Source organism: Tachyglossus aculeatus, chromosome X1 (assembly GCF_015852505.1).
Source record: "Tachyglossus aculeatus isolate mTacAcu1 chromosome X1, mTacAcu1.pri, whole genome shotgun sequence".
NCBI classification, from domain to species: Eukaryota; Metazoa; Chordata; class Mammalia; order Monotremata; family Tachyglossidae; genus Tachyglossus; species Tachyglossus aculeatus.
Window position 1 is genome coordinate 41,051,703 of NC_052101.1, and position 144,179 is coordinate 41,195,881.

General features: G+C 43.9%; 1 protein-coding gene across 4 annotated transcripts; it reads right to left on the bottom strand.

The window, feature by feature from the left end:
- Positions 1-26,662: 26,662 nt before the first annotated feature.
- On the bottom strand, positions 26,663-106,759 carry RBM27 (RNA binding motif protein 27). Of its 4 annotated transcripts, none has more exons than XM_038772147.1 (22): positions 106,690-106,759; positions 78,814-78,932; positions 76,460-76,584; positions 71,032-71,123; positions 70,102-70,295; positions 69,102-69,362; positions 68,040-68,327; positions 64,057-64,191; positions 57,533-57,697; positions 52,407-52,556; positions 48,847-48,991; positions 47,964-48,117; positions 43,410-43,700; positions 42,385-42,525; positions 40,648-40,767; positions 40,056-40,130; positions 39,665-39,829; positions 35,444-35,548; positions 35,151-35,342; positions 33,502-33,588; positions 29,992-30,102; positions 26,663-27,514 (listed from the first exon to the last, which is right to left on the bottom strand). In XM_038772147.1, the coding sequence occupies exons 1-22, from the start codon at positions 106,746-106,748 to the stop codon at positions 27,431-27,433; spliced, it is 3,258 nt and encodes a 1,085-aa protein (XP_038628075.1). In that variant the 5' UTR covers positions 106,749-106,759; the 3' UTR covers positions 26,663-27,430. The 4 variants fall into 4 exon arrangements, with proteins under 4 accessions (XP_038628075.1, XP_038628073.1, XP_038628077.1 ...); XM_038772145.1 differs by having other exon boundaries at positions 69,102-69,365; XM_038772149.1 differs by lacking the exon at positions 57,533-57,697.
- Positions 106,760-144,179: the final 37,420 nt, after the last annotated feature.

Genomic DNA, 144,179 nt, shown 5'->3' on the forward strand with positions numbered 1-144,179 from the left:
AAAAAATATGCTGTGTTTGCAAACATCCCAGAAGAAAACATTAAACAGAAAGTGAAGAACGCTCTATGGCCTGGTCCTGCCAGGGAAAGAGAAATTGGACAGGGCTAACCAGACCTTGCTTTTACCCGAGGGAGTGGGAGAGACCGGAGAAGGCAGTGGGGGCCACTGCCACATTTGGGATAATAATAATAATATTATTCTGGTATTTGTTAAGCACTTATTATATGCCAGGCACTATACTAAGCCTTGGGGTGGATACATGCAAGTCGGGTTGGACACAGTCCCTGTCCCGCTTGAGGCTGATAGTCTTTAACCCCATTTTACAGGTGAGGTAATTGAAACACAGAGAAGTGAAGTGACTCACCCAAGGCCACACAGCAGACAAGTGGCATTAGAATCCATGACCTTCTGATTCCCAGGCCCGTGCTCCATCCCCTAGGCCTTCTGTTCCTGTAGTGGGAGGTGGGAGCGGAGATTCCCAGGAGCAGATGGAAGCAGGGCACACAGGGTAGGTGCTTCCAAGACCCCATCCTAAAGCTCCTGATTGCTGTGACCATGGCAACTCATTTCTTGCCCCTTTGAATGAAATGAATTCTATGTTCCAGGCCTGGGTGGAAAAAATAAAAAGAAAACGAACATCTCTGCAGGGACAGGTGGCTCAGAGAAGGGAACCCTCCTTGGAAGCCAAAATAAACTGAGGTCTGAGGAGCCATGCCTTAGTAAAAAGAGCCTTGGTGCCAAAGGACCTGGGTTCTAATCCTGAACCTGCTGCGTGAACTTGGGCAAGTCACTTAATTTCTCTATGCCTCAGTTTCCTCATCTTTAAAATGGGGATTCAATACCCGGTTGCCCTCCTACTTGGACTGTGAGCTCCATGTGGGACAAGGACTGTGTCCAACCAGATTAACATATATCCACACCAGCATTTAGAACAGTGCTTGGCACACATTGCTAACCTTCTCACTGTCCCTCCATCTCGTACCTCTCACCTCTGACCTCTTGCTCACGTCCTGTCTCTGGTCTGAAACAACCTCCCTCCTCATATCCGACAGACAATTACTCTCCTCTGCTTCAAAACCTCCGAGAGGCCTTCCCTAGCTAAGCTCTCTTTTCCTTTTCTTCAACTCCTTTCTGCATCTCCCTTACTTGCTCCCTTTATTCATCCCCCCTCCAAGCCCTACAACACTTCTGTACATCTCTGTAATTTATTCATATTAATGCCTGTCTCCCTCTCCAGACTGTAAGCTTGTTGTGGGCAGGAAATGTGTCTGTTATAGTGTACTCTCCCAAGTGCTTAGTAAAGCAAGTACTCAATAAATAAGTCAGAATGACTGTCAGACATAGTAAGCACTTAAATGCCATAATTGTTAATTATTATTATTGGGATCCAGACTTTAGAACATACGCTCTTAATTCAAGAAATATATGTAACTGTAGTCTAACAAGAGTCAGTTTCAGAAGAAAGGAACGAGAACACATACATAAATTATTCATGTTCTGAAACAGGAGGTCTGCTAATGTTTCTGCTAATCACCAAAGCCAAACAGATGTATCTTTATTAAGACAATCTTGAAAAATAGAATTGGCCTGAAAGAAGCCTGTGTAGAAAAAATCTGGCATTGCGATCATTGGACACTGTGGTATTATAAGCGTTCTAGTCCCCAAAGACAAAATTAAATAAAATAAACTGAAATATACAGAAAAAATTATCAGCTATTCTCCAGTTTCCATTCAATCATACAACAGTATTAATTGAGAGTCTAGTTCTCCTTTCCTATGCCATAGTATTTAAATCTTATATTAAACAAAAGTGATCAGGATTGATCCCATGGTGACAAATGTAATAAAGAATGCAAGGAACTGAACAGACCTTTGTTTTGGAAAGTAATAGTAATAGTAGAAATAATGTTTATTAAGGACTTACTGTGTGCAAAGCACCATACTAAGCTCTGGGAAAGACTACATGAATGAAAATTAAACATGGTCCCTGGTCCTCAGAAGGGGCTCTCAATCTAAGAATAAAGTGGAATTTGTTGAGGGCAGGGATCGGGTCTACCAACTCTACTGTATTGAACTCTCCCAAGCACTTAATATAGTGGTCCCGATAGCATCAATTGACTGGAACCAGTGGCAGACATATAAGGAAAATACGGAAACTAAACTGACCCATTTCCCATTACCTCATTCCTAGAAGCTGGTGACAGTCAGAGTTTATCTAAGAACCTTTTGGGATACTAGTCAACTAGCGGTATTTCCCAAGCACCTCATAAAGTGCACCAAATCAAGAGGGTGCTCACTAAAAACGACTGGTACAGTAGTAGGGCAAGCTTTCCTAATGGCCCTCTCCCCAGACAACTCAACTTTCCCTCTCCATTCTATTGGGTCAAGAAGAGCCTAGTGGACAGTGTGGAAGAAAAATTTCACATGTTCTGCAGTGTGTTTAAAAGGGTGTGTCAGGGACAAGTTTATTGCATGGCTTAGTGGCAACAGCCCAGGCTTGGGAGTCCGAGGACGTGGGTTCTAATCCTGGCTCTGCCACTTGTCTGCTGGGTGACCTTGGGAGAGTCACTTCACTTTTCTGGGCCTCAGTTCCTTCATCTGTAAAATGGGGATGAAGACTGGAAGCCTTCCGTGGGACAAGCTTGTATCTACCCCAGCGCTTAAAACAGTGCTGGGCACATAGTAAGCACTTAATAAATACCATAATTACTATTGTTATCATCTTGCATTCAACTTGGAGCCTAGTACTAGCACTTGGCACAGACGCAGAATGCGTGTGTTATATTGAACTCCCCCAAGTGCTTAGTACAATACTCTGCACACAATACGAGCTCAATAAATATGATTGACTGACTCTAAATTCATTGGGATTGGGATTATTTAGAAACAGTGTAACCTAGTGGGTAGAGCATGGTCCTGTGAGTCAGAAGGACTTGAGTTCTAATTCTGGCTCCATGACTTGTCTACTGTGTGACCTTGGGGAAGTCACTTCATTTCTCTACGTCTCAGTTCCCGCATCTGTGAAATGGGGAAGGAAACAAAGAACCCCATGTGGGGCATGGACTGTGTCCCACCTGATTAGCTTGTATCTACCTCAGTGCTTCGTACAATGCCTGGCGCATAGTAAGCCTTTAACAAATTCCATAAAATAAAAACAACTCTGGTGTACTCTCCTAAGCATTTAGTATAGTATTCTGGACACAGTCGATACATACTACCATTTGATCACTTAGGGAATCCAAGATTCAAGAAATTTCTTTTTCCAGGCCATCAGTACAGATGGTGAATTGAAGTCGTTTGAGGACCAGTCAGGGATATCGCTAAATATGACTCTCCAGAAGGACATGACTCTGTGGATGATCCTTGGGGTGCAAACTTGGAGCCAGCTGGATTCCCCACCCCATCTTCCCTTTCCCCTCGCTGCCAATACATAACCATGAAGAGATGCTATGTGAGACAGGATTTAAAATCCTCCCAAAGCCAGAATAAAGAGAAAATATGTCCCTATCCCTCTCACCTCCACTGTACTGCTTGATCTGCCTTATTAAAACACACAGCTTCCTATCAAAATGAGACCCATCATTAATAAAATGGTTTCAATATTCCAAAAGTAATATTTTCGACAGGAATCTGTCTACCAGATTTTTGACCTACAGATAATTCATAGTCACTTAAAAAGATGATACTGAAAAATGGATGAAATGGTTGTCTCACATATTTGGGCCCTTGAGAGGCTGTCCTCACCATAGATTCTATCGTGATGTCTCCCAATAATATCCGCCTGAATTACTAAAGTGCCAGAAATGTATAATTTATTCCCATTTAAATATATCACACGAAGAGGAATGCTCCAGGGATCCCTGGAAAGAATGCACAGGAGAAGGATTCATAATTACTTAAGAAGGGTAAGTATGGTGGAAGGAAATTCGTCACTATGTCTTCTATTTCACTGCAGAGACAACAAGCTGCTCGGCATGGAAGAGAGGCTGTAAATCCTTACTACTTTCAGAGAAGGAAAGATGGTCAATGTTTGGGTGAAGTCACACCGGGGAAACGCCATGGGGGAGGCACCCAGCTCATCATCAATGGTATTTAATGACCATTTACTGTGCACAGAGCACTGTACTAAGTGCTTGGAAGAATACAACAGAGTTGGAAGACACATTTCCCGCCCACACTGAGCTCACAGCCTAGAAGACTGCTTGCTCCTGATTGGCATCTTTTACTTCTTGTTGAACGCATCCTCCTTTTTCTTTACTCCCCTTACCACTTATTTTTCCCATCCCCACTCCCACGCTGTGACTTGCCCCTCTGACCCTGAGAAGCAGTATGGCCGAATGGTTAGAGCAAGGACTGGCTGGGTTCTAAACCTGGCTCTGCCACTTTTCTGCTGAGTGACCTTGGACAAGTCACTTCCCTTTTTCTGTCCCTCAGTTAGCTCATCTGTAAAATGGGGATTAAGACTGTGAGCTCCATGTGGGACATGAACTGTGTCCAACCTGATTACTTTGCAAGTACCCCAGTGCTTAAAGCACTTATGTACATATGTACATATCTGTAATTCTATTTATTTATATTAGTCCCCTGTCAACTTGTTCTGATCAATCAATCAATCAATCGTATTTATTGAGCGCTTACTATGTGCAGAGCACTGTACTAAGCGCTTGGGAAGTACAAATTGGCATCACATAGAGACAGTCCCTACCCGATAGTGGGCTCACAGTCTAAAAGGGGGAGACAGAGAACAGAACCAAACATACCAACAAAATAAAATAAGTAGGATAGAAATGTACAAGTAAAATAAATAAATAAATAAACAGAGTAATAAATATGTACAACCATATATACATATACACAGGTGCTGTGGGGAAGGGAAGGAGGTAAGACGGGGATGGAGAGGGGGACGAGGGGGAGAGGAAAGAAGGGGCTCAGTCTGGGAAGGCCTCCTGGAGGAGGTGAGCTCTCAGCAGGGCCTTGAAGGGAGGAAGAGAGCTAGCTTGGCGGATGGGCAGAGGGAGGGCATTCCAGGCCCGGGGGATGACGTGGGCCGGGGGTCGATGGCGGGACAGGCGAGAGCGAGGTACAGTGAGGAGATTAGTGGTGGAGGAGCGGAGGGTGCGGGCTGGGCAGTAGAAGGAGAGAAGGGAGGTGAGGTAGGAGGGGGCGAGGTGATGGAGAGCCTTGAAGCCCAGGGTGAGGAGTTTCTGCCTGATGCGCAGATTGATCGGTAGCCATTGGAGGTTTTTGAGGAGGGGAGTGATATGTCCAGAGCGTTTCTGGACATATGTGTATATATCTGTGTATATCTGATGTGTATATATCTGTCTGTACTCAGATCAAACTCATTAAAAAAAAGTTTCCCCTAAGCAAAAGGAAAGTTTGACAGATGAGAATGAACAATTTTCTTCAAGTTAAACTCCAAAGCAGAGAACGCTTGGAAACCCTAATTCTTTCATCTTCCGGGAGGGGCCAGTCCGGCCCTCGCAGGAAAAATTATGCTGGCAGAAGGGAGTCCCACATGCCCAGAACCGTTATGCCATCGCTAGCTCCATGACCCAAAAACTCCTCACCCTCAGCTTCAAGGCTGTCCATCACCTCGCCCCCTTCTACCTCACCTCCCTTCTCTCCTTCTCCAGCCCAGCCCGCACCTTCCACTCCTCTGCCGCTAATCTCCTCGCCGTGCCTCGTTCTCGCCCATGTCCTCCCCCTGGCCTGGAATGCCTTCCCTCTGCACATCCACCAAGCTAGCTCTCTTCCTCCCTTCAAAGCCCTACTGAGAGCTCACCTCCTCCAGGAGGCCTTCCCACACTGAGCCCCCTCTTCTCCCTCCCCATTCCCCCCGCCTTACCTCCTTCCTCTCCCCACACCACCTGTGTATATGTTTGTACATATTTATTACTCTATTTTATTTGTACATATTTATTCTATTTATTTTATTTTGTTAATATGTTTTGTCTTGTTGTCTGTCTCCCCCCTTCTAGACTGTGAGCCCGCTGTTGGGTAGGGACCGTCTCTAGATGTTGCCAACTTGGACTTCCCAAGCGCTTAGTACAGTGCTCTGCACACAGTAAGCTCTCAATAAATACGATTGAATGAATGAATGACTCTCCGGGGCTGCTCTGTGGCCAAACCAACCTAGCCCTCCCAACCGTGACTGCGGTAACCGGCCTCCGTCCCGCAGGAGAAGCAGAGACAGCAGACGTGAGCCCCTCAAGCATGGCGGTCTCCATCCAATCTCTGAGAGCTCACCTCCTCCAGGAAGCCTCCCCAGACTGAGCCCCCTTTTTCCTCTCCTCCTCCCCATCCCCCCCACCCTACCTCCATCCCCTCCCCACAGCACTTGTATATATTTGTACAGATGTATTACTCTATTTATTTTACTTGTACATATTTACTACTCTATTTTATTAATGATGTGCATATAGCTCTAATTCTGTTTATTCTGATGGTTTTGACACCTGTCTACTTGTTTTGTTGTCTGTCTCCCCCTTCTAGACTGTGAGCCCACTGTTGGGTAGGGACCATCTCTATATGTTGCTGACTTTTACTTCCCAAGCGCTTAGTACAGTGCTCTGCACACAGTAAGTGCTCAATAAATATGATTAAATGAATGAATGAGTTCTGACACCCTTCTGTCCTGCCCTAAGGCCACAGCAACCCTCCCTCTCGACCCCCAAGCACTCCCACTCCTTACTACTAGTGTGGGGAACCAGCCCAATTTCTGTGGGGGAGTAGAGTCAGCACCACATCCCTTCCAACTGGTAGAACTGGCAGGACTTGCGTGGAGAAAGCACAGGCCTGAGAGTCAGAAGGACCTAGGTTCTAATCCTGGATTTGCCACTTGTCTGCTCTGTGACTTTGGACAAGTCACTTCACTTTTCTGTACCTCAGTTCCCTCATCGGTAAAATGGGGGTGAAGACTGTGAGCCCACTGTAGGACAGGTGCCTGGCTCATAGTCAACACTTAAACACTTCTAGACTGATAGCCCACTGTTGGGTAGGGACTGTCTCTATATGTTGCCAACTTGTACTTCTCAAGCGCTTAGTACAGTGCTCTGCATACAGTGAGTGCTCAATAAACATGATTGATTGATTGATTGATTAAATACCGTGATAATTATTATTAGAAGCAGCGTGGCTTAGTGGAAAGAGCACGGGCTTGGGAATCAGAGGTCGTGAGGTCTAATCCCAGCTCTGCCACTTGTCAGCTGTGTGACTTTGGGCAAGTTGCTTAACTTCTCTGTGCCTCAGTTACCTCATCTGTAAAATGGGGATTAAGGCTGTGAGCCCCATATGGGACAACCTGATTGCCTTGTATCTACCCCAGCGTTTAGAACAGTGTTTGGCACATCATAGGTGTTTAACAAATACCATCATTATTATTAATAATAATAATAATAATAATGATGAATACCACAATTATTATTCATTTATTCAATAGCATTTATTTTATTTTTTTATTTTTTATAGCATTTATTAAGTGCTTACTATGTGCAAAGCACTGTTCTAAGCACTGGGAAGTTTACAATGTGATCAGGTGGTCCCAAAGGGAGCTCACAGTCAATCCCCATTTTACAGATGAGGTAACCGAGGCCCAGAGAAGTTAAGTGACTTTCCCAGAGTCACACAGCTGACAAGTGGCTGAGCCAGGATTTGAACCCATGACCTCTGACTCCCAAGCCCGGGCTCTTTCCACTGAGTCACGCTGCTTCCCCGCTTGCTGGGAGCACTTGCTGTGTGCAGAGCACTGTACTAAGCACTTGGGAAGTACAAGTCGTCAACATATAGAGACGGTCCCTACCTAATGACAGGCTCACAGTCTAGAAGGGGGAGACAGACAACAGAACAAAATAAGTAGATTTAAATTATTAGATTATGAAATATGAAATATTAAAATATTACTATTATTACAGGACTGAGCCAAAGACTGTGGTCTGGTGCAGCAAGTATTTCAATTGCAATTTTTCATAATTGAGAAATGGACCCTTTTTATTGACTCGAGTAGGGTTTCTGATTCTGTCCTGGGTGGCGTCCCTATTTATTTATTTATTACACAGATTGAGCACCTACTTGGCCTTTAACAAGTCAGTGCTCAATTTAACCAGAGGTAGCTGGGAACAAACAAAAGTCTATAAATAGAACCTTGTATCTGTCCGCAAGGGAGATTGCCAATAAATTAGCAATCGAATCCAATAATGACAATGTACCTAATGTTCCAAGAACTCCGCATCTTATGGATTAAGCGATCACCATTTCTCATTTCTTATTTAAAACCCTCCACCTCCCACTAATCATTTTAGAGGCTGCCACCGAAGTCGAGACTTTTTCTCCAATCCAGATGTAGTTCAGTTTCCAAGAGTTTTTCCTCTTGGAAAATGCCGGCCTTCGTGCTTTAGACACGCCATCCCCCAAATTGTCACACAAGTGCTGCCACAAAAATGGCACTAATTCCATCTCCACCACTTGTCTGCTGTGTGATCCTGGGCAAAGACATTTAACTTCTCTGTACCTTAGTTCTCTCATCTGTAAAATGGGGATTAAGACCGTGAGCCCACTGTTGGACAGGGACTTGCATCTACCCTAGGGCTTAGTACAGTGCCTGGCACATAGTAAACACTTAAATACCATGATAATTATTTGCTCACATTATCCATAAACGAGGTAAAACTCCCAAACTTTTCCTTTGGCATTCTACAGAGCATTTGTAAAAGACTAAATCACACCATTCCTCTAGAAAATCTTCAATGTTATGCGATTCTGGAGTCTCCTAATAAGAACAATGGACCAGTCCAGTTGTGAGACATTAGGACGGAGAACCTGCATGAAGGAATTGATTGTAGCGCTAGTTATATAATTATTATGATGATTATTATAATATTATTAGAATTATTATTAGAAGCAGCATGGCTTAATGGAAAGAGCATGGGCTTGGGAGTCAAAGGTCGTGAGATCTAATCCCAGCTCTGCCACTTGTCAGCTGTGTGACTTTGGGCAAGTTACTTAACTTCTCTGTGCCTCAGTTACCTCATCTGTAAAATAGGGATTAAGACTGTGAGCTCCATGTGGGACAGGGACTGTTTCCAACCTGATTAGCTTGCATCTACCCCAGTGCTTAGTGCACATAGTAAGTGCTTAACAAATAACATGGGAAAAAAAATCCAAATGGTGCAAACTAAAATTCCCTCAGACCTCTGTGTTGATTTTATTATTAAAATTTTAACGGTGAACATGGATCAAGGAACTCTCAAACCACACAAGTGAGATAAATACCAGTTTTCTTCCCCGATAAAAGAAACTAGGAAAAAAATCCATGTGATAAACATAACTATAAGCTAAAACTGCTTCTGTCAGCACTTTGTCTCTAGACAGTTCTATATACCACATGAAAATATCATTAAATTGAAGTATGTAAACCTATTTATGAACAGTATCTGATTTTTTCAATGCCAAGGTTAAAAGAAAGAAGGCATTGCAAATATTGAAAAACACGATGCAAGGTATAAACACAGCAAGATTAGCATAATCCAGTTTCCTACAGTGAAGATATTTAAGATAAAATTGAAAATAAAATAAACATAGGTTATGATATAGCCAAATTATTGTAAAATATATCAAATTTGCTGGCTGTACATTGTGCAGGTCACAGAAGATATTACCTCAAAACGTTTCTCGCAAATTAGCATAAATAGTTATTGTTCTCCGGCACTTCCAATATGCTGTTACATACCAGCCTAGGGGACTTCCCCAGAGACCCTAGTTCAAAATCCAACTCACAGGCAGGGATAGACGGAGCCAGAAGAATGATGCTTGACAGACATAAATAAAACGTTGTAGTGACATTCTACCTACACTCACAATAACCCAGATGGATTGGAAAACCAAAAAAAAAAGGAAAAAAGCAGTTGTTATACAATTTTTTTTTTAAAGGAACAGGGGCTTCCATGTTTTAATCTATACACCAACAGGAAAATGCTCATATTATCCATAAATGAGGTAAAAATCCCAAACTTTTCTTTGGCATTCTATAGAGCATTTGTAAAAGACTAAACCACACCATTCCTCTAGAAAATTTTCAATGTTATGTGATCCTGGAGTCTCCTAATAAGGACAATGGACCAGTCCAGTTGTGAGACATTAGGACGGAGAACCTGCATGAAGGAATTGATTGTAGTGCTAATGATTTGTGCACTCTCTCCTGTCAGTCATGTGCCCACTGAATGCAACAAGTATTCATCCATTCAATCAATCAATCGTATTTGAGCGCTTACTGTGTGTTCAGCACTCTGCCAAGTGCAGTACAACAATAGACACATTCCCTGCCCACAGTGAGCTTACAGTCTCGGGGTGGGGGCCAGTAGGGAGAAGAGGTGAAAAGGGAGGGAGCTCATCCGGGATCAGTAGATGGGTAGGGATGCATCATACTGCTAACGTTTCCTTTTCTCCCAAGTGCTTAGTACAGTGCTCTGCACACGGTAAGCACTCAAATACGACTGAGAATGATGATGATGTGCAGGACTCTTAGCAGCTGATGGTTTTTTTTCCATTTTTTATGGTATTTTTTAAGTGCTTACAATGTGTCTAACACTATTCCAAATGCTGGGTAGATACATGTTAATTAGGTCGAACACAGTCCCAGTCCACAGTCTAAGAAGAAGGAAGAATAGATATTGAATCCCCATTTTACAGATGAGGAAACTGATGCACAGAGAAGTGACTGACTTGCCCAAGGTCACCCTGCAGAGAAGTGGAGGAGCTGGGATTAGGATCCAGGTCCTCTGACTCCCAAACTCAAGTTAATAATAATAATAATTATTATTATGGTATTTGTTAAGCTCTTACTACGTGCCAAGCACTGTTCTAAGTGCATGTTCTTTTCACTAGGTCATGCTGCTTCAGTAGAGTGTTGATAAAGTGCCTTTGCACTATTACTGAGCAGGTGGCTGCTTTGATAACCCTCGTGGCCTTGGTTATCCACATCAGAGCACTATTTTTCAGGAATTTTGCTTGATCCAGCCATTTCGCGGGGCACTCTAGGTAGCTCTCCAGGCACAGATTTTCATCAGGGTTGGCACCGACTTAGCAAACATTCCCCTCTACAAAGAACCGGAACCAGATTTAGGTTTCCTGAGTCCCAAAACTGTGTTCTTTCCCTTGGAGCAGCAGCAAGGCCTTGGAGTCCTACAGAAGGCAGAGGTAGCCTCATCTCCCATTCATTCATTCAATCGTATTTATTGAGCGCTCACTCTGTGCAGAGCACTGTACTAAGTGCTTGGAAAGCTAGCTTCAGTGCACAGATAGGTACTGGCCAAAGGGGAAGCCCAAGGGCTTTGGAAAGCTCCACTGCTTCCCTTGGATGACCTGCCTGGCCTCTGGGAAGGAACGGGGAATCAATCTATTAATCAATGACACTTACTGAGTGGCTCCCCTCTCCTTGACCATGACCCTAAGATGTGGCCAGGCTGGGAAGGAAGCGGGGGCAAGAGGCAGCTATGATGATTCTGTTGAGCTTTGTTAGGATTAAACAAAAGCAGAGACTCTCGGTCCCCCAAAACTAATTTTTTAACCAAATTTACTCAACTCAGGACGTCTAACGGGTCGGTCTCTTTTTTTCTAATCCAATCACCAAGAAAGATTGTATTTCAAACTATCAAATGGCTAAAACAATGATAAAGGATGAACCCTTTTCCCAATATCTAGTGCAAAGTAAATTGAACACCCATTTTATCTTCGTCATTCATTTCAATCACTTTGTATTTATCCCAGCATCTAGCACAGCGCATGGCAACTAGTAAGTCCTTAATACCGTAATCAAACTAGGTGCAATTTCATACAACAATAATGTGGAGCGACTTATCAGATATGAGTTTTTAATAGTTCTTTCCATCCCCTTGCGCGCTCGCTCTCATGGAAAACACCAGGCAATAGTAATAACAGGGTATGACAAAGAACAAGGACAGAATCGTTTAAAATTTCATTGGGTTTTTAAAATTACATGCTCAGTGCAGTAATTTCCAGAACCGAATCAGGAGTTGTCATTTTTAGGCATTAAAGATAATCATTGCCATAAATAATGAACCCAGACCATTAGATCAAATGAAAGATATGACGAAAAATGTAAAGCTTGTTTATGTGGGTATATTTTTTTTTACTTAAACATTAGTAAAAACACCGTAGTTCAAGCGGAAATTTCAGGCTCCTCCCTGAAGCTTTCAAAAGCAGCTGGGGAAGAAAAGCATTGGGTTCCAGAGCCCTCTGTAGGCTACAAGTATTTACAACCGAATGCAAAAAACAGAAATTGAAAAAAAAAATATGCAGGCATGTTCAGTCAGGAGATTGAGGAAACCACTCTCAATGGAACGGTTCTATTGTCCTCCCTCTAATCGTTTCTCTCTTCTGAAATGCCATTTGTTCCCATTAGTATAGACCACGTTGATCAGAAGAACAACAGTTCGGAATATGCCCTCATTGTCAGGAGATGAGCAGCATAATATCTTGAAAACATTTTTTTATGGTATTTGTTAAACACTTACTATGTGTCAAGCGCTGTTCTAAACGCTTAATAGATATGGAACGGTTCTATTGTCCTCCCTCTAATAGTTTCACTCTGCTGAAATGCCATTTGTTCCCATTAGTATATACCACGTTGATCAGAAGAACAATAGTCCGGAATATGCCCTCATTTTCAGGAGATGAGCAGCAGAATATCTTGAAACATTTTTTATGGTATTTGTTAAACACTTACTATGTGTCAAGTGCTGTTCTAAACGCTTAATAGATATGGAACGGTTCTATTGTCGTCCCTCTAATAATAATAATAATAATGATGATCGCATTTATTAAGTGCTTACTATGTGCAAAGCACTGTTTTAACCGCTGGGGAGGTTACAAGGTGATCAGGTTGTCCCACGGGGGGCTCACAGTCTTAATCCACATTTTACAGATGAGGTAACTGAGGCACAGAAAAATTAAGTGACTTGCCCAAAGTCACACAGCTGACAATTGGCAGAGCCGGGATTTGAACCCCTGACCTCTGACTCCAAAGCCCGTGCTCTTTTCTACTGAGCCACACTGCTTCTCTAATAGTTTTTATGGTAAGTTTTTGAATCCCCATTTGATGGTTGATGAAACCGAGGCACGAAAATAAGTGACTTACCTAAAGTCAAGAGTAGGGCAAGTGGAGGAGCCTGGATTAGAAACCGGAACCGCTTGGATCCCAGGCCCGTGCTTTATTCACTACGATATGCTTCTTCTCAAGCTGAAACCAAGTACTCATTAGAGTGCTCTGCACACTAAGTGCTCCATAATTCATTGATTGATTGAAACTTTCAGAAGAGATCTCAACTACCATCTCTATGCAGATGATTCCCAAATCCTCATCTCCAACCCTGATATCTCTCCTCCTCTACCGTCTTGTATTTCTTCCTTCCTTCAGGACATCTCTCCTTGGATATTGCAATAACATCTCAAATTTAACATGCTCAAAACAGAACTCTTTATGTTACCACCCAAACCATGTCCTTCCCCCTAACTCTCCTGTCACTGTAGACAGCACCACCAATTTTCCTGTCTTACAGGCCCAATACCTTGGCATTATCCTTGACAGCTCTCTCTCATTTAACCCACATATTCAATCTGTCACCTGTCACTGTAGACAGCACCACCAATTTTCCTGTCTCACGGGCCCAATACCTTGGCATTATCCTTGACAGCTCTCTCTCATTCAACCCACATATTCAATCTGTCACCTGTGAGGTCAACTTTCACAGCATCACTAAGATCCACTGTTTCCTCTCCATCCAAACTGCTACTGTGTTAATCCAAGCACTTATCCTATTCCCATCTTGGTCACAGAATTAGCCTCCTTGCTGACCTCCCAGTTCTGTCTCTCCCCACTCCAGTCCACACTATACCCTGTTGCCCAGATCATTCATCTTCAAAAACATTCAGGCCATGTTTCCCCACTCCTCAAGAACCTCCAGTGGCTGGTCCATCCAACTCGGCATCAAACAGAAACTCCTCACCTTTGGCTTTAGAGCACTCAATCACCTTGCTGCCCTCTCCTCCCTTACCTCACTGCTCTCCTACTACAAACCAGCCTGCACACTTTGCTCCTTCAATGCCAATCTACTCGCCGTACCGCGATCTTGTCTATCCCACGTTCCGCCTCTGGCCTGGAACGCCCTCCCTCTTCATATCCAAAAGACAATCACTCTCCCCATCTTCAAAGCCTTATTGAAGGCACATCTCCTTCAAGAGGCCTTCCCTGATTAGGCACTTATTTGGTTTTCTCCCACTCCCTTCTGTCACTGGGATTTGCACCCTTTATTAAACTCTCCCTCAGCACTTGAGTACATATCCATAATTACTTATATTAATGTCTGTATCCCCCTCTAGGCTGTAAGCTCACTGTGGGCAGAAACTGTGTCTCCCAACTTCTACATTCTACCCTCCCAAGTGCACAGTACAGTGCTCTGCACACAGAAAGCCCTCAATAAATACAACTGATCGGTAGATTAATAAAATAAAATTGATGCAAATACCAAAAAAAGATGGTCTGGAGCCAAGTTAGAGCATGAATTTTGCAGGGATGAATAAGATGGTTGCCAACCTTTCATGAAAGACTCTGTAAGGACCCAAGGAAAAATGGTTTTAATCAGGATAAACAATAAATGGTTCAAGACTGTTTCCTTAATAATCTCATTTATGTGTAGCATCTAAGGATCTTAGAACAGTTAACAGTGCATTGATCTTTACACAATCACTGTCATTTGGGATTTGTTTTGCTTTTAAATCAGCACAATAGGGCCCAGGTTGAATGCCATCATCTCCCTCTAGACTGTAAGCTCATTGTGAGCAAAGAAAGTGTCTACCAACTCTATCGTACGGTCTGCACACAGTAATAATAATAATAATGATAATGGCATTTATTAAGTGCTTACTATGTGCAAGGCACTGTTCTAAGCTTGGGGGAGGTTACAAGGTTATCGGGTTGTCCCACGGGGAGCTCACAATCTTAATCCCCATTTTACAGATGAGGAAACTGAGGCCCAGAGAAGTTGTGACTTGCCCAAAGTCACACAGCTGACAATTGGTGGAGCCAGTATTTGGACCCATGACAGTAAGTGCTCGATAAATACGATTGGCTGATTGATACACACATCCATACCCCCAACCCCTCTCTCCACATCAAATTCAATTCCCTAGCCACCCTGCCCCTCCTTCATCTCATGCTACTAATGTCCAGGCTGGATCAACTCCCCTGTAGGTTTGTTCCACTTCTGTGCTCTTGTCACAGAGCAATGTTCTCCGAAATCCAGCCACTAGGCTAACTAGGGCATCTATCCTCATTTGGTAATATCTCTGTCTTCTCCTCCTATTCTCTCTTGACACACATGCTCATTGCCCCACCAACCTTTAGCTCTCTTATGAAACCCCAGAGTCTCTGCTTTCTCACCCCAGGTAACCCTTGCCAAGTGCTCTAGTGATAAAAACCCAACTGATGGTGAGTTCCCACCATCCTCCCCATCTCTAAAGCCAACAACCTTGGCACTGTCCTAGACTACTTCCTCCTTTTCAACCCTTACAGTCAGTAGCCAAATCCATCTCTTCGCCCAGCCCGTTTCCAGAACCAGATCTATCCTCTCCACATAAACAGTCACCATGCCAGTCCAGACACTTGCCATTTGCCAACTGCATCAGCGTCCTGGCCAATTGTCCTGCCTCCAGTTTTTCCCCCGTCCAGTTGCTACTTCACTCTGCTAGCCAGATCACTTTTCTAAAACATTATTTTGCATGTCTTCCCACTCCACAAAAACCTCTAATAGATGTCCATTCCACTCTACATCAGACAGAAACTCCTGATCATTGGCATTAAGACACTCAATCAGCTCTCCCTCTCCTACCTATCCACTCTCTTTTCCCACTATATTCCAGCTTGCACTTTGTTCTTCTCAAAGGACTTACTCCCCATGCCTTGTTCTTGTCTCTTCCACCCATGACTTTGCCTCCTGTCTTGCCTTCTACCTGGAACTCTTTGCCTCCTTCACATCCAGCAAACCATTGCTCTCCCAATTTTCAAAGGCTTTCTGAAATTGTATCCCCTCTAGGAGAACTCCCAGATTAATATCTTAGATCCCTAATGGATAGTTCTGTACTTCCTCACCACCCATGTACTTGGTTATTCAAACTCCTTTCCCAGGAAACACATAAATGCATATCTTTATTATACCCTATCTGTTATTTATCAATCTGTAATCTGTAATGTCCAACTTCCCTGCTAGGGTGTAATGTCTTTGAGGCCAATGACTATGTCTACTAATACTTTTGTACTCTTCCAAAAACTTAGTAGAGTGGCCTACAACACATTAAGCACCCAGCTCTATTGATTGAAATGACTTTTATCTCACTGTCATATCGCAGAGTTGTCTAGACTTCTGCCAAAAAGTACATGGAGAGAGCTAAAAACAGGGTTGGGGTACAGGTGGCTAAGGAATTGAGTTTCATGCTTGTTGTAGGCAGGAAATGTGTATTTTTATTGTTGTATTGTACTCTCCCAAGCACTTAGTACAGTAATGCACAGTAAGCATTCAATAAATACAATTTAATGAATGAATGAGAGAGCAGAGTTGAGGATGTGGATGTGTGCATCAATCTATTGATCGTATTTATTGACTGCTTACTAAGTGCTGTACTAAGCGCTTGGGAGAGTATAATAGAGTTGGTAGACACATTCACTGCCCATGATTTTGTCTAGAGGGGGAGACAGTCACTATCATAAATAATGGATAGGTATATAAGTGCCATACTGTGAGCAGAACACTGTACTAAGCGCTTGGGAGAGTATAATAGAGTTGGTAGACACATTCTCTGCCCATGAGTTTGTCTAGAGGGGGAGACAGTCACTATCACAAATAAATTATGGAGAGGTACATAAGTGCCATATGGCTGATGAAGGGGAGATGAAAGGATGCAAATCCAAGTGCAAGGGTGAGGCAGAAAGGATGAGAGAAGAGAAAAAGAGAGATTATTCAGGGAAGGTCTCTTGGAGGAGATGTTTTTAATAAGGTTTTGAAGGTGGGGAGAGTGATCGTCTCTCAGATATAAGGGGGAGGCATTTCCAGGCCAGAGACAGGATATGGGCGAGGGGTTAGTGGCAAGAGAGAGGAGATCGAGGGACAGTGAGTACGTTTAGCATTAGAGGAGTGGAGTATGTGGGCTGAATTGTGATAGGAAATCAGGGAGGTGAGGTAGGAGGAGCAAGGTGATTGAGTGCGTTGAAACTTACAGTAAGGAGTTGGTTTGGTGCAGAGGTGGATGGGCAACCACTGGAGCCTCTTGAGGAGTCGGGAAACACGGACAATGTTTTCTTAAAAAAATGATCCGGGCAGCAGAGTGAAGTATGGACTGAAGTGAGGAAGGACAGGAAAAAAATATCACGAAAAGTAGGGTGTCCAAATAGGGCATGATGGCCTTCAATCTGGGTTCCACTATGCTGATGTAGAAGCAGGATGAATCCCAGATGGTGGTAATTGTATAAAGGTTAGCACACAACTAATTGTTCTATGACCCTTAAGGGCTACACATAAATTAGGTTATTAAGGAGAGACTCTTGTCATTTTTTATCCTGCTTTATCCTTACAGGATCTTTTTGGAAAAATTGGTATCTATTTTATTCATCGCTATAATAATAATTATGGCATTTGTTAAGCACTTACCATAATAATAATAATAATGGCATTTATTAAGCACTTACTATGTGCAAAGCACTGTTCTAAGCGCTGAGGAGGATACAAGATTATCAGGTTGTCCCACGTGGGGCTCACAGTCTTCATCCCCATTCTCTTTCCACTGAGCCACACTGCTGCTCTTAAGCTTGGTACCATGCACCAGTCTCTGTAGACTTCATGCTCTAACTTGGCTCTACATCAATCAGTGGTATTTATTGAGCGCTTACTGTGTGCAGAGCACTGTACTAAGCGCTTGGGAAGTACAAGTTGGCAACATATAGAGACGGTCCCTACCCAACAGTGGGCTCACAGTCTAGAAGACTACATCAGGGCTCCAAGTTTCAGTTTCAAGACATTCTGCTGCTCATCTCTTGACAGTGAGGGCACATCCTTGACTCTCTGCCCATCTCTTAAATGTGAATCTCTTAAATGCCCATGTGAATGGGAATGAATGCCCTTTTCTCAGAAAGGAACTACTAGAGGATAATACTACTGTTCTGTTGCAGGCGGCTGCCCATCCAGCTCCACATCAAGCAAACTCCTTACCATAGGCTTGCCCCCCTGACTTCAGCTCCCTGATTACGTACTGCGACCCAGCCCACACACTCAGCTCCTGTAATGTCACCCTATCCACTGTACTTCCTTTCCTCTATCTCACCGCCGATCTCTCACCCACATCCTGTCTCTGGCCTGGAAACTCCTTGTCCCTCTTCATATCTGACACTCACTCTCCCCACCTTCAAAGACTTCTTAAAATCGCATCTTCAAGGGGCCTTCCCGGACTAAGCGCTCATTTCCTCTTCTCCCACTCTCTTCTGCAACGCCCTTGCACTTGGATTTTCACCCTTATTCACCCCTCTCTCAGTCCCGTAGCACTTAAGTACATCCCCAGAAATTATATAATAATAATAATGATGGCATTTATTAAGCGCTTACTATGTGCAAAACACTGTTCTAAGCGCTGGGGAGGTTACAAGGTGATCAGGTTGTCCCACAGGGGGTTCACAGTCTTAATCCCCATTTTACAGATGAGGTAACTGAGGCACAGAGAAGTTAAGTGACTTGCCCAAAGTCACACAGCTGACAATTGGTGGAGCCGGGATTTGAGCCCATGACCTCTGACTCCAAAGCCCGTGCTCTTTTCCACTGAGCCACGCTGCTTCTCATAATGATGTCAGTATCCTCTTCTAGGCTGTAAACTTGTTTTGAGCAGGGAATATGTCTACTTTCTCTTATATTGTACTCTCCCAAGGGCTTAGTGAGTGCTATGCACACAGTAAGCACTCAAATACAATTGATTCTTTCCTCAAAAATTTCCACTGAGCATTTTTTTATGTCTGATTGTAAATGCCACTCGGAAATATTCCTCCACATTTTCCTTGACCCCCATGTTTCCAAGATGGCAAGAGGAGGCTCCATCTCTTCCAGGGAAAAGGAACCAGCAATTCCTTTCCCAGGTCCTTTAAACAGCCCCAAATACTTCTCCTGCTAAAGGTAAAGAAAACATTTGGCCAAAACTGCAACTGGCCTCTTCCCGTGACCAAGAATGATCCTGCCCCGGGCTTCACCCATATCAGATAGCCGATTCTGAAGGCTGGAATGGATTAGTTAACTTCAGGTTGATTGCACTGCTAGGTAAGGAGCAGAATGAAAGATAATCTGGCCAGAGGTAATTTGCCACAGAATAATCCATTCACTTTGCTAGAAACAAAGTTAACTTCCACTACCTGCCCAAAGATCTTTTTTTTTTTTAAATGGTATTTATTAAGTGCTTACTATGTGCCAGGCACTGTATTAAGTGCTGGAGTAGATACAAGCTAATCAGGTTGGACACAGTCCATGTCCCACATGGGGCTCACAATCTAAATCCCCATTTTATAGATGAGGAAACTGAGGCCTGGAAAAGTGACTTGCTCAAGGCCACACAGCAGACAAGGAGCAGAGCCAGGATTTGGATTTGCACTCTTTATCCACCTCACCCTCAGCCCCACAGCACTTATGACCATATCCGTAATTTATTCATCTATAAAATGGGGATTTTCTAGAACCAAATTGGAACTAGCCAAGTTGATAGAATTAGGGCTGGTTATTACAATCACTCAGACAATAGAACTAGTTTTGTTTGATGTCTAACTCTGGGATATAATCACTCCAGGGATACAACCTGCATTATTTAAGCATACAGCTAATTGGTCCCAATGTTCCCACCCGAGCATTCTGGATAAATAAATCCATCCCCGCAGCCCGAGACTAAACTGTCAACAATGAATGGATCTCGGAGGAAGTTTTGTCCAATTCGTGTCTGATTTTCAAAACCTAGAAGAAACACCTGAGCAGGTAACTGAAGAAGTCATCGAACCGGGGATGCAACAATGTAGAAATGAAAGACGCAGGTGTTGCTAAACTAACTGCATCTCAATCTGAGTAATCATTATCCTGTGACGAGATCACTGAACTTCGACAATCCAATGGATCACTGCAAAATGGCAAATGGGATGAAATTATGATTTTTGACCAGTGAAAGTGTTGGGATGATGAAGTCTTGCATCCGTTTTTAAGAAAGAAGATGAATTTATACAAGATTGAAGGAGACCCTTTTGGAGAGAGGAGCTTAAAAAGGTGACCAGGAGTTGGTCAGCTACAAATTACATTGTGAAGAGGCTAGATTGAGTCAATTGTTCACTAAAGATTATCTGATTATCTTGCATTTTTTTTACTTTTGAGAAGCAGTGTAACTCAGTGGAAAGAGCACAGACTTTGGAGTCAGAGGTCATGGGTTTGATTTCCAGCCCCGCCACTTGTCAGCTGTGTGACTTTGGGCAAGTTACTTCACTGGGCCTCAGTTCCCTCATCTGTAAAACGGGGATGAAGACTGTGAGCCCCTGTGAGACAACCTGATCACCTTGTAACCTCCCCAGGGCTTAGAACAGTGCTTTGTACTTAGCGCTTAATAAATGCCATTATTATTATTATTGTACTTCCCAAGCGCTTAGTACAGTACTCTGCACACAGTAAGCGCTCAATAAATACGATTGATTGATTGATTACTCCAGTGCTTAGAACAGTAAGTGCTTAAGACCACAATTACCATTTTCATAATTATTACTATTATTATTAAAGTAGTAAAACCACTATCACCAAAACAAACTTTTAGTTCTGCAGTCTCCTACAAAGCCTCAATCACTTAATATTGTGTTTTAGGCTTTGAAGTCAACAAAGATTAAATAGTAATTTAGAGACTCTTGTAGTACACAGCACGGAAAAGAATCTCTTATTACGCTTCTAGAGGTTCAGGAATTGATTCTTAATTTGTACACTGCTACTGAGTTGTGCTTCAGTTGGAAGAAGATGCCGTTGACTTTGTGGGTGTATCCGTTAGAGTACATCTGAGAATTTCTTTTTTTATGGTATTTGTGATGTGCTTACTGTGTGCCGGGCACTGTTCTAAACGCTGGGGTAGACATAAGTTAATCAGGTTGGACAAAGTCCGTGTCCCACATGGGACTCACAATCTTAATCCCCATTTTGCAGATGAGGTAATTGAGGGCCAGAGAAGTGACGTTACTTGCCTAAGGTCACATCAGACAAGTGGCAGAGCTAGGATTAGAACCCAGGTTTTTCTGACTCCCGAGCCCGTGCTCTAGGCCACAATGCTTCTTTCACATTGGTTCCATGAGAGTTTGTAACTCTGGAAAGTTTGCCATTTAGGTTAACACTGCTCAGACAGCAACTGTTAAGAGCAGAAAGGTACATCCTATCGGCAAGCGTGACTTGTGTTTGAAATCTTCCTTTGGAGTAGTGGTGATGGTTCTCACTGAGCCATGCGCTCTTTGCCCGTGTTCACATCACAAGATGGCTTGTAAAGAATACGGGTGTCATCTGCATCCATAGAACAGACTGTCTGAAACCTCAACAGCATATCAGACACCATGCGCTGTTACCCATTTTCAAGTCATCAAGCATGACAGCGCTTTTGTAAGGTTGGGACAGGTCTGCAAAAATGAAGGGAAAAGCCAAAAGACGACCACCAACAAACTGTCACGGCTAAATACATCAATAGCTTAGGGGCATGGCAACTGCCAAGTCTTTGATGGCTTCAGGTGTTTCAGATGAGACTACAGATTGATAGACTCTAGACCATAAGCTTATTGTGGGCAGGGAATGTGTCTATCATATTGTACTCTCCCAAGCACTTAGTACAGTGCTCTGCACACAGTAAGTGCTCAATAAATATGCTTGAATGAGTGGATAGATATATAGATGGATCTTTCAGCTGAAGGTTTTTCCACCTCACTCCTTCACTACTTACAATGTCTCAGAAACACCGTACCCTACTAGGCACACTGCAACACAATGAGAATTCAGCATTCAGGGCATAAATTAGATATGGAAGTCTAGGGGCAATATATCCCCCAACATAGCCGTTCATAATTCTGCTACATTTTCAAAGACTAGGCCAGAATTGGCCAACTGTGGCTCTTCTTCACTGTGTGGCTTGCAGCAACAAGTCAGGTGGCGTAAGATCTATTATTATTTTGCTGCCCTATCTTTTGTTCACCGCTCCACACCACCTCCACCACTGAATGTCTCCTCACCATTTCGGATAAAGGAATTTTTTTTTTCTCTGCAGCTCTCAGCCAGATTACGATTCTGGTTTATGGCTCTTCAGTTAATGAAGCTCAGACTCCACCCCTAAAGCATAACCTTGCAGTGGCGTGGGATGGACCTGTCACTGCAGGCAAATTCAAGGACATAACAGAGCACCTGGAAGCTGAGGGTAGAGAGAAACTTTCAAATTTGTATGGCTGGGTGCATAATCAAAGTCCTCGAACTATTCAAACTGGAGTTCCCAAAGGCTGATGACGGCTCTGAAAACATAAGGCGATGATCAAGAACTGCTTTTCAGAATCTAATTCTACAGTTTGCAGAAAACAGGCTTGTATCATCCTGCTCCTGAAAAGCCTTAAGGAGCTAAGGATCTCCGTTTGTGAAAAAGAATGCTGTCGCTAAATGCAGGATTTAGGCAGCCCTGCCCCATGACGCAGGGATAAACGTGATAAAAATCTGAATCAAGAAGGCTAATGCATTTTGGGGAGACGGACAGTTTGTTCCACCAAAATGGCAACAAGATGGCTCGGGCATGAATCTTCTCAAACGCACACCAACTTTTAGAGCAGTTTCACGCATTCTCCCTGGTGTCAACAGAAATTGGCAAGGGGGGATGGCAAGTGATGAAGTGCCAGAATGCAACCTCAGACACTGAAGCACTGATCGCCCCAACACCCCTTCTATAGGAAGGACTTTTGAGGAAGAAGGATGGCAAGCAGGACGGTGGCTTGAAATGGGGTTAAAGCAGGATGGGGAGGGAAAAAGGAGGAAGTTAAGTCTCAAACAGAGGCATAACAATGCATGACAATAGATCGATCTTCTTGGGTTCAGCAATTGGATATGGGGTTACTCTTAGGAGAGAGGCTTTGAGAAGATCTTGACAGAAAGGATATGGAACCAGGATCTGTAAGTAATTATAGCACAGAAAGACAATCTTCTACAAACACTGAGAGGAATAGTTGGTTACTCATCCATCTTACTGAACATGCATGCACACACAATAAAAATTTCATCATTAGCATTTTTGATCCTGAAAGACAGCTATTTTTTTTTGTTCTCCCGACAAAGGCTCACATCACCACGTTCCTAAATTGATCTGACCTTTCAGAGGGGAATTAAGTTAAAATTCAGAAAGGCCCTCTAAACAGACTTTCCTGGCTTTGCCAGTGACAAATGAGTGGAATGCATTTGCAAAATCCCAAGCATTAGGAAAATTGATTTCATTGAATTATGAATTGATCAAAAAACTCTCTCAATCATTTGTATAATTATCACCTGCCAATTCATATTCCATTTTTATGAAAATAACTGATGTTCAGAGCAGTTCTTAAATGTTCTCCCATTATGAATCAATCACACAGCTCAAAGAATGATGTTTTTAAACTAAGTGCATTTCTCTGAAACTTCAGAACAACATTATAAAGTGGGAAAAATGCAATCCCATCTCCATTAACCTTTGTATTGCTTCCAACGTTTTGTTGCCCTCAGTGCCAATTTGAAGAGAATAAAACATTTGGAATCTTACCAAACTTGAAAAAGAAGTTCATAATATCCTCCAGGAAACATTAACTCAGAGGCAGAAAACATCCTGTCGATATGAATCCTGGAAATCTCTTAAAATTAATCCCTATTTACCTTTTCACAATTCGGCAAGATTCCTTGAACAATGTGTTTTCATTTTAAATATTTACTTCTACTTTATAAAATACATATTTGCATATACTCTAAAAAAGCTTCTACAACTGCACTTGAAAACTGGAAAAACTGTTAAAAGTTAATTCTACTAATTTACTACTTGTTTTATAATGCATGTTCCCTTTCCCTGTCTCCCCGCACCTCTCAAGCATGCTCTCTCTCTCTCTTTCTCTCTCTCATGCACTCTCACTCTTTCTCTCTTTACAGACCAAACAAGTATTGCAGCTCTTTTGGTGATTGTTATAATTTCTGGAATGGTTCATAAATTTTCAAATTATTTTTAATTTGCAACATTTTTACCTTTTTTCTTTTTTTTTAAATCTTGAACCATTCCATATTATATCTTTATTGCAAAAGTCAACATGCTTCTTAGAAATTCAGATTGTAATCAGTAAAACAAACATTACATATATGAATTTAAATGTATAAACAGTTAGAAATTCAACAATATCTCCTATAATACTATTACACAAGTTCACAATTTTGTAAAAACTATAATACAGGCATACTATACATTGAGGAACCACTATTCCTTTTCACATGATTTTTTTTTTCTTTTCTTTAGTAACAATCCATGAGTGTGGATCTCTCTCACCTTAACTGGACATTTCAAATTTAGGAAATATTTTCACGGCTAAGAAGATCAAATCATAACATGAAGAAGTTGAAGTGACCCCTGGGTTTTATCATCGGCAGATAGTGTAGGTAAACAGCTTGGGGTAGTAATATTTCATTTTTTTAATTGACTAGAATGCTAATTAGGAAGAACCAAATATACTTCCGGGGTGGTAGACAGTTTCTTAAAAGCGAGAAAAGAATAAAACCGAGTTGATGTTCTTTGCCTGCTTTAAAAAGAAATTCTAAGACGTGAACAACAGGGTACAGGAAAAAAAAACTTAGCTTTGGCTTCTAAAATAACAAAATAAACATGAGCTCTAACAATTCCAATCACCTGCATTCTCTAGTATTTAGAGCCTGCTGCTGAACTCAGCTGAGGTTTGAAGCTCTTAGTTTAGACATCTCGAGTCTTCATAAAGTGTTGCCAGGATCCGTGACATGTGTTTATGGGAGGATTTTGTACTTTACTAAAGAAAAATGCTTATCTGACCTTCAATCTAACGCTCTCCTCTTCCTTTCCTTTGTCTCTCAAAAGAAACAAAAACCCACATTTGGATAGGTCCCTCAGCCCCTCACTCTCTGAACTAGAGGTCTAAAAAAAATCATATGAAAAGGAATCCCACTTCGTTGAACTGTCAGTCTACCAAAACTTCTCTTACAGCTCCATTCATTTACTGTAATTCAGTTTCCAAATACAAAAATACAACGATTCTTATTGAAATCTATACGCTGGTAGTTTTAGTACACAAAAAACCAAATTATTTACAAAATTATACATTTTAAGAAAAAACTTTGTACAAAAAATATATAAATCCTTTGTTCCCTCTATCGTTTTTAAACAGTCAGGACTCAAAACAATGGATCTTTCAAAATATATACTGACTGAGCCTCAGACGTAAAGAAAATGTTATTAGAGGTGATGGGAAAGGAGCAAGATTTGATTTTTCTAGGTGCACCATTCTAGTGCTTTTTCTTCCTTCAAAAATTCATTTTAGCCTCAGTGTTAGTTAGAAGCCAGCACTAACCTAGAAAGAGGAATTCTTAGTTCGAAAGGAAATAAAACGCAAATCGGGTTTCGCCTTAGCAAAGCGGTAAAGGAGAAAGGACCAACTAAATTTAGGATTTAACTTCACAAAGCTAAGTAAATCCAGACCTTTCGTGGTTTTACGTTTCTTGCTCGACTGTTCTATTTGTGACCCCAGAATTTCAAAAAACACGCACTTTGATGCATGTCAACACAAAGCATTCTCTGAAAATAAGTTTTAAAAATTTTCACGGCACACTTACGAAGGTGTGAAAATATGAATAAACGCGTGAACATACTTGAAATAGACGCTCTAGATCTACGCTAGTCATATTTCATTTCCTCAGTGGTTGGTACAGTGTATTGGTTTTCCTCTATTCTTCCACTCGGCACTCGGAACACAGGAACAGTAAATTTACAAATACGGTTACTTAGCGGATAGAGTCTACTGTATAAATTTACCTAACAGAGAAAACTGCTTATTGAACGGGACATTTAAGCTCACAGACAGCGAAAGCCACAAAGTTATGAATGGTTCTATGATCAAAACCCAACTATTACTTCCCATTTCTACTACCACATGTACTCCGTTTCCTACTGGCACTTCCCATCTCTGGCCCTCATTTCCCAGCCACAGTCTAAATTTAGGATGGTGGGGGTGGGCGGGGGCCTTTGAATCTCTCATGGAAGTTGCTGGTTACCCCAAACGGAACTGCACTTTAAAAATAACCTGCCCCAAACTGGAGCTAAATCCACCCCTCAGGAATTACTTCTCTGTTCTCCAAGTGCTGCTTAGTATTGCGTCTTTCATTAAGGGACTTGGCTTTTGTGGATGAAATTACTATCTTTGAATACTGTACAAGTTCGGCCTACTGATAAAGAGACCGGAGCTCAGCAGAAAGGAAAAGGAGTTGGAAAGCAAGCAAAACCGGTAGTTCAGTGTTTTCTATTTTGAGAACGTTAAAACCGAGCGATTTAACCAAGTTTTAAAAAAAAAAAAATTATATGCGAAATGACTGAATTGAGTCTGAACCTACAGATGTTCGGGAAAGAATGAACAGTGAAAGACTGGAAACATACTAATGACGCCATCATCAGTGTCACAAAGTGTTTGAGAAAAACATAGGATTTGGTGGAATTTACATGGAAAGAGTACTGTGGAGCATTATACATGTATTGTGCAATTTATGTGCATAGAAAAACCCTGAAAAAAATTCAGATTGATTTGTGTCAGGCTCCTCCTTGTTAAAAAAAAAAAAAAAAAAAACAAACCAAATTATAATTTGCTTTCAAGATGAATCTCGAAACGAAAAAAGGGGTTTCAGTCAAAAATATTTCCCACAGTGCGATCACCCCTTCATACTAAAACTCTGAATCTGAGAATTAGGAGATTCCAGACAACTGCGATATTTAATGTCATTTTATCAATAGTTTATAATATAAAATAAAACTTCAAACACCCTGTCATCTATATCACAATCCACAGTCAATAGCAACAAGAATAGATGGTGGGTGAAGAAGGCTCTAGAAAACACCCAGAACACGCCCGTGGTTCTTCAGAGCTGCATGAAAGTCACTAGGCCTTTGGCTACTTTAATATCACAGGTGGTTATGAGATGTGTTTCAACAGCAGCATGCTGTTTTGAAATCTGTGTGTTCTGAATAGAAAAGAAATATTTGGCTCATTGACTCCTTAAATAATTTTAAAAAGATGTTCTTCTAAACAATATCCTTAAAACTATACAGCTCCCATCAGATCTCATCTTCGCCAAGAACGAGACTCATATTCATCTTCGTCTTCATCGTCGTCATCGTGCAAAAACAAATCCGAGGTTTCGGTCTCCTAGGGAAGAGAAAGTACGATTTGCTATTAAAAAGTATTCATTCATTCGTATTTACTGAGCGCTTACTGTGTGCAGAGCACTGTACTAAGCGCTATTAAAAAGTACGACGGGATGCTGGCAACATAAGGCATGGAAAAGGGTGAGGGGCCCAAATCCCAGGGGGCTGGAAACAATAACAATGATGGAATTTGTCAATGATGGAATCTGTGTCAGACACTGTTCTGAGCACTGGGGTAGACACAAGTGAATCAGGTTGGACACAGTCCGTCCCAAGTGGGGCTCACAGTATTAATCCCCATTTTACAGTTGAGGTAAGTGAGGCATGGAGAAGAGAAGTGACTTGCCCAAGGTCACACAGCAGACAAGTGGTGGAGCCGGGATTAGAACCCAGGTTTTTCAGACTCCCAATCCTGTACTCTATCCACTAGGCTAACGCTGCTTCTCCCACGATGGGCCCTGATCTTGGGGGGACTGGGAGATGGTGCAAATGTCCAGTCAAGGTCCTAATCCCGGGACAGAGGCCAGCGAGTTCAGCCCTATTCAATCAATCAATCGTATTTATTGAGCGCTTACTGTGTTCAGAGCACTGTACTAAGTGCTTGGGAAGTACAAGTTGGCAACATATAGACACAGTCCCTACCCAACAGTGGGCTCACAGTCTAAAAGGGGGAGACGGAGAACAAAACCAAACATACTAACAAAATAAAATAGAATAGATATGTACAAGTAAAATAAATAAATAAATAAATAAACAAATAAATAAATAAATAATAGAGTAATAAATGTGTACAAACATATACACATATATACAGGTGCAATTATACAGGTCCTATTCGTGTCCAGAAGCCCAGCCCATCCCCACCCAGCCTGCCCTGAGCTTATCAAAGCCCAGTCTCGACCATGGGGGTCTACTCTAACCTGAAACACAGTGTCCCCCGAACCCCTCACTGCAACCATTTTATCTGTGTAAATGGAAGAAATTCCCACCACACGGACACTGAAAAATTAAATCAATGAATAAGACCTTTTTGTTTATGGTACCTGTTAATAATAATAATAATAATAATGGCATTTATTAAGCACTTACTATGTGCAAAGCACTATTCTAAGTGCTGGGGAGGTTACAAGGTGATCAGGTTGTCCCACGGGGGGCTCACAGTCTTAATCCCCATTTTACAGATGAGGTAACTGAGGCACAGAGAAGTTCAGTGACTTGCCCAAAGTCACACAGCTGACAATTGGCGGAGCCAATATTTGAACCCATGACCTCTGACTCCAAAGCCGGTGCTCTTTCCACTGAACCACGCTGCTTCTCTAGTTAAGAGCTATGTGCTAGGCATTGTACTGAGCGCTGGAGTATATACAAACTAAACAGGTTGGACATAGTCCCTTTCCCACATGGGGCTCATAGTCTTAATCCTCAATTTAAAGATCAGATAAGTGAGGCACAGAGAAGCTAAGTGATTTGCCCAAGGTCACACAGTAGCCAAGCAGAGGAGGTGGGATTAGAATCCAGGTCCTTCTGACTCGGTGCTCTATCCACTAGGCCACACTGCTTCTCAAAACTACTGATATTAACCAGGAAAAAAAACATACTAAAAAATGGTAGCTTTGGGTTAATGAGTTCACTGTTGCTATTAAAAGAAGGAAAACAAAGGATCTGTCCTTAATTTTCAAATGCTTGCTGGATTTCAGGGAAAAAACATGAAATTCATAGTCCATATTCTTGGCTAGGGGTGTCATCATTCTGTAGGGGCAAAAGAGCTCTGAACCATTCTGTACTGAAGCAGCGTATAGCAGGGAAGCAGCGTGGCTCAGTGGAAAGAGCATGGGCTTTGGAGTCAGAGGCCGTGGGTTCAAATCCTGGCTCTGCCGCTTGTCAGCTGTGTGACTTTGGGCAAGTCACTTCACTTCTCTGGGCCTCAGTTCCCTCATCTGGAAAATGGGGATGAAGACTGTGAGCCCCTCGTGGGACAACCTGATTACCTTGTATCTACCCCAGAGCTTAGAACAGTGCTTTGCACGTAGTAAGCGCTTAACAAATACCAACATTATTATTAGTATTATTATCATTACTGTTAACAAATCTGCACATTTCCCCTCCAACAGCTTCCAATTAGACAATCTTAGCTCTAGAGCAGAGAACAGTTAAGCTGGTAAGAGTAGAGCTTTGGGGGGGAGGGGGTGTCTACTTTCACTTCCAGGTTCATTTCTAATTTCAAATTTTAGAAACATTTATGAATCTAGAACAGGTCTATATCACTTCTAGAACGCATGGCACATCCTTACTTAACTTTTATAGGTAATAAACGTAGACTTTATTTTATGATTTGTTTTTGAAATGAATCCAGTATTTGGAAAAAAATGACTGAAGTCAATTTTACATGATTATAAGACATTCTGTTTCATTCCTATTCAGAACAGATGATCTTTGTTTTAAAGGATGGAAAAAAAGGGTTGGGGGGGCTAATTTTACCTCTTCTTTGACTTCCTCCTCCTCAGTTTCTGTGGATACAGATGGTACCTTAGGTTTATGCCATGATATCTGCAATCTACGGTCCTTGAATTTTGATCCTTGGTTAGCAGCCTAGAAGGTATTTTAGAAAAAAACATGTACACAGATGAATCCCTTATCCTTCAAAAACGAAACATGCCTTTAAGGGACAATGATTCAGATACATGACATTAATTGGCATTATTACCAAAAAAAAAAGATTTACATACAACCAAAACCCTGCTAAATCCAGAAAGGTGGATTGAAGTTAATCAGTCAAACTCAAGATTGATTTACAATTTGAAGACTTACCATTTTCCTCTTGATTAAATGTACAGTGCTCTTTCCTAAGTCATTTAAGTTAAATTTAAAAATGAGTAACCTCCACCTTAAAGTATTTTAGAGGGTGGCACACTGCAAGGGAAGGTCATATAAAGGGATTTATGTTCTTCATATTTTTTGCTGTAGCCATCAAAAGACGAAAGGTGACATCAACTGGGCTTCACCGCTCTAAACCATTGCTGACATACTATTTGTTGCTTGTTAAACACTCCTTATTTGCCAGGCACTATACTAAGTGCCAAGATGGATATAAGCTACTCAGGTTGGACACAGCCCACCTCCCACATGAGGCTCACAGTTTTAATCCCCATTTTACAGATAAGGGAACTAGGCACAGAGAAGTCAAGTGACCTGCCCAAGGTCACACAGCAGACAAGTGATGATCCAAGAAGAGCGCGGGAATTCCTGCAATGATCTTTCTGGTGGGAGAGGGGTCAAGCTTCTGTGATTTTTAGTCATGGCCTAGTGAGAAGCAGCATGGCCTAGTGGTAAGAACTCGGGTTTGGGAGTCAGAGGACATGGGTTCTAATCCTGGCTCTGCCACTTGTCTGCTGGGTGACCTTGGGCAAGCCACTTAACTTCTCTGTGTCTCCGTTACCTTATCTGTAAAAGGGGATTAAGACTGTGAGCCCCACGTGGGACAACCTGACTATCCTGTATCTTCCCCAGCACTTAGAACTGTACTTGGCACAAATCCTCTAATTATTATTATTAGTCAGATCTAGCTTCTTTCATTAATCGTGAGAGCCTCCTGCCTGAGAACAACGGGCAAGCCACAGACCCATCATTTCCCGTGTGCTCTGAGATGTGTGTGGAGGTCAAGAAGGGAACTCCCTGCTGGTGTAGACTGCACATCTTTCCGTTAATGGTCTGCGATGGACCTCATTTAGTGCTGCAGCACAGCATTTAGTGAGAAGCAGTATGGCCTAGTGGTAAGAGAACAGAACTGGGAGTTGGGAGGCCTGGGTTCAAATTCCTACTCGGCCAGTTGCATGCTGTGTGACCCTGAGCAAGTCACTTACCGTCTCTGGGCCTCAGTTTCCTCAACTTTAAAATGAGGAACCTTTAGACTCTGAGCCCCATGTGAGATAGGGATTGTGTCTGGTTCAATTTCACTAGATCTGCTTCAGGGCTCAGAGTAATATCTGGCACATAGTAAGCGCTTCAGAAATACCACAATTACTGTCATATTTTTTATGGTATTCAGTGTTTATTTTGTGCCAGGCACTGTAGTAAGCACTGGGGTACACACACGCTAATCAGGTTGAACACAGTTCATGGCCCAGAAAGGACACACAACTTTAATCCCCATTTTACAGATTAGAAAACTGAAGCTCGGAGAAGTTAGGTGACTTCCCCATGGTCACAAAGCAGAACACTGGCAGAGCTGGGATTAGGACCCAGATCCTTCTGACTCCGAGGCCCATCCTTTATCCACTAGGCCACGCCACTTCCCATTTTATAAATTCTTTCTTACTGGGTGTGCCAGAAAAATGGTTAACTCAAGAGCTGACACTCCAGTTGGAAGCGTCTTCACAAACAGCACAAACCACAGCATGATTTCCAACAGAACAGGGAAATGGCTATCCCTAAGTAAGCATAAAGAACTTGCCAGAGAAACCTTAATGCCCTGAAAAAGTCGGTTCTCTTGTAGTTCTATATGCCCTTGCAGCTGAAACCTTAGCATTTTTTTTCCCATTTAAGAGCGGATCTCAACAGTTTCTAGTCTGAATCTATATCCCAGGTCAGTCAGTCTGTACGTTGCATAGTATGCATCTCTACTACCTGCAAAGTTCACACCTACATCTCCATCCTTTCAAATCTTTAAAGTTGTAGTTTCTATAAATTCTCAGTGAGCTTCTGGTAAACAATCACCAGAAGTTGACAGAGTTCCTAGAAGCTACTGTTTCCCTAAAAAGTAAAATTTAAAAAAAGTTGAAATTTTTGACAATCACTCTAACAAATACCTAGAGAAACCAGCTCGTTTTGCAACATAAACACCTTTATTAAAAGCAAAATTAATAGGCATCTCATAGCCGTAGATGTCAGCCCCGTGGAGTAATGGGGGTGTTGACAACTCCTCCCCACCCTCCCGCAGCAGTTGAAGCTTGTCTCCCGGATTTGGCCATCCCAAGTCTCTGCTAAGACCCGAGAATTAATCATCGGAGCAGAAAGGATCCAAAATGGGGGCTTTCGGACCTTTTAGCTCTTTGAAGCCTTCCTCCTGCTCCCACTGACACCCCACTTAAAATCCCTGCCCCCTTCTTAGCCCCTTAATTCTCAAAGTGAAAGACTGATGCTTATTACTTGGAGTCTTCACCTCCCCCTTCTAGATCGTGCCTCACAGACAAGTTGCAGACTAAATTGCTTCGTCCAAAGAAGCTCTTCCAATTTTAATGGCTGGTTTAGTAACCAATGGTAAAATCAATAAGCAAATCACAGCTCTTCCATTACTAGAATTCCTTAAACCACTATTCATGTGATTGTCAAACCACAGTAAACTAGAGTTTAGACCATACCTCATCACTAAATTCAGGAAATGCGCTCCCTCATTAGTTGTCTCATAAAAATGTAGGTCAGATATATAAAGAGGATAATTACGTTCATGCCATACATTCCATGACCTTTTGGGAAATAATGAGGAGCCATTCTGGAAGCTAAAGGACGTTTTTCATCGTATGGAAGATGAGAACAGGTCAAGTCAACATGGAGAAGCAGTAAGAAAAGGCTGATTGCTATCTGAGAAGTCTGCGGTAATTACATCGGTGGTATTCAACTGGCTTTTATAAGGTTCTAGAATATCCAAAATGGAGGGTGGAGAAGAATTAGTGAAATCACCCAGGCAAGGAGAATTTTTTTATATTACAGCATATGGGCTAAATAGCTGCTATTCATAAAACTAAGCTATGTCAGAAAGTGGAAAAAAAAATCATGTTAACGGGACCTGATTTGAAAAAGGTCAGGCACAAATATTAATGCTCTTTTATATTACTCTGGAGTATATAAAAACCTTTCTAAAATATTTATTTCTGTGACAATAAAATATTTCCTTAAAAAGCTCCTCTTTAATATAACAGTTTTCTTAAATTTTCCTAGCCAAAGAATAATCTAGGTCACCCTAGGAAAACAAAGCTCTATTTTTCTACTTACATTTTCAGCTTCTGACCGAGACTTGAATGTTAAAACTACACTTAGAGGGGAGTCCTCTTCTTGCAGGTCTTCTATATCACCAAATTTCTACAAAACAAAAAGGTACAAGATGAAGAGCTAGCAATTTTGAGGGTTTAGTGTAGCTATAAGCAGAGGTAAATTACATTTGCTGCATGGGGTACAAATGCCAACGGCACCTTCAAATTTGAATGAAAACTAAAAACCAAAACAAAAACTTTTGAAATGGCAAATACTCCATCAGATACAAATAATTCTTCCAACACCTTCACACAGTTTTGGAATTATGTGTTTTTTCCTCTCCAGTCTAGATGGCTAATTTAAGATAAGCCACGGATACTGCAGAATTAGTGTGGCAGCAGCTACAACCTCAGGATTATTTTTAAAATATCAAAGCCAAATTACTTTCCAGGTTCACGTTTATACTTTATAGAACTAAGTGCTATTACAACTTTCAAATAACCTTCAGGATCTGGGAGCAGGAACCTCAAGTACTGCTCTGATAATATTTTATCTACCCTAGAGCCTGGCACATAGTAAGTGCTTAAGAAATAGCATTAATTACTAGCACAAGAACCTGATTTTAGGCTTATGTCAAAACTACATCTGTAAAAGTTCTTGGTTTCCCTTTTCTGTCAACCTTGTTTTATTATTCCTAATTACTAATTCCCAAGTTGAATTCACGTGCACAAACTTGAACTATAATTATATTTACGCACATACTCTAAATGTCACTTGGTGTTTCAAAACCAAATGAGGGTGGGAAGAACGAGGATACTTTTATGATGTAAAAATAGAAAACACTCATATAGTCTTTAATTGTTCTCTGGATTCAGTGTAGACTGCAAACAAGTTTCCCTATCTGCTGCATGGAGCTTTGTGCCATGAATGCTGGGGAAATTGGTGAAAATTCTGCTATGCACAGCAAAGCATTACTTTTGCAGAACAAGTTGACACATCCTTTACCTGGACCCCAAACTTATTCAGCAAACTGTGGCTGAATACTTAAATATCATTTCGAATGTGAACTTTAAAGGTGAATATCCTTCATTTTACCAACAAAACATTATGATAGGGTCATAATTCTTCTCCTTTTCTCTCAAGGGGCTGTAGGAAGCAAGATGGCTGAATGTATAGCAGCAGAAAAAGAGCAGAGGAACAGCAAAAACGGAGTTTACGGTCCAGAGAGGAGCTTACAGCTTTCATCATGTTCTCTCCAGGCAGGTGTACACTGCTGAAAGAACGCTCCTTTATTTCTGAATTGTGTTCTATCCCCAACAAACAGCGAAACACCTACGGGAGACCCGGCTACAATTCCTTAGGTACAATTTGAGATTTTAACCCTGCAAGTCATTTTGTTCCCTTCGTACTTAATGGCTATATTTTACCTTGCTGCACAGATTAAATAAAGACTGTTTCGTCTAATATAACACGCAACTAAATGCTCACTGGAAGAGCTTATCATCACCAGTGAATTTACGGTATTTCAAGGAATCATCTCCTGTTCTACCTGTACGCCACAAAATGTCGAATGGAATGGGTATCTGCACTTTTCAAGTCATTTTGTTGCCACAGAAAGGTCTGATGGAATGCGGATTCCAGCTGCTACTCATCAAAAACAAGAAACTCACTGAGAAGTGCTGTAGCAATTCATCTTTCTCCTCCTCGATGAAGCCTGCGATAGTCAATGCTTTGGGGCGATGATCCACCACCATGTGGTTCAGTGAACCCCTCCCTCTTGCTCCGCGACCTCGGCCGCGTCCTCTGCCTTGAGAAGACGTGGTCTTTCCTCGTCCTATGGGTAAGATGCCTAAACGGGCAGCCTGTTTCCAAATGAAGAAGAAGTGCAGTGTTGTCATTATCTATTAGAAGAACAGAAAAACTCCACCTACAAGAGAAACGGGCCATTCTTCCCTAATCTCACCTCAACTTGCAATTGATTGAGTTTTTTCCTTAATTCTGTTGTATCTTCTCCAGAAGAGAGTCTCTTGTGGAAGTCCATTTCTGCATCTAAGAGCTCCTTCTGTGCCTTCAGAAAAATAAATACTTCGAGTCAAAACTAACCAAAAAACACCAACTTGGGTTGTTCTATGCATGGAGAAGTGACTTTTGAAAATTATCCACAAAGTTAGTGTAGCAGGGAAAATGATCATTACGTGCTATCCACTCTATGACTGATTTATTAAATATGGTCTTTTGGAAAAATCACCTACTGTAATGGATAAGAGAAGAAGCTGTTAGTTGTACAGGTAAATCTCTTAAAGAATCACTGTAATTGCAAGACTGAGGATAAACAAGCAATAGTACTTTGTAAATGATATCACAATAAACTGAAAAAAATACCAGTACAATGAATCCCCTTGCTGGTTCATTCCTGCTCCACGGGGTCATTTTTTTATTTCATTTTAAGCAAGTGCCAAACACTGTACTAAGAAATGGGGTAGATACAAGATAATCAGGTTGGACATAGTCCCTGTCCCCCCGTGGGGCTCACAACTTAAGTCGGAGGGAGGAGGATTTAATTCCAATTTTACAGTTGAGGTAACTGAGGCACAGGGAAGTTAAGTGATTTGCCCAAGGTCACACACCAGGGAAGTGGTGGAGGTGGGATTAGAAGCCAGGTCCTCTCACTCCCGGGCCTGGGCTCTTCCCACTAGTCACTCTGCTTCCCCAAAGAGCTGGGGTCAGGACAGTTTGCTCAGCATCCTCCAAAACTGGCTGCCGCAACAGGAGGGCGAGGAGGGCAAGAAGAACCGAATAAACAAAGTAGATGGTAGGATTCAGTACAACTAAGAGGCTTCCAAATTTCCAAAACAAGGCACTTCCAAATCATCAACAGATAATAGAGAAGCAGTGTGGCTCAGTGGAAAGAGCCCGGGCTTTGGAGTCAGAGGTCAGGGGTTAGAATCCCGGCTCCGCCAGCTGTCAGCTGGGTGGCTTTGGGCGAGTCACTTCACTTCTCTGGACCTCAGTTACCTCATCTGGAAAATGGGGATTAAAATTGTGTGAACCCCCCGTGCGACAACCTGATCACCTTGTGGCCTCCCCAGCACTTAGAACAGTGCTTTGCACATAGTAAGCGCTTTTCCCTCATCTGTAAAATGGGGATTAAGACTGTGAGCCCCCCGTGGGACAACCTGATCACCTTGTAACCTCCCCAGTGCTTAGAACAGTGCTTTGCACATAGTAAGCGCTTAATAAATGCCATTATTATTAATAATGATGGCATTTGTTAAGCGCTTACTATGTCTAGCTCTCCTGCTCCCTTCAAAGCCCTACTGAGAGCTCACCTCCTCCAGGAGGCCTTTCCAGACTGAGCCCCCTCCTTCCTCTCTTCCCCCTCCCCATCCCCCCTGCCTTACCTCCTTCCCCTCCCCACAGCACCTATATATACGTATATATGCTTGTACATACTTATTACTCTATTTATTTTACTTGTACATATTTATTCTATTTATTTTATTTTGCTAATATGTTTTGTTTTGTTGTCTGTCTCCCCCTTCTAGACTGTGAGCCCACTGTTGGGTAGGGACCGTCTCTAGATGTTGCCAACTTGTACTTCCCAAGCGCTTGGTACAGTGCTCTGCACACAGTAAGCGCTCAATAAATACGATTGAATGAATGAATGAAAGATCATACAGAGCAGAGGGGTCCCTGCTTTAGGAAGCACTATAAAGAGAGGTACCTGGCAATGAAGAGATGAGGCTGGGGAATCAGGAAAGAGAAGAGAGACATGCAGATGACACGTGAATGTGACACATCAAGTGTAAGCCCACTGTTGGGTAGGGACTGTGTCTATATGCTGCCAACTTGTACTTCCCAAGTGCTTAGTACAGTGCTCTGCACACAGTAAGCGCTCAATACGATTGATTGATTGATTGATTGAAAGATCCACACTGAGAGAGGAATGGGGTTGTAAAGGAAGGCAACTGGGCTGAAAGGATCAAGGGATCAGGATCAGGGAGCAACATGGCTTAGCTGAAATACCACAGGCCTAGGAGTCAGAGGGCCTGAATTCTAATGCTGGCTCTGCCACTTGCCTGCTGAGTGACCTTGGGCAAGTCACAACTTCTCTGGGCCTCAGTTTCCTCACCTGTAAAATGGGGAGTCAACACCTGTTCTCCCTTCCACTTAGACCGTGAGCCCATTGTGGGACAGGGTCTGTGTGCAACCTGATTATCTTGTACCTAACCCTATGCATAGAATAGTGCTTGGCAATTAGTAAGCGCCTAAATACGATCGTCATCAGTATTATTTGTAGACGTATTTTCAAGAAATATTATCGCGAAGCAGTGTGGTTTAGTGGCAAGAGCCTGGGTTTGGGAGTCAGAGGTAGCGGGTTCTAATCCCAGCTCCGCCACTTGTCAGCTGTGTGACTTTGGGCAAGTCACTTAACTTCTCTGGGCCTCAGTTACCTCATCTTGAAAATGGGGATTAAATGTGTAAGCCCCGCATGTGACAACCTGATGACCTTGTATCTACCCCAGTGCTTAGACCAGTGCTTGACACATAGTAAGCGCTTAACAAATACCATTATTATTATTATTATTATTATTATTATTATTATTATTATTATTATTATTATTATCAAGAAGACAGAAGATATCTAAATGGGGCTGAAGCTTAGAAAACACTGCACAAGAAAAGCCTGTGGTGAAGTTCTCTGTAATGGGATTTCGCTGGTGTCCATAGCTGCCCACCACTTAGGGACCATGGGAGTGATTGCTCCTACAGTTTGTTTGTTTTTTCATATATTCCCAGACTTGCGCATCCCAAGTCCCTGAAAAAATCCAAGAGTTTCCACTCGGAGCAGAAAAGACCCAAAATAGAGGCTTTCTGGACTGCTAGCTCCTTGAAGCCTGTCCCCTCCCAGCCCCATTCCCATAAAAATCCATTCACCCTTGCCATGCACAGTCATGAAAAGTTGGCAACGCTGCCTGTGTCTTAAGGGAAATTGCTCAGCAGTGCCAACTGTATGAGGTACCACCGCTCCATCATGGAATAGCATTATTTGAAGGTAATCTGATCTCACCATAATTATTAATTATTATTATTACTAAAATGCAATCTTGACAATTTTACTTTCCTAAGCAGCGTGGCTTAGTAGAAAGAGCATGGGCTTGGGAGTCGGAGGACGTGGGTTCTAATCCTGGCTCCACCACCTGCCTGCTGTGTGACCTTGGGCAAGCCATTTAACTTCTCTGTGCCTCAGTCACCTCATCTGTAAAATGAGGATTAAAAATGGGAGCCCCATGTGGGACAACCTGATTACCCTGTACCCACCCCAGTGATTAGAAGAGTGCTTGGCACATAGCAAGCACTTTACAAATGCCATCATTATTATGAAATCAGAATTGCCAATACCTTTCCCGGAAAAAAAAAATCTTTCTCCTCTTCCTCTCCTCTCGTTTTTCACTGAAGAACCCTAATGCACTCAGATAGTTAACTTCTAAACAGCTCTTAACATAGGAGGACATCGATTATTCATTCTAGTAGAGGGTAAGTGGGGCTCCTTCAATAACTGGAAGCTCCACATGATTTCCATCCGCCTGACATGCTGGCTGTGCTTACGGTGATATCTTTCTATTTGCTCTCCCCTTTCCTAAGGCAAACTTCCAGTTTGGGTCACGGTGAAGTGCTTCACTCTTCGAGAGAAGCTTGGGAGAGAAGACCAGATTTCAGTGTCCACCTCTTCTCTTCCTCCTCAGAAGGCAGCCACCGGCTGCTCTCTCCCCAGCCTTCTCTCTCCTGAGTCCATGACATTTCTACTGCACTTATTTTCTGATTGGTCTCTGCTCTTCTGTAGGGAAACTCCTGTCAATTCTGGTTCAATATTTTAACTAGGTTTTTCCCTTGCAAAGTAAAGAGGAGAATGAGGCAGTGTGTGTGTGCACTTATTCTTCGACTGGCTCACCATGCTACACTTTTGCTTACTGTTGTTACCTGTGATTATATTTTTGGAATATTTCACATGGTGCTTTCAGTTTGAGCAAAACACCAGAAAACTCTCAACAACAAAAAATATCGTTTCCTATTCAAAGAAATCCACCTTCAATTGATACAAAGGGTAAATATCCCTTTCTTATTTTGTTATACACAAGAGCAAATCACTGCAAATAACATATAAGCATGCAAAAGTGTGCACCTCTGTCTTAGACTTCACTTTTGATGGGGCAGAGGCTGTAGATGATGTTTTTAATTCATCCTTCAGCTGTGAAATCTTCTCCCCTAGTTCCTTCAAAGTCTTCATTATGTTTGCCCTTTCTTCCGGTTTCATGTTCTTGTTTTTCTCCAGCTTGGATATTAGCATCTACAAAAGTAAATTAAATATGTTTTAAAAACATATTATTCATATTCACAGTAATCTAACGGCATAAAGCCTAATTAACTTGTATCTACTCCAGCGCTTAGAACAGTGTTTAACAAATAGTAAGCACTTATGTACCATTAAAACAAGGATTAAGCTAGTCAGATGGCTTTAAAAAAAATCACAGAATATCAATCCAAAGCAGCTTTACATTGAACATTTATCTTACCTTTTGGCATTCAATTTGTTTTTCTAACATTTCCTGTCTCTTTTTCCTCATATCTTGTTGTAGCTTCATAGCCTCCTGTGCAAATAAATGGAAATAATCTTGACAATGCGGGAAAATATCTGCAGTCAAAACTAAAATGGAATCTGATTTCTGAATACGTTATTTAGAACATTCCGATCTAAAGAGGGCTTTCCTTCACATCACATTTCTGTCCAGTGGATCTTTGATCTAATCAAAATACAACTTTAAGCTTCCATTCTACTTCACCTGAAATCAAATCTCCAAAAAGTAGCCTTCACTGGGCACAAAGTCCTTTTCTGATTAACTCTTTAACATCTAACCTTTTAATGAAGTCATTTTTTCAAACTGAATTCCAAACTTTAACTATCTTCTATTCTCTTATTCTCAGTAATTCTGAAAGGCTTTGTAGCCTTCAACAAGAATGATTTCCATTTAACGGTGAATGAGCAAATCTTATTTCAAAATTTCAAAATGTCGTTGATGTCACAAAGTTGGAATCACTCATTTCCCTTAAAACTCAATAAAGTGAAATTCCTCACTTTTGAAGTGCTGATCAAAAAAAAAAGTTTACCTGTTTCTTTTTGAGAGCTTCATGTACATCATGGGATTTGGTTCCTGCACCAGATTTTGAAGTTGTCTTCAAGTTTGTGGAGCTATATACCATTTTTGTATGACCCAAAGTGGAAAATGTCTAAAACGCAGAAATATGGCAAAGTGAATTCTGGGGGTTAGCTTAGAAACAGTTCCTTAAAAGTATAGCGGACATTTCTAAATCATTTTGCTTTTACTTGGCAGTTGTGTGCCTTGTAAGAAGTTTCATATGTTGTAAAGGAGCCAATAGTATTCACAGAAGGAACTTACGAATTAATATACTTTGATTCAGAAAGAAATAACTATTAATAAGTACATGTACATATATACGCGCACTATATAAATTTATTGCCTCATTCTTTTAATAAGCCATTTACATGTTTTGACAATTATCATCTGTGCTCCAACTAGCTGTTAGCATATAATCAGCTATGGCATTTATTAAGCATCTATTAGGTGCCAAGCACTGGAATAGGTACAGGATAATTACATCGGACATGATCCCTGTCCCAGGTGAACCTCACACTCTAAACTGCAAAAAGAGCAGGTACCTTCCCCATTTTCTAGGCATGCAAACAGAGGTCCAGGTGGGTTAGGTGACTTCTATTCCCCTATTTTCCATCTACACCCACTCCCTTGGAGAATCTATTCACTCCCATGATTTCAACTACCACCTCTACGCGGATGATACTCAAATCTACATTTCCAGCCCTGACCTCAAATTGAGATTTTAACAACAGTTTAAAAAAAAACCCCTGCCAGATATCTATGTTGTTAAAAAGCATGTTCTTAAAAAACAGATACCTATGTTCCGAAAAAATCCAAACATGAGGAATTTTCTGGCTTCCAAGCTATTCAAAATGTTCAAATTGGGCATTTTCCTAAGCTGTGTCAAAACTGGTAATACTGTTACTTGACATGAGAGGACTGAGAAACACTGCCAAGTACCCCACCTATTTTATGGCCAGGCTCCCTAAAGCCCCAAACTGTAGATAATCATCTGAAAATTGCCCTTCGGATAGCAAATCGACCAATAAATCATATTTGTTGAGTGCGTACTCTGTGCAGAGCACTATACTAAGCTCTTGCAGAGTAATAATAACGATGGCATTTGTTAAGCGCTTACTATGTACAAAGCAGTATTTTAAGCACTGGGGAGGTTACAAGGTGATCAGGTTGTCCCATGGGAGGCTCATAGTCTTCATCCTCATTTTACAGATGAGGTAACAGGCACAGAGAAGTGAAGTGACTTGCCCGAAGTCACACAGCTGACAACTGGCGGAGCCAGGATTCGAACCCATGACCTCTGACTCCAAAGCCCGGGCTCTTTCCACTGAGCCATGCTGCTTCTCTCAGAGTACCATCTAAGAAAGTTAATAATAATAATTATGGTATTTGTTAAGCGATTACTATGTGCCAAGCACTGCACGTAGTACAGAACTGTGGGACACAGTTCCTGTCCCACATGAACCCCCATTTTACAGAAGAGGTAACTGAGGCACCGAGAAGTAAAGTGACTTGCCCAAGGTCACACAGCAGACATGTGGTGAAGCCGGATTTAGAACCCAAGACCTTCTGACTTTCAAGCCCGTGCTCTATCCATTATGCCACGCTGCTTCTCCGGTTCTCTACCCCAAGGACGGAGCCTGTTCATTAACCCCTCGTCCTGTTACCCTGGATCATCATTCGATGCGCCTGCGGATCAGGGAATCCCTACCTGGGAATCATCTCCGGCACTTCCAGACTGGTTCAGCAAATGTGTCCCGTCCCCCTGGTTTCCGCTTGCTGGCCCCAGGCGATGTTTAATGGGAACTTTATTGAGAACATAGGTCGCCGGTCCCTGGGGTTTGGCCATCACCTGCGTTTTCCGAAACAAACACGCCGTTTTCTAAGGGCCGGCATTCGCCGAGGTGGACAGCCCTTCCCGCCCCTACTCCGCGGGGTTCATTCATTCATTCAATCGTATTTATTGAGCGCTTACTGTGTGCAGAGCACTGTACTAAGCGCTTGCGAAGTACAAGTTGGCAACATATAGAGATGGTCCCTACCCAACAACTGGCTCACAGTCTAGAAGGGGGAGACACACAAAATAAAGCATGTGGACAGATGTCAAGTCATCAGAATAGAAATAAAGCTAGAAGCACATCATTAAGAAAATAAACAGAATAGTAAATATGTACAAGTAAAATAAATAGAGTGATAAATCTGTACAAACATATATACAGGTGCTGTCGGGAGGGGAAGGAGGTAAGGCGGGAGAGACGGGGAGAGGGAGAGGAAAAGGGGGGCTCAGTCTGGGAAGGCCTCCTGGAGGAGGTAAGCTCTCAGTAGGGCTTTGAAGAGAGGAAGAGAGCTAGCTTGGTGGATGTGCGGAGGGAGGGCATTCCGGGCCAGGGGGAGGACGTGAGCCGGGGGTCGACGGCAGGACAAGCGAGAACGAGGTACAGGAAGAAGGTTGGCGGCAGAGGAGCGGAGGGTGTGGACTGGGCTGAAGAAGGAGAGAAGGGAGGTGAGGTAGGAGGGGCGAGGGGATGGACAGCCTTGAAGCTGAGAGTGAGGAGTTTTTTCTTGATGCATAGGTTGACTGGCAGCCACTGGAGATTTTTGAGGAGGGGAGTACCATGCCCAGAGCATTTCTGTACAAGGATGATCCGGGCAGCAGCGTGAAGTATAGACTGAAGTGGGGAGAGACAGGAGGATGGGAGATCAGAGAGGATGGGAGATGGAAGAGAGCGCCGGTACCTTGGGGACGCCTCCATGCGCCGCTGACGGGGGCGACGGAGACGCGAGGGCTTGCTGCGGATGGAGGTGCTGCTGGGGCAGGTGAGGGAGAGACGGCGACTGCTGTTGCTGATGGAGAAGAAGCTGCTGGGACGCGAGCGGCAGCGACTGCTGCTCGCTGCTGTCTCGGTGCCACAGCACTCTGATAAACCGGTTATTTAAAACGGCCTCTGTGCTTGAAATGGCTTTCCGGGCTTCGTCGTTTGTGAGGTACTGAATGAGAGCCGCTTCAGGATCACCTTTGAAAGCAACCTGGAGGGCCGGGGGAGAAACGCAGATTATAGATGGAGGAAGAAACGAAAAGGGAACGAAAAGAAACGAAAAGGCTTGGTGGAGGGAAAGTCAGACGCTCCTCGGCCACCGGCTCGCTGGGGTGGCCGTTGTCAAATTCCCGCTCCTCCCCTGCCCTTTGAAGCCATGGAGTGGCATGACGTGCCCGGGGAGTCGAGCAGCGGGGGCCACAGCTGCCGGCCTCATCACCCCCGAGCCGGCTCCCCGGCCGGAGACAGGGACGGGCGGATGGGCGGCCAATACCACAATTATTATTAGCCACTCGGGACTTCAGATTTCTCAGCTGTATAATGAGAATAAAATATCGCCTATCCCTCCCTCTTAGATTGTCAGCCTTAAATTGGATAGGGACTGGGTCCAACATGACTACTCTAACGCTTAGCTCAAGGCGTCAACACCAATACTATTACTATATCCAGATTTCAGAATTGCACCAGGGTAACTGTGAAAAAAGAAAGACTTTGAAAAGGAGGGCTTTGTCAAATCCTTTCTCCCAAATCCACAGACGATCAATGGCATTTACTGAGTGCTTACTAAGTGCAGAGCACTGCACTAAGCACTTGGGAGAGTACAACAGAATTAGCAGCTAAGTTCCCTGCCATAATAGCTTACTAGGGAAGATTCTTCACCTCTAGTGAACTCTCTCGGCGATAAGAAAACAGTCACAAGCAACTCTCCCATCAAAGTCAACATCTACATATTCCAAGAACTCCATCATATTCTAGATTGTTAACACACCTACTGAATTACTTGAACTACAAAAGTAATAATATATTTGTACTTGTCCCATTAGGTTTTAAGGTCCTTTGGGCCAGGGACTGGAAACAGTTTCCTTTCCTTTGAAAAACAGCAAGGCCCAGTGGAGCACGGACCTGGGAGTTGGAGGTCGCGAGTTCTAATCCCAGCTCCACCACTTGTCTGCTGTGTGACCTGCGTCAAGTCACTTCACTTCTCTGGGCCTCAGTTACCTTATGTGTAAAATGGGGATTAAATCCTCCTCCCTCTGATTTAAACTGTGAGCCCCACATGGGACAAGGACAGTGTCCCACCTGATTACCTTGTATCTACTCCAGTGCTTAGAATACTACGAGACACCTAGTAAGTGCTTAATAAATACCACTAAAAACAATATTTGCCTCTAGACTGTAAATTTGTTGTGGACAGGGAGCAAATCTGCTAATTCTGTTGCATGGTGTTCTCCCAAGTGCTCAATACACTGGCTCTGCATATAGGAATCACTCAATAATTAATACTACTGATTGCTGATTGTACTCTCCCAAGTGCTTAGTACAGTGCTCTACACAAAATAAGCACTCAATAAATATGACTGATTGAGTCTGAAGGAATAACGTGACCTCAAGAAAGAGAGTCATTAACACCTTCATGGTCAAACAAGTTGGACTTTTCACCTTGAGCCTATCGGTTAGGAAGAACCCTGAGATATGGGCCCGTCTCGTCTGAACCAAGTCCCGGGAGCTGACACACAATCTTGTGGTGAAATCCTGGCTAGGGCAGGCCTTGTTTGCCGGTGGAGGTGGGGTCAGGGATGCCAGCTGTCCCTAAAGGCGGCGGGGTCTTGTAATTCCAGAGAAGGCCGGGGGACAACTGGGCATGGGCACACAAAACGCTACAATAAATGCCCCAAGTCTGGATCCAGGTGTCTCTCTCTTGCTTTCTTTTCTCTGTTGGCATGGAGGACGCTCCAAACAACAGCACGGAACTCCACTACTTTGTGGTCTACCCCAACTGTTTTTTTTTTTTTTTTAATGGTATTTGTTAAGTGCTTCCTATATGTCAAACACTGTTCTAAGTGCTGGGGTAGATACAAGTGAAGTAGGTTGGACGTGATCTCTGCACATAGTAAGCGCTCAATAAATACAATTGATGATGGTCCCTGTCCTGCAGGGGACTCAGAGTCTAAATAGGAGGGAGGGGGATTTAGTCCCCAACTTGGTCCTTGGTCCACCCTGGGGCTCAAATATGTAAGAAGGAGGCTAGTAAACCATTGCTCTGTCTCAGGAGGGCTGAGATCTGCAGGGAAAGGAAAGGAGCTTCGAAGGTTTAGCTACGGTTTAACTATAGTTCCCAACTCAGCACCTATCTTTCCGGGTTTTCAGGCTTTAAGATGGAGTACAATTGTGGAGCAGCCCATGATTTTATGGCCTACATGGTCTGCCTTTGAAAATGGTAAAAGCCAAATGACCTACATTCCATTTGTAAATGGAAACAGTTTTCCATATGCTGAGCGTGGCCTAGTGAAAGAGCACAGGACTGGGAGTCATAAGACCTGGGTTCTACTCCTGGCTCCACCACTCGTCTGCTGGGTGGCCCTGGGCAAAGTCCCTGACATCTTTCTGCCTCGGTTCCCTCGTCTGCAAAATGAGGATTGAAACAGTGAGCCCCTCGTGACACATGTCCAACCTGATTACCTTTTATCTACCCTAGCGATGAGTACAGTGCCCAGCACATAGTAAGTGCTTAACAAATACCACTTTAAAAAAAAACTGGTTTGATGGTAAATTGTCAAAAATCAATTAATAGTAAAGTATCTAAAAATATACTTTGGCAACAATGCCAGATATCCAAATTCAATCATTCACTAAACCAATTCCCAAAAGATACACTGAAGGCAGGGAAAAGGTTAGGGAAGGGGCTAGATTCCAGGATTTAATGTTGGGGATAGGGCTGGATCTAGTCTTGGTGGGTGTGATGGTTTGGACCATTACTTGCTTGTGAGGGATTTATAATACGGGCTCAACGGAAACAAGGCACGGTCAGTTGACACTGCTGCGTACAGGAGAAAGCTTATTTTGAAAGCTAGATTACCACCTCACCGTAAAGACACCAAGAGAAATGATTTCTAAGGGTGATTCTCGGCCAGACTCTTGAAAATTGGCTCTGTCCTGGCTGTGGCCAACCTCTGAGAACAGTCTATCTTCCTCCACTCACTGTGCTCTATGTAGCTTTCCCTGTCCCAACACAGAGGAAGTGGAGGGCTGGGATGTGTCCAGGGGTGTGCACAAGAGTGTATTAAGCGAATCTATTTTTACAGTAGAGAACTGCAGAGGCAAATAGGGTCAAGAGTACTATTAATAATGATGGCATTTATTAAGCGCTTACTATGTGCACAGCACTGGAGAGGTTACAAGGTGATCACGTTGTCCCACAAGGGGCTCACAGTCTTAATCCCCATTTTACAGATGAGGTAACTGAGGCCCAGAGAAGTTAAGTGACTTGTCCAAAGTCACACAGCTGACAATTGGCGGAACCGGGATTTGAACCCATGACCTCTGACTCCAAAGCCTGTGCTCTTTCCACTGAGCCACGCTGCTTTTCACAGAACTCACAGTTTCAAGGCTGCAACGCATTGTTTAAAGACAAACTATGGTACTATCTTTCGACAGAACGTGTGCTAGTTATATTTAGTATTTTCCTAATTTTAGTGACTCTCATTAAGGTTTCAGTTAGGGACTTGTCACAGAATCCATCTAGTGTATTTGGCAGTCTAGATAAGAAAACGTTATGCTTCCGAGAGGCAACAATGTTTCTGATCCTCAAGACACCCTCAAGAGCAGCAAAACCCCATACCCTAAACTCAGGTTTCTAAATGGCAAGAAGCCTACATGATAAACAATCCACTATTTAATCTCGGATAACACCCAAGGTTTTATTTGCAAGGAGCCTTAGCTGGGTCACAACGCCTGCTCTCAGTGCTGACAGAGCTTTCCGTCATCTGCTGGTCCACACTGCCTGAAGCGGCTCAGCGGATTGTGGAAGTTGCTAAACTCTTTGCGCAAAGGTGAGTAACCATTTGTGCTAAATGAGTTTTATTCCCTGGCTGACTCCTAGGTGGAAGGGAAAGGAGATGGGAAGATTGGGAAATATAAAAGATGGGGGTTTGCTAAACTTTCTAAATGCTTTTGCAAAGCAAGATTAAAGACATTCATCTAAAAAAAAAAAAAAAAGAATCCTACAGCAGGATTCTTGCAACTACCCTTCCCTTTGAGTCTTCCTACCAGGGTTAATCAAACCCTTCCAGGCAAAAAGCCAGAGTCCCAACACTCACAATGAGACATCAATACTCAGGTAGATGATACCACCCTCTCATAGGCCAAGGAAATCAGATAAGGAAAGCAACCTAACCCACTAACTAGGGGGTATGTTCCCTACAACCAAGTCAGCCCCAGGGAGTGGAAACTGCCCAATTCCCAACTGCCACCTTACCTGGATGTTAACAATGGTTCCAAATTTGCAGAAGTGTTCATTGAGCTTGGTGATGTTGTTCAATTCCTGGGGGATTTTCCTGACTTCCAATTTGGTGTTCGTGTACTGATTCTTTCTCAGGAATGCAGGCTTACTCTGGTTATTATTCCCTTGCCTAGAAAGAGTAAAGATTAGTACATTCAAGGCAGCACTCATCTTCCCTAACCAAGTAGGGGGTGTGTGCAGCCTACTCAAATGCCCTTTCGCAGAGAATCATCTCGTATTTGTAGAGTGCATCTTCCTGAGGAGCTAGACTTTTTGGGAAATGCTCCCAACTTCCTTGTGAAACAGGGATGGGGCTGGTATCCATTTCCTCATTGAGCAGGGGGCTGGGGGCTAAGCTAGGGATCAAAAGGAAATGAATGGCTCCAGATCCCATCCCAACTTTTCGCTCTGAATATTGGGGAGGAAAGGGGACAAGAATTTTAGGGTGGGGGGGATGGGAACAATGAGGAGGGTAGGTTTCAAAGAGCTAACAATTCAGAAAGCCATTATTTTGGGCATTTTTCAGTCCTGATAGAAAAAAACTTCTTAGGCCTCGTCAGAGATCTGGAATGTGTGAGGCAAGGAGTCCATCTTAAAAAGTTCTGAGGGGGTGGCAGGGGCAGGTGGGGACAGCTGTACTTAAGCCCCCTGGAGAGTTGGCAACTCGGCTTCAGATTATGCGGCAAGAAATGCAAGAACTCAGTTCTTGAAAAGGCCTACTAAAGACCACGCCAACTTCTAAACGCATGCCCCCACCCACTACTGCTTATTTCCTCAGATTACTTCACTGGATTCACAATCAAGACAAACAACGCTGTGACGGTACTGAAGAACTGAACGGCTCCTTCCACGTTCTTACTTTCCCATCCAGGGCTTCTTTGCCAAAGGTCCTTCCAAACTACTCATCGCTCTTTTTCGGCTGTCAGGTTCCAGCACAACTCTGGTTATGTTGCTGTTAATTGGAACAGGAGCTGGAGGTTCCGTCTGAATCACAATATTAGCAGCTGCAGGAAAGAAAATTCACCTTATCATTCGTTCTGCATGCCGTTCATTAAGGTCCAAATCATCAGAATGTCTGGAATCACAGCAAATATGAAGCGACTCATAGATAATCCCTACCATTTCCCTTAAAGAAAACATATTCTTTATATGCCTACCAGAAAGCTTTCTTTTTTTAAAGGAACTAAAAACAAAACAGGGTTAACAATACTATTAGCCAAGAGACTTCACCACAGCAATCACAACCTGGTGAATAGAACTAGAGTAAAAACTGCTGTAACTAATCATAAAATGGGGATATTATTTAGTTTAGGGAAGTAAATGGAAAAAACTTCAATGGGAAATAGGAAGATTGAAAGAAAAAAACAATTTTAGACAGTGGGTATTTGCTATACTTGCTGCAGTGATTGGCAAAGTTGGGGTTACTCAGGTCTAGAGAGAAGAGCCGGCCCTTACCAGCCTTCTCCAGCAGAAAGGGCGGACGGTATCGAACAGTGGTTTAGGACCACATGGATCCGTGCTGAGGAAGGGGGTGGAGGTGGTTTCCAACTGACCCATCAGTAGACGACAGAGGGGCAGCTGCAGCAACCACGGGGGCCGACTGAGGAGAGGACCATGAAATCTGTGATCAAAAATATTTCTTCCAGGGCCCATATGTTCTCATCCCCACCATTCCTCTTCCCTTCCCGTAGTTCCTTATCCCAACTATATCTCAAGGCTAACAAGGCTAGGGGGGCAGATTCCTCAGGCCAACCTAGAGGGAACTTAGAGGGAACTTAGAATCCCTCATTTCTTCCTGAACTGCTCTAGCAACCTGGATAAAAACCTGACAGAATGGAGGAGATTCTTCTTCATTCCTTGCCTTCCCAGCTAGTTGCCTGGCCAGACCTACTTGTGTATCTTCAAGAGGCTATTTGGAAAACTGTTTCGAGTGAATTTTGAAAGGAAGTTCTCTTGGTTCCATTAGTTAACAAATGCTGTTAGGTTAAAGACGTGGGTTAGGCCACTGGGGTCTATTCTGTATAGGAGATATCTACGATGGGCATTTATGGAGGAAGGAAAGCGAGCCACCCAGGGGTTAATCTCATATCTATAAGGCTTCGTTTTGCCCCACCCTCAGTTGCCCACAACTGGAGCATCTGAGGAATGGAGGAGCACAGAGGAAGGAGCCAGCGGCAAAGGTGAGGAAAGTGATGAAGTGTGGGAACGGCGGAAGCAAGATGGAAGCCAAGAGTGGAACTGGGGGAGGCGGGCCATAAAAACAGTGCATTATACCACCTGCCTAGACAAATCATCTCCCTTCTTTCCTCCAACACCATGTCGGGAATTCATTCAGGTGACAGCAAGGAGGAACCCAGCATCTGGCCTTCTTCCAATTCTGCTCCCAATGGCCATCACTCCTAAAATCAAAACGGCGACCACCATGGTGGGGATGCCAACTAAGGAGTTACCCGAATAATTAGCTTCTCCTCAGGAGCAGCACCTCTAGCTGCCCCAGATACATCCACACTGCAGCGGATGAGTTGGCGTCTTTACGTAGCTGTCTGTTGCGGATGATTGTTGGCCAAATGGAGAGGAAGTGCGGGAGGATTGATGGTGTAGAGAGTATATGGGAGGAGAGGAAGGTCTGAGATGCTGATGTTGGGCAGGTGATAATCTGGAGGCAGGGAGACGGAAGGGAGAGAGCGTAATGGCTGAGGGTGGGGAGAGGAGGGACTGACCTCAGAGATGAGTGTAGAATGCTAGAGGAAGGTGATGAGAAGGGTTGAATGAGATCATGTGGAGGTATACGGGATGCCTCATATTTCTACAGCAAGGTATTACTGCAGGAAATAACCTATGAATATTCTGTTAATTTAGAGGAGCTCAAATATGTTGTATACAGTTTTCAACTGGGATGGAAAAGTGAAGGAAACAAGAGTTAGTAGCAGCAAAAAAGGAACAGAATTGGGGGCATCTACATGAGCTTCTGCCGAGCTCAAGCAAAACATACGAAGGAAATTGAAGAGGTAAAAGGAAGCACGGCTGATGGGCTGAAGCCCATGGGATGAGGGTTTATGCAGAAGAGGTGGACATCAGTGGCTCCTTTCCTCCTTTAAGTGATCACAACTATGAGGAAGGGGAATGGGAAAGACACCGGATACACCTCACTCTGGGTATTTCCTTGCAATCTCAGTGGACTCCCAGACAAAGACTGTCGCACTGGCTGCCAACATCGGCAACACTGCCCAGCGAGAGTCTTAAGGGTCTTCACTGAGTAGCCAGACAGACAGCCTGGGAGCTAAAGCACTACATAACACCCCCAAGACAAGATGGGCCTGTGAGGGAGAAACACACCGAATCCCTTGCAGATTCCTGTAGATCAAGTCACACAGAAAACTGAATTACACAGAATATGTAAATGATGGACTCAACTTCCAAGTACTTTTATTTCCAAAACTTATTCCCTTCAATTTTCACCTTTGTCCTCACAGGATCCCTGTGCGGTAGAGAGGGCAAGGAGATGTCACTCCCAATTCACAACTGGGGAAAATGAGGTAAAGCAACTTGCCCAAAGTCACTACTGTACAACGGAATCTAGGACTCCTGGGTCCAAGTCCTGATCTCACCCCAAAGGACCCCGCCGCCTCTTCGAGTAAAGAGATGACTACTAACTGGACTTTGGAATTGCTCGGTGTGGGCCTTGACCACAGGCCTAATTACATTAATTTACTAGGGGGTGACAAAAATGAAGTATTAATTTGTCCAAAGAGAGCCAAAACAGGGGTCCACTAAATTTGCTGTTAGCCTACATGTGCTTTACAGTGGCCTGGTTTGTGGTTTTCTTCAGTAAAATGCAAATGTGATTCTTAGACATCAAGGCTGATGAGAAGACAAATTGAGCATTAACGGCTCTCTGGGTATTATAAAAGTAAATACAGTTAGTTCTACTACTGGAGGTCATGCTTTTATGAACCCAATGAGACGGAAAACTCACATTACAATATTCACTCTGGGTCTGATGCCATTTGCATATAGGAACATGTGCAATGAAGAAAGAACATTCCCAAACTCTGCTGTTGCTTTGTCTCCAAAATGAGTAGTAAAACAGGCAACCTTAGGGAAGGGACTGCATATTCTAACTGCTCCTTGGTTTAATTCTAAAAATTGTGATCTTCATAAGGAAATCAGCTCGGATTCATTAAAAAAATGTAAACGGAATTAAGCAACAACGACTTGTAAATACAATGCAGATGTGACTATTACTCAAAAAAAATACCAACCGTGGTTTGAGAAAGAGGGAATCATTTTTCAATTCTACTGCTGTGTTTCCAACATTTAAACTTACAGCAAGTTCCGAAATGGAAATGCTAAAGGGCTCAAGCGCTCAGGCAGGAAGAGTCTTAAAACCGTCAAAGAAATCAGACAAAGTTTTCTAACCTCTTGGATTTGCATCCATATCGCCAGATGTTAGCCCAATCAGGTTTGGACGCTGTGTCTGTGTTCTTGAAAAGAATTGCCGATACTGAGATCTACCAGAACTGGTAATACTAGGAGCTTCTGGGTTATAGCCATCTGGCTCATAAGTATCTAGTGGAAAGAAAAACAAGAGAAGAGAGTTAAACCACCCTCAAGTTTCCAAATGCTAAACATATGGACATTTATTTTACTTTCTTTCAGCATATTTTTCTTCAAGTAAAACACTAATGGCCAGGCATCTTTCTTGTCAAAGCAAGGAGAAAAACTGCGCGACCCAAAAATTCAAGAATTTCCATCTATGCTTGGTATCTGGAAAAATCTCCACAACTGAGAGCTTCCCATGTAGTAAACAGTCCTAATACTTAAATTTCATTCTCATTTTTCCTACATTTTTCCCTAACAACTGTCAATTACTTAAATGCTTCCAGATTAAGTAAATGAATCAAATATAATTTGGCCTAATCATGCCCATATTAGTATTTAATAATTCTAGTTTTGCCAATACCTAGATTAGAGTAAAAAAAAACAAAACGCTTTCTTTCAAGGCCCTCAAGCATTCCCTCACACAAAGAACTCTGTGAAAGTTACATTTTCTGAAAGTTGGCTTTGGCTTCTGTAAAGCCATAGAAATGACTGAGAACACATACAGGCTGGCATCTTGACTACCCAGAGGATTTAGGATCTGGAAACTTGCCTCTTCTTCCATCATTTTATTTGTTAATAAGAAGGTTACTTTTGCATACTTTTTACTTTTTAATCAGTTACTTTTGTTACTTTTTTAATCAGACACCAACTAGGCCAGAAATTGGATGCCAGCTGGACTTTCTGAAGAGTTCAACTGAAAGGCAGTTTATTCAGTCCAGAAGCTGGAGTTTACAAGACCGTCAAACATAAACCAAATTTCCACCCAAGCATATCTAGCCTTTATTTTTAACAGTTCTCCATGGCATTTTACATTCAGATCACTCTGTAATTCCTCCATGGGAAGACATGTTTCTGGTTTAATTTTTAGTTCAATAGGGTTTCTCTGAAGTTCACAAGGAGTTTTTGTTCCCCAACAGCAAAACAAAAACCTGGTTCCCATTGCTTGTAAACAGAGGCAGACTTCCCCAGAGAGCAGTCGGGCATTTGTCTGGAGACCTCAAGTGGAAGGTTTCACTTTCCCGGGGAGGAAGTCGGTGGGGGGGAAAGAGAAGGGATAAAAGACGATGGGGAGAGGGGAATTAAAAGTAGCTTGGCCAGAGACAGGCCCAAGTCCCTGCCTTTAAATGACACCACACATGATGTGATGAATCCCAGGAAGTCACTCCAGAATTCCAGTTTACAATTCTCTGGGATCTGGGGATTGGCTCAGCTAGCTGGGAGATGGGGCAGTATAGGCAGCGCAAGGGGAAAGGCAGGGAGAAATGCGGTTGTGGCTTTTTTGCACAAAATTTTGGATTTTCCCTTTGGGTTTTCCCCAGGGAGCAATCCTGCAGGGAAAATCCCTACAAATCAACTTTCACTTTCCAAAAAAATCATGACAGCCACACACCGCCCCCACGTCTCTGGACCTTCCTGCCCCAAAGACTTGGCTGCAAGCTCCTTGTGGGCGGGGAATGGGTCCGCCAACTCTGTTTTAGTGTACTCTCCCAAGCACTTGGTACAGTGCTTTGTACACATTAAGCGCTCAATAGATACCACTGATTGACTGATGTGGCTGGAGCTCAGGAATGACAGAGCACAGATGCTGCTCCCCGGGGAGTAAACTGCCATGATTCCTCCCCTCTAGACTGTAAATACCTTGTGGGACGGGAATGTGCCCGTTATATTGTACCCTCCCAAGTGCTTAGTACTGTGCTCTGTACACAGTAAGCGCTTAACAAATAGAATTGACTGACTGACCCCATTGGTAAGGATCAGTAAGGATTAGAGGAGCAGCTTGAGAGTCAGAGGTGGTGGGTTTTAATCCTGGCTCTGCCACTTGTCAGCTGTGTGACCTTGGACAAGTCACTTCACTTTCCTGTGCTGCAGTTACCTCATCTGTAAAATGGGGATGCAGACTATGAGCCCCATGTGGGACAACCTGATTACCTTGTATCTACCCCAGTGTTCAGAACAGTGCTTGGCACACAGTAAGTGCTTAACAAATGCCAACACTATTATTATTATTATTATTATTATTATTATTATTATTATTATTATTATTATTATTATTATTATTATTATGGATCGAGTGTCCTAATTCCAGGCCCAGCAGCCTGTCACACACTAACTCGAGAGCCTCCACAAACCTAATGCAGGAAGCAAAATTGGAGGGTTGATCCGTCTAGTTTACTGGGTTAATTACGCTTAAGAAGGGTGCAGTCCACACGTTTATCTGACCCCCCCCCCCCCCCCCCCTCCCCGCACTGTCTTTTACAGTCACCTGCTGAAAACGCAGTACGACTATTCTTCAACCCTTACAGCTTGAGGTTTGGGGGGCGGGGGGAATCAACTGAGCCTTCCCGATGACTGCAGGAACTGTTCACCTAGCGGGCCTCCCTGGAGGTGAGTGCTATGGCAAGGCTGCCTCCAGAGCTCAAAAAATCAGTCTTTAGACAGATGACGGCTTCTGCCCAACCTTGGAAAGGGACTTTCTCAGAGGCCCAAGCATCGCTGGTGGAGGTTTGAGAGGGCAGGGAGAAAGTTGCCGGGGAGGAAGGAGAGAGGAAGAGAGGGAGGTGATGGAGTAGCGAGGCCGACTGGGAAGATACAGGAGAGCGCTTCCTCCTCCACTTCCACCCCACTGCCCCTGGCTCAGCACCGAGCCAAATAGCGTTGCTCACGACAACCCTGAAGCTTCGCCAAGAGGAACCGCATGCCTGCCACCTTCAACCTCAACCCTATCTGCCTGGGAGCCCAGGGATCTGCTGGGTCGGCAGCTGCGGGCAACCTGCTCGACTTCCCGAGTGCATCAAACCTAGGGCCGCGACCCGTCAACCCCGGCTCCAATGCCGCACAGCTCCTGAGCCGGCCTGCGGAGCTTGTGCCACCACTGCAGCCGCTCCGGAGTGCCAAACTGCATCCCGTCCCCAGCGGGAGACCCCTCCGCACCCAGCCAAAAAGCCCTTGGACAGGGGTGGGGCAAGTGAACAATTCTTTCCCACAGGGACCAAAGAAGAAGTACGATGAATCCTGCTCACACATAACCTCGCAATGACCAGAACAGCAGCAGTGACATCCTCGTCATCTTCCTGTTCCAAGGGCTTAGAACAGTGCTTGACACAAAGTAATTGCTTAACAAATACCAACATAATAATAATAATGGCATTTATTAGGCACTTACTATGTGCAAAGCACTGTTCTAAGCACTGGGGAGGTTACAAGGTGATCAGGTTGTCCCACGGGGGGCTCACAGTCTTCATCCCCATTTTACAGATGAGGGAACTGAGGCACAGAGCAGTTAAGTGACTTGCCCAAAGTCACACAGCTGACAGTTGGCAGAGCCGGGATTTTGAACCCATGACCTCTGACTCCAAAGCCCATGCTCTTTCCATTGAGCCACGCTGCTTCTCTGATAATTATGGTATGTGTTAAGCGCTTACTATATGCAAAGCACTGTTCTAAGCGCTGGGGTTGATACAAGGTAATTAGGTTGTCCCACGTGGGGCTAACAGCTTTAATCCCCATTTTACAGATGAGGTAACTGAGGGCCAGAGAATAATAATAATAATAATAATAATCTCATTTATTAAGCACTTACTATGTGCAAAGCACTGTTCTAAGTGCTGGGGAGGTCACAAGGTGATCAGGTTTTCCCATGGGGGGCTCAGTCTTAATCCCCATTTTACTGAGGCCCAGAGAAGTTAAGTGACTTTCCCAAAGTCACACAGCTGACAATTGGCAGAGCCGGGGTTTGAACCCATGACCTCTGATTCCAAAGCCCGGGCTCATTCCACTGCTTCATCATCATTATTATTCCTCCTTCAAGCAGGAGCTCCAACTCTGATCGCTGTTCAGTTCCGCGGGGTGCGGCTGTCCGATCCCCCCTTAAAAGTTGTGACCCCCACATCACCTACACAGAGGAGGGCACCTAAGCTTCTTAGCCAAGTTGTTGTTTTCCGTGTTCAGTCTGGAACGCGATTTCCCTCTGTCTGGAGTGCTGAATTTCATTTTCAGGTTAAAGCTCCACTGCAAACAATACCTTTCTTATTGCCTCTTTCAGGTAAAGTATTTCAACAAAATCTGGACAATTACAATTTTACACAAGTCCAAGCATGAACACTACAGACTGGGCTAACACCCACAAGCTCATGTCCTGCATTTCCAAGTAGTGTGGCGTTGTGAAGAATCAGCCGTAACCCATACCTTGATTTATAAGTGGCAAGGGAAATCATCGGCAAACAATCTAAGAGCTACGATAAGCAGAAATGTTTAAGTAAGCGCATACTCAAGCGATGTGACTTGGGGAAATACTTTCCATTAAGGTGTTGAAAATCAAGCTTTCTGGGACCATCCAATTAAGAATGGCCAGTCTTTGCCACATGTGGCAAAATGGAGTCACCACCTTTTTCTACTAATCACCTAGGATCCCTTAAATCATTTGAGGATTAGAACAGAAAAAAAGAGGACCTTGCATTACGGAGGCCAACTCCTTCCCATAGCAAAGCAAGCCAGAAGAGAGCATCCCTTTTCTCCATATGATACTTCTGACACCGGGACATGCAGACATTGTTAGTCGCCCAGCTGTCTGAACAGGACACCCTCCGCCCGCTAAATACACACACACACACAAACACATGCACACTCTCTCTCTCATTCTTGTTCTCTCTCTCTCTCACTTCTATTACCGAGAAGTAGTGAAGATAAACACAGATGGCCCTGGAGAGGAGACAGATCCCAGAGACCTGATTACTAGGCCGCCCTCCAGGGACAGTGGTCCAGATTATTCAACAGACTCAAGAAGTTCAGAAGGAGCAGAATATGAGGTAAGGGGAGAACTTCCAAGGCAACGCGGAGTTAAGGCAGCAAGCGGGGGGAGCGGGCATCCCCTTTGGATGGCCACCTGAAGTTAGAGGGAAGCCACGGGCCGGCCACAGGATGGCCACCCGAGAGGCGGAGCTTACCTGGGACGAGAGGGGCAGGGCTGGAAACTGAGGTATGGTACCCAATGGAGGATCCCATGAGGTTGCGAGGAGGCACCAAGCGAGCTGCCAAGAGAGGAGGCGGGGTCCCCAACTGAAGTCGCTCAGATGCAGCAGCACCATGCTCGCGAGAGTACATGGGCTGACCTAGAGAAGAAAGAATCGGAGGGCAGCTGGGATTGGAGGGTTGTAAAAGGGCTTCATTCGGCACGGAGACTTTGAGCCAAGAGGAAGGAAAATATTTGAGCGGATGAGAACGATGAAGTTGAAATGCTCCGGTGCAAGGACAGACATGCAATGGGTTAAGATGCGTTACAGCACACAGGTAAGATGAGACCCTCTTCCCGGTGTCTCTCGCTCCTTTTTTTTTCCCCCTTTCAGGAGAAGAGAGGGCTCGGTAGTAGCCGGATGTTGCTAGAGTCAAAGCTGGAATGGTTTGGACCTTGGACAAGCCCTGTGTAAAGCTATGCTGCATGTACAACTTCGTGGTCCGTGCGATAGGAACTGGACCGAAAGGTGCAGGCGATGATTCGCACGGTGATGGAACTAGGAGGCTCCGGCCTGCAGGGGATGGCGGCTGGCTTTGGCCACTCCTTCCCAATGTGCCACTTGGCACTGCTGCTGTGATTGGGGATGGATTGGTGCGGATGCCGGGGGGAAGGAGGGAGACGACAAGATGCTGCCCTGGGCACTCATCCCTCGCTCCAAAACAATAACATCCCTCAATTCAGTCACCCAATTAGCTACAGCAAACCCAGCAGTCCGAGCTGTTCACAGGGCTACTCTACACTACTGGATAACTCAACTCAGTCCCCTGCGAAAGGCTATGAAGTGTAGGAACCCAAAGGACCGGTGGCGTACCCTAAATGCGCCTCCAACACACCTTAACTAGGCCCTTTGGGCAACTGATTTGGAACTGAGACATGTTTAAACATGCACCGGCTCAAACAATAATGTGCACTTTTTAAAATCCATTAAGAGTCCTCTAGACTGTATGCTCCTTGTGGGCAGATGGGCCTACTGACTCCATTGTACTGTACTCCCCGGAGTGCTTAGTACAGTGCTTTGCACACAGTAAATACCATCGATGATGGTGCTCTGCGCACAGATAGCGCTCCATAAATACCACTGATGGATTTCAAAACAAATTTGAAATCTGTTGTCCAGGAAACAAACATTCACAGCATAGAAGGTGATAAAAAAAAGCTGATGCCCAGTAGCGTTAACAGCAGACAAGAACTAAACTGCACACCTAATGCTGAACTCTTTTGAGTCCATTTTTTAATTCAGGGACCTGTTATGAACAGAATTGTGCTTGCTGAAAGCACGGATGCTGAGTGAAGTGATGGAGCTAGAAAAACATGGCAATAAGGGACAAGATCTCAAAGAAATTCACCTTGAAAATGTCTTGTTTCTCACCAACCACACCAAAATTTCTGATGATGAATGTTACGGTTCCAAATCTAGGCGATGTTATGATGTACTTCTTAAGCACTTAGAACAGTGCTCTGCACACAGTAAGTGCTCAATAAATATGACTGACTGAATGAATGATTTCCTAAATGATATTTCCTTATTCAGGGTAACCTTCTTCCTCATTCCTCCTGCCAAGCCATATGAATCCTACCTTACTCCCTCATATCTCACCTTGCGATACTTCTACTACAACCCAGCCTGTATTTTTCATTCCTCTAACGCTAATTCTGTCGCACTGTACTCTCTCAAGAGCTCAGTACAGGGCTCTGCACATGTTAAGCACTCAACAAAACTCTGTTGGACTGAACTCTCCGAAGCACTCAGTGCACTGCTCTGCACACAGTAAGCGCTCAATCGATACCACTGATTGACTAATTACCAGGCAGAGTCTTCGGTGCAAAGACGGGAGTAGTCCCATAACAGAAGTTGATAGTGTCAGTGTACAAGCACAGGAAAAACTATGATGTGCGATCGTGGTCTCATGGAGTGACTTTCTGACCGATCACATTTTACACAGGCTGACTCTGGCTTTGTCTCAAAACAAGGCCTGAGATCAGCCCCAGTCAGAACCGGAGGTTGTCCATACCCTCCAAATCTCCCGAGCTCTAAAGAGCCTCACCTTCTAGCATCAGTAAGAGAGTAATAATTATGGTATTTGTGAATGCTAACTATGTATCAAGCATTATTCTAAGTGTTGCGCTAAATACAAGTTAATCAGGTGGGACAAAGTCCCTGTGCCACATGTGGTTCACAATCTAAGTAGGAGGGAGGAGATAGACGATTCCCTCTAGAACGCAAGCTCATTGTGGGCAGGGAATGTGTCTGCCAGTGCTACTGTATGGTTCTCTCCCAAGAACTCAGGACAGAGCACCGGACTCTCAAGAAATAGCACTGGTGGTGACGTAGTATCTCTGAGTAGAGACCACAAAATGGAGCCAGATTTCTGTAATTGAGGCCCCGGGTTTTGGCCTACAGGAAAGAGCAGGGGCCTGGGAGTGAGAGGACTTGGGTTCTAATTCCGGCTCTGCCACTTTTTTTAAAATGGCATTTATTAAGCATTTACTATGTGTCGAGCACGGTTCTCAGTACTGGGGTACGGACAGATAAATCAGGTTGGACCCAGTTCCTGTTCCACATGGGGCTCTCGGTCTAAATGGAAGGGAGATCAGGCACCGAATACCCAGCTTTTGCCGTTGAGGAAACTGAGGCACAGAGAAGTGAAGTGACTTGCCCAAGGTCACACAGCAGGCAAGTGGCAGAACCACTTGAGCAAGGGACTTAACTTCCCTGTGCCTCCGTTTCGTCTATAGAAAGGGGCTTGGATCCTACTCCTTCCTACCTAAACTGTGAGCCCCATTTGGCACAGGGACTGTGTTCAACCTGATTATCTACCCCACTGCTCAGCCCACACTAAGCGATTAACAAATGCCATTGTTATCACTTTGTTATTATTCCTACTAGCCTAACCTGCATCTGGGAAGACTGCTCTCTTACCTTAAGATCCTATCTTGTAACATAATAATAATAATGGCATTTATTAAGCGCTTACTATGTGCAAAGCACTAAACCCCACTGCTCTGGACTCTGAAACACTAATACCCTGTGTATTTCCCAGCTGTGATTCGCAGTTTACCCGAGTGGTTGAAACTATCGTCCCAGGAACCCCATTTCCCACCTCTAGCCTCAGTGGAGCCAGGAGCCCTCTTCCTGACAATTATTAACATCAGAACCCCTTGGATGCCACTTTACAGGCTGTGCATCTTCCCTATTTGACTCAGCCCTGGGAGAAATAAATCGGTTCCGTGCCTTTAGGAAAGTGGCAAGGGGTTTGTCTGATTATAGTAGTCTTTCCTTCATTATCCCTCACCCAGAAGCCAAAATCATTTGGAACAGTGAAGAATCACTTCGGGCGTCCGTAAGTGGCCTACATATAAAAACCTAGCCAAATCAAATGCTGAATATGTGCCATTTTTAAACTCTCCTCTACAAACATTTTAGAGAATGCTTCTGGCAAAGATTTCAAGTGGCTGCTCCTCCGTTTCAAAACCATGCCTTTAGTGTGCACAGACAAATGTGACCCACTAGGTTGAAAAACGTCAAGGGATCCTACCTGTTTCTTTTGTGCCCTGTTCTGTTGCTTGGCTAAAAGGAATTGGGATTTGCTCTCCATACTTTTTAATCCTAGAATGGTTGGAAAATGAGGGGTGGTTTTAACACTGAATAGGATTGTTTGGTGTGGGACTGTATCTTCAACTCTGTGACCTAGGAGGTGACCCAAATGACAGTTAGGGGTCTCAGGATACAGAGGGTCTGGGTCTCTCTTCCCATCCCACCCCGGCCTGCCAGGGCTATTCAAGGCAGCAGTAGCAGCAGTGTGAAGCGACAAGAATATGGTGGAGGAAAGGACAGCTGCTCTCTAGTCTGAGAAGAGAGGAGAGGCTGGAAAAGCCTAAAATGTGATCCGTTAATTAAACAGATGAGGCAATGACCGGATTCTAACAGGATTAGTGGTAAATTCCTTCTGCTGATTTGTCAGAAACGCTCCATCATCACTGATGTTACAGTAGTCTGCCTGGGCCGATTTGGGCCAAAAGTCAAACTTTCTTTGAAAAACTTGTCTACCCTGAAGGGAGGCACACATGCTCTTGGCTTCTCTTGAGGCAATGACTTTTTAAAGAAATGGCATTTGAATGGCAAAGAGACGTCAGGGCAGACTCTCCAAATGGGGACCACCTACGGTGGCCAGTCAAACTCAAAACCACTATTACTACAATCAATTCCTTCATATAGCTTCCCAGTCCTGAAATCTCCATCAAGATTGAGGCTTTTTTTAATGGCATTTGTTAAGTGCTTATAGGTGCTAGGCACTGTACTAAGCGCTGGGGTAGTTACAGGTTACTCAGACTGGACACAGTCCACGTCCCACAAGGGGCTCACAGTCTTAATCCCCATTTTACAGATGAGGTAACTGAGGCAGAGAAATTGAGTGATTTGCCCAAAGTCACGCAGCAGACAAATGGTGGTGCTGGGATTAGAACCCAGGTCCTTCAGGCTTCCAGGGCCGTTCTCTATCCACTAGACCACACTGCTTTCCAAATTAAATAAGATCATCACACTGCTACTGGCTTATCTGATTCTAAAATATTCTGATTTGGGTAGGTAATTGGGACAACTTTTGGGTTTTGATTTTTTTTAAAGGAAAGTAGTGATTTCTCTTCCTAAATAAGCATGACGCAGCTACACTCTAAATAAAAATTTCCATTTTCTTTTCCATAGGAATACAATTACACTGTATCTGAGTATTTGTATCTAGGGTAATACTGGATTGGAAAATCAAATCTCACTCCAAGAAGAATGTTGGGATGGTTGGAATACTGGAAAAAGTTAAAACACTTCAGGTATGAAACATCAAGAAATAGGTAACAGAGGAAGGAGGATGAAAACAGTGGGACTGAGTTTTCTTTTTTTTTCCCCAAAGGACACTAAAAACCTGCATGTGCCAGAGTGGCAACAGACATTCTCTAGGCTTCTGAATTTCTCCAGATGTGAAGACAAAAAAAAAAAAAAAAGAATATTTTTAAAGAAAAAAAAATCACAAGCGAGTTTGGGACTAAAAAAAAAAAAAAACAAATAAACCAACCAACCAAAAAAAAACAAAAACAAAAAACCCAACAAAAAAACAAACCTTGTACATGTCCCAGGGTGGAAATTCACACATCCCTATCCAGATGGCCCCTTCCCATGGTTCCCAAAACGTTTGTAATTGTTCTTGGTAAAGACTGATTCTTAAAGTTAAATAAGATTCTTCCCCTAAGGGTCTTCTCAGTCCCACCACCTAGATTCTGAAGCTAAACACTTCCCATGAGTTTAAGAATTTGTTGCATGGAAATCAAGAGTGACTGTAGAAGACACTTTGGTCGCAAGCTGAGTTCAAAATAGATGCTTAAAAAGTTCAGAGGAATGTGCTGAGAGCATTTGGAAATCCCACTGGTCAAATTCAAATCAAAGTGAAAACCTGCATGAACCCACTGAGAGAGGCAGACTTTTTACTGAAGAATTCCAATCTTCTACCTGCACTATTTCAAGACTACACCAAAAGGAATTTTAAAATAACAGAAATAGTCATTTCATGTATATCTATACTATAATGTCATCTATAAGTGATGGGAGTGTTAGTGGAATCCTGAGTACAGTAATGAGAATGAGATGGGATAAACCTACATGTAAAACTAATCCCTGAATAGGAGTTTTAAAATAGGAAACGTCTTTAGAGCTATATCTTCTCTAATTTTTAAAATCGGTAAAAACTGAAGTTGCAAAATTTGGTCACACGATTAAAGAAATCATTTTTTCAACAGAAAATGTCCTTTTTCTTCACTTGCCATATTCACTAGTGATAAATACTTAATCTACTATTTAAAACTGCATTTGTAAACACAGCCTTAAGAAATCCTACAGCTTTCTGCAATTAGGAAGGTGAAGACTTACCCTTAGAACTAATCAAGAAATGAAAGGGATAGAGGGCACAAACAAGAAGCAAGATGCGCATTTTACGGTTAAGCATGAATTAACGAAAAAGGCGAAAGAGCAGAAAATAGCTTGACAACCCGTCTCTAGTTCGGTATGCCGGTTTTGAACGGGTTACGGTTATTAAAAATAACAGCAAACATTTTCCGAGGACCGGTTGACAGCAATATCCTTTTGCACACGTGCTCTATCAGGATAAAATTCTCCGTAAGGTACAGAAAGGCTGCGGCCATATTTTTTTCAGAATGATTTACGTTAGAGCATGAGGCATTCCCGTTCTCCTCACCTCGAGCCCCCTAAGAATGCTCCCACGGTCCGCAGCCAACCAGGTAAAATCCAGATAGAAAGTGATTATGTGGGAAGAAACCATGGAGTAAACCACCTTCCACGTGTGCTCCAAACAGCCGCCGACAAGGCTGACGCGACAGATTCGACATAAAAACGCTCTACTTGCTAGCAGAAGGCATAGCCGGCCCAGAAGCCAGAAAGAGAGGATTCCTTACGTTCTGATACTGTATAAAGTAGGTTCTGGGGTAACGGAGGAGGTAGTCTTGCTCCCACAGGTACGATATTGGGCACTGCGCTCGTTCCGGGCTGGTCACGATTATTTATCAGGCTTGACTGTGTGATAGGTGGTCCTAGAATGACATCGCGGAATGGAGTTAAGGAGGCTGTAGTCCAACATCAAGCACATCCAGCGCTTAGAACAGTGCTTTGCACATAGTAAGTGCTTAATAAATGCTATCATTATTATTATTATTCAACACAGCGGCAGCACGCACATTCACGCCTGAACGATACAAAGTTTCTATCACCATAATCTGCTCAAATTTTGGGGCAAGGTTTCAGTACCATCAAGATTTTTGTCGGCAGTTTTCCGTCTATCCATAAGTCTTGAGGACGTTCTTTGGCAAGATTAGGATAACACACACTACACTCTAATCTTTCTCTTCCTCCTTTTGCCAACTCCCCGGAGGCGTATTTGCCTTTATCTGAGCTTCCACTTGTTAACATGTGCTTTCCATAGAGGACGTAAGGAAATAAAATCCCTGACACAGGAGTAACTACGTTGCTTAGGGGGCAGATTTAACCCAAACGGAAATTAAGGGTAGGATTCGCGCTTCAGTGGAAGTTTCAATTAAAGCTCTTTAAAATATAAAAGCACTGTATCCCAAATAGTGCCACATTTAAAGCAGGTGGAAATAAAAATCAATCAATCAATCGTATTTATTGAGCGCTTACTGTGTGCAGAGCACTGTACTGAGCACTTGGGAAGTACAAGTTGGCAACATATAGAGACAGTTCCTACCCAACAGTGGGCTCACAGTCTAAAAGGGAAATCTGCTCATTGTTGGCAATGAAAAGCTTTTTAAAAAGATTGCCTAATGGCAGTGGTTTTGTTTTATACAGGTGTCTTTCACTTAAACAAAGCAAGAAAACCAGTTCCCCATTTCCTCCAAATTTAGCAGTGACTCTTTACCTCCAAGAGTATAAACATTTTCACATCTAAAATAATGCTCATACTAATGTTTTTGTTAATATCTTTAAAAGGCAATTATTATTTATACCTATGACATGAATGCGTACACTCCAATAAAATCAATCATATTTACTGAGGGCTTACTGTGTGCAGGGCATTGTACTAAATGCCTGGCAATAACACAGACACATTCCCTGCCCATAACATGCTTACGGTCTAGAGGGGGAGACAGACATTAATATAACTGGCGTTCATAAAACTGAACGCTACCGTAACTAAGAAGATTCGAACCCCCGTCAATCCTGGCAGGACTAGTTCATACTGGAACTTGCATTTGGCTTTCCTGTGAGTTTATTAATTGCCTCATCACAACGAACCTGAACTCAACAACTGGTTGGTTAGAATGCAAAGCCTATCCTTGCACTTTAAATCCATTGTCAAGCCTGATCTTCAAGTTTATTCCAGTGCTATTTGTAACAGCTATTCAGAAATCAGGAAGGTTATTACTGGAAATGAGGAAAATTATGACACCGTTATATTTCCAGTTTTTGAATGTTCAAGTTTCTAGAGTTCAGGTTGTTACGTTAGTCACTGATCTATTCATAATCATATTTAGAAGTTGCCCAGGTTAGAATGGCATTGTCTGTGCCAAGGCAAGAAACTCTCCCACATCAGTGTGGCAGCAGTTGTGGTTTAAAGGTGTATGTCAGATCTCCTAAAAGACTTCTTTTCAGCCACATTTTAGATCAAATCTTACTGGTAATGAGGGTGCTTTCTTCAGACAACGTGCATCTACCAAAATGCGACATGGTGGCAAAAGAAATGTGGGGTGCAACTGCATGATATCAGAGGGTAATGATAATAATAATAATGATGGCATTTATTAAGCGCTTATTATGTGCAAAGCACTGTTCTAAGCACTGGGGAGGTTACAAGGTGATCAGGTTGTCCCACGGGGGGCTCACAGTCTTCATCCCCATTTTACAGATGAGGGAACTGAGGCCCAGAAGTGAAGTGACTTGCCCGAAGTCACACAGCTGACAATTGGCGGAGCCGGGATTTGAACCCATGACTTCTGACTCCAAAGCCCGGGCTCCTTCCACTGAGCCACGCTCGGTCAATCGACCAGTTATAGTATTTGCTGAATGCCTGCGTGCAGAGAACTGAACTAAGTATGGGAAGCAGTGTGGCTGATGGAAAGAGCTTGGGCCTAGAAGTCAGAAGGACCTGGGTTCTAATTCCAGCTCCACCACTAGTGTGCTGTGTGACCTTGGGTAAGTCACTTTACTTCTCTGTGCTTCAGTTATCTCGTCTGTAAAATTAGGATTAAGCCCCATGTGAGCCGCATATGGGACCTAATTTATATCTACCCTAGTGCTTAGTACAGTGCCTGGCCCATAGCAGGCATTTAAATACCTTTTTTTAAAGAAAAATAAAGGTGGTATAGTGAAATAGAAGACAAAATCCTTGTCCCTAAGGAGTTTATAGTCTCCTTAGCATGATGTTCCTCAAGACTATAACTCCTGCATTACGAAAGAACGGACGGTACTGAGTTCTAACTAATTATAATTGAATCTTTAGCATCGTGAGTCCAAAATACCCAGCGAATAATAGCGGGGAAATAAGTAACAACAGTAAGAAAACTACAATTAAATGTCTTCCTCGCTCTCACTCTATCATTTCAAAAATTGGTGCACAGGAGGCAATAGGGCCTGGTGGAAAGAGCATGGGGTGAAGAGTCCAGAGACATGGGTTCTTCCCCTAACTCCCCCACTTCCCTGCTGTGTGACCTTGGGCAAGTCACTTAACTTTTCAGGGCCTCAGTTTCCTCACCTGTAAAATGGGGAGAAAATACCTCTTCTCCCCTCCTCACACTGTGAGACAGAGACAGCACAATCTGATTATTATTTGGCCGCTAATTTCTAACTGTGAGCCTGTTGTTGGGTAGGGACCGTTTCTACATGTTGTCGACTTGTACTTCCCAGGCGCTTAGTACAATTCTCTGCACACAGTAAGTGCTCAATAAATACGATTGAATGAATGAATGAATGACTGTGAGCCCCATATAGGACAAGGACCGTGTTTAACCTGATTAGCTGGTATCTACCGCAATGCTTAGAACAGTGCTTGGCACATACTAAGGGCTTAACAAGTACCATTATTATTATTATAGTTAAATACTGCTACTATTGGTAGACTGATTATTAATGTTTCTTATGTCCCCCTTCTAGACTGTGAGCCCGCTGTTGGGTAGGGATCGTCTTTATATGTTGCCAATTTGTACTTCCCAAGCGCTTAGTACAGTGCTCTGCACACAGTAAGCGCTCAATAAATACGATTGAATGAATGAATTATCCTGCATTTACCAGTAAAGTGAGTGGCACAGAGTACTGCAAAAATGCCACTATGGGTATTATATATCATAATTATCTTTTAATGGTATTTTTAAGCACTTGCAATGCTCCGGGGACTGTATTAAGTGCTGGAGTAGATACAAACTACTTAGGTTGGACATAGTCCATATCCCACAGGGGGCTCACAGACTTGATCCCCCATTCTACAGCCGAGATGAGGCGCAGAGAAGTGAAGTGACTTGCCTGAGGTCACACAGGAAGGAGATCAGTGGCAGAGCCGGGATTAGGACCCAGGTCCTTCTGACTTTCAGGCATGTGCTCTATCCACTAAGCAACACTCATTTTACCATTGAGCTAATTAACGATTTCCCATTAAGCTTGTTCTTTATGTCTTTCATGTTCTTTCTTTATGTCTTTATGTTCTTTCATGCGGTGTAAAAAAAAAAAAAATCTCCCCGGAACCTTACAAACTCTCATTTACATCAATTCTTAAGACTCTCTGAAAATCATTTGGCTAAAGTGTCACGTTTCTGGAGATCAGAACTCTAACACCGAGGAGCGGCTGCAGTTCAAAGTGATCAGTCCCTGGAAGAAAGAGCTGGATGTGGGATTTTAATGAAGGAGCGAAAAAGACAACAATAGTGGAACTTACTTGGTACGGGAAGCACAACAGAAGGTGGAGGTTGACCGTGTCCTTGGGCTACTGGAAGCCTCATATTATGACCCGAGCCCGGGCCGGGCCCGGGAACTGGCCCGGGGCTGGGGCCGGGCCCCGGACCGGGCAAAGGCGGCAGTAATATCCCAGGAGGAGGAGGAGGCGGCAGTCCGGGGGGTGGGGGCGGGAAAGGGATCATACTTGGCAGGGCGACTTCATCAACTACTAGGGGATCATTTCCGTGATCAAACTGACAAAGATCACCAAGTACACAAAAGCCTCTTTCTGTAACCAGAAAAACAACAAAAACAAAAACAAAAAACCAGAATCCCGTTACTAACCATTTTACATTCCATTAAAACTAACTATAGAACATCACTTAACATTGACAAGGTATTTTTCATCAGAGACTTCAAAGTGCTCCTGAAACAAAAACAACTGAGGTTCTGGCAGGTGAGATCGTCCACGCTTTATAGTTACGGACGGAACCTCTGTTTGTCTAAGGGTCTTGTCCGGTACCGTACGGTGTCAAAGCCACGAAGCGGTCTCATTATCATCGTCCTGCATCATTCCCAGAAACAGTTAGAAATATTTCAAGTTACAACGGGATGAGAGGGGGAAGATGAGGGACACAGATCAGGTCTGGGTCGCCTCGTTGATTTCCACTGATATCATCAACGCTGACGTTAAAACCCCATGTTTATTGTCTCTAATTGCATCAGTAGCAGGTCAAGGAAACCACTTGAAAGCAGGAGACTCATTTAAGCTTCAGAAGCCTTTTTAGGGGTCAGGCCGACTCTGAAATTTTTACTTTGGGAGACCAAGGGCAAATGCAATTAGCACGGTACAAATCTTTTCCCGCCAGGCCTCCAAAACATAAAAACTGACAAGAAAACACACTGTTGGTAGAGGAGTTTTTTTCTCCGTCTCTATCTCAGTATAACACAGATTCACATGTCATTAAACAGCAGGCAGTAATCTGTGCGACATCTAGTTTTCAACCGCGTTCCGACTCTTTTGCGGCTTGCGTAGGGGAAAAAAAAATTCAAGTCATTTTACCATCGTAATCTCTACATCGTCTCTTTGGTGGTGGGTTTCTGCCAAAGGAATTGGAAGAGCTATGATTGTTATAGTAATTAGACCAGCTTTCTGTTGTGTTCTCAGGGTGGTGAGCAGGTGCAATCACAGTAACAGTGCTGGGGATAGACTGGGCCCCGGAGGAATACTGTTCAGAAGAGTTACTGGGTGGGGCCGACGCAGGGACGTAAGAACTCTCCAGATCGTTCCTTTCGCTCTTGAATTTTGATCTTTCCCTGTGCTCTGCTTTAGGGAGAAACAGACAAACAAACAAACAACAAACAAAAAAAATACAGCAAAGATGAGTTGGGCTGGTTTTTCAAATTGAGCAGAATGACATCATTTTTAATTGGTGCTGGAGTTGGCCCCACGAACTAAATGAAAACATCGCCCATTGTGTTCACAATTAACCTTTCCAAAAAAAGCCAACAGAATCATCAACCTGAGACCTATCGTCACATGACAACATTTTGACGAATAATGGACTCTATACCTGAGCAACAATGACCCCCGTTTATTTACTGAAGGGTCATATCCCTTCGCTGTGACTTTTGCCCAGACAGCAAAGTTGAAATCCCAGGAAGCCAGGGGCTATGCATATCAACTGTTGATTGATATGAATTCTTTACAGTGAATCGTTTCTGTATTCTCTAATACCTAATAACCTATTTGAAGCAGACACATCAACTCTTCTTAAGAAACCTAGCATAAACATACCTGCACAAAATGACCAAAAAACCAGACTTCTACTAGACTATTTTTATAAATCAATATATTTCTGGTCCATCCTCCTCTGCCTATTTTAACCTAAAAAAATGGATAAATCAATTTTGACTCTGCTCGGATATATACATACATATATATATATATATATATATATAAAACACACACCCGATTCCAGTGCCTCAAAACAGCAGATTATCAGTGCCCTCAGGAGGGAGGATTTCTGGATTAACGTTCTGCAGGGGCTCATCCTACTCACCAACATTTCGGTTCGGATCCCGGTCTTTGCTTCTCCCCCGGCTTCGACTCCGACTGCGACTTAATCCTCGGCTTTTACTGCGGCTTTTACTTCTTCCTCTTCTCCAATCGTACTTATCTCGGTATAATTCACTGCGCTCGTAGTATCTGTCGTACTCTCTCCACTTTCCATCTTCTCTTTTTTTTTCACGGGTCCTATAATAGACAGATATGTAAGCCATACCCTGGCTTCGAAAGCCACGCCCTCGACCAGGTTTGGGTTGTAAAGCACTCTCCTCCTTGTATTCCCTATCTTCATAACTTCCGCCCTCTTCCAAAAGGCACCTAAAAGATGACCACCTAGTCCCTCTGATCCATTATGTAGGCAGGGGGGATAAAAAAAACCTCAGGAAAAAAAATATTCCCAGCTTCACTTCTGTGGGAGGGGTGAAAGAACGAGTGGAGGTGAATCCAAAATTAGAGGAGGGGTGGGAAGGGGGGGAAAATATCACAGGTGGCATGAGGGATACGCATGGAGAACTGCAACAAGACATTTTCCCCTGAAAAATAATCTTTGCAGCGATGGTAACACAGCAGCCCAGGGCTCACGCTTTAGGAACAGGGGCTAAATACGGATGGCTCCGGAACGGAGCATCCCTAAACCGGTGACACCAATGGAACACTTCATCCTACTCTCAAAGGAGACTGACTGCTCCACCTCTGGGCTAGCCGTAATGGTGCTTAGAGGCAGAGAAGAAAGGGAACAGAAACAGAAGAGTCACCGGGAACAAAGAGAGAGACAGGCACTTGAGGAGGGGATCGATCAATCGATGCTATTTATTGAGCGCTAATGGGGATAGGGAGGGGAGTCAGCTATTCACATTATTTCAGGCCTTTGCGAGGTGAGCGGGAAGAGAGCCATTATGTAGTCTAACTAAAGGGAAATACAAACCTTCGTTCGCTGGACTCCGAAACGATCTTTTGGGGGCTGGAGTATTTCTTTTTTCGGACGTCTCGCTCTTCTTCTGCTGCCTCTTGAAATACCTGTGCAAAAATAATCATTAGGACAAGCCGAACAATTCCATGTGTAGTAAGAGGAACTTTCACGTTCAAAGGCATTTACTGAACAGAGGAGCATTGCAGCGCGGCTCAGGGGAAAGAGCCCGGGCTTTGGAGTCAGAGGTCAACGGTTCAAATCCCGGCTCTGCCACTTGTCAGCTGTGTGACTTTGGGCAAGTCACTTCACTTCTCTGTGCCTCAGTTCCCTTATCTGTAAAATGGGGATTAAGATTGTGAGCCCCACGTGGGACAACCTAATCACCTTGTAAACTTCCCAGTGCTTAGAACAGTGCTTTGCACTGTTATTATATTATTATTATTATTACTAAGGGCTTGGGAGAGGCAAACACACATTCCCTACCGTATCTGAGCTCTAGCTGCACAGTCATTACACCGGCAAATGGATGGAAGTATTGAGAGTTCATTTAGAGCCCAGTGATCTGACATTAGACAGCTGCAATAGGCTGCTTCCGCCTATGGGTCCCTGACAACAGCCCAGGGGCCAGGCTTTATTAAAAAAACAAAAACGAAAAAAATGAAGAAAAACAAAAAACAAAATAAGACAAAAAGCACCCTGCCAGGGTTTGGGCTGATCACGGCCCCATATACAGACTCCAAATGCTGGGATGTCCAGTGGGAAAGCACAGTAAGTGGCCGTCATTCATTTGTGTACCTGCGACTTTTTTTTTTTTTTAAGGTATTTGGTGCTATGCCCCAGGCACTGTATTAAGCACTACACTAGACACACGTTAATTAGGTTGGTCGTGGTCCCTGTCCCACATAGGGCTCACAGTCTTCATCCCTATTTTACAGATGAGGCAACTGAAGCACAGAAGTTAAGTGACCTGACCAAGGTCACGCAGCACACTCCGGGCCTTCTGAGTTCCCAGGCCCGTGCTCTATCCACTAGGCCACTCTGCTTCTCTGCTAGGATTTAGAGGGCCCAGAGATCTCTATAAATATGGGACAACCGCTCTTTTCTCCCTCTTCCTCACTACCAGACATAAGGTCCACACTCCCTTTTAGGTCCCAGGGCAATATCTGGGCTGAAGATGCGGAGCCTAGGTGGGACTCTGCTAGATGACAGTGGTCCTACCTGCAGCTGACCACCGCTAGGAAATAAACTGTCTGAAAAAACTAACTCATAAACTGTTGGACTGTGTCCCTCCTGATTACCTTGTATCTACCCCAGCGGTTAGAACAGTGCTTGGCGCATAGTAAGTGCTTCACAAGTACCACAATTATTATTATTGCTAGATACCACAATAAACAACAAAAAATGCCTCATCTCTCCTCTGCTCAGAGGCTATTGGATTCCTTGACCTTTTTCCACCTTGAATACACTCTGGGACGTCCTTTGCCACTGTCTCTGCTCTAAAATCCTCAGCTCCGTTTGGCAATCGAATCGCTTAAACTGGTTTCCAAAACAAAATCTCCTAATGAAGATGGAACAACATGGTTTGAGGGAGGTTTGTCAAGATCATCTCTCAGCGTTTCCTCATCTGTAAAATGGGGATGAAGTTCTTGCTCTCCCTTCATCTTAGATTGTGAACCCCAGTGTGGAACAGAGACTGCTTGATTTGATTATCTTGCATCTGTCTACTAATGGTGGTATCTCAGTATCAATCAATCGTATTTATTTATTCAATCGTATTTATTACAAACATATATATATATATATATATATATATATATACTGGTACTTAGCACAGTGCTTGGTGCTCGGTGGGCACTTAAACCCTTCTCCACATTTTCAGGGATTATGATTATGTAAATAATTTAATAATTATAACAATCACAATTATAATTTATTATTATTAGATTGTGACCCCTGAAGGGCTAGGGAGTTGGGCAAAGTCTCACCAGTGCTTAGTACAGTGCCTAGCACATAGTAAATGCTTAATACCAAAAACAAAACAAAACCGAAAAAACTTGCCATTTTTCCTAGCCCTCAGTAAAGAATCCAACTGGGGCTTAATATTACCACTTCTAAAAATAAATTTCACAATATCTCAAAAGGCATGTTGGTAAAAGATAGGTTCTATCCCTAGAAAGTACACACCAAAATGAAAAAAAATACCAATATGATGTGGCTTACCTAAAATGGCAGCCAAAATATGGCAACCATTTTATGTATTCCATTCTTTTGTATACCGATTTATATGAATACTGAAGTTACGTTGCTAGCATGGAAAAACTCAGGGAACCATCTTTTTTCTTTCATGGAGCACAATCACGGCAAATTTAAATGATGGAATTTATACTACTCTCCGTCGGGTGGTAAACAGCAACTGAGCGCTGCCACTTGAAATAAGTTCCTTTTTATTCTGAGGAATAAGGTACGTTTAAAGAAGGGTTTCCACTTGCCAAACGGTCCTTAGACCTCCCTCTGTAAACCCGAACAGCTCGATTCCTGACGATTTTTGATCGTCTCCTGGGAAGCAAGGCGGATACAAAGTTCTCTTTTTCCGACGGACTCCTAAGAGCGCATTCGGTCTTCCCTCCTGTCGCGCCCACAATCTACCACAATAAGGTTCCTCCACTCAGTGCCAAGCTAAAGATTTCACAGCCACAATATGCCATGTTGCCCAACAGAGAACCCCTACTTAAGCCAACCCGGGACCCATCAATTAGGGCTCTCCTCCAGGCAGGTGTCAATGGGCTTCTGGAAATTCATTCAGTCGTATTTATTGAGCGCTTACTGTGTGCAGAGCACTATACTAAGCACTTGGGAAGTACAAGTTGGCAACATATAGAGGCGGTCCCTACTCAGCAATGGGCTCACAGTCTAGAAGCATTGGCCAAAGTGCCCCAGCGATTTGGTGTGAAAGCACTGCAGCTTCAAGCAAGTCCACGGGGGCCCAAAGGGAACGTGCCTACCAATTCTGTCACTTGAACTCTTGGGAGAGTTCAATTCTCCCAAGAGTTTAGGTCAGGGCGCTGCACACAGTGCATGGATGATAATAACAGCCCACAGTGCTAAGAAGCAATATGAACATCACATGCCTGAAATTCTTCCTCTTGCCCTGCAAACAGCAGCCCTTCAACCAATTCTTCTAATATCGCACGCAGAACTCAGACTTGTTTTTCCACTATGTCTCCCTCCTCCAGTGAGCAGAAGCCTTCCACTCACAAATTCAGCACAATTATCCCGTCAGTCCTGTACCCTTCAAAATGTTATGCTCATCACGAAATGTTGGGGAGCAGCAGAAATGCTGGAGGGAATCGGTTATGCCAAGGAGAACTGCTGATACTTTTCCAGGATTTAAAACCATGATTCTGAATTATATTTTGCAATTATATGTAAAGCAGAGGAGCTACACCACTTCGCATTATCTCTTTTTACACTAAGGGTAATCAGATTTATTCCCCTTTGTTCAAAATCACAGTCATTCCTATAATTATTTCTGCATACCAGCCTATAATTTATTGAAAATAGGATATGTTGCAGAAACTCATCAATTATCTGAAAAGATTCAGGTTGGAAGTTAGGTAACTGGAGATGTTTAGACAAAGAGAGCTTTGAGAGCTGACAAGCTTCAATGAACTTTTGACATTATATACTCAAATAGAGTAACCAAAGTTCATTTATATATTAATATCTACTAATAATATACAAAACATCAAAAGTGGGCTGGTGAGGATTGGAGAAGAGGTTTAGAGAGAGAGAAGAGGTCTCATTCAACCTTACCGATTATAGCCATTTTGTTTTCATGCCGAATCATTCAAATCAGAATAATGTACGTAATACTTTTAATGGCATTTGGTAGGCGCTTACTACCAGCCAGGAGCTTTTCTAAGTGCTGTAGCAGATACAAGGGTAATCAGGTTTGGACATATCCATATCCCACAGAGGGCTCACAGTCTTCAACCCCATTTTGCAGATGAGGGAACTGCGGCACAGAGAAGTGAAGAGACGTGCTTAAGGTCAGACAGCGGACAAGCGACGGAACCGGGATTAGAACCCGGGTCCTTCTGGCTCCAGGGCCTGCGCTCTACCCATTAGACCACACTGCTTCTCATGTCATATTCTTGGAGCAACTCTGCTATTGGTTCAGTGGAAAGAGCACTGCTCTGGAAACCTTAGTCGGCGAGCCTCGTGCGGGACAGCAACAGTGCCAACCCTAAATAACCTGTGTCGACCCCAGCGCTTACAACAGCGTTTGACACGTAAAGGGCTTAACACATCCCATTACAATCCAAAAACATAACAAAAAAAAAAAAAGCCAGGAGTCCTGGGTTCTAATCCAAGGTCCATACGCTGGCATCCCACTGTGCCACCTGAGATGACTGTTTTGGACCGAAGAACCGCTTAGGGTGATTTGCAAGGTGGGTAGGCCCAGCGGTCCCATAGGCTGTAAGCTCGTGTGGGCAAGGAATACAACCGCTATATTGTACTCTCCCAAACGCTTAGTACAGTGCTCTGCACACGATAAGGGCTCAATAAATACGACTGACGGAAATTCTGAAAAAACAGCTGGCTCACGCAGGCATCAAAGCCTGTGGTGGCTGTGCAGGTAACTGTTTGCTGGGTAACGGCACTCCGGCACGACTACCGGCACTAAGCTGTAGCCATTTAGTCGGAAATGGGCTTTGGACAGAAAAACCTTCCCAAGAAAACGTGGCCGGGGCCAGAGTCCGAGTGGCACTATGCCAACCACCCTCGCTACAATCCATTCATTCATTCATTCAATCGTATTTATTGAGCGCTTACTGTGTGCAGAGCACTGGACTAAGCGCTTGGGAAGTCCAAGATGGTGACATATAGAAACGGTCCCTACCCAACAGTGGGCTCACAGTCTAGAAGGGGGGAGACGGAGAACAAAACAAAACATATTAACAAAATAAATAGAATATGTACAAATAAAATAGAGTAATAAATACGTACAAACATATATACATATATACAGGTGCTGTGGGGAGTGGGGGAGGGGGAGAGGAAGGAGGGGGCTCAGTCTGGGAAGGCCTCCTGGAGGAGGTGAGCTCTCAGTAGGGCTTTGAAGGTACTTGGTCCTGAAGCCTCAGGGCTGAGGCCTGCCCGATGCCCCCGAGGGACGCTCCAGCATCGTTTTCAGGGCATCCAGAGGGAATAAAATGAAGAACGAAATCAACACAAAAACTGATCTGAACATAAGATGACCAGCTGCAGAAAAGGAACCCCACGGTAGCATCTCCTTTGACTATTGGAACTATTTGGGCAGTCTCTGAGATCCCAATTTGGTACTGGAAAGGTGCACAACTGGGGAATTGTTCCAATATTTGCAATAAGGGTTTGGAGCCCATATGGGATTTGAGAGGCTCTCGGTTAACAGCAACTTTACCTCTACTTTTAGCTCCCCTTTATCTGGAACAGTGGGCTTTGGCTCTGGTTTTGCTGTTTCCAACGGAGGCAGGTAGTTCTTCGTATACAGGCTTTCAAAAAGCTTATCCACAAAACCTGACGTTTCTGAAACCAAAAAAAAAAAAAAAAATGCCACAAAGATTAATATTTGGGTTGCAAATATCATGGAGAATACTTGTTTATCTTAAGGCTGAACTATTTTAAAACTGATACTTGATTAAGATTCCTGCAGGTTTAAAACTTGGCTTATTTTAGGTTCTACTGACAAGCAGCCTGGCCCAGAGGAAACAGCACAGACCCGGGTATCAGAGGACCTGGGTTCTAATCCCCACTCCGCCACTTGTCTGCTGTGTGACTTTGGGCAAGTCACTTAAATTCTCTGTGCCTCAGTTTCCTCATCTGTAAAATGGAGATTAAATCCTAATCCTTCCTATATAGACTGTAAACCCCATATGTGACAGGGACTGGGTCCAACCTAACTCTGTATCTTTCTCAGTGCTTAGAACTGTGTATTTGTTGTATTTGCGCTATATTTATATATATTTATGTATGAGTAGAGAAACAGACACCATACAGGAGGCAAGCAGATTAAGGGTGCGACTGTCATGATGCATAAATGAATGGACTTAAGGTTAATGAGTATTGTTTCTGAAGGAAGAGAGGAAGAGGAAGAGGTGAGAAATATTACTGAGGAGGAGCTGGCAGCACTTGGGTGAATGAGAGGGATCAAAGGGGGTTCTAAGGTTACAAACGTAGGGAGAGGAATAACAATAATAATAACGGTATTTGTTAAGCACTTATTATGTGCCAGGCACTGTACTAAGCGCTGGGGTGGATAGAAGCAAATCGGGATGGACACAGTCCCTGTCCCACTTGGGGCTCACAGTTTCAGTCCCCATTTATAAGGGGGAGCTGACAGTGAGAGAAGCAGGTAAAGTTTAAGCTCCTCAAGGCCAGGAATCAGATCTGCCAATGCTACTGTACTCTCTCAAGTGCTCAGTTTGGTGCTCTGTACACAGCAAGTGCTCAACAAATACCACGGATTAAGGAGGGGGCAGAAGGAGTTCAGTTTTTAACATGGTAAATTTGAAGTGGTGGTGAGACAGCCGTGTGAAGATACTTCAGAGACAGAATGCAAAACTGGAAACACGTCAAGAGGCAGAGGTGGAGATCCAGATCTAGGAGTGAACAGTTTCGCTCACCCCCGGAGAAAGAGAGCAGGAGTAGTAATAGTATTAAGTGTCTAATGTCTAGTCCACCTGTCTACATATTTTGTTCTGTTGTCTGTCTCCCCATTCTAGACTGTGAGCCCGTTGTTGGGTAGGGACCATCCCTAGATGTTGCTGACTTGTACTTCCCAGGGGCTTAGTACAGTGCTCTGCACCCAGTAAGCGCTCAATAAATACGATTGAATGAATGAAAGTGCTTACTGGGTGCAGAGCACTGTACTAAGTGCTGGGATAGAGTGTACGAGTGGGAATACAGGAAGGGCCCCAAATGAAGTACTGAGGGACATCCTATTGAAGTGCTGGGAGAAGTCCAGAAAGGAAATTAAAGCGCAGCAACTGGAGATCTCAGGAGGATCATTCCAACCGGAGGCATTTTCCAAAGAAATGGCAAATCAACTAGTGCTTTTCCGAAGGTTTTGAGAAATGACTCCAAACTGTTGAGCAATCAGTGAGTAATGTGCTTCCTTCCTCCACAGGTCTTAAGAAACATGTGTTTGGATTTAAGTTATCTTGGTTCCACCTCTCTTTTGGGGTTCAGATTTAATCACCATTTCGTACTGAGGCACAGAGTCTCCCACTGCCCCAAAGGTTTCGGGAAGACAAATGCTCATCTCCAGATCTTTGAGGATCTAAGGAACTGAAAATTTCATTTACTTCCCTACTCAAAGAGCGCACTTAAAAAAAAAAAGTGTGAAACAGCTATCCCCTTTCTCAGGATCAAGGATGATTTCAATGTTTTCATTACCCAAATGATACTAGAGGTTCTCCTGAATGTGACAATCCTCATGCCTTTCAATGGATGCACAAAAGAGAAAAGAAAAAAATAAAAGGTGCCCTAATCTGACCCCCTCCCTTACCACAAAAATAAAAGAGGGCTAAAAGAACACTGAAAGCTCGTTGTATTTTAGAATGACTGAAGTGTAAGTACAGTGGGTGGAGGGAAAACGGAGTTCTCTTGTCCCCAAGTGGCACCTCTTTCTCATTTGCAAACACAGGACTCCACGCACAAATTTCCAAAATTAGCTGGGGTTCTTTCAGTCTTTTCTATTGACGTTTGAAGCGCCATTAATTGCAATATATCTGCAGGTCGATAAACATGAATTACCTTTTTGCAGAAAGACGTCTAGCTGATCAGCGCAGAAGGCTTTTAGTTCTTTCTCAGGTTTGTCCTTCTTGACCAACGCTACCACATAGTTTGCTAAGGCTGATGGGTCTGCATCACATCTGATATGAGGGGAAAGAAGTAAGGAGAAAATAAAATCACTCTGAAGAAAATAACTTCACTTGATTAAACTGAAGTCTTTAAAAGGCATCCCTCTTCGGGAAAGTCACAGGTACAAGCCACATCTAAATAAATGCAAACACAGGTTTCTGCAACAGTGGTAAAATCTAGGCCACAAATTTTTTTTTTTTACATTATACCCCTGAATCCTTCCCACAGTACTGATGTGCATACCCTTTCACTTCACTGCTTCCCTTACCTAGAATTCATTTTTAATACCTGTCTTTCCAGGCAACAGAACAAAGTCCTTGAGAGCAGGGATTGTGTCTACTAACTCTATTATACTCTCCCCAGGGCTTAGTAGAGAGTTCTGCACAGAGTAATTGCTCAATAAATATCGTTGAGTGAATCAAAAAGTTTAAGTCCATAAGCCATCTTCCCAAAAGAGTTCAATTTATATTATTCTGCCACGTGCTATGGAGTTTTCAGATTGATTTTGTAACCTCAGAATATAAAAAGCCCAGTCACGCAAGGAAATATTTCTCCCCTTCCAGCTTGTTTTGACTTACCTACGGCCCAGTAATGTCAGGGCTGGTTCTAGAGCGGAACCTAACATATTTCATATGAAACCGCATGGAAAAATATACCCCACGATACAGCCATTCCATTAAAACAGAAATGGACCATTAATAACTCATGGGTTTATCATGGGGTATGCTGGTAAATTCCCGATCATACAGATGTGATTCAACCGCGCTACAGGTCTCCTGGAATAATAAAAATTGTGGTATTTGTTCAAGTGATTTCTCGGTGTCACAAGCCGCGGTATATAGAATCAGATCAGACATGGCCCCTGTCCATAAGGGGCTCCCAGTCTAGGTATGAGGGAGAACTGGTACTTTATTCCCATTTTACAGGTAACTGAGGCACAGAGGGAATAGCCTAATGGAAAGAACATGGGTCCTGGAGACAGAGGACCTGGGTTTGAACCCCAGCTCTGCTATCTGACTGCTGTGTGATGTTGGGTGGTCAATTTCTCTGTGCCTCCGTTTTATCTGCAAAATGGAGATGAAGTACCTATTCTCCTTCCCCCTTAGACCCTAAGCCCCACGTGGGACAGGTACACTATCCAATCTGATTCTCTTGAATCTACCCCAGAGCTGAGCACAGCACACAGTAAGCAGTTGATCAATCAGTCAATGGTATTTATTGAGCACTTACTATATGCAGAGCACTGTACTAAGCTCGTTCCAGAGTACAACAGAATCAATGGATGTGTTCCCTGCTCATACCAAGCTTACGGCCTAGTTATTATTAAGTGATTTGATCAAAGTCACACAGCAGGCAAAGTGGTGGAGGTGGGATTAGAACCTAGGTCTCCTGAACAGCAAGCTGAGGCTCGTTTCTTTCCACTCCATCACTCTTTGCCCTTCCCGCTACTAGGGAAGAGGAAGTGGGTGAGATGGTGGCTATGCTGAGGTTTCTGACCCTCGAGCACAAGATTTAGGGCAGTCACTCAGTCAATAGTATTTATTGGAGCGCTTACTGGAGTTAGGGTAGGGTAGGGTTTGTGCCATTACCAAGGCTTGGCACGTCCAGCCCGGCTCAACACACTGGTGGAGTGAAGGTTGGAGATATATCGGTTCCAGCATACCATCCCATCCGAGGTGCTGCAGGGGATGCACCTGAGCCCCAAATCCTTCTCCCCTCGCCCCAAAAGTCTTGCAGACAAGGCTGGGCCCCTCCCGGCTCAGGTGTGCCAACCAAGCAGCGGCCCTGGGGATGCGACAAACTCGGCCATGAGAAATCTCTGTTGGATTTTCCACCCTTTCCACTCTCTTGGTTCACCCTAGTTGGACAGTGAGTCAGAAAACTCTAAGCGTTGACTGGTTATAGGATTCCCCGGGCCTGGAATGCCCTCCCTCTGCCCATCCAGAAACGCTCTGGACATATCACTCCCCTCCTCAAAAACCTCCAATGGCTACCGATCAATCTGCGCATCAGGCAGAAACTCCTCACCCTGGGCTTCAAGGCTCTCCATCACCTCGCCCCCTCCTACCTCACCTCCCTTCTCTCCTTCTCCAGCCCAGCCCGCACCCTCCGCTCCTCCACCACTAATCTCCTCACTGTACCTCGCTCTCGCCTGTCCCGCCATCGACCCCCGGCCCACGTCATCCCCCGGGCCTGGAATGCCCTCCCTCTGCCCATCCGCCAAGCTAGCTCTCTTCCTCCCTTCAAGGCCCTGCTGAGAGCTCACCTCCTCCAGGAGGCCTTCCCAGATTGAGCCCCTTCTTTCCTCTCCCCCTCGTCCCCCTCTCCATCCCCCCGCCTTACCGCCTTCCCCTCCCCACAGCACCTGTATATATGTATATATGGTTGTACATATTTATTACTCTGTTTATTTATTTATTTATTTATTTTACTTGTACATTTCTATCCTACTTATTTTATTTTGTTGGTATGTTTGGTTCTGTTCTCTGTCTCCCCCTTTTAGACTGTGAGCCCACTATCGGGTAGGGACTGTCTCTATGTGATGCCAATTTGTACTTCCCAAGCGCTTAGTACAGTGCTCTGCACATAGTAAGCGCTCAATAAATACGATTGATTGATTGATTGATTGATCCGCCAAGCTAGCTCTCTTCTTCCCTTCAAGGCCCTACTGAGAGCTCACCTCCTCCAGGAGGCCTTCCCACACTGAGCCCCTTCCTTCCTCTCCCCCTCGTCCCCCTCTCCATCCCCCCCATCTTACCTCCTTCCCTTCCCCACAGCACCTGTATATATGTATATGTTTGTACATATTTATTACTCTATTTATTTATTTATTTTGCTTGTACTTATCTATTCTACTTATTTTATTTAGTTAGTATGTTTGGTTTTGTTCTCTGTCACCCCTTTTAGACTGTGAGCCCACTGTTGGGTAGGGACTGTCTCTATATGTTGCCAATTTGTACTTCCCAAGCGCTTAGTACAGTACTCTGCACATAGTAAGCGCTCAATAAATACGATTGATGATGATGATGATGATGATTCACAACATTGTACACCACTCATAAATCCTTCCTTATTCAGGCCCGATGAAGAAAGCAAGTTTGTTGCCCTCATTTTATAACTGCAATCCTAGGAGTTAGAAGGATCTGGGTTCTCATCCCGGCTTCGCCACTTGTCTGCTGTGTGACTTCGGGCGAGTCACTTCACTTTTCTGGGCCTCAGGGACCTCACCTGTAAAATGGGGATTAAGACAGCGAATTCCATGTGGGACAGGGGACAGGGACTGTGTCCAGTTCAATTTGCTTGTATCTACACCAGTACTTAAATAGCACCATTATTATCATCAAAATATATTAATAAAAACAAAGAATGACCCACAGCTTATTGGGCTCCTCCTAATGAATCCCTCCCTGACACCTAGACCCTCTCGTACAGCTTCTGTTGGGAGATCAGAGGCAGGGGGGAGAGGAAGAGATAGCTCAGCACTTTAATAATACTAACTGAGCTTTCACACATTTATTCCGAAGAAGTGTAAAACCAAGAAAAGAACCCCTAGTGATAGTGAAGAAATGAAGCATGCCTACTTGGCTGCCAGATACCAAACAGAGAAGCAGCACGGCTCAGTGGAAAGAGCCTGGGCTTTGGAGTCAGAGGTCATGGGTTCAAATCCCCGCTCTGCCAATTGTCAGCTGTGTGACTTTGGGCAAGTCACTTCACTTCTCTGGGCCTCAGTTCCCTCATCTGCAAAATGGGGATTAAGACTGTGAGCCCCCCGTGGGACGACCTGATCACCTTGTAACCTCCCCAGCGCTTAGAAAGGTGCTTTGCACGTAGTAAGCGCTTAACAAATGCCATCATTTTTTTTAAACATTGCCCATAACAACAGTAGAGCAAGCTTTTGTTTTAATAATTGGGAAGCGTCACAGCTTAGAGGTTACTGAGGCCCAGAGAAGTTAAGTGACTTTCCCAAAGTCACACAGCTGACAATTGGCAGAGTCGGGATTTGAACCCATGACCTCTGACTCCAAAGCCCGGGCTCTTTCCACTGAGCCACGCTGCTTCTCTAAATCTGCGAAACCAATTCATTTCCCACTGAAATAACAGAAAATAGTTGAAAGTGTCTTATCACGAGCTAAGAAACTAACCCATACAAAAGAAATACATTTAAAAACAGTCGTAATACAATAGTCCCATCAAATAGGCATGAAAATATGAACCAATAATGCAGTACTTTCTCATGTGCATATGTGAAGTGCGATCGCACATGTGGTTTCAATTGGATTGAACAGAGTCAGTGAATGTTTTCCTGACACCATGAGCTTGGCTGGGGTTTGGTGTGTCACGTTATATAAGAAACTGCTTGTGTGTTTGTGCCAGCACAGGTAAGTGCGGCAGTGTGAGTTTTCCCTTAACGTCAGATTTGCAAAGGAGCCAGGGAGAGCTATTCCCCACCACTCCCTGTCATATTTCACTCCCTATTCATCAATTTGACACCTGATGCTAATGGATTAGAAATGCCTGTGCTAGCAGCTCGGCCATTATCTATGCTAAATAGATCTGCCACATGTTCAATTGAGATGGGCTGTGATCCCACTATTCAAGTCCTGTCAAAATACTTCAAGGTAGGGGAAGGGTAGTGTTCAAAGGAGGTACTTTGTAGACAAACTGGGCACTGCTATAAGTAACCCAGTCCTTAAAATCCAATAGCCCAAACACTAGAGAAGCAGCATGGCTTAGTGAAAACAGCATGGGCTTAGAAGTCAGAGGTCGTGGGTTTGAATCCTGGCTCCACCACCTGTCAGCTGTGTGACTCTGGGCAAGTCATTTAACTTCGCTGTGCCTCAGTTACCTCATCTGCAAAATGAGGATTAGGACTGTGAGCCCCCCCATGGGGCAACCTGATAACCCTGTAACCTCCCCAGTGCTTAGAACAGTGCTTTGCACATAGTAGGTGCTTAATAAATATCATTATTATTATTATTACTCTCCTACTACAACCCAGCTTGCACACTTCTAAGGTTCCTCTAATGCCAACCTACTCACCACATCTCAATTCCATCTATCTCACCGCAGGCCTCTCGCCCACGTCCTGCTTCTGGCCTGGAATGCCCTCCCTCCTCATAACTGGCAGACGATTACTCTCCCAACCTTCAAAGCCTTATTGAAGGCCCGCCTCCTCCAAGAGGCCTTCCCCGATTAAGCCCTCCTTTCCTCTTCTCCCACTCCCTTCTGCGTCCCCCTGACTTGCTCCCTTGATTCACCCTCCCTCCCAGCCCCACTGCATTTATGTTCATATCTGTAATTTATTTATTTCTATTAATGTCCGTCTCCCCCTCTAGACTGTAAGCTCGCTGTGGGCAGGTAATGTCTGTTACATTGTAATAATTATGGTATTTGTTTAGCACTTACTTTAAGCGCTTTGTGTCAGTACTAAGTGCTGGGGTAGATACAAGTTAATCAGGTTGGACATGGTCCCTGTCCCATATGGGGCTTGCATTCTCTTAGTCCCATTTTAAAGACGAGGTAACAAGCTCAGAAAAGTTAAGTGACTTGCCCGAGATCACACATCATCAATCGTATTTATTGAGTGCTTACTGTGTGCAGAGCACTGTACTGAGCACTTGGGAAGTACAAATTGGCAACATATAGAGACAGTCCCTACCCAACAGTGGGCTCACACTCTAAAAGGGGGAGACAAAACCAAACATACTAACAAAATAAAATTAATAGAATAGATATGTACACAGCTGTCAGAGGCAGAGCCGGGATTAGACTCCCAGGCTGGTGCTCTATCCGCTAGGCTAGGCGGCTACCTCTGTCACACAGAAATGCACACATGGTCCTCCTCTGCAGACCTGCAGTTTAGTCTAAAGCTGGATGTCACATGTGTACCGGGCTCCCAGAGGAGAACACAACCCTTCCTAAAATGCTTTTCTGCTTCCTTGAAACCAGTTCATCGTTGGACAGTATACTGCCTGGGTGGCAGAATACCCTGTCAGCCCTGTCTTGCAAATGAAAAAAACTCTTCGGGTGCAGATCAGTCGGTCGATGAATGGCATTTATTGAGGGCTTGCTGGATGGAAAGCACCGTTCTGAGCTCGGGAGAGTACACTACAACAGATCTGGGATGCAAACTGGCACCTCCTTGGCCTTCAGGGTTTTTTGTCAGGGTGTAGTGCAAAGCTGACTTAAGTAGCTCAATCACTGGCCTCTCTCCTTATTTGTGCACATTCAGAACGCACTCTTTGGCACCCAGCTACGCATTTCGAAGACTTCTGATAGTGTTGGGTAGCCCGTGGCCAGAAGGTTATTTTAACTGGCCATGTTGGCTCCCAGTGGCTCCTTACGAGCTCTCAGCTTGTAAGAGCCTTTTGGATCCAACTAAAAGTGCAGTAGACGGGAAATAGAGAAACACTCAGGCCAGGATTTCCCAGTAATATTTCAGAGCCAGTCCAGCCAGGCCAACTTCAACGCTCCTTGTGTCTTTGGGCTTGGCTGTGGAGAATAAGGTTGAATAAGGCTACAGCTGTTACACACCCAACTTCACTCCATATGGAATTGATCGTTCGCCCTACAAGGAAAGGGTTAAAATAATAATAATTATGGTATTTGTTAAACACTTACTATCCACCAAGCACTATTCTAAGTGCCGGGGATGATACAAGGTAATCAGATTGTCCCACGTGGGGCTCACAGTGTTACTCCCCATTTTACGGATGAAATAACTGAGGCACAGAGAAGTGGCGGAGCTGAGATTAGAACCCATGTCCTCTGATTCCCAAGCCCGTGCTCCTTCCGCTAAGCCACGCTGCTTCTCACTGAGTCACGAAGAGGCTTTGAACTTTTCCCATCTCATTCAAACTCAAAAGATTATGCAGGGCAAAGGGATTCTAATTTATCAATCAATTGTATGTCTCGAGCTCTTACAGTGTGCAGACCACTGTACTAAGCATTTGGGAGAGCAAAATAACAGTAAGTATCATTTAGGGCATAACGATTATTTGAGATGCTTACAACATCTCTGCTCTGTGCAATTCCACATTTCTGAGTTTCTGGCAGATAGAGCAGCTCACACGGAGCACAATAATCAATTCTTCACATCCTCCAGCTGAACAATGACACAATTAACGAGATGTTTCTCTGTGCCTCGCGTGCATCCGTAATAACAGTGGTATTTGTTGAGTGCTCACTACGTAATAATAATAGTGGCATTTATTAAGCACTTACTAAGTGCAAAGCACTGTTCTAAGTGCTGGGGAGTTTACAAGGAGATCAGGTTGTCCCACGGGGGGCTCACAGTCTTAATCCCCATTTTCCAGATGAGGTAACTGAGGCCCAGACAAGTTAAGTGATTTGTCCAAGATCACCCAGCTGGCAAGTGGCAAAGTCCTCTGACTCAGCCCCGGGTTTCTTCCACTAGGCCACACGTTTCAGAGAAGCAGTTTTACCGTAGCGATGCCTTATTTGGGAGGCAGCAGATGACGGTTCCACATTTGTGGTCGCCATATGGACGGAAAAGGAGATGACAACTGTTATTGGATTACTCGGTACAATGGGTGCCAACTTTTCCTTTCGTGCTTTAGGCTGGAGTCGGGGTCAGGATTTTAGGGGAGACGAAGGCTGGGAGGAGCCAGGCTTCAGGGAACTAAGAGCCTGTTCATATTTAGAGTCACTCGGGGCAGGGAACGGGTCTACAAACTCTGTTGAATAATAATGATAATAATAATTCGGTACTTGTTAAGTGCTTCCTATGTGCCAAGCACTGCTCTAAGCGCTGGAGTAGATACAAGTTAATCAGGTTAAGTGCTTAGTACAGTGCTCTGCACACAGTAAGCGCTCAATAAATACGATTGTTGATGATGATGGACATAGTCCCTCTGTCCCACACAGGGCTCAGAGTCTAAGTAGGGGTGATTACGATCAATCCCCATTTTACGGATGAAGAAGCTGACGTACGGAGAAGTGAATTTGCCCGAGGTCACACATTCATTCAGTCAATCGTATTTATTGAGCGCTTACTGTGTGCAGAGCACTGTACTAAGCACTTGGAAAGTACAATTCGGCAACAGACACAGACAGTCCCTACCCAACAATCGGCTCGCAGTCGGGGGGGGTGGGGGGGGGAGAGATAGACAACAAAACAATACCATCAAAATAGAAAAATAGAATTATAGATCTATATACACAGACAGTCCCTACCCAACAATCGGTTCACAGTCTAGAAGTGGGGGAGACAGACAACAGAACAATACCATCGAAATAGATAAATAGAATTATAGATCTATATACACATCACACAGCAGATACGCGGCAGAGCCGGGGATTAGAATCCAGGTTGTATTGTACCAACTCTGTTGTACTGTATTCTCTGCACACGGGTGACGCTCAGTAAATACCACTGATTAATTTGGGGTCTTTTCGGCCCCAACTGGAAACTCTCAGGCCTTGTCAGAGAGCGGGATGAATAGATCTGGGCCTGTCGCCCAAGCCACTGTGGGAGGAAGCGCCCTCTGAGAAGGTACCTCTGCTTGGGGTCATATGGTCTTTGCACTTTTTTCGCATTTTAAGCTTGCCGCCAACATGGGCACTGAAATAGCTCTTGCTATCTTTCCAGTGAGTCCACCGCCCTCCTTGAAGAAACTTTCTTTTCCTCAGTATCGTGGGGACAAACATCCTGGTGTTGGTGACTCGACCCCGACGCTCAACAGTGCGTCTGTTTGTTGGGGACCCAGGGGACCCAACTCCCCGCAATGCCAACACAGATAGTCACCTTCTGAAAATGATGCCTAAAAAAGTGAGCTGCCCCGTCCTCAAAGGTTTGGTTTCATCAGGTGTGACGACGGTGACTCCACGTTTTGCTACTCCCTAAGTGGCTAGAGTTGTACTAGAGTTGTAAAGTTTTCTGAATTCCAGCGTGGCTCAGTGGAAAGAGCCCGGGCTTTGGAGTCAGAGGTCGTGGGTTCAAATCCCGGCTCCGCCAATTGTCAGCTGTGTGACTTTGGGCAAGTCACTTCACTTCTCTGGGCCTCAGTTACCTCATTTGTAAATGGGGATTAAGACTGTGAGCCCCCCGTGGCACAACCTGATCAACTTGTAAACTCCCCAGTGCTTTGCACGTAGTAAGTGCTTAATAAATGCCATTATTATTATTGATAATAATAATAATTTTATTACTAAGGGCTTGGGAGAGGCAAACATACGTTCCTCTACTGTATTTGAGCTCTGGCTGCACAGTCATGACACCGGCAACTGATCACCTTGTAACCTCCCCAGCGCTTAGAACAGTGCTTTGCACATAGCAAGCGCTTAATAAATGCCATCAAAAAAAAAATTCCTACTCTTCTGACTAGCTCCTAAACCCTGACGCTCTATTTTTATAATATTTTTCTTTTATCTCCCATCACGTATTACTTATGATAAAGACAGAGTTGACAAGCTGTGTCCTCTGCTGAGGTCTGTTTTACATGAGGCGGAGGATGTTTACCGCATCATTCCTTTTCTGTTTTTCCTGGATTTTTCAAACGCCCGAGGGGCTTTCAAAAACCACTACTGTGTTCAAAGAGATTGGGAGTTCAATGTACTAGGCCACTAATGAACATCTAGAAAGATGTTCCCGAGACAGTGGTGGGGAGGGACTGTCTCTATATGTTGCCAAATTGTACTTCCCAAGCGCTTAGTACAGTGCTCTGCACACAGTAAGCCCTCAATAAATGCAATTGATGATGATGATGGTGGTGAGTTGCACGTTCTCTTCCCTGGTTTCCATTTCTTTCTTTTTTTAAAAAAAAATTGGTATTCGTTAGGCAATTAATATGTGCCAGACACCGTACTAAGTGCCAGGGTACATACAAGATAATTTCAGTCACAATTTTAGTCCCTATTTTACAGCTGAGGTAACTGAGGCACAGTAATGGGAAGCGACTTGTCCAAGGTCACACAGCGGATAAGTGGCAGAACCAGGATCAGAACCCGGGTCAATCAATCAATCAAATTTATTGAGCACTTACTGTGCGCACAGCACTGTACTAAGCGCTTGGGAAGTCCAAGCAATATATAGAGACAGTCCCTACCCAACAGTGGGCTCACAGTCTAGAAGGGGGAGACAGAGAACAAAACCAAACATATTAACAAAATAAAATAAATAGAATAGATATGTACAAGTAAAATAGAGTAATAAATATGTACTAACATATATACAGGTTCTGTGGGGAAGAGAAGGAGGTAAGGTGGTGGGGATGGAGAGGGGGACGAGGGGGAGAGTCCAACACTCAGGGGCTCTATCCACTATGCTACACTGCTTCCTTCTGACCGATAGCAAGCTTTGAAAGATGACTGACTCAGGTGAGGAGGGGTGCAATGTGTAAAAGTGAACATCACCTCCCCTTCCCAAAAGCAGGAAGGCTTTGCGCCCGTCATCTGTGGCACTTCCTCCTGAATGAGCCGCTGTCCTCTCCCAAGCGCTTAGTACAGTGCTCTGCACATGGAGAGCGCCCGATAAATGCCACTGATTGATAAGATTGATGAGCCACTCGCATCTGTGGTGCCAAATGCTCCGCTGAGCTCTTTGGTCCTAATCGGACAGCTGGATGCAGTTTGGCCAAGGGACAGACGCCACAGCTTTCCCAAATGGCAATGTTTTTTGTTGGTTTTTTTTTTTGCCAGGGACCAAATATTAGATTGCGATTTTATAACAAGTATCATAGTGACGCACCTTCTGGAGCTCAGTGTAAATCGAGTCATTTTAATTCTAACATTAGCTTGGATCAAAATAAGTCTACCTCCAAAAATGGGTTGGGGGACGGAGAAGGGGGAGGCTCTAATTTTGTTTTGGGAACGAACCTCTGGACTGCCTCTCCACCGAAGATACTGACAATGATAAGCCAGCCTAAACGGGAAAAACCAAGAATTTCCTCAAAATATGCTTTCACATCTAAACCTTCCCTGTTTTAATTCTTCGCCTCCTGTGTATTACGCCACAATCCCATTCATTCGTTCAACCGTATTGAGTGCTCACTGTGTGCAGAGCACTGTACTAAGCGCTTGTGCCTAGCAGAACCAGAAAAAAATGAAAAGTTCCCCAGCGGCACAAAACACCCTCCAGACTTTAAGTTTGCTACGGGCATGGAACGTGTCTGCTAATTCTGCTGTACTGTACTCTCCCAGGCGTTCAGTACAGAGCTCTGCAGACAGTATGCGCTCAATACCTTTGATTGATTATCTTGTTATTTAAGACGCCTAGCAGCTTATGCTCCACCATCAAGTGTAAATTCTTGATTCTTGGGGTTCCTAGATGGGTCCCTCTGAAAAACCTAGCAATGTGCTCAACACTCCGCAGCTGTTTACAGTGCTCTGCACACAGTAAGCGCTCAATAAATAACCACTGAATGAATGGGTGGGGAACGTGCCTATCAACTTTCATTCATTCATTCAATCGGATTTACTAAGCGCTTACTGTGTGCCAAGCACTCACTAAGTGCTTGGGAGAGTACAATATAACAACAGATGCATTCCCTGCTCGCAACAAGCGTACAGTCTAAAGACTCTACCAAGCGCTTAGTACAGTGCTCTGCACACAGTAAGCGCTCAATAAATACTACCGATTGACTGAATAAAAATTATTGAGTGGATGAAAGGTGAACAAACCCAAATAAGACTCTTTTACACGCTACTTCAACTTCACCGGTCAATTGTTTAGCTCCTCCATTAACAGGGTGATCATTACAGTTGTCTCATCTCGGAGTGGAAAAAACCGAGTTAAGCCCAAGGTAAAGGAACTTAACTTTTAAGGAATTTGATGCTTAGAGAATTTAAAGATTCCCAAATCAGGTAAAGTTTGAAATAAAAGGGGAAAAAAATTCAAGGGATCTGTTCTTATTATTAAGGGAGTGCAAACTAATTGGACTGAGAGCTAGCGAACATGGGTTCTTAAGTCCAGAAGGAGGAAATACCCGAGGGGTGGCCTTAGACGAATCGCTTAACCTCTAGACTGTAAGCTCGTTATGGGCAGGCAATGCGCCTGTTATAACATACTCTCCCAAGCACTTAATACAGTGTTCTGAACACAGTAAGAGTTCAATAAATATGACTGACTGACTAATCTTTCGGCGCCTCAGGTTCTTCATCTGTAAAATGGGAATAAAGATATCTGTTCTCCCTTCCTCTTGGATTACAAGCCCCCTATGGGGCACGGACTGTGTCTGATTTGATTGTAATAATGATGATATTTGTTAAGCGCTACTATGTGCCAAGCACTGCTCTAAGCGCTGCGGTACATAGAGGGTAATCGGGTTGTACCAGGTGGGGCTCACGGTCTTAATCCCCGTTTTACAGAGGAGGTAACTGAGGCACAGAGAAGTTGCCCAAGATCACACAGCTGACAAGTGGTGGAGCCGGGTTTAGAACCCGTGACCTCTGACTTCCAAGGCCGGGCTCTTTCCGCTAAGCCACGCCGCTTCTCAATGGCAAGCCTACCACGGCACTTTGCACATTGCTTGGCCGCCTAATACTACTCCTATAAGGAATGCCGCGACTGCTGCTTGGAAGTGAGGAAGGTGCTGTTCTAATAAAAACCATAATAATTTTAGTACTTTTTTAAGCGCTTACTATGTGCCAAACACTGTTATATGTGCTGTGGTAGATACAAGGTAATCATATTGTCCCACGTGGGGCTCCCAGTCTTAATCCCCATTTTCCAGATGAGGTAACTGAGGCCCAGAGAAGTGACGTCACTTGCCCGAAGTCACACAGCTGACAAGTGGCGGAGCCGGGATTAGAACCCACGACCTCTGATTTACTAAGCCACGCTGCTTCTCTACAGGGGAAGCAGCGTGGCTCAGTGGAAAGAGTGCAGGCTTTGGAGTCAGAGGCCATGGGTTCGAATCCTGGCTCCACCACTTGTCAGCTGTGCGGCCTTGGGCAAGCCACTTAACTTCTCTGTGCCTCAGTTACCTCATCTGTAAAATGGGGATTAAGACTGTGAGCCCCAAGTGGGACAACCTGATCACCTTGTATCCCCCCCAGCGCTTAGAACAGTGACTTGCACATAGTAAGCGCTTAACAAATACCACCATTATTATTATGAAGCTGCTAAGTAAACCATTTCCCCAGCACATTAATGGTATCAAAGGGTTAATACATCTTGAGCCTTATCCCTTATTCCAAAGGTGTTTACTCCTTTGGAGAATTAAATCAACTTCCTTCTTGGCATTCGTTTTTCCTTCACTTTATGATTTATGGATGAACAATTGTGGTATTTGTTCATTCATTCATATTTATTGAGAGCTTACTGTGTGCAGAGCACTGTACTAAGCGCTTGGGAAGTACAAGTGGGCAACATATATTTGTTAAGCACTTATTATGTACCATAGAACTATACTAAGCACTGGGGAAGATACAAGAAAATCCGGTTGGACACGGTCCACGTAGGACTCACAGTCTTAATCCCCGTTCTACAGATCAGGTAACTGAGGCCCAGAGAAGTGTAGTGCCTTGCCTAAGGTCACACAGCAGATGCTTGGAGGAGCTGGGATTAGAACCGGGGTCCTCCGACTCCCAAGCCTGTGGTCTTTCCACTAGGCCATACTGCTTAGCCCACAACATTGCTGGAACTCTAAATTGGGACTATTTTTCTCTGTAACCCTAATTACGGTACTATCTGTGGAACATCGATTGGGAAGCTGTGTTGCCTAGTTGGAGGCCTAATCCCGGCTCCGCCACTTGTCTGCTGTGTGGCCTTGGGCAAGCCGCTTCACTTGTCTGGGCCTCAGGCGCCCCTTCTGCAAAATCAGGATTAAATCCTATTTAGACTGTGAGTCCCGTGTGGGACAGAAACTGTAGCCAATCTGATTATCTTGCATTCATTCATTCAATCGTATTCATTGAGCGCTTACTGTGCGCAGAGCACTGTACTAAGCGCTTGGGCAGTCCAAGTTGGCAACATCTAGAGACGGTCCCTACCCAATAGCGGGCTCACAGTCTAGAAGGGGGACACAGACGACAAAACATATTAACAAAATAAAATAAATAGAATAGTAAACATGTACAAGTAAAATAGAGTAATAAATATGTACAAACATATATACAGGTGCTGTGGAGAGGGGACTTACTGTGTGCAAAGCACTGTACTGTTTGGGAGAGCATACTATTTATTCATTCATTCAATCGTATTTATTGAGCGCTTACTGTGTGCAGAGCACTGTACTAAGCGCGTGGGAAGTACAAGTTGGCAACATATACAGACGGTCCCTACCCAACAGCGGGCTCACAGTCTAGAAGGGACAGACAGACAACAAAACAAAACATATTAACAAAATAAAATAGAATAGTAAATATGTACAAGTAAAATGGAGTAATAAATATGTACAAACATATATACAGGTGCTGTGGGGAGGGGACTTATTGTGTGCAAGGCACAGTACTGTTTGGGAGAGTACACTATAACAACAGACAGACACACTGCCCACACTTTGGTGCTTAGTACAGTGCCTGGCACATAGTAAGCCCTTAACAAGTGCCATTAAAATTGCCATCCCTCTTCCCATTCCTGAGGACACAAAACATGACTAACTAGACTGACACATGACCAGCAATATAATGATAATAATAATGACTGTAGCATTTGGAGCAGAGAAGCAGCATGGCTCAGTGGAAGGAGCCCAGGCTTTGGAGTCAGAGGTCATGGGTTCAAATCCTGGCTACGCCAATTGTCAGCTGTGTGACTTTGGGTAAGTCACTTCACTTCTCTGTGCCTCAGTTACCTCATCTGTAAAAAAAAAAATGGGGATTAAGACTGTGAGCCCCTAGTGGGACAACCTGATCACCTTGTAAACTCCCCAGCGCTTTGAACAGTGCTTTGCACATAGTAAGCGCTTAATACATGCCATTATTATTATTACAGTATAATATTATTATAATAACTGTAATAATAATTATTATATATAATTATATAATATATTGATATATTAATATATGTTATTATATAATAATGATAGTATTTGTTAAGCACTTACTATGTGCCACGCACTGCTCTAAGCACTGGGGTCGATACAAGGCAATCAGGTTTTCCCACATGGGGCTCACAGTCTTAATCCCCATTGTACAGATAAAGTAACTGAGGCTCAAAGAAGTTAAAAGTGGCTTGCCCACGGTCACACGGCAGACAAGTGGGGGAGGTGGGATTAGAACTCATGTCCTCTGACTTCCAAGCCCGGGCTCTTTCCACTAAGCCACGTTTACAGTGTGCCAAGCCCCCGTACTAAGCGCGGGGTAGATAACTAGGTAGGACACAGTCCCTGTCCCAAATATAGCTCACATTCTAAGGGGAAGGGAGAACAGGGACTGACTTCCCATTTTTATCTACCCCGTTGCTTAGAACAGTGCCTGACACATAGTATGTGCTTAACAAATACCACAATTCACTTTACGGATGACGAAGCTGAGGCACGGAGACTTGCTAAGGTCAGCCAGCGGACAAGTGGAGGAACCAAAATTAGAACCCAGGTCCCCTGACACCCAAGCCTGTGCTCTTTCCACTAGGCCATGGGGTTAAACACTACACAGTCTGCTAATTGAAAACCCTATCACAATCTATGATGAGCTGATGCGTCGAGAAGCAGCGTGGCTCAGTGGAAAGAGCCCGGGCTTTGGACTCAGAGGTCACGGTTCAAATCACTTGCTAGCTGTGTGACTCTGGACAAGTCACTTCACTTCTCTGGGCCTCAATTACCTCACCTGTAAAATAGGGATGGAGACTGTGAGCCCGCCGTGGGACAACCTGATCACCTTGTAACCACCCCAGCGCTTAGAACAGTGCTTTGCACATAGTAAATGCTTAATAAATGCCATTATCATCATCATTCTCTGGGCCTCAGTTCCCTCATCTGTAAAATGGGGATTAAGACTTTGAGCCCGCCGTGGCACAACCTGATCACCTTGTAACCACCCCAGCGCTTAGAACAGTGCTTTGCACATAGTAAGTGCTTAATAAATGCCATTATCATCATCATTCTCTGGGCCTCAGTTACCTCATCTGTAAAATGGGGATGAAGACTGTGAGCCTGCCGTGGGACAACCTGATCACCCTGTAACCACCCCAGCGCTTAGAACAGTGCTTTGCACATAGTAAGTGCTTAATAAATGCCATTATTATCATTATTATTAATAATAATAATCTATGGCTATAACGCAAAGACCTTAAGCAGAAGGGATATTTTCGATTGTTGCTGAGGATTCAAACAATCTTAGTCACTGAGCGCTTACTGTGTGCTGGGCACTCTATTAAGCACTTGGGAGAGTACAACACAAAATAATAGATGCCCATAATCACACACACACACACACACAAACACACCCTTTAGCCTTTAACATGAATAGAGTCAAAATTGATTTAATAAATTTGGATAATAGCGCCCCAAATCACATCACAATAACAATACCCGGTATTTACGGAGTGCTTCTTTCCGAGGCAAAGCATTTTAGCCACTTCATTAGACCCTGTGAGGTAGCTAGAAGGCAAATATCATTACCCTTATTTCACAGGCACGGGTACTGAAGCCGAAAAAGGTGAAACGACCCCTCCGAGGTCATACAGTGAGTCAGAGACAGACCTGGAACTCGAACAGAAGCGTTCTTCTGCATAGTCCTCACTTTTATTCACTAGATCAAATCAAGATTCAATTGCCCAAATGGGCCGGTAAATGCCAAAAATTGCTTTAAAATGCCTGTTACTAAGTAGACAAAAATGCGGTATCAAAACAGATGAATTAAAAATAAAGCATTTTTAAAAGAATGGCGCATTACCCAATGGAAGGCAAAATACCTGTGGACACCCACAAAGCAGTATATAAAAGAAATTCCTTCTAAATCTGTGGGAAGCTCCTTCAGGAAACACCGCCACTTTTTTTTAGAACTTTTCTTCTGAAATTCTTACTATTAGAAGTCATCTCCAGTGGGCAGCCTCATGCCCCGGGCACCAAGAGCCCAGGCTTTGGAGTCAGAGGTCATGGGTTCAAATCCCAGCCCTGCCAATTAGCTGTGTGACTTTGGGCAAGCCACTTCACTTCTCTGGGCCCCAGCTACCTCATCTGTAAAATGGGGATTAAGACTGCGAGCCCCATGTGGTGGGACAACCCGATCACCTTGTAACCTCCCCAGCGCTTAGAACAGTGCTTTGCCCATAGTAAGCGCTTAATAAATGCCATTATCATCGTCATTCTCTGGGCCTCAGTGACCTCATCTGTAAAATGGGGATTAAGACTGCGAGCCCCACGTGGTGGGACAACCCGATCTCCTTGTAACCTCCCCAGTGCTTAGAACAGTGCTTTGCCCACAGTAAGTGCTTAATAAATGCCATTATCATCATCATTCTCTGGGCCTCAGTGCCCTCATCCGTAAAATGAGGATTAAGACTGTGAGCCCCACGTGGGACAATCCGATCACCTTGTAACCTCCCCAGCGCTTAGAACAGTGCTTTGCCCACAGTAAGCGCTTAATAAATGCCATCATTATTATTATTTAGACCGTAATCACCCAGACGCTCAGTGCTTAGCCCAAAGTAAGCACTTGACAAATATCGCCGATTTTATTACTGCTACTCATTCCTTGCCCACCAACAATCCTCCCCAAATCCCTTAGAGCTACGTAAGAGGCAGTATCACTCCAGCTTTACTCCAGGGAAAAATCGAAGTCAAGCAACTGTAAAACACAGAGTAGACGGCAGAACTCAGGTCTCCGCGCTCCAGGCCGGTGACCCGGTTTCCCTCGACCCGGTAAGGTGAGAACGACTATTTTCTGTTCTACAAAGACGGTAGAAACGGATCCTCGGTGTTAAGGAAAACCTGGGCCGTGGTACTCGGCTGTGGCGACGTCACGCACGCAGGCAGTTTCTTCAATAACGCAGCACAGGCCGAGGCCGAACGGATTCAGATTATGGGAAGAACGTTCCCCGATTCCCTAATCCCGTTCTAGCCAACACAGGTATTGAAACCGGGCGCTCGGGAAGGGCTGTGTGTATCATATTCCAAATCACCCCCTTCGTTCTGCAACTACGTGCTATTCCCACCGGATTTGGTGCAGATTATTCACTAGGTTTTAACCAGTATCGACGGTTGAGCGTGCGTGAGGCGTAGTTGGGAAACACAAGAGAAATTAAGGCTGTCATCCCTGTCCTATTGGAGCTCACGATCTAATAGGGTTCCGTACCACAGTTAAACTTGTCTTGCCTGTACTGTAGGATCGCTGATGAACAGATAGTTCTTCAATTTAAAGAGGGCAGAAGGTAAGGCATAATTTGCCGCATACTAAACTAAAATCAATCAATCGTATTTAGTGAGCGCTTACTGTGTGCAGAGCACTGTACTAAGCGCTTGGGAAGTCCAAGTTGGCAACATATAGAGACGATCCCTACCCAACAGCAGGCTCACAGTCTAGAAGGGGGAGACAGACAACAAAACAAAACATATAATAAAATAAATAAAATAAATATGTACAAGTAAAATAAATAAGTAAATAATGAACATAGGTTCTCATCAATTGATCAGTGGTATATCTGAGTGCTTAATATGTGCGGAGCACCGTACTAAGCGCTTGGGAGACCACGATACAGTGGAATTAGTCGACATGTTTCCTGCCCACAAGGACCTTACAAGTCTAGTGAGCTTACAAGTCTAGTGATAACATATATTAGGCACGCTCTGAAGGATGGTCACAACATAGTTATAACTAGTGTACTTTGGAAAAACCTAGTGATTAATACCCATTCAAAGATTGGCTCAGGCACATCTGCATTTTCACATCTGAAAATGTAAGAAACATATAGCCATAATCTATTTCTACATTTCACTTAGTCTATAATGATTAATACCCATTCAAAGATTGGCTCAGGCACATCTGCATTTTCACATCTGAAAATGTAAGAAACATAAAGCCATAATCTATTTCTACGTTTCACTTAGTCTATAATGATTAATACCCATTCAATGACTTGCTCAGGCACACCTGTATTTTCACATCTGAAACTGCAAGAAACATAGAGCCATAATCTATTTCTACGTTTCACTTAGTCTATTTTTCTCCCAGGCGAACGGTTGTACTTTAGCATCTACTGCAATTTTTAGGCAACTGACTTTTAGAAAACAACTTCTAAATTAAATAAAACAGATGTTAAAATGCGCTCTTGAAAGCTCCAAATAAATGAAGAAATATTTTTAAGTGGTATTTGTTAAGCACTAAGACACTAACAGACACTAGTGTTAAGCCAGACACTAAGCGCCAGGGAAGATACAAAATAATCAGAATGAACACAGTCCCTGTCCCTCACGGGGCTCATAGTCTTAATCCCCATTTTACAGCCGGGATAACTGAAGCACAGAGAAGTGACTTGCCCAAGGTCGCAGGGCAAACAAGTGACGGAGACAGGATTAGAACTCAGGTCCTTCTGATTCCCAGGCCCATGCTCTACCCACTAGGCTACACTGCTTCTCAATTCATTTAAGTCTGAATAACCGTAATACAATGCACCTCCTACTCATAAGCACTCTGAAAGGCAAAATACTTAAAAATCCCATTCAGTCCCATGGCTACTGGCCTTTAAGGAACTCCCTCAAAAGAAATCTTTGAGCTGAGGCTAAAAAGTTATTTTGGTCCCCAACGTGAAAAGGTTGTAACTTTAACTGGGTGAGTATTGGCTGTTTTCCTGGGTTTTTATTTTATTTTAATTTGCCAATACAAATTCTGCCTTTTTAACCTTTAACTTTTAAGTCTTCATCCTGAAACTAGGGAGGAAAAGAAAAAAACCCACCCTCACGTCATGTACGTTTGATATTATTATTCATTCATTCATTCAATCGCATTTATTGAGCGCTTACTGTGTGCAGAGCACTGTACTAAGCGCTTGGGAAGTACAAGTTGGCAACATACAGAGACGGCCCCTACCCAACAGTGGGCTCACAGTCTAGAAGGGGGAGGCCCATATTATTCGGCCCATAGTCGTCCAATAAACAATAAAACGAACGCTAATGTGAAAAACTGCCAACAAAATAGCAACAGGAGCAGCAGCTGTTACATTACAGCCAGCCAGGGCCTGCAATGAGAATTGGAGATTCTGTCCCTTCTCTATTTACCCCAGTAGTATTTCCCAACTTAAAACTTGCCAGAAAGACTAGAATCAAATACACTTTTAAATTTAATTTGCCCACGCTTTCTTGAATCTCTCCCAACTGAGCTCCCATCCCAAACCCCAAACCCGCCCCAAACACATCTATTCACCAAGTTTTTCGATACCACATAACTCCATTCCCTCCTGAAAATGAGATATCGACCGCTCCGAATCCCAGAAATCCTTGACTGCCCTGTCTTTCGAACATGTACAACTCCCTCTTCCAAAAATTAGGGGGATCAAACAATAGTGACGAGAGTTGCCTGTCATTTCATTCAGTCGTATTTATTGAGCGCTTACTGCATGCAAAGCTAAGCACTTGGGAGAGTACAATATAACAGACATATTCCCAGTTCACAATGAGCTCACAGACATTACTATACCATAAATAAATAAATTGCAGATATATACAGGCATCAATTTCTTCCTCATTGCTACCCCTTGCCCCCAATAAGCCTCTGGCAGCCCACCCCTCTCTGGGGGTTTGTCCCACTTCTCCCCCACCCAAACTTGGGAAGGGGCCCAAACTTTCATTCAATCTATGCCCTGGGCGCTTAGCACGTGCACAGCACTGCACTAAGCGCTTGGAAGAGGATGCTACAACTGTAAGCTGGGAGCTCGTTGTGGGCAGGGGATAATAATAATAATAATAATGACATTTATTAAGCGCTTACTATGTGCAAAGCACTGTTCTAAGCGCTGGGGGGATACAAGGTGATGAGGTTGTCCCACGCGGGGCTCACAGTCTTAATCCCCATTTTTACAAATGAGGTAACTGATGCTCAGAGAAGTCAAGTGACTTGCCCGAAGTCACCCAGCTGACAGTTGGTGGAGCCGGGATTTGAACCCCGACCTCTGACTCCAAAGCCCGGGCTCTTTCCACTGAACCACGCTGTTCTACTAGACTCTCCCAAGCGCTTAGTACAGTGTTTCACATACCATAAGTGCTCAAGAAACATGATTAATGACAATAATAACAGGCACATGCCCTGCCCACAACAAGTTCACAGTCTTATAGGAGCTTGGAGCTTACAGGGTTTGGAGGATGGGGGTGTGGGGAGAATGGGGGTGAGGAAGATGGGTGTGTGGGGAGGATTGGGGTGTGGAGAGAACTGGGGGTGTGAATTGGGGGGTTGGGTGGATGAGGCTGTGGGGAGAATTGGGTGGGCTAGGGAGAACTGGGGGGTGGGGTGGGGAGGAATTGGGGAGAATCGGGGTGGGATGGGGAGAGGGTGGGGAGAATTTGGGGGGTTAGGTGGAAGGGGCTGTGGAGAGGATGGGGGTGGGAATGGGGAGGGGGGAATTGGGGATAAGATGAGAAAGGGGGTGGGGAGAATGGTGGGTGGGGAGAATTGGGGTTGGGGAGAATTGGGGGTGGGATGGGGAGAGAATGGGAAGAATTGAGGGTGGGGAGAATTGGTGGGTGGGATAAGGGAGTGGGGAGAATTTGGGGGGTTAGGTGGATGGGGATGTGGGGGGCTGGGGAGAATTGGGGGGATGGGGAGAGTGTTGAGTGGGAAGAATTAGGGGGTGGGATGAAAAGGGGGTGGGGAGAATTGGGGGGTTGGGTGGATGGGGTTGTGGGGGGAATGGGAGGGATGGGGAGAAGGTAGGGTGGGGAGAATTAGGGGGTGGGATGAGAAGGGGGGTAGGAAGAATTGAGTGGGCTGGGTGGAAGGGGTTGTTGGGGGGATGGGAAGGGGGTGGGGAGAATTGGGGGGGTTGGGGAGAGTGTTGGGTGGAGAGAATTAGGGGGTGGGATGAGACGGGGTGGGATAAAAGGGGATGGGATGAAAAGGGGATGGGATGAAAAGGGGGGTTGGGTGGATGAAGTTGTGGGGGGAATGGGGGTGATGAGGAGAATGTTGGGTGGGGAGAATTAGGGGGTGGGATGAGAAGGGGATGGGACGAAAAGGGGACGGGATGAAAAGGGGGTGGGATGAAAAGGGAGTGGGATGAAAAGGGAGTGGGATGAGAAGGGGGGTTGGGTGGATGAGGTTGTGGGGGGAATGGGGGTGATGAGGAGAACGTTGGGTGGGGAGAATTAGGGGGTGGGATGAGAAGGGGGTGGGTTGAAAAGGGGGTGGGACGAAAATGGGGTGGGATGAAAAGGGGGTGGCATGAAAAGGGGATGGGGAGAATTGGGGGGTTGGGTGGATGGGGTTGTGGGGGGGATGGGAAGGGGGTGGGGAGGATTCAATCAATCAGTCAATCGTATTTATTGAGCACTTACTGTGTGCAGAGCACTGTACTAAGCGCTTGGGAAGTCCAAGTTGGCAACATATAGAGACAGTCCCTACCCAACAGCGGGCTCACAGTGTAGAAGTTTGGGGGGGGGGGGGGGGACACAACAAAACCGAACACATTAACAAAATCAATAGAATAGATACGTACAAGTTAGAGTAATAAATACGTACAAACGTGGAAGGGGGGACAGAGAATAAAACCAAACATATTAACAAAATCAACAGAATAGATACGTACAAGTTAAATAGAGTAATAAATATGTACAAACATAGAAGCCCACTGTTGGGTAGGGACCGTCTCTATATGTTGCCAACTTGTACTTCCTAAGCGCTTAGTACAGTGCTCCGCACACAGTAAGTGCTCAATAAATACGATTGATTGATTGATAGAAGGAGGGGCCAGAGAACAAAACCGAACATATTAACAAAATCAAAAGAATAGATATGTACGAGTTAAATAGAGTAACAAAAATGTACAAACATAGAAGGGGGGAACAGAGAACAAAACCAAACATATTAACAAAATCAATAGAATGGATTTGTACAAGTTAGAGTAATAAATATGTACAAACATAGAAGGGGGGGCAGAGAAAAAAACCAAACATATTAACAAAATCAATAGAATAGATATGTACAATTTAAGTAGAGTAATAAATACGTACAAACATAGAAGGGGGGGGGGACAGAACAAAACCGAACATAGTAACAAAATCAATAGAATAGATATGTACAATTTGTAGAGTAATAAATATGTACAAACATAGAAGGGGGGGACAGAGAACAAAACCAAACATATTAACAAAATCAATAGAATGGATATGTACAAGTTAAATAGAGTAATATGTACAAACATAGAAGGGGGGGCCAGAGAACAAAACCGAACATAACAAAATCAATAAAATAGATATGTACAATTTAAGTAGAGTAATAAATACGTACAAACATAGAAGGGGGGGGACAGAAAACAAAGCTGAACATAGTAACAAAATCAATAGAATAGATATGTACAATTTAAGTAGAGTAATAAATATGTACAAACATACAAGGGGGGGAGACAGAGAACAAAACCGAACATAGTAACAAAATCAATAGAATGGATATGTACAAGTTAAATAGAGTAACAAATATGTACAAACATAGAAGGGGGGACAGAGAACAAAACCAATAGAATGGATATGTACAAGTTAGAGTAATATGTACAAACATAGAAGGGGGGACAGAGAACAAAACTGAACATATCAACAAAATCAATAGAATAGATATGTACAAGTTAGAGTAACAAATATGTACAAACATAGAAGGGGGGACAGAGAACAAAACCAAACATATTAACAAAATCAATTGAATGGATATGTACAAGTTAAATAGAGTAATAAATATGTACAAACATAGAAGGGGGGGACAGAGAACAAAACCAAACATATTAACAAAATCAATAGAATAGATATGTATGTTAGAGTAATATGTACAAACATAGAAGGGGGGGCAGAGAACAAAACTGAACATATTAACAAAATCAATTGAATGGATATGTACAAGTTAGAGTAACAAATATGTACAAACATAGAAGAGGGGGGACAGAGAACAAAACCAAACATATTAACAAAATCAATTGAATGGACATGTACAAGTTAGAGTAATAAATATGTACAAACATAGAAGGGGGGGGGACAGAGAACGAAACCAAACATATTAACAAAATCAATTGAATGGATATGTACAAGTTAAGTAGAGTAACAAATATGTACAAACATAGAAGTGGGGGGACAGGGAACAAAACCAAACATATTAACAAAATCAACTGAATGGATATGTGCAAGTTAAATGGAGCAACAAATATGTACAAACATAGAAGGGGGGGACAGAGAACAAAACCGAACATATTAACAAAATCAATTTAATGGATATGTACAAGTTAGAGTAATAAATATGTACAAACATAGAAGGGGGGGACAGAGAACAAAACGAAACATATTAACAAAATCAATTGAATGGATACGTACAAGTTAAATAGAGTAACAAATATGTACAAACATAGAAGGGGAGGGACAGAGAACAAAACCAAACGTATTAACAAAATCAATAGAATAGATATGTACAAGTTAGAGTAATATGTACAAACATAGAAGGGGGGGCAGAGAACAAAACTGAACATATTAACAAAATCAATTGAATGGATATGTACAAGTTAGAGTAACAAATATGTACAAACATAGAAGGGGGGGACAGAGAACAAAACCAAACATATTAACAAAATCAACTGAATGGATATGTACAAGTTAAATAGAGTAACAAATATGTCAAACATAGAAGGAGGGGACAGAGAACAAAACCAAACATATTAACAAAATCAACTGAATGGATATGTACAAGTTAGAGTAATAAATATGTACAAACATAGAAGGGGGGGACAGAGAACAAAACCGAACATATCAACAAAATCAATAGAATAGATATGTACAAGTTAAATAGAGTAACAAATATGTACAAACATAGAAGGGGGGGGGACAGAGAACAAAACCGAACATATCAACAAAATCAACAGAATAGATATGTACAAGTTAGAGTAACAAATATGTACAAACATAGAAGGGGGGGGACAGAGAACAAAACCAAACGTATTAACAAAATCAAAAGAATAGATATGTACAAGTTAGAGTAATAAATATGTACAAACATAGAAGGGGGGGACAGAGAACAAAACCAAACATATTAACAAAATCAATTGAATGCACATGTACAAGTTAGAGTAATAAATATGTACAAACATGGGGGGGGGGACAGAGAACAAAACCGAACATATAAACAAAATCAATAGAATAGATACGTACAATTTAAGTAGAGTAATAAATATGTACAAACAAAGAAGGGGGGGCAGAGAATAAAACCGAACATAGTAACAAAATCAATAGAATAGATATGTACAAGTTAAATGGAGTAACAAATAGGTACAAACATAGAAGGGGGGGGACAGAGAACAAAACCGAACGTATTAACAAAATCAATAGGATATGTACAAGTGAAATAGAGTAACAAATATGTCAAACATAGAAGGGGGGGACAGAGAACAAAACCGAACATAGCAACAAAATCAATTGAATGGATATGTACAAGTTAGAGTAACAAATATGTACAAACATAGAAGGGGGGGGGACAGAGAACAAAACCAAACGTACTAACAAAATCAATTGAATGGATATGTACAAGTTAAATGGAGTAACAAATAGGTACAAACATAGAAGGGGGGGACAGAGAACAAAACCAAACATATGAACAAAATCAACTGAATGGATATGTACAAGTTAAATGGAGTAAAAAATATGTCAAACATAGAAGGGGGGGGACAGAGAACAAAACCAAACGTATTAACAAAATCAATAGGATACGTACAAGTTAAATGGAGTAACAAATACGTACAAACATAGAAGGGGGGACAGAGAACAAAACCAAACATATTAACAAAATCAACAGAATAGATATGTACAAGTTAGAGTAATATGTACAAACATAGAAGGGGGGGCAGAGAACAAAACTGAACATGTTAACAAAATCAATTGAATGGATATGTACAAGTTAGAGTAACAAACATAGAAGGGGGGGACAGAGAACAAAACCAAGCATATTAACAAAATCAATTGAATGGATATGTACAAGTTAGAGTAACAAATATGTACAAACATAGAAGGGGGGGGACAGAGAACAAAACCAAACGTATTAACAAAATCAACTGAATAGATATGTACAAGTTAAATAGAGTAAAAAATATGTCAAACATAGAAGGGGGGGACAGAGAACAAAACCAAACGTATTAACAAAATCAACAGGATATGTACAAGTTAAATGGAGTAACAAATATGTACAAACATAGAAGGGGGGGGGACAGAGAACAAAACGGAACATAGTAACAAAATCAATAAAATAGATATGTACAAGTTAAATGGAGTAATAAATAGGTACAAACATAGAAGGGGGGGGGGACAGAGAACAAAACCGAACATATTAACAAAATCAATTGAATGGATATGTACAAGTTAAATGGAGTAACAAATATGTACAAACATAGAAGGGGGGGACAGAGAACAAAACCGAACATATGAACAAAATCAACTGAATGGATATGTACAAGTTAAATGGAGTAAAAAATATGTCAAACATAGAAGGGGGGGGACAGAGAACAAAACCAAACGTTTTAACAAAATCAATAGGATACGTACAAGTTAAATGGAGTAACAAATACGTACAAACATAGAAGGGGGGGACAGAGAACAAAACCAAACATATTAACAAAATCAACAGAATAGATATGTACAAGTTAGAGTAATATGTACAAACATAGAAGGGGGGGCAGAGAACAAAACTGAACATGTTAACAAAATCAATTGAATGGATATGTACAAGTTAGAGTAACAAATATGTACAAACATAGAAGGGGGGGGACAGAGAACAAAACCAAACATATTAACAAAATCAACAGAATAGATATGTACAAGTTAGAGTAATATGTACAAACATAGAAGGGGGGGACAGAGAACAAAACCAAGCATATTAACAAAATCAATTGAATGGATATGTACAAGTTAGAGTAACAAATATGTACAAACATAGAAGGGGGGGGGACAGAGAACAAAACCAAACGTATTAACAAAATCAATTGAATAGATATGTACAAGTTAAATAGAGTAAAAAATATGTCAAACATAGAAGGGGGGGGACAGAGAACAAAACCAAACGTATTAACAAAATCAATAGGATATGTACAAGTTAAATGGAGTAACAAATATGCACAAACATAGAAGGGGGGGACAGAGAACAAAACCGAACATATTAACAAAATCAACTGAATAGATATATACAAGTTAAATGGAGTAATAAATAGGTACAAACATAGAAGGGGGGGGACAGAGAACAAAACCAAACATATTAACAAAATCAATTGAATGGATATGTACAAGTTAAATGGAGTAACAAATAGGTACAAACATAGAAGGGGGGGACAGAGAACAAAACCGAACATATTAACAAAATCAATTGAATAGATATATACAAGTTAAATGGAGTAATAAATATGTACAAACACATCTATAGAGAATTGGGGGGGTTGGGTGGATGGGGTTGTGGGGGGAGGGGATGGGAAGGGGGTGGGGATGTACATCTATAGAGAATTGGGGGGATCAATCAATCGTGTTTATTGAGCGCTTCCTGGGTGCGGGGCACTGTACTAAGCGCTTGGGAAGTCCAAGTTGGCAACATCTAGAGACGGTCCCCACCCACCGGGGGGGAGAACGAGGTGACCCAACGCACAGCCGCCCCCGTTTTGTGTTTTTTTTTTTTTTTATCCGCCTGCCCCCTGGCAGCCCCCCGGCCGGCACTCACATGGGCTCCAGTAACTTGGCCAGCCAGGACTTGAGGGCGTCCACGTCGTCTATGAGCATGGTGCAGGGTGTGCCCCCCCCCCCGCCCCCAACACCGCCGTGTGCCCCCCGTGTGCCCCCGGTGCCAACCTCCGGGCCTACCAGGAACTGAGCCCGCCGCCCGCCGCGCAGCCTACCCCGACGCCGGCCGCGGGGGGCGGGCCCCGGCGCGCGAGCGGCACGGCGGCCCGCCAATCGGGGCGCCCCGCCCCGGCCCGCTCAGCCAATGGCGGCGTCCGGACCGCGCCACCCCGGCCGGGGCGGGGGGGGCGGCGAGGCAAGTTAGGTGGAGAGAGCACGGGGACTCCTGCGGCAACATGGTCCGGACCGCGGTGGGGATGGGGGGGGGGCGCTCTTAAAGGGGACGGACGCCCTGTGTGTGTGTGTGTGTGTGTGTGGTGGTTGGGGGGGGAGCGTGCTGGACGCCCTCGTCCAAACCGCAGCCACAAAGAGCCCCACGCGGGACCCCATCAGCCCCGGGGGCGTGCTACAGCCCGCGTGTCTCCTGTGTGACCTTGGTCAAGTCACTTCACTGGGCCTCAGTTCCCTCATCTGGAAAATGGGGATGAAGAATCGATCAATCGCGTTTATTGAGCGCTTACTGTGGGCAGAGCGCAAGTTGGCAACACACAGAGACGGTCCCTACCCAACAGTGGGCTCCCGGTCTAGAAGGGGGTGACAGAGAACGAAACGTATTAGCAAACTAAAATCAACAGAATAGATATGCCCAAGTAAAATAAATAAATAGAGTGATAAATCCGGACAAATCAATCAATCAATCGCATTTATTGAGCGCTGACTGTGGGCAGAGCACTGGACTAAGCGCTTGGGAAGTCCAAGTTGGCAACATATAGAGACGGTCCCTACCCAACAGTGGGCTCCCAGGCTAGAAGGGGGTGACAGAGAACAAAACCAAACATATTAGCAAACTAAAATCAACAGAATAGATATGCACAAGTAAAATAAATAAATAGAGCAATAAATCCGTACAAATCAATCAATCAATCGCATTTATTGAGCCATTACTGTGTGCAGAGCACTGGACTAAGCACTTGGGAAGTCCAAGTTGGCAACATACAGAGACGGGCCCTACCCAACAGTGGGCTCACAGTCTAGAAGGGGGTGATGGAGAACAAAACAAAACATATTAACAAACTAAAATCAATAGAATAGATATGCACAAGTAAAATAAATAAATGGAGTAATAAATCCGTACAAATCAATCAATCCATCAATCGCATTTATTGAGCGCTTACTGTGTGCAGAGCACTGGACTAAGCGCTTGGGAAGTCCAAGTTGGCAACATATAGAGACAGTCCCTACCCAACAGTGGGCTCACAGTCTAGAAGGGGGAGACAGAGAACAAAACCAAACATACTAACAAAATAAAATAAATAGACTAGATATGTACAGGTAAAACAAATAAATAAATAGAGTAATAAATACGTACAAACATATATACATATATACAGGTGCTGTGGGGAAGGGAATGAGGTATGGTGAGGGGGATGAGGAGGGGGAGAGGAAGGAGGGGGCTCAGTCTGGGAAGGCCTCCTGGAGGAGGTGAGCTCTCAGTAGGGCCTTGAAGGGAGGAAGAGAGCTAGCTTGGCGGATGGGCAGAGGGATGGGATGGGATGGGAAGACTCCTCAGTTACCTCATCTGGAAAATGGGGATGAAGACTGGGAGCCCCCCCGCATGGAACAACCTGATCACCTTGTAACCTCCCCAGCGCTTAGTACGGTGCTTTGCACATACGAGGCGCTTAATAAATGCCTTAGAACACTGCTTTGCACATAGTAAGCGCTTAATAAATGCCATCGTTTCAGCGCTTAGAACAGTGCTTTGCACATAGTAAGCGCTTAATAAATTGCCATCGTTTCAGCGCTTAGAACAGTGCTTTGCACATACTAAGCGCTTAATAAATGCTATTATTATTATTATTATTATTATTAACAAGTACCAGAGCCCTGGCTTTGGAGTCAGAGGTCGTGGGTTCAAATTCCGGCTCCGCCAATTGTCACCTGTGTGACTTTGGGCCAGTCACTTCACTTCTCTGGGCCTCAGTTCCCTCATCTGGAAAATGGGGATGAAGACTGGGAGCCCCCCCCCCCCATGGGACAGCCTGATCATCTTGTAACCTCCCCAGCGCTTAGTACAGTGCTTTGCACATAGTAAGCGCTTAATAAATGCCTTAGAACAGTGCTTTGCACATAGTAAGCGCTTAATAAATGCCATCGTTTCAGCACTTAGAACACTGCTTTGCACATAGTAAGCGCTTAATAAGTTGCCATCGTTTCAGCGCTTAGAAGAGTGCTTTGCACATAGTAAGCGCTTAATAAATGCCATCTTTTCAGCAATTAGAACAGTGCTTTGCACATAGTAAGCACTTAATAAATGCTATTATTATTATTATTATTATTATTATTATTATTATTATTATTATTATTATTATTATTATTATCAAATACCAGAGCCCAGGCTTTGGAGTCAGAGGTCATGGGTTCAAATCCCAGCTCTGCCAATTGTCAGCTGTGTGACTTTGGGCAAATCAATTCACTTCTCTGGGCCTCAGTTACCGCATCTGTAAAATGGGGATTAAGACTGTGAGCCCCACGTGGGACAACCTCATCTCCTTGTATTCCCCCGGCGCTTAGAACGGTGCTTTGCACATAGTAAGCGCTTAATAAATACCAGAGCCCGGGCTCTGGAGCCAGAGGTCATGGGTTCAAATGCCGCTCCGCCAATTGTCAGCTGTGTGACTTTGGGCAAGTCACTTCACTTCTCTGGGCCTCAGTTACCGCATCTGTAAAATGGGGATTAAGACTGTGAGCCCCCCACCCATGGGACAACCTGATCACCTTGTAACCTCCCCAGCGCTTACTACAGTGCTTTGCACATAGTAAGCGCTTAATAAATGCCATCGTTTCAGCGCTTAGAACAGTGCTTTGCATGTAGTAAGTGCTTAATAAATGCCATTATTATTATTATTATTATCATTATCATTAACAAATACCAGAGCCCGGGCTTTGGAGTGAGAGGTCATGACTTCAAATTCCAGCTCCGCCAATTGTCAGATGTGTGACTTTGGGCAAGTCACTTAACTTCTCTGGGCCTCAGTTCCCTCATCTGTAAAATGGGAATGAAGACTGTGAGCCCCACGTGGGACAACCTCATCTCCCTGTATTCCCCCCGGCGCTTAAACAGTGCTTTGCACATAGTAAGCGCTTAACGAATACCAGAGCACGGTCTTTGGAGTCAGAGTTCATGGGTTCAAATTCTGCCTCCGCCAATTCATTCATTCATTCAATCGTAGTTATTGAGCGCATACTGTGTTCAGAGCACTGTACTAAGCGCTTGGGAAGTCCAAGTTGGCAACATATAGAGACGGTCCCTACCCAACAGTGGGCTCACAGTCTAGGAAGTGTCAGCTGTGTGACTTTGGACAAGTCACTTCACTTCTCTGGGCCTCAGTTCCCTCATCTGGAAAATGGGGATGAAGACTGTGAGCCCCACGTGGGACAACCTCATCTCCTTGTATTCCCCCCGGCGCTCAGAACAGTGCTTTGCACATAGTAAGCGCTTAACAAATACCAGAGAAAGAATGGGCTTTGGAGTCAGAGGTCATGGGTTCAAATCCCAGCTCCGCCAATTGTCGGCTGTGTGACCTTGGGCAAGTCACTTCACTTCTCTGGGCCTCAGTTCCCTCATCTGGAAAATGGGGATGAAGACTGTGAGCCCCACATGGGACAACTTCGTGGCTCAGTGGAAAAGAGCCCGGGCTTTGGAGTCAGAGGTCATGGGTTCAAATCCTGCTCCGCCAATTGTCAGCTGTGTGACTTTGGGCAAGTCACTTCACTTCTCTGGGCCTCAGTTCCCTCATCTGTAAAATGGGGATGAAGACTGGGAGCCCCCTGTGGGACAACCCGATTACCTTGTAACCTCCTCAGGGCTTAGAATAGTGCTTTGCACATAGTAAGCGCTTAATAAATGCCATCATCATCACCACTGTATTCCCCTCAGTGCTTAGAACGGAGCTTTGCACATAGTAAGTGCTTAACAAATACCAACATTATTATAATTATAATTATATTTATTATTATTATTATTATTACTATTATTATAGCCCAGGCCTGGGAGTCAGAGGTCGTGGGTTCGAATCCCACCTCTGCTACTGCTCTGCTGTAGGACCTTGGGTGAGTCATGTCTTCAGCTCTCAGTTACCTCACCTGGAAAGTGAGGTTGAAGACTGTGAGCCCCACGTGCGACAACCTGATGAGTTTGTATCCACCACAGTGCTTAGAACAGTGCTTGGCACATAGTAAGCACTTAACAAATACGATCGATTATGATTATGATTATGATTATGATTATGATTATGATTATTATTACAGCCCAGCCTGGGAGTCAGAGGTTGTGGGTTCGAATCCCGCCTCTGCCACTGCTCTGCTGTAGGACCTTGGGCGAGTCACGTCTCCGGCTCTCAGTTCCCTCATCTGGAAAATGAGGTTGAAGACTGTGAGCCCCACGTGCGACAACCTGATGACTGATGACCTTGTATCTACCCCAGGGCTTAGAACAGTGCTTGGCACATAGTAAGCGCTTAACAAATACCATCGTTTATTATTATTATTATTATTATTATTATTATTATCATTATCATTATCAGTACAGCCCAGGCCTGGGAGTCAGAGGTCATGGGTTCGAATCCTGCCTCCGTCACTGCTCTGCTGTAGGACCTTGGGTGAGTCACGTCTCCGGCTCTCAGTTCCCACAACTGGAAAATGAGGTTGAAGACTGGAAGCCCCACATGGGACAACCTGATGACCTTGTATCTACCCCAGGGCTTAGAACAGTGCTTGGCACATAGTAAGCGCTTAACAAATACCATCGTTCATTATTATTATTATTATTATTATCAGTACAGCCCAGGCCTGGGAGTCAGAGGTTGTGTGTTCGAATCCTGCCTCCATCACTGCTCTGCTGTAGGACCTTGGGTGAGTCACGTCTCCGACTCTCGGTTCCCTCATCTGGAAAATGAGGTTGAAGACTGGAAGCCCCGCATGGGACAACTTGATCATCATCATCATCAATCGTATTTATTGAGCGCTTACTGTGTGCAGAGCACTGTACTAAGCACTTGGGAAGTACAATTTGGCAACATATAGAGACAGTCCCTACCCAATAGTGGGCTCACAGTCTAACCTGATGACCTTGTATCTACCCCAGCACTTAGAACAGTGCTTGGCACATAGTAAGCGCTTAACAAATGCCATCGTTTATCATTATCATTATTATTATTAATTATTATCGAGTCTCGAATGGGCTCTCTGTCCTCAGGCGTCCTAAAACACATTTTACACTCACATCATTTCGGGGGACATCTGTGAAGGCACACATGCTCAATTTAAATGATGGATGGATGGGTGGGTGGATGGATGGATGGATGGATTCATTCATTCATTCATTCAATCGTATTTATTGAGCGCTTACTGTGTGCAGAGCACTGTACTAAGCGCTTGGGAAGTACAAGTTGGCAACATAAGTACAAGATGGATGGATGGGTGGGTGGATAGATAGGTAGATAGATAGATAGAGAAGCAGCGTGGCTCAGAGGAAAGAGGCTGGGCTTTGGAGTCAGAGGTCATGAGTTCAAATCCAGACTCCGCCCATTGTCAGCTGTGTGACTTTGGGCAAGTCACTTCACTTCTCTGGGCCTCAGTTCCCTCATCTGTAAAATGGGGATTGACTGTGAGCCCCCTGTGGGATAACCTGATCACCTTGTAAACTCCCCAGCGCTTAGAACACTGCTTGGCACCTAGTAAGCACTTAATAAATGCCGTTATTATTACTATAGGTGATAGAGAGATGATAATAATAATAATGATGGTATTTGTTAAGCGCTTATTGTGTACCAAGCACTGTTCTAAGCGCTGGGGCAGATTCAAGGTCATCAGGTTGTCCCACATGGGGCTCACAGTACTAATCCCCATTTTACAGATGAGGGAACCGAGGCCCAGAGGAGTTCAGTGACTTGCCCAGAGTCACGCAGCTGACAAGTGGCGGAGCCGGGATTAGAACCCACGACCTCTGACTCCCAAGCCCAGGCTCTTTCCACTAAGCCATGCTGCTGGATGGATATTTCCACCCCTACCCCCGAGCTGATAAAAAAAGTATCCAGTTGGGCCAGGTTGGAAGAATTCTTCAAAAAAAAATCTCCTCAAAGAGGCCTTCCCAAATTGCTTGCATCCAACCCCAGCTCTTGGTAATAAATAAAATAAATAAATAATAATGGTATTTATGAAGCGCCACTGTGCGCCAAGCACTCTTCTAAGGAAGATACAAGGTAATCAAGGTCGTCCCACATGGGGCTCACAGTCTTAATCCCCATTTTACAGATGAGGTGACTGGGGCACAGAGAAGTGAAGTGGGTTGCCCAAGGTCACACAGCAGACAAGCGGTATGGTGCCTGCGCATAGAAAGTGCTTAACGGATTCCATATTATTTATTATTTTTATTTTATTAATCCCACTTTTTCTCATCTTCCACTCCCTTCTGCGTCACCCTGACTTGCTCCCTTTCTTCCTTTTAGACTGTGAGCCCACTGTTGGGTAGGGACTGTCTCTATATGTTGCCAACTTGTACTTCCCAAGCGCTTAGTACAGTGCTCTGCACACAGTAAGCGCTCAATAAATATGATTGATTGATTGATTGATTCCTCCTCCCCCTCCATGCCCCACAGCACTTTCGTATCTATCGTTCATTTTATTTATTTGTATGACGTCTGTCTATTCATTTTGATTTTTTCCTCTCCCTCTAATAATAATACTAACGGTATTTGTTAAGGGCCTACTATGTGCCAGGCACTGTATTAAGCGCTTGGGGAAGTACAATCCCTGTCCAGATCGAACTCACAGTCTAGAGGGGCCCAATCTCAGTCTCAATGCCCATTTTACAGATGAGGTATCTGAGGCACAGAGAAGTAAAGTGACTTACCCAGGTCACACAGCAGACGAGTGGCAGGGCCGGGATTAGAACACATGACCCCTGCTCTATCCACTATACTATGCTGCTTCTCTAATCTCTCTAGACTTTGCACATAGTAAGTGCTTAACAAATGCCATTTTTATTATTATTATTATTATTATTATTAGACTGAGCTCGTTCATAGTAAGTGCTTAACAAATGCCATTTTATTATTATTATTATTATTATTGCTATTATTATTATTATTATTATTATTAGACTGTGAGCTTGTTGTGGGCAGGGATTGTCACTCTTTATTGCCAGACTGTACTGCACCCAGTAAGCACTCAATAAATTCGATTGAAAGACACGGTAAATAAAAAAAGCCTCAAGTTTCTTGCTATTTTCTGATCCTGCCCTGAGCGTATATGAAAAATTCAAAATTATTTAAAGAAATCAATGGAAGCAGTAAGAAATAAAGAGACCTGAAGGAAGTTCAAGGGGCAGTGCTACAAAAGAAGCAGCGTGGCTCAGTGGAAAGAGCACGGGCCTGGGAGACCGAGGTCATGGATTCTAATCCCGGTGCCGCCACTTGTCAGCTGTGTGACTTGGGGCAAGTCACTTACCTTCTCTGTGCCTCAGTTTCCTCATCTGTAAAATGGGGATTAAGACTGTGAGCCCCACGTGGGACAACCAGCGCTTAGAACGGTGCTTGGCACATGGGAAGCGCTTAATAAATACCAACATTAGTATTATTATAATTATTAAAAGATGGGAAAAAAGGAGAGAAGTACAAGAGGCCGTCTGGTCTACACTAGGCCAAAACCACACCTGAGTCACTTTTTTAGCCCCGCTGTCTGACATTCAAGTGAGTGACGCCGTAGCCAAGTAACGCCACCAGTGTGTCTTAAATCGCTTTCCCGTCTTCCCTTTTTGACTTCTCTAGCATTCTCCTTGATCCCTTCCTCCTCCCGACTCCAACTGCAACAGGAACCGAGAGGCAAAACCCTCAGAGGGAAAAATCTCCAGACTTTACCCCTCTTTAGAAGCCATCTGCTGCAGAGGTGTTCGTTAGCAGGGTGTTCATTCATCTGATTTTATGCTGGAAGCAGCATGGCCTAGTGGCTAGAGCACGGGTCTGGGAATCAAAAGATCATGGGTCCTAATCCTAGCTCCGCCACTTGTCTGCTGTGTGACCTTGGGCAAGTCACTTACCTTCTCTGTGCCTCAGTTTCCTCATCTGTAAAATGGGGATTAAGACTGTGAGCCCCACGTGGGACAACCAGCGCTTAGAACGGTGCTTGGCACATGGGAAGCGCTTAATAAATACCAACATTAGTATTATTATAATTATTAAAAGATGGGAAAAAAGGAGAGAAGTACAAGAGGCCGTCTGGTCTACACTAGGCCAAAACTACACCTGAGTCACTTTTTTAGCCCCGCTGTCTGACATTCAAGTGAGTGACGCCGTAGCCAAGTAACGCCACCAGTGTGTCTTAAATCGCTTTCCCGTCTTCCCTTTTTGACTTCTCTAGCATTCTCCTTGATCCCTTCCTCCTCCCGACTCCGACTGCAACAGGAGCCGAGAGGCAAAACCCTCAGAGGGAAAAATCTCCAGACTTTACCCCTCTTTAGAAGCCATCTGCTGCAGAGGTGTTCGTTAGCAGGGTGTTCGTTCATCTGATTTTACGTTGGAAGCAGCATGGTCTAGTGGCTAGAGCATGATTCTGGGAATCAAAAGATCATGGGTCCTAATCCTGGCTCCACCACTTGTCTGCTGTGTGACCTTGGGCAAGTCACTTAACGTCATCTGTAAAACGGGGATTGAGACTGTGAGCCTCATGAGCCTCAATAAATTTATTTATTTATTTATTTATTTATTTTACTTGTACATATCTATTCTATTTATTTTATTTTGTTAGTATATTTGGTTTTGTTCCCTGTCTCCCCCTTTTAGACTGTGAGCCCACTGTTGGGTAGGGACTGTCTCTATATGTTGCCAACTTGTACTTCCCAAGCACTTAGTACAGTGCTCTGCACACAGTAAGCGCTCAATAAATACGATTGGTTGATTGATTGGTTTTGTTCTCTGTCTCCTCCTTTTAGACTGTGAACCCACTGTTGGGTAGGGACCATCTCTATATGTTGCCAACTTGGACTTCCCAAGTGCTTAGTACAGTGCTCTGCACACAGTAAGTGCTCAATAAATATGATTGATTGATTGATTGATTGATTGATTGATTTTACTTGTACATATCTATTCTATTTATTTTATTTTGTTAGTATGTTTGGTTTTGTTCTCTGTCTCCCCCTTTTAGACTGTGAGCCCACTGTTGGGTAGGGACTGTCTCTATATGTTGCCAACTTATACTTCCCAAGCACTTAGTACAGTGCTCTGCACACAGTAAGCGCTCAATAAATACGATTGATTGATTGATGACGGATAAGGGACCATGTCCGACCCGATTTGCTTATATCCACCCCAGGGCTCAGGATAGTGTCTGGCGCAAGGTAAGCGCTTAACAAATACCATCATTATTTTTTATCATTTATTATTATTATGAGTTTCCACAGATCAAGGAAAGGAAGGCAACAGTTTAGAACAGTGCTTTGCACATAGTAAGCGCTTAATAAATGCCATTATTATTCATTAACAGTTCTAAAGGGGAAAGTGGGGCGTCTCCCTCGAGAAACGTCTGAGCTCCAGATGGACTTCTTCTAAATGTTCACTCCATCATGACTTTATGTTGTGTATTTTGAGTAACACATGTAAAGTCAAGAACATCCGGGTTTCTGGTATCCTCAAATGCCGTCACTGGGTATTCTAGATGTTAGAGAAGAGAACTATTTTAACAACGGTTCTTCCAAACTCTGCCCTGAATCACTCTGTTCTTTGAAGGTCGGGCAAACATAATAATATCGCATCCAAGAATGATTGTGAGGACTCCCTCTAGACTGTAAACTCCTCAGGGGCAGGGAAATACCAACTCTGTTATATCGTACTTTCCCAAGCGTTTAGTACGGTGCCCTGCACACAGTAAGTACTCCATAAATCTAATTAATTAATAATAATCATAATAATGATGACATTTATTAAGTGCTTACTACGTGCAAAGCACTGATCTAAGCGCTGGGGAGGTTACAAAGTGATCAGGTTGTCCCACGGGGGGCTCACAGTCTTCATCCCCATTTTACAGATGAGGGAACTGAGGCCCAGAGAAGTGAAGTGACTTGCCCAAAGTCACACACCTGACAATTGGCAGAGCTGGGATTTGAACCCTTGTTCAATAACACTGTGTAGAGCACTGTACTTGGGGGAGTAGGAGAAGCAGTGTAGCTGAGTGGAAAGAGCCCGGGCTTTGGAGTCGGAGGTCATGGGTTCCAATTCTGGCTCTGCCAATTGTCAGCTGCATGACTTTGGGCAAGTCACTTCACTTCTCTGGGGCTCAGTTACCTCATCTGTAAAATGGGGATGAAGACTGTGAACCCTCCGTGGGGCAACTTCATCACCAGGTAACCTCCCCAGCACTTAAAACAGTGCTTTGCACATAGTAAGCACTTAATAAATGTCATTATTATTATTATTATTAACTTCTCTGTGCCTCAGTTACCTCATCTGTAAAATGGGGATTAAGACTGTGAGCCCCCGAAGGGACAACCTGATCACCTTGTAAACCCCCCAGCGTTTAGAACAGTCCTTTGCACATAGTAAGCGCTTAATAAATGTCGTTATTATTATTATTATTATTATGAATAAACATGATTTATTGATTGATTGATTTGCCACCTTGGCATCACCCGCTACTGCTCACATGAGCCAGGGGAAAGTAACCCTTCCAGCTCTTAAAACAGTGCTTTGCACATAATAAGCACTTAATAAATGCCATTATTATTATTATTACAAATAAATACGATTTATTGATTGATTGATTTGCCACCTTGGCATCCACCCCCTACTGCTCACATGAGCCAGGGGAAAGTTTGTTCTTTCTTTTTTTCTCTTTCTTTATCTTTACCTCTCTCCCTCTCTCCTTCTGTTTCTCCCCTTCCTTCTTTTTAAAACGGGTGATTGACTGTTTGCCCATCAACTGATCAAAGTTTTCATTTTACTTGGATCTTCTGTAAGAAAAGAGCGGGGATCCCTGCCTTAGCTTCTGCACGCAGTAGCCATTCAAAAAATACTATTGGTTCGTTGATTGATTGATTGATCAATTGATAGATCGATCGATACAGGGGTTGAGAAGCAGCGTGGCTCAGTGGAAAGAGCCCGGGCTTTGGAGTCAGAGGTCATGGGTTCAAATCCCGGCTCCGCCACTTGTCAGCTGTGTGACTTTGGGAAAGTCACTTCACTTCTCTGGGCCTCAGTTCCCTCATCTGGAAAATGGGGATTAAGACTGTGAGCCCCCCCCGTGGGACAACCTGATCACCTTGTATCCCCCCAACACTTAGAACAGTGCTTTGCACATAGTAAGCGCTTAACAAATACTATTATTATTATTATTACAGAGACAAGGGGTGAGGAGTCAAAGATGATTCCAAGGTTCATTCATTCATTCGATCGCATTTATTCATTCATTCAATTGTATTTGTTGAGCACTTACTGTGTGCAGAGCACTGGACTAAGCTCTTGGGAAGTTTTTATTGAGCATTTACTGTGTGCAGAGCACTGTACTAAGCGATTGGGAAACTGATGGAGATAATCCCTACCCGACAACGGGCTCACAGTTCCAAACTGGGGGAGATTAGTGGACAAATATTGATTGGGAAAATAGAACAGTGAACAACTTTTTAATCACATGTTGACCCACAGGAGACTGAGGAATATCTGAATGTCCTGGGAAACAGAAGAAAATTCCTGATGGAAGAGAAGGTGAAAGATCGGAGTTGAAAGCCTCCCTCCTACAGGGGCTTGTATGACCAAAGTCATGCCAGTTGATGAGTTTCTCAAGAGAGCAAGCCATTTTGTTAACGAGCAGAGATAAAGGCCGAGGATTTGATAAAGCCGAGAAGTTGTCAGAGGGTCATTCATTCAATCATATTTATTGAGCGCTTACTGTGTGCAGAGCACTGTACTAAGCTCTTGGGAAGTACAAGTTGGCAACATATAGAGATGGTCCCTACCCAACAGTGGGCTCACAGTCTAGAAGTGAGACAAATTGGGAGAGTGCAACCTTCAAAGAGAGAATTTCAAGAATGATAATAATAATAATAATGGTGTTTAAGGGCTTTCTATGTGTCAAGTACTGTACTAAACACTGGGTAGATTCAATATATGACTTTCCACGTGGATCTCACAGTCTAGCAGGGAGGGAGAACAGGTATCTTATCCCCCATTTTCCCTGATGAGGAAACTCAGCTACAGAAAAGTTAAGTGATTTGCCTGTGGTTACCCAGAGACAGCTTTAAAATCAACAGTACTGAGTTTGAGGAAGCAGTATAAATATAAAATCAATTTGAAAGACCTTTTTCTTGGGGTCAAAATATGTTCCTAATTCTGGTGACTAAAGAAATGTGGGGCTGCTTGTTAGGCTTCACTAACTGACTACTCTTTTATTTTTAATTTTTTAAACATAAACATGAAGCATGAAGGGCCTCCCTTCAAGGCCCTACTCTCCCTTCAAGGCCCTACCGAGAGCTCACCTCCTCCAGGAGGCCTTCCCAGACTGAGCTCCCTCTTCCTCTCCCCTTCTCCCGCTCTCCATCCCCACCGCCTTACCTCCTTACCTCCTTCCCCTCCCTACAGCACCTGTATATATGTAGATATGTTTGTATGTATTTATTACTCTATTTATTTATTTATTTTATCTGTACATATTTATTCTATTTATTTTATTTTGTTAATATGTTTTTGTTTTGTTCTCTGTCTCCCCCTTCTAGACTGTGAGCCCACTGTTGGGTAGGGACCGTCTCTATATGTTGCCAACTTGGACTTCCCAAGTGCTTAGTACAGTGCTCTGCAAACAGGAAGTGCTCAATAAATACGATTGAATGAATGAATGAAAGGACAATACAACAAAGTTGGAGTTCATTCCTTTATTCAATCGTATTTATTGAGCACTTACTGAGCACTGTATTAAACACTTGGGAGAGTACAACAGTAAACAGACACATTCCCCGCCCAGAATGAATCACTGCATTCAAGGATGCTGCTTCCCCTCCCCACAGCACCTGTAGATATGTAGATATGTTTGTACGTATTTATTACTCCATTTATTTATTTATTTTATTTTTACATACTTATTCTATTTATTTTATTTTGTTAATATGTTTTGTTTTGTTCTCTGTCTCCCCCTTCTAGACTGTGAGCCCGCTGTTGGGTAGGGACCGTCTCTAGATGTTGCCAACTTGGACTTCCAAAGTGCTTAGTCCAGTGCTCTGCACACAGGAAGTGCTCAATAAATAGGATTGAATGAATGAATGAATCTTACACTCTAGAACCCAGGCTTCCTGATTCCAGGGTGCATGTTCTTTCCACAGAGGATAAGGACTAGACAAATAGTCATGCCAGATTTCCCCACAGTCTTGCTTGGGTTTTTGTTATGGGGACATTTCTCTAGATGTTGCCAACCTGGACTTCCCAAGCACTTAGTCCAGTGCTCTGCACACAGTAAGCGCTCAATAAATAGGATTGAATGAATGAATGAATGAATCTTACAAGCTAGAACCCAGGCTTTCTGATTCCAGGGTGCATGTTCTTTCCACAAAGGATAAGGACTGGGCAAATAGTCATGCCAGATTTCCCCACAGTCTTGCTTGGGTTTTTGTTATGGGGACATTTCTCTAGATGTTGCCAATTTGTACTTCCCAAGCGCTTAGTCCAGTGCTCTGCACACAGGAAGCGCTCAATAAATACGATTGAATGAATGAATCTTACAATCTAGAACCCAGGCTTCCTGATTCCAGGGTGCATGCTCTTTCCACAAAGGATAAGGACTGCACTCTGCACTCTGCACACAGTAAGCGCTCAATAAATACAATTGATTGATTTATTGATTGATTGACTGGACAAATAGTCCTGCCAGATTTCCCCACAGTCTTGCTTGGGTTTTTATTATTGGGACATTTCTCTAGATGTTGCCAACCTGGAATTCCCAAGCGCTTAGTCCAGTGCTCTGCATACAGGAAGCACTCAATAAATACGACTGAATGAATGAATGAATGAATTTGCTATTCTAGTTGTCTACCATTTAGGTTGTAAACTCCTCAAGGGCAGAGACTGTTTTCTAAGTTATTTGCCCCCCTCGGCACGCAGCTGAATGTCAGATCCGGAGTATTATTGAATGTACTGGACGGCAATATTGCCTGGTATCCTAGATCCGGCCTTGGGACTCCTGTGAGGCCTCAAAGGAACGTGCCTCTTTGTGGACGGCAGCTTCCTTACTTGCGAAGAAAGAGTATTTCCGAATAAAAGGCGACCAATCCAAAGAGCTCGCTGATGAATAATTGTAAATCAATCAATCAATCAATCATATTTATTGAGCGCTTACTGTGTGCAGAGCACTGTACTAAGCACTTGGGAAGTACAAAGTGCTTGGGAAGTACAAATCCTTAGGGGGAAGTGCCATGCCATAATTACTACTTTGGCAAAGGAAAGGTAATAAGAGAAGCAGTTTGGCTCGGTGGAAAGAGCCCGGGCTTGGAAGTCAGAGGTCATGGGTTCTAATCCTGACTCCGCCACTTGTCAGTTGTGTGACTTTGAGCAAGTCACTTCATTTCTCTGGGCCTCAGTTACCTCATCTGAAAAATGGGGAATAAGACTGTGAATTCCATGTGGGACAACCAGATCATCTTCTACCTACCCCAGTGCTTAGAACAGTGCTTGGTTCATAGTAAGCGCTTAACAAATGCCATTATTATTATTATTATTATTATTATTATTATTATTAATAAGCATTTGTTATCCTGACAGAAAACAACCATGAAATTCCCAATTACCAGAGAGTATGAGCCCCACGTGGGACAACCTGATAACTTTGTATCTATCTCAATGCTTAGAACAGTGCCTGACACATAGTAAGTGCTTAACAAATATCATTATTATTATTATTATTATTATTATTATTAATAAGCATTTGGTATCTTGACAGAAAACAAACATGAAACTCCCAATTACCAGAGACTATGAGCCCCATGTGGGACAACCTGATAACTTTGAATCTATCTCAGTGCTTGGCACATAGTAAGCGCTTAACAAATACCATTATTATTATTATTATTATTATTATCATCATTATTATAATGATAATGATGATAATAATAATAAGCATTCGGTATCCCGACAGAAAAAAACCACGAAATTCCTAATTACCAGAGACTATGAGCCCTACATGGGACAACCTGATAACCTTTATCTATCCCAGCGCTTGGCACATAGTAGGCATTTAACAAATACCATCATTGTTATTATTATAATTATTAATAAGCAGTCGGTATCCTGACAAAAACCCCCCACAAAATTCCCAATTACCAGAGACTGTGAGCCCCACGTGGGACACCCTGATAACCCTGTATCTATCCCAGCGCTTACAAAAGTGCTTGGCACAGAGTAAGCACTTAACAAATACATTATTATTATTATTATTATTATTGTTGTTGTTGTTGTTGTTAGTAGTAATAATAATAAGCACTCGGTATCCTGACCGAAAAAAACCACGAAATTCCCAATTACCAGAGACCGTGAGCCCCATGTGGGCCAACCTGATCACCTTGTATCTATCCCAGTGCTTACAAAAGTGCTTGGCCCACAGTAAACACTTAACAAATAACATTATTATTATTATTGTTAATAATAATAAGCAGTCGGTATCCTGACAGAAAAAAAAACACGAAATTCCCAATTACTAGAGACTGTGAGCCTGTGGGACAACCTGATACTATTCTAGTGCTTGGAACAGTGCTAGGCACATAGTAAGTGCTTAACAAATACCATTATTATTATTATTAATAATAAGCACTCCGTATCCTGACAGAAAAAACCCATGAAATTCCTAATTACCAGAGACTATGAGCCCTACGTGGGACAACCTGATAACCTTGCATCTACCCCAGCACTTGGCACATAGTAAACTTTAACAAATACCATAATAATAATAATAATGATAATAATAATGATAATAATAAGCATTCAGTATCCTGACAAAAAGAAACCACGAAATTCCCAATTACCAGAGACTGAGGGTCTCACGTGGGACAACCTGATAATCTTGTATCTACCCCTGTGCTTGGCACATAGTAAACGCTTAACAAATACCACCGTCAGCATTATTATAATTATAATAATAGTTATAAGCACTCGGTCTCCTGACAAAAAGAAACCAAGAAATTCCCAATTACCAGAGACTGTGGGCCCCAGGTGGGACAGCCTGATAACCTTGTATCTATACGAGCGCTTGGCACATAGTAAACGCTTAACAAATACCATCATCAGCATTATTATAATTATAATTATAATAATCATAATAATCATAATAATTGTGAGCAGCCGGTATCCTGACAAAAAGAAACCACGAAATTCCCAATTACCAGAGACTGTGGGCCCCATGTGGGACAACCTGATAACCTTGTATCTATCCCAGTGCTTGGCACATAGTAAATGCTTAACAAATACCACCATCATCCTTATTATAATTATACTTGTTATAACAATAATTATAATAACAATAATAAGCAGTCGGTATCCTGACAAGAAGAAATCACGCAATTCCCAATTACCAATCAATCAATCAATCGTATTTATTGAGCGCTTACTGGGTGCAGAGCACTGTACTAAGTGCTTGGGAAGTACAAGTTGGCAACATATAGAGACGGTCCCTACCCAACAGTGGGCTCACAGTCTAGAAGAGGGTGACAGGGAACAAAACAAAACATATTAACAAACTAAAATCAATAGAATAGATATGTACAAGTAAAATAAATAAATAAATAGAGTAATAAATCCATACAAATCAATCAATCAATCAATCGTATTTATTGAGCGCTTACTGTGTGCAGAGCACTGGACTAAGCACTTGGGAAGTACAAATTGGCAACATATAGAGACAGTCCCTACCCAACAGTGGGCTCAGAGTCTAAAAGGGGGAGACAGAGAACAAGACCAAACATACTAACAAAATAAAATAAATAGAATAGATATGTACAAGTAAAATAAATAAATAAATAAATGGAGTAATAAATACGTACAAACATATATACATATCTACAGGTGAAGCAGCGTTTCTCAGTGGAAAGAGCACGGGCTTTGGAGTCAGAGGTCGTGGGTTCAAATCCCAGCTCCACCACTTGTCAGCTGTGTGACGTTGGGCAAGTCACTTCACTTCTCTGGGCCTCAGTTCACTCACGAGTAAAATGGGGATGAAGACTGTGAGCCCCTCGTGGGACAACCTGATTACCTTGCACATACCACAGCGCTTAGAACAGTGCTTTGCACATAGTAAGCGCTTAACAAATACCAACATTATTATTATTATTACAGGTGCTGTGAGGAAGGTAAGGAGGTAAGGCGGGAGGGATGGAGAGGGGGAGGAGGGGGAGAGGAAGGAGGGGGCTCAGTGTGGGAAGGCCTCCTGGAGGAGGTGAGCTCTCAGTAGGGCCTTGAAGGGAGGAAGAGAGCTAGCTTGGCGGATGGGCAGAGGGAGGGCATTCCAGGCCAGAGGGTGTATGGCGGATGAGTAGCGGGCCAAAAGCGAGTAAAATTGAGGAGCTGGATGTTCCCCAATACTGCAGGTGCCAGATCCAATTCTTCTTCCTAAAACCGAGTAACTAAGCAGAAGCCATCATGAGGCCAAAATGAAAGGGTTCTGCTGAAGCGGTAGCAAGCCGAGACTAGACGGCTCCATCTTCACGCCTCCGAAAGATGATTTCTTCCTTTGTCATTGGCAGGCATTGACTGAAAACGTTTGTCAGTGGGGTGTGATGAAACCAATCCAATAATCTGTTTTTAAAACCCAACTCCTCCTCTAAACTCCTTGTGGGCAGGGGTCACATCTACCGACTCTGTTGTAGTGTGCCCTCCCGAGCGTCTTGTACGGGGCGCTCCACAAAGCAAGCGAGCGCTCAGTACATAACAGAGATCAATCGATAACCATCGACAGATAAGCAGTATGGCATGGGGTTAGGGCACGGGCCTGGGAGTCACAAGGTTTGCTGCCATTTGTCTGCTGCATAGGGTTAGGGCACGGGTCTGGGAGTCACAAGGTTTGCTGCCATTTGTCTGCTGCATGACCTTGGGCGAGTCACCCAACTCCCCTGTGCCTCAGTCCCCTCCTCTGCAAAATGGGGATGGAGACTGTGAGCCCCACGTGGGATAGGGAGAGGGACCAACCCAATTTGCTGGATTCCACCCCAGCTCTTAGAATGGTGCCTGGAACGTGGTAAGTGCCTAGCAAACAGTGACTGTGAGCCCCATGTGGGACAGCCTGATCACCTTGTATCTATCCCAGAGCTTGGCACATAGTAAATGCTTAACAAATACCACCATCATCCTTATTATAATTATAATTGTTATAATAATAATTATAATAACAATTATAAGCAGTCGGTATCCTGAATAGAAAAACCACGAAATTCCCAATTACCAATCAATCAATCAATCGTATTTATTGAACGCTTACTGTGTGCAGAGCACTGTACTAAGCGCTTGGGAAGTAGAAGTTGGCAACATATAGATACGGTCCCTACCCAACGGTGGGCTCACAGTCTAGAAGGGGGTGACAGAGAACAAAACAAAACATATTAACAAAATAAAATCAGTGGAATAGATATGTACAAGCAAAATCAATCAATCAACCAATTGTATTTATTGTGCGCTTACTGTGTGCAGAGCACTGTACTAAGCACTTGGGAAGTACAAGTTGGCAACATACAGAGACAGTCCCTACCCAAAAGTGGGCTCACAGTCTAAAAGGGGGAGACAGAGAACAAAACCAAACATACTAACAAAATAAAATAAATAGAATAGATATGTACAAGTAAAATAAATAAATGAATAAATAGAGTAATAAATATGTACAAATATATATATATATACTGGTGCTGTGGGGAAGAGAAGGAGGTAAGATGGGGAGGATGGAGAGGAGGACAAGGGGGAGTGGAAGGAGGGGGCTCAGTGTGGGAAGGCCTCCTGGAGGAGGTGAGCTCTCAGTAGGGCCTTGAAGGGAGGAAGAGAGCTAGCATGGCGGATGGGCAGAGGGAGGGCATTCCAGGCCAGCAGGTGTACGGCGGATGTGTAGCGGGCCAAAAGCGAGTAAAATTGAGGAGCTTGATGTTCCCCAATACTGCAGGTGCCAGATCCAATTTTTCTTCATAAAACCGAGTAACTAAGCAGAAGCCATAATGAGGCCAAAATGAAAGGGTTCTGCCGAAGCGGTAGCAAGCTGAGACTGGGTGGCTCCATCTTCACGCCTCCTAAAGATGATTTCTTCCTTTGTCATTGGCAGGCATTGACTTCAAACGTTTGTCTGTGGGGTGTGATGAAACCAATCCAATAATCTGTTTTTAACGCCCAACTCCTCCTCTAAACTCCTCGTGGGCAGGGGTCCCATCTACCAGCTCTGGTGTAGTGTACCCTCCCGAGCTTTTTGTGCGGGGCTCTCCACAAAGCAAGCAAGCGCTCAGTACATAGCAGATATCAATCGATAACCATCCCCAGATAAACAATATGGCATGGGGTTAGGGCATGGGCCTGGGAGTCACAAAGCTTACTGCCATTTGTCTGCTGCATAGGGTTAGGGCACGGGCCTGGGAGTCACAAGGCTTGCTGCCATTTCTCTGCTGCATAGGGTTGGGGCAGGGGCCTGGGAGTCACAAGGCTTGCTGCGATTTGTCTGCTGCATGACCTTGGGCGAGTCACCCAACTCCCCTGCGCCTCAGTTCCCTCATCTGCAAAATGGGGATGGAGACTGTGAGCCCCACGTGGGATAGGAAGAGGGTCCAACCCAATTTGCTGGTTTCCACCCCAGCTCTTGGAATCGTGTCTGGCACGAGGTAAGTGCCTAGCAAACAGTGACTGTGAGCCCCATGTGGGACAGCCTGATAACCTTGTATCTATCGCAGAGCTTGGCACATAGTAAACGCTTAACAAATACCATCATCATCAATACTATAATTGTAATTATTATAATAATAATTATAAGCGGCCGGTATCCTGACAAAAAGAAACCATGAAATTCCCAATTACCAGCGATGGTGGGCCCCTCGTGGGACAGCCTGATCACCTTGTAGCTATCCCAGCGCTTGGCACATAGTCAATGCTTAACAAATACCATCATCATCAATGTTATAATTATAATTATTATAATAATAACTGTAAGCAGTCAGTATCCTGACAAAAAGAAACCACGAAATTCCCAATTACCAGAAACTGTGGGCCCCACGAGAGACAACCTGATAACCTTGTATCTATCCCAGTGCTTGGCACATAGTAAATGCTTAACAAATACCACTATCATCCTTATTATAATTATAACTGTTATAATAATAATTATAATAACAATTATAAGCAGTCGGCATCCTGACAAGAAGAAACCACAAAATTCCCAATTACCAATCAATCAATCAATCAATCGTATTTATTGAACGCTTACTGTGTGCAGAGCACTGTACTAAGCGCTTGGGAAGTACAAGTTGGCAACATGTAGAGACGGTCCCTACCCAACAGTGGGCTCACAGTCTAGAAGGGGGTGACAGAGAACAAAACCAAACATATTAACAAAATAAAATCAGTGGAATAGATAGGTACAAGCAAAATCAATCATTCATTCAATTGTATTTACTGAGCGCTTACTGTGTGCAGAGCACTGTACTAAGCGCTAGGGAAGTACATGGTGGCAACATATAGAGACAGTCCCTACCCAACAGGGGCTCACAGTCTAAAAGGGAGAGACAAGTGTGGGAAGGCCTTTCCAAGATTGTGGGAAGGCCACCTGGAGGAGGTGAGCTCTCAGTAGGGCCTTGAAGGGAGGAAGAGAGCTAGCTTGGTGGATGGGCAGAGGGAGGGCATTCCAGGCCAGCGGGTGTACGGCGGATGTGTAATGGACCAAAAGCGAGTAAAATTGAGAAGCTGGACGTTTCCCAATACTGCAGGTGCGAGATCCAATTTTTCTTCGTAAAACCAAGTCACTAAGCAGAAGCCATCATGAGGCCAAAATTAAAGGGTTCTGCTGAAGCGGTAGCGAGCCGAGACTAGATGGCCCCATCTTCATGCCTCCTAAAGATGATTTCTTACTTTGTCATTGGGAGGCATTGACTTAATATGTTTGTCTGTGGGGTGTGATGAAACCAATCCAATAATCTGTTTTTAACGCCCACCTCCTCCTCTAAACTCCTCGTGGGCAGGGGTCACATCTACTGACTCTGTTGTAGTGTACCCGCCCGAGCATTTTGTGCGGGGCTCTCCACAAAGCAAGCGAGCGCTCAGTACATAGCAGAGATCAATCGATAACCATCGACAGATAAGCAGTATGGCATGGGATTAGGGCACGGGCCTGGGAGTCACAAGGTTTGCTGCATAGGGTTAGGGCACGGGCCTGGGAGTCACAAGGTTTGCTGCCATTTGTCGGCTGCATAGGGTTAGGGCACGGGCCTGGGAGTCACACGGATTGCTTCCATTTGTCTGCTGCATGACCTTGGGCGAGTCACCCAACTCCCCTGTGCCTCAATTCCCTCATCTGCAAAATGGGGATGGAGACTGTGAGCCCCACGTGGGATAGGGAGAGGGTCTAATCCAATTTCCTGGTTTCCACCCCAGCTCTCAGAATGGTGCCTGGCACGTGGTAAGTGCCGAGCAAACAGTGACTGTGAGCCCCATGTGGGACAGCCTGATAACCTTGTATCTATCGCAGCGCTTGGCACATAGTAAATGCTTAACAAATACCATCATCATCAATGTTATAATTATAATTATTATAATAATAACTGTAAGCAGTCAGTATCCTGACAAAAAGAAACCACGAAATTCCCAATTACCAGAGACTGTGGGCCCCATGTGAGACAACCTGATAACCTTGTATCTATCCCAATCAATCAATCAATCAATGGTATTTATTGAGCACTTACTGTGTGTAGAGCACTGTACTAAGTGCTTGGGAAGTACAAGTTGGCAACATATAGAGACAGTCCCTACCCAACAGTGGGCTCACAGTCTAAAAGGGGGAGACAGAGAACAAAACCAAACATACTAACAAAATAAAATAAATAGAACAGATATGTACAAGTAAAATAAATAAATAGAGTAATAAATATGTACAAACATATATACATATATACAGGTGCTGTGGGGAAGAGAAGGAGGTAAGATGGGGGGATGGAGAGGGGGACGAGGGGGAGAGGAAGGAGGGGGCTCAGTGTGGGAAGGCCTCCTGGAGGAGGTGAGGTCTCAGTAGGGCCTTGAAGGGAGGAAGAGAGCTAGCTTGGCGGATGGGCAGAGGGAGGGCATTCCAGGACAGCGGGTGTACGGCAGATGTGTAGTGGGCCAAAAGCGAGTAAAATTGAGGAGCTGGATGTTCCCCAATACTGCAGGTGCCAGATCCAATTTTTCTTCCTAAAACCGAGTAACTAAGCAGAAGCCATCATGAGGACAAAATTAAAGGGTTCTGCTGAAGCGGTAGCAAGCCGAGACTAGACGGCTCCATCTTCACGCCTTCTAAAGACGATTTCTTCCTTTGTCATTGGCAGGCATTGACTGAAAACGTTTGTCTGTGGGGTGTGATGAAACCAATGCAATAATCTGTTTTTAATGCCCAACTCCTCCTCTAAACTCCTTGTGGGCAGGAGTCACATCTACCAACTCTGTTGTAGTGTGACCTCCCGAGCGTCGAGCGTCTTGTACGGGGCTCTCCACAAAGCAAGCGAGCGCTCAGTACATAGCAGAGATCAATCGATAACCATCGCTAGATAAGCAGTATGGCATAGGGATAGAGCACGGGCCTGGGAGTTACAAGGTTTGCTGTCATTTGTCTGCTGCATAGGGTTAGGGCACGGGTCTGGGAGTCACAGGGTTTGCTGCCATTTGTCTGCTGCATGGGGTTAGAGCACGGGCCTGGGAGTCACAAGGTTCGCTGCCATTTGTCTGCTGCATGACCTTGGGCGAGTCACTCAACTCCTCTGCGCCTCAGTTCCCTCTTCTGCAAAACGGGGATGGAGACTGTGAGCCCCATGTGGGGTAGGGAGAGGGTCCAACCCAATTTGCTGGTTTCCACCCCAGCTCTTAGAATGGTGCCTGGCACGTGGTAAGTGCCTAGCAAACAGTGACTGTGAGCCCCATGTGGGACAGCTGATAACCTTGTATCTATCACAGCACTTGGCACATAGTAAATGCTTAACAAATACCATCATCATCAATACTATAATTATAATTATTATAATAATAATTAAAAGCAGCCGGTATCCTGACAAAAAGAAACCAAGAAATTCCCAATTACCAGAGACTGAGGGCCCCTCGTGGGACAACCTGTTCACCTTGTAGCTATCCCAGGGTTTGGCACATAGTAAATGCTTAACAAATAGCATCATCATCAATGTTATAATTATAATTATTATAATAATAACTGTAAGCAGTCGGTATCCTGATAAAAAGAAACCATGAAATTCCCAATTACCAGAGACTGTGGGCCCCACGTGGGACAACCTGATAACCTTATATCTATCCCAGCGCTGGCACATAGTAACTTAACAAATACCACCATCACCCTTATTATAATTATAACTGTTATAATGATAATTATAAAAACAATTATAAGCAGTCGGCATCCTGACAAGAAGAAACCACGAAATTCCAAATTACCAATCAATCAATCAATCATATTTATTGAACGCTTACTGTGTGCAGAGCACTGCACTAAGAGCTTGGGAAGTCCAAGTTGGCAACATATAGAGACGGTCCCTACCCAACAGTGGGCTCACAGTCTAGAAGGGGGAGACAGAGAACAAAACCAAACATATTAGCAAAATAAAATAAATTGAATAGTACAAGTAAAATAAATAAATGGAGTAATAAATCCATGCAAGCATATATATATATATCTACAGGTGCTGTGGGGAAGGGAAGGAGGTAAGGTGGGAGGGATGGAGAGAGGGAGAAGGGGGAGAGGAAGGAGGGGGCTCAGTGTGGGAAGGCCTCCTGGAGGAGGTGACGTCTCAGTAGGGCCTTGAAGGGAGGAAGAGAGCTAGCTTGGCGGATGTTGGGAGGTGGGGCATTCCAGGCCAGGGGGTGTACGGCGGATGTGTAGCGGGCCAAAGCGAGTAAAATTGAGGAGCTGGTTGTTCCCCAATACTGCAGGTGCCAGATCCAATTTTTCTTCCTAAAACTGAGTAACTAAGCAGAAACCATCATGAAGCAAAAATGAAAGGGTTCTGCCGAAGCGGTAGCAAGCCGAGACTAGACGGCTCCATCTTCACGCCTCCTAAAGATGATTTCTTCCTTTGTCATTGGCAGGCATTGACTGAAAACGTTTGTCTGTGGGGTGTGATGAAACCAATCCAATAATCTGTTCTTAACGCCCAACTCCTCCTCTAAACTCCTTGTGGGCAGGGGTCACATCTACCAACTCTGTTGTAGTGTGCCCTCCCGAGCGTCTTGTACGGGGCTCTCCACAAAGCAAGCGAGCGCTCAGTCCATAGCATAGATCAATAGATAACCATCGCTAGATAAGCAGTATGGCATGGGGTTAGGGCACGGGCCTGGGAGTCACAAGGTTTGCTGCCATTTGTCTGCTGCATGGGGTTAGGGCACAGGCCTGGGAGTCACAAGGTTTGCTGCCATTTGTCGGCTGCATGACCTTGGGCGAGTCACTCAACTCCTCTGCGCCTCAGTTCCCTCATCTGCAAAATGGGGATGGAGACTGTGAGCCCCATGTGGGATAGCGAGAGGGTCCAACCCAATTTGCTGTATTCCACCCCAGCTCTTAGAATGGTGCCTTGCACGTGGTAAGTGCCTAGCTAACAGTGACTGTGAGCCCCATGTGGGACAGCCTGATAACATTGTATCTATCACAGCGCTTGGCACATAGTAAATGCTTAACAAATACCATCATCATCAATACTATAATTATAATTATAATCATAATTATAAGCAGCCGGTCTCCTGACAAAAAGAAACCATGAAATTCCCAATTACCAGAGACTGTGGGCCCCACACGGGACAGCCTGATCACCTTGTAGCTATCTCAGCGCTTGGCACATAGTAAACACTTAACAAATACCATAATCATCAATACTATAATCATAAATATTATAATAATAATTATAAGCAGCCGTTATCCTGAAATAAAGAAACCACGAAATTCCCAATTACCAGCGACTGAGGGCCCCTCGTGGGACAGCCTGATCACCTTGTAGCTATCCGAGAGCTTGGCACATAGTAAATGCTTAACAAATACCATCATCATCAATGTTATGATTATAATTATTATAATAATAACTGTAAGCAGTCGGTACCCTGACAAAAAGAAACCACGAAATTCCCAATTACCAGAGACTGTGGGCCCCACGTGGGACAACCTGATAACCTTGTATCTATCCCAGTGCTTGGCACATAGTAAATGCTTAACAAATACTACTATCATCCCTATTATAATTATCATTGTTATAATAGTAATTATAATAACAATTATAAGCAGTCGGCATCCTGACAAGAAGAAACCACGAAATTCCCAATTACCAATCAATCAATCAATCGTATTTATTGAATGCTTACTGTGTGCAGAGCACTGTCCTAAGCACTTGGGAAGTACAAGTTGGCAACATATAGAGATGGTCCCTACCCAACAGTGGGCTCACAGTCTAGAAGGGGGTGACAGAGAACAAAACCAAACGTATTAACAAAATAAAATAAATTGAATAGATATGTACAAGTAAAATAAATAAATAAACAGAGTAATAAATCCGTACAAACATACATACATATGTACAGGTGCTGTGGGGAAGGGAAGGAGGTAAGGCGGGAGGGATGGAGAGGGGGAGGAGGGGGAGAGAAAGGAGGGGGCTCAGTGTGGGAAGGCCTCCTGGAGGAGGTGAGCTCTCAGTAGGGCCTTGAAGGGAGGAAGAGAGCTAGCTTGGCGGATGTGGGGAGGGGGGGCATTCCAGGCCAGGGGGTGTACAGCGGATGTGTAGCGGGCCAAAAGCGAGTAAAACTGACGAGCTAGATGTTCCCCAATACTGCAGGTGCCAGATTCAATTTTTCTTCCTAAAACCGAGTAACTAAGCAGAAGCCATCATGAGGCCAAAATGAAAGGGTTCTGCCGAAGCGGTAGCAAGCCGAGACTAGACGGCTCCATCTTCACGCCTCCTAAAGATGATTTCTTCCTTTGTCATTGGCAGGCATTGACTGAAAACATTTGTCTGTGGGGTGTGATGAAACCAATCCAATAATCTGTTTTTAACTCCCAACTCCTCCTCTAAACTCCTTGTGGCCAAGGGTCACATCTACCAACTCTGTTGTAGTGTGACCTCCTGAGCGTCTTGTACGGGGCTCTACACAAAGCAAGCAAGCACTCAGTACATAGCAGAGATCAATCGATAACCATCGCTAGATAAGCAGTATGGCATAGGGTTGGGGCATGGGCCTGAGAGTCACAAGGTTTGCTGCCATTTGTCTGCTGCATAGGGTTAGGGCACGGGCCTGGGAGTTACAAGGTTTGCTGCCATTTGTCTGCTGCATAGAGTTGGGGCAGGGGCCTGGGAGTCACAAGGTTTGCTGGCATTTGTCTGCTGCATGACCTTGGGCGAGTCACCCAACTCCCCTGTGCCTCAGTTCCCTCACTGGCAAATTGGGGATGGAGACTGTGAGCCCCACGTGGGATAGGGAGAGGGTCCAACCCAATTTGCTGGTTTCCACCCCAGCTCTTGGAATGGTGCCTGGGACGTGGTAAGTGCCTAACAAACAATGACTGTGAGCTCCATGTGGGACAGCCTGATCACCTTGTAGCTATCCCACCGCTTGGCACATAGTAAACGCTTAACAAATACCATCATCATCTGTACTATCATTATAATTATTATAATAATAATTATAAGCAGCCGGTCTCCTGACAAAAAGAAACAACAAAATTCCCAATTACCAGAGACTGAGGGCCCCTCGTGGGGCAGCCTGTTCACCCTGTAGCTATCCCAGCGCTTGGCACATAGTAAATGCTTAACAAATACCATCATCATCAATGTTATAATTATAATTATTATAATAATAACTGTAAGCAGTCGGTATCCTGACAAAAAGAAACCATGAAATTCCCAATTACCAGAGACTGTGGGCCCCACGTGGAACAACCTGATAACCTTGTATCTATCCCAGTGCTTTGCACATAGTAAATGCTTAACAAATACCACTGTCATCCTTATTATAATTATAATTGTTATAATGATAATTATAAAAACAATTATAAGCAGTCGGCATCCTGACAAGAAGAAACCACGAAATTCCCAATTACCAATCAAGCAATCAATCAATCGTATTTATTGAACGCTTACTGTGTGCAGAGCACTGTACTAAGCGCTTGGGAAGTACGAGTGGGCAACATATAGAGATGGTCCCTACCCAACAGTGGGCTCACAGTCTAGAAGGGGGTGTACAAGTAAAATAAATAAATAAATAAATAGAGTAATACATATGTACGAACATATATACATATATACAGGTGCTGTGGGGAAGATAAGGAGGTAAGATGGGGGGGATGGAGAGGAAGGAGGGGGCTCAGTGTGGGAAGGCCTCCTGGAGGAGGTGAGCTCTCAGTAGGGCCTTGAAGGGAGGAAGAGAGCTAGCTTGGCAGATGTCGGGAGGGGGGGCATTCCAGGCCAGGGGGTGTACGGTGGATTTGTAGCGGGCCAAAAGCGAGTAAAATTGAGGAGCTGGATGTTCCCCAATACTGCAGGTGCCAGATCCAATTTTTCTTCCTAAAACCGAGTAACTAAGCAGAAGCCATCATGAGGCCAAAATGAAAGGGTTCTGCCAAAGTGGTAGCAAGCCGAGACTAGACGGCTCCATATTCATGCCTCCAAAAGATGATTTCTTCCTTTGTCATTGGCAGGTATTGACTTCAAATGTTTGTCTGTGGGGTGTGATGAAACCAATCCAATAATCTGTTTTTAACGCCCAACTCTTCCTCTAAACTCCTTTTGGGCAGGGGTCCCATCTACCAACTCTGTTGGAGTGGACCCTCCAGAGCGTCTTGTACCGGGCTCTCCACAAAGCAAGCGAGCGCTCAGTACATAGCAGAGATCAATCGATAACCATCGACAGATAAGCAGTATGGCATGGGGTTAGGGCACGGGCCTGGGAGTCACAAGGTTTGCTGCCATTTGTCTGCTGCATAGGGTTAGGGCACGGGTCTGGGAGTCACAAGGTTTGCTTCCATTTGTCTGCAGCATAACCTTGGGCGAGTCACCCAACTCCCCTACGCCTCAGTTCCCTCCTCTGCAAAATGGGGATGGAGAATGTGAGCCCCACGTGGGATAGGGAGAGGGACCAACCTAATTTGCTGGATTCCACCCCAGCTCTTAGAATGGTGCCTGGCACGTGGTAAGTGCCTAGCAAACAGTGACTGTGAGCCCCATGTGGGACAGCCTGATAACCTTGTATCTATCGCAGTGCTTGGCACATAGTAAATGCTTAACAAATACCACCATCATCCTTATTATAATTATAATTGTTATAATAATAATTATAATAACAATTATAAGCAGTCGGTATCCTGACAAGAAACCACGAAATTCCCAATTACCAATCAATCAATCAATCGTATTTATTGAACGCTTACTGTGTGCAGAGCACTTACTAAGCGCTTGGGAAGTACAAGTTGGCAACATATAGAGACGGTCCCTACCCAACAGTGGGCTCACAGTCTAGAAGGGGGTGACAGAGAACAAAACAAAGCATATTAACAAAATAAAATCAATGGAATAGATATGTACAAGCAAAATTAATCAATCAGCCAATCGTATTTATTGAGCGCTTACTGTGTGCAGAGCACTGTACTAAGCGCTTGGGAAGTACAAGTTGGCAACATATAGAGACAGTCCCTACCCAACAGTGGGCTCACAGTCTAAAAGGGGGAGACAGAGAACAAAACCAAACATACTAACGAAATAAAATAAATAGAATAGATATGTACAAGTAAAATAAATAAATAAATAAATAGAGTAATGAATATGCACAAATATATATATATATATATATATATATATATATATATATATATATATACTGGTGCTGTGGGGAAGAGAAGGAGGTAAGATGGGGAGGATGGAGAGGGGGACGAGGGGGAGAGGAAGGAGGGGGCTCAGTGTGGGAAGGCCTCCTGGAGGAGGTGAGCTCTCAGTAGGGCCTTGACGGGAGGAAGAGAGCCAGCTTGTCGGATGGGCAGAGGGAGGGCATTCCCGGGCAGAGGGAGGGCATTCCAGGCCAGCGGGTGTACGGACGATGTGTAGCGGGCCAAAAGCGAGTAAAATTGAGGAGCTTGATGTTCCCCAATACTGCAGGTGCGAGATCCAATTTTTCTTCATAAAACCGAGTAACTAAGCAGAAGCCATCATGAGGCCAAAATGAAAGGGTTCTGCCAAAGCGGTAGCAAGCCGAGACTAGATGGCTCCATCTTTACGCCTCCTAAAGATGATTTCTTCCTTTGTCATTGGCAGGCATTGACTTCAAACGCTTGTCTGTGGGGTGTGATGAAACCGATCCAATAATCTGTTTTTAACGCCCAACTCCTCCTCTAAACTCCTTGTGGGCAGGGGTCCCATCTACCAACTCTGTTGGAGTGTACCCTCCCGAGCGTCTTGTACGGGGCTCTCCACAAAGCAAGCAAGCGCTCAGTACATAGCAGAGATCAATCAATAACCATCGCCAGATAAGCAGTATGGCATGGGGTTAGGGCACGGGCCTGGGAGTCACAAGGCTTGCTGCGATTTGTCTGCTGCATGACCTTGGGCGAGTCACCCAATTCCCCTGCACCTCAGTTCCCTCATCTGCAAAATGGGGATGGAGACTGTGAGCCCCACGTGGGACAGGGAGAGGGTCCAACCCAATTTGCTGGTTTCCACCCCAGCTCTTAGAATGGTGCCTGGCACGTGGTAAGTGCCAAGCAAACAGTGACTGTGAGCCTCATGTGGGATAGCCTGATAACCTTGTATCTATCACAGCGCTTGGCACATAGTAAATGCTTAACAAATACCATCATCATCAATACTATAATCATAATTATTATAATAATAATTATAAGCAGCCGATATCCTGAAAAAAGAAACCACGAAATTCCCAATTACCAGAGACTGAGGGCCCCTCGTGGGACAGCCTGATCACCTTGTAGCTATCCCAGCGCTTGGCACATAGTAAATGCTTAACAAATAGCATCATCATCAATGTTATAATTATAATTATTATAATAATAACTGTAAGCAGTCGGTATCCTGACAAAAAGAAACCACGAAATTCCCAAATACCAGAGACTGTGGGCCCCACGTGGGACAGCCTGATCACCTTGTAGCTATCGCAGCGCTTGGCACATAGTAAATGCTTAACAAATACCATCATCAATACTATAATTATAATTATTGTAATAATAATTATAAGCAGCCGGTATCCTGACAAAAAGAAACCACGAAATTCCCAATTACCAGAGACTGTGGGCCCCACGTGGGACAACCTGATAAGCTTGTATCTATCCCAGCGCTTGGCACATAGTAAATGCTTAACAAATACCACCATCATCCTTATTATAATTATAATTGTTATAATAATAATTATAATAACAATTATAAGCAGTCGGCATCCTGACAAGAGGAAACCATGAAATTCCCAATTACCAACCAACCAATCAATCATATTTATTGAATGCTCACTGTGTGCAGAGCACTGTACTAAGCGCTTGGGAAGTACAAGTTGGCAACATATAGGGATGGTCCCTACCCAACAGTGGGCTCACAGTCTAGAAGGGGGTGACAGAGAACAAAACAAAACATATTAACAAAATAAAATCAATGGAATAGATATGTACAAGCAAAATCAATCATTCATTCAATTGTAGTTACTGAGCGCTTACTGTGTGCAGAGCACTGTACTAAGCGCTTGGGAAGTACAAGTTGGCAACATATAGAGACAGTCCCTACCCAACAGTGGGCTCACAGTCTAAAAGGGGGAGACAAGAGTGGGAAGGCCTTTCCAAGAGTGTGGGAAGGCCTCCTGGAGGAGGTGAGCTCTCAGTAGGGACTTGAAGGGAGGAAGACAGCTAGCTTGGCGGATGGGCAGAGGGAGGGCATTCCAGGCCAGAGGGTGTACGGCGGATGTGTAGCGGGCCAAAAGCAAGTAAAATTGAGGAGCTGGATGTTCCCCAATACTGCAGGTGCGAGATCCAATTTTTCTTCATAAAACCGAGTAACTAAGCTGAAGGCATCATGAGGCCAAAATGAAAGGGTTCTGCCGAAGCAGTAGCAAGCCGAGACTAGATGGCTCCATCTTCATGCCTCCTAAAGATGATTTCTTCCTTTGTCATTGTCAGGCATTGACTTCAAACGTTTGTCTGTGGGGTGTGGTGAAACCAATCCAATAATCTGTTTTTAACGCCCAACTCCTCCTCTAAACTCCTTGTGGGCAGGGGTCCCATCTACCAACTCTGTTGTAGTGTGCTCTCCCGAGCATCTTGTATGGGGCTCTCTACAAAGCAAGCGAGCGCTCAGTACATAGCAGAGATCAATCGATAACCATCGACAGATAAGCAGTATGGCATGGGGTTAGGGCACGGGCCTGGGAGTCACAAGCTTTGCTGCCATTTGTCTGCTGCATAGGGTTAGGGCACGGGCCTGGGAGTCATAAGGTTTGCTGCCATTTGTCTGCTGCTTGGGGTTAGGGCACGAACCTGGGAGTCACAAGGTTTACTGCCATTTGTCTGCTGCATGGGGTTAGGGTACAGGCCTGGGAGTCACAAGGTTTGCTGCCATTTGTCTGCTGCATAACCTTGGGCAAGTCACCCAACTCCCCTGTGCCTCAGTTCCCTCATCTGCAAAATGGGGATGGAGACTGTGAGCCCCACGTGGGATAGTGAGAGGGTCCAACCCGATTTTCTGGTTTCGACCCCAGCTCTGAGAATGGTGCCTGGCACGTGGTAAGTGCCTGGCAAACAGTGACTGTGAGCTCCATGTGGGACAGCCTGATCACCCTGTAGCTATCCCACCACTTGGCATGTAGTAAATGCTTAACTAATTCCATCATCATCAATACTATAATTATAATTATTATAATAATAATTATAAGCTGCCGGTATCCTGACAAAAAGAAACCACGAAATTCCCAAATCCCAGAGACTGTGGGCCCCACGTGGGACAGCCTGATTACCTTGTAGCTATCGCAGCGCTTGGCACATAGTAAATGCTTAACAAATACCATCATCAATACTATAATTATAATTATTGTAATAATAATTATAAGCAGCCGGTATCCTGACAAAAAGAAACCACAAAATTCCCAATTACCAGAGACTGTGGGCCCCACGTGGGACAACCTGATAAGCTTGTATCTATCCCAGCACTTGGCACATAGTAAATGCTTAACAAATACCACCATCATCCTTATTATAATTATAATTGTTATAATAATAATTATAATAACAATTATAAGCAGTCAGCATCCTGACAAGAGGAAACCATGAAATTCCCAATTACCAACCAACCAATCAATCGTATTTATTGAATGCTCACTGTGTGCAGAGCACTGTACTAAGCGCTTGGGAAGTACAAGTTGGCAACATATAGGGATGGTCCCTACCCAACAGTGGGCTCACAGTCTAGAAGGGGGTGACAGAGAACAAAACAAAACATATTAACAAACTAAAATCAATGGAATAGATATGTACAAGCAAAATCAATCATTCATTCAATTGTATTTACTGAGCGCTTACTGTGTGCAGAGCACTGTACTGAGCGCTTGGGAAGTACAAGTTGGGAACATATAGAGACAGTCCCTACCCAACAGGGGCTCACAGTCTAAAAGGGGGAGACAAGTGTGGGAAGGCCTCTCCACGAGTGTGGGAAGGCCTTCTGGAGGAGGTGAGCTCTCAGTAGGGCCTTGAAGGGCGGAAGAGAGCTAGCTTGGCGGATGGGCAGAGGGATGGCATTCCAGGCCAGGGGGTGTACGTCGGATGTGTAGCGGGCCAAAAGCGAGTAAAACTGAGGAGCTGAATGTTCCCCAATACTGCAGGTGCGAGATCCAATTTTTCTTCCTAAAACCGAGTAACTAAGCAGAAGCCATCATGAGGCCAAAATGAAAGGGTTCTGCCGAAGCGGTAGCGAGCCGAGACTAGACGGCCCATCTTCACGCCTACGAAAGATGATTTCTTCCTTTGTCATTGGCAGGCATTGACTGAAAACGTTTGTCTGTGAGCTGTGATGAAACCAATCCAATAATCTGTTTTTAATGCCCACCTCCTTCTCTAAACTCCTTGTGGGCAGGGGTCCCATCTACAAACTCTGTTGGAGTGGACCCTCCCAAGCGTCTTGTTCGGGGCTCTCCACAAAGCAAGCGAGCGCTCAGTACATAGCAGAGATCAATCGAAAACCATCGCCAGATAAGCAGTATGGCATGGGGTTAGGGCACGGGCCTGGGAGTCACAAGGTTTGCTGCATAGGGTTAGGGCACGGGCCTGGGAGTCACAAGGTTTGCTGCTATTTGCTTGTTGCATAGGGTTGGGGCAGGGGCCTGGGAGTCACAAGGTTTGCTGCCATTTATCTGCTGCGTGACCTTGGGTGAGTCACCCAACTCCCCTGTGCCTCAGTTCCCTCATCTGCAAAATGGGGATGGATACTGTGAGCCCCACGTGGGATAGGGAGAGGGTCCGACCCGATTTTCTGGTTTCCACCCCAGCTTTTAGAATGGTGCCTGGCACGTGGTAAGTGCCTAGCAAACAATGACTGTGAGCCCCATGTGGGACAGCCTGATCACCTTGCAGCTATCCCACCGCTTGGCACATAGTAAACGCTTAACAAATACCATCATCATCAATACTATAATTATAATTATTATAATAATAATTATAAGCAGCCGGTATCCTGACAAAAAGAAACCACGAAATTCCCAATTACCAGAGACTGTGGGCCCCACGTGGGACAGCCTGTTCACCTTGTAGCTGTCCCGGTGCTTGGCACATAGTAAACGCTTAACAAATACCATCATCATCAATACTATAATTATAATTATTATAATAATAATTATAAGCAGCCGTTATCCTGACAAAAAGATACCAGGAAATTCCCAATTACCAGCGACAGAGGGCCCCTTGTGGGACAGCCTGATCACCTTGTAGCTATCCCAGCGCTTGGCACATAGTAAATGCTTAACAAATACCATCATCATCAATGTTATAATTATAATTATTATAATAATAACTGTAAGCAGTCGGTATCCTGACAAAAAGAAACCATGAAATTTCCAATTACCAGAGACTGTGGGCCCCACGTGGGACAACCTGATAACCTTGTATCTATCCCAGCACTTGGCACATAGTAAATGCTTAACAAATGCCACCATCACCCTTATTATAATTATAATTGTTATAATGATAATTATAATAACAATTATAAGCAGTCGGCATCCTGACAAGAAGAAACCACAAAATTCCCAATTACCAATCAATCAATCAATCGTATTTATTGAACACTTATTGTGTGCAGAGCACTGTACTAAGCGCTTGGGAAGTACAAGTTGGCAACATATAGAGATGGTCCCTACACAACAGTGGGCTCACAGTCTAGAAGGGGGTGACAGAGAACAAAACCAAACATATTAACAAAATAAAATGAATTGAATAGATATGTACAAGTAAAATAAATAAATGGAGTAATAAATCCGTACAAACATATATACATATGTACAGGTGCTGTGGGGAAGGGAAGGAGGTAAGGCGGGAGGGATGGAGAGGGGGAGGAGGGGGAGAGGAAGGAGGGGGCTCAGTGTGGGAAGGCCTCCTGAAGGAGGTGAGCTCTCAGTAGGGCCTTGAAGGGAGAAAGAGAGCTAGCTTGGCGGATGTGAGGAGGGGGGGCATTCCAGGCCAGGGGGTGTACGGCGGATATGTAGCGGGCCAAAAGCGAGTAAAATTGAGGAGCTGGATGTTCCCCAATACTGCAGGTGAGAGATCCGATTTTTCTTCCTAAAACCGAGTAACTAAGCAGAAGGCATCATGAGGCCAAAATGAAAGGGTTCTGCTGAAGCGGTAGCAAGCCGAGAGTAGATGGCTCCATCTTCACGCCTCCTAAAGATGATTTCTTCCTTTGTCATTGGCAGGCATTGACTGAAAACGTTTGTCTGTGGGGTGTGATGAAACCAATCCAATAATCTGTTTTTAACGCCCAACTCCTCCTCTAAACTCCTTGTGGGCTGGGGTCCCATCTACGAACTCTGTTGTAGTGTACCCTCCCGAGCATCTTGTGTGGGGCTCTCTACAAAGCAAGCGAGCGCTCAGTACATAGCAGAGATCAATTGATAACCATCGACAGATAAGGAGTATGGCATGGGGTTAGGGCACGGGCCTGGGAGTCACAAGGTTTGCTGCCATTTATCTGCTGCATAGGGTTAGGGCACGGGCCTGGGAGTCACAAGGTTTGCTGCCATTTGTCTGCTGCTTGGGGTTAGGGCACGAACCTGGGAGTCACAAGGTTTACTGCCATTTGTCTGCTGCATGGGGTTAGGGTACGGGCCTGGGAGTCACAAGGTTTGCTGCCATTTGTCTGCTGCATGACCTTGGGCGAGTCACCCAACTCCCCTGTGCCTCAGTTCCCTCATCTGCAAAATGGGGATGGAAATTGTGGGCCCCACGTGGGATAGGGAGAGGGTCCAACCCAATTTGCTGGTTTCCACCCCAGCTCTTAGAATGGTGCCTGGCATGTGGTAAGTGCCTAGCAGACAGTGACTGTGAGCCCCATGTGGGACAGCCTGATAACCTTGTATCTATCACAGTGCTTGGCACATAGTAAATGCTTAACAAATACCATCATCATCAATGTTATAATTATAATTATTATAATAATAACTGTAAGCAGTCGGTATCCTGACAAAAAGAAACCACGAAATTCCCATTTACCAGAGACTGTGGGCCCCACATGGGACAACCTGATAACCTTGCATCTATCCCAGGGCTTGGCACATAGTAAATGCTTAACAAATACCACCATCATCCTTATTGTAATTATAATTGTTATAATAATAATTATAATAACAATTATAACCAGTCGGCATCCTGACAAGAAGAAACCACGAAATTCCCAATTACCAATCAATCAATCAATCATATTTATTGAGTGCTTACTGTGTGCAGAGCACTGTACTGAGTGCTTGGGAAGTACAAGTTGGCAACACATAGAGATGGTCCCTACCCAACAGTGGGCTCACAGTCTAGAAGGGGGTGACAGAGAACAAAACAAAACACATTAACAAAATAAAATCAGTGGAATAGATATGTGCAAGCAAAATCAATCATTCATTCAATTGTAGTTACTGAGCGCTTACTGTGTGCAGAGCACTGTACTAAGCGCTTGGGAAGTACAAGTTGGCAACATAAGAGACAGTCCCTACCCAACAGTGGGCTCACAGTCGAAAAGGGGGAGACAAGTGTGGGAAGGCCTTTCCAAGAGTGCGGGAAGGCCTCCTGGAGGAGGTGAGCTCTAAGTAGGGCCTTGAAGGAAGGAAGAGAGCTAGCTTGGTGGACTGGCAGAGGGCGGGCATTCCAGGCCAGCGGGTGTACGGTGGATGTGTAGCGGGTCAAAAGCGAGTAAAACTGAGGAGCTGGATGTTCCCCAATACTGCAGGTGCGAGATCCAATTTTTCTTCATAAAACCGAGTAACTAAGCAGAAGCCATCATAAAGCAAAAATTAAAGGGTTCTGCTGAAGTGGTAGCTAGCCGAGACTAGATGGCTCCATCTTCATGCCTCCTAAAGATGATTTCTTCCTTTGTCATTGGGAGGCATTGACTTCAAATGTTTGTCTGTGGGGTGTGATGAAACCAATCCAATAATCTGTTTTTAAAGCCCACCTCCTCTTCTAAATTCCTTGTGCGCAGGGTCACATCTACCAACTCTGTTGGAGTGAACCCTCCCGAGCGTCTTGCACGGGGCTCTCCACAAAGCAAGCGAGCGCTCAGTACATAGCAGAGATCAATCGATAACCATCGACAGATAAGCAGTATGGCATGGGGTTAGGGCACGGGCCTGGGAGTCACAAGGTTTGCTGCATAGGGTTAGGGCACGGGCCTGGGAGTCACAAGGTTTGCTGCCTTTTGTCGGCTGCATAGGGTTAGGGCACGGACCTGGGAGTCACAAGGTTTGCTTCCATTTGTCTGCTGCATGACCTTGGGCGAGTCACCCAACTCCCCTGTGCCTCAGTTCCCTCATCTGCAAAATGGGGATGGAGACTGTGAGCCCCACGTGGGATAGGGAGAGGGTCCAACCCAATTTGCTGGTTTCCACCCCAGCTATTAAAATGGTGACTGGCACGTGGTAAGTGCCTAGCAAACAGTGACTCTGA

Bases quoted from the DNA above. Each gene is read 5' to 3' on its own strand.
- RBM27 (XM_038772145.1), bottom strand. From the start codon at position 106,748: ATGCTCATAGACGACGTGGACGCCCTCAAGTCCTGGCTGGCCAAGTTA. The intron at 43,701-47,963 runs GTAAGGTGGCAG...CCGGCCCTCCAG, and splicing joins GAACCATTGTTAACATCCAG to GTTGCTTTCAAAGGTGATCC. The intron at 40,131-40,647 runs GTAAACTTTTTT...TTATTTGCACAG, and splicing joins AAGCTCTCAAAAAGAAACAG to GAGGCTATGAAGCTACAACA.